At 42.5% G+C, this 105,541-nt stretch overlaps 2 protein-coding genes and 1 long non-coding RNA gene across 5 annotated transcripts; 2 read left to right on the top strand and 1 right to left on the bottom strand.

Moving 5' to 3' along the window:
• Window positions 1-37,186: 37,186 nt before the first annotated feature.
• On the top strand, window positions 37,187-66,485 carry RAB1A (RAB1A, member RAS oncogene family). The gene is made up of 6 exons (XM_006748407.3): window positions 37,187-37,426; window positions 52,889-52,961; window positions 58,042-58,137; window positions 62,553-62,648; window positions 64,312-64,443; window positions 64,651-66,485. Exons 1-6 carry the CDS (start codon window positions 37,404-37,406, stop codon window positions 64,846-64,848), a joined length of 618 nt encoding a protein of 205 aa, XP_006748470.1. The 5' UTR covers window positions 37,187-37,403; the 3' UTR covers window positions 64,849-66,485.
• Window positions 37,435-51,290, top strand: LOC145723915 (uncharacterized). The gene is made up of 2 exons (XR_014149328.1): window positions 37,435-40,069; window positions 40,118-51,290. It is a non-coding gene; the product is annotated as an uncharacterized LOC145723915 (long non-coding RNA).
• Window positions 66,321-92,415, bottom strand: CEP68 (centrosomal protein 68). 3 transcript variants are annotated; one of them, XM_031019439.2, is made up of 8 exons: window positions 92,260-92,415; window positions 81,304-81,697; window positions 78,157-79,680; window positions 76,658-76,780; window positions 74,242-74,338; window positions 70,885-71,057; window positions 69,638-69,707; window positions 66,321-68,549 (listed from the first exon to the last, which is right to left on the bottom strand). In XM_031019439.2, exons 2-7 carry the CDS (start codon window positions 81,652-81,654, stop codon window positions 69,684-69,686), a joined length of 2,292 nt encoding a protein of 763 aa, XP_030875299.2. In that variant the 5' UTR covers window positions 81,655-81,697; window positions 92,260-92,415; the 3' UTR covers window positions 66,321-68,549; window positions 69,638-69,683. The 3 variants fall into 3 exon arrangements, with proteins under 3 accessions (XP_030875299.2, XP_030875298.2, XP_081689732.1); XM_031019438.2 differs by having other exon boundaries at window positions 66,321-69,707; XM_081833606.1 differs by lacking the exon at window positions 92,260-92,415 and adding an exon at window positions 80,065-80,266 and having other exon boundaries at window positions 66,321-69,707; window positions 81,304-81,439.
• Between the last annotated feature and the right edge of the window lie 13,126 nt (window positions 92,416-105,541).

Here is a 105,541-nt window from a genome sequence, read left to right as displayed (position 1 = left end):
ACAGATGAATGAATAAAGAAGATGTGGTATATATATACAATGGAATATTACTCAGCCATCAAAAGAATGAAATCTTGCCATTTGCAATGACGTGGTTGGAACTAGAGGGTATTATACTAAGCAAAATAAGTCAATCAGAGAAAGACAATTATCATATGATTTCACTCATATGTGGAATTTAAGAAACAGAACAGATGAACATAGGGGAAGGGAAGGAAAAATAAAATAAGATGAAATCAGAGAGGGAGACAAACCATAGAGACTCTTAACTATAGGAAACAAATTGAGGGTTGCTGGAAGGGAGGAAGGTGGGGGGATGAGGTAACTGGGTGAGGGGCATTAAGGAGGGCATTTGTTGTGATGAGCACTGGGTATTATATGTAAGTGATGAATCACTTCTACACCGGAAACCAATACTACACTATGTGTTAACTAACTTGAATTTAAATAAAACTTGGAAGAAGAAAAAAAAAAACAACAAAAAGAACCAAAAAATCCAAAAGCTTTGGATCAGAACGCAAATATTTTTTAATAGTTTACATTGATGTTGGTTAAATGAGTTGTTTTAAGATCATATAGCAAGTAAGTGACAGGGCTAGGCAGAGGACACAGGTGTTTAAATTCCCTGTGTGCTGATCCACTTGCTTCATTTTTCATTCAAGAAGTACATATTGGAGGGCGCCTGGATGGCTCAGTCGGTTAAGCAGCTGACTCTTGATTTTGGCTCAGGTCATGATCTCAGGATCCTGGGATCAAGCCGGGGCTGGGCTTCACTCTCAGCAGGGAGTCTACTTGAGGATTTCTCTCCCTCTCCCTCTGCCCTTCCCCCTGCTTGCACTCTCTCTCTCTCTCAAATAAATGAATCTTAAAATAAAGAAGTATACATTGAGCATTTAGATGATGTGACATATAACATTATGCTGTTTTAATAATGGCATTTCAGGATTAACCAGCTTATTGGGCTTTGAGTTCAAGATCTCTAAAATTTCAAACTTTTAAGTAATTTTAAAAGAAAATGTAAAGATGGCTGATTACTTATAAAGAACTGACAGTGCAAAGCTTACTAATCGCGTGAAGTCAAAAGTCATTCAATGACACAGACTGTGAAGCCAAAGCAGGAAATGCGGGTTGGCATATGGGCTGGTAGGAAAGGAGCAAGGGAGGTGGAGAACAATCAATGTTAGATCACCACCAGTCCTTGCAGGCATGCTCACAAAATGAGCAGGGAGCTTCCTCAAGAAGCGGATGGTTTGACATCTACTCCAGCATCTAGATTAGATGTCAAAACAGAGGGAAATATATCTATGCAATAGCAACCAGGGAAGCTCAGTATGTGGCTGAACCAAGGGAAAAACTAACAACTTGTAGAAGAGCATGTATTTCAGAGTTAGTTCATTCGTGTATGCAGTCATTGAACCAGCACAGACTCCAGGCCTTGTGCCAGGGCTCCCGAACATGGCTCTGAATGAGGCATGGGACCCCTACTGCCAGCCACCTCCCAGCCAGGTCCTTCCCTACTTGAGTGCTGCCACTCAGGGAGAGAATGGGGCTGAGAAGCCTGGGCCCCCTCCAAACCTGCCCCGTCCCCCTCCACAGCCCCACTCACTGTACCCTCCCGCCCTGTCCTCTTCAGTTCTCAGTGTCTCCCCCTCCCCCCACCTTCCTCCCACAGAGCTTGGCTTTTCCCCTCCTCCCATCTCCCCTCCCCCAGCCATCAAGATAATCCTCAAGCTGTAATAAGCCCAAACAGTCCACTTGCCCGGTTGGATTTTTCAAGGAGTAGCTATCGGGGGGAGGCAGGTGTGGTATGCAGGCCTGGAAGAAGGCAGGAGAGGAGGTGTGCAGGGCAGGGTGGGAAGGAGGAGCAGGAACCCTCCAGTCCCTGTATTCTCCAACGGGCAGGGTAGGGAAGTGGTTCGAATCCGGTGTCTGAAGGTCCAGGTGGCCTGGGTTCAAGCGCAGTTTTTCCCCTTGCCGCCGGAACCTTAACTTCTCTCTTCCCGTTTCCCCCACCTGTAACTGTAGCTGGAAGAATAATGATTTGTAAGGTTTTATTTCATAAGGGTGTATTCATCATATGGATAGAGCACGCAGAGCAGCGCCTCAAACATGGTAGATGCTCTGTGTGTTAGCTAAGAGCGCGATATGGGGAACCCTGTGCCACCACGACACCAAGGCAGGCCTGCCCGGTTCTCTCAGTTCCCCTCTGCACCTCTAGTCCTGGTGGCCTGTGGGTACTCTCAGGCAAAACGCAACATACGCTATGTCCCAAGACTAACCGCACGACCTAGGGACAGCAGCCTACATTGATTTTCAGTGGAAAAAGAAGGTTTGTGTCAAAGGGACAGATCTGCAAAGGTTTCCACGGCCCTCTTGTAGATGACCTCCGAGGTTATTGTGCAGAACGATTTCATTCCTCTTCCCTCAACTGCCTGCTTCTAGACTTGGCCGGGGGGCCTCCTTCTGCCTAACAAAGCCCATTTCAGTGCCTTCCCAACAAGAAACATCCCTTGGCAACCCTCCTAGAATGCGCAAGCAGCTCATTCTAAAATAGAAATCTTTTTTTCTTTGGCCCTTCTACATTTAGTATACAGCGTACTAAGTGGAAAATAGTCATCATAGTCCTTCTTCCCATTTTCTGCCCTTCTCTCTGCTCCACTCTTCTCTTCTGGGTCTCTTTCCTTCCCCTTTTATTGTCTTGGTTCTCTGTGTCCTTGAATTTCTCTTTATGGCTCCGGACTGAGCTGCTGTTGGTATTGTTCTGAACCAGATAGCTGCCAAGTCTAGAAAATAGTTTCTCTTTTCTGAACTTGGTGCTTGGCTGAAAAGGGAGAGTGAAGAGTTTCTTGGGTGAAGACCTGAAAGTGGAGAAAGAAGCAAACGGGTCCAGGGCAGGGACATCCCTGAGCTGACTCATTCATTTCCGGAGCAGTGTCTCTCCAGCTTCCCTTTCTCTTAGACTCAGAATACAATGCATGATGTTGAACCCAAGCATTCCCTGCTCTCCATCCAGTGTCTTTTATCTCTGGGTTCCAGGCTGTAGATGACATCTACTATTTTTATTTATTATAAAGTGTCTTTTTAATCTTGAATCCGCATCTGATTTATTTTGTTGCTTGTTATTTCCTGAGTCATGAAGGGAGAGGTTCCAGTGTTCAGGAAGTGCAAGAATGGAGAAGATTTGCCTGATCGCTTAGCAACCTCTCTCTAGAAATGAAGGTTTTCAGAGTTCTGCCCAAGGACCAGGTATAGGGAGGGAGTTTGCTCTTAACCTACAGATACCCTATTTATCTCAGCTGTTGTTCAACTATGTACAATATTTCAAGGGAAAGAAAATATTTTAGTATTTGACCACAGTTTATTTTGTGTAGGTAGATGTGAATAGCACCTTAAAAAAAAAAAAGAGGTAGCTGTGTGATTAGAACAAAAAAATCGAGTTTTTATTCAACCTTTTTTTCTAGATTAGTCTCTGAATTTGATGGATTGGTTTGTTTTAGTTTTGAAAATGGATTTATTATTATTATTTACCAATTCAGACAGCAATGCTGAGACTTGGCTTCTCCATCACATAGAGAAGAAAAAAAATTTTTTCTTTTACTATTCTGAGTTCGTGGCTGAGACCTCTATAATAAAAGACAGATTAGTGTAATGAGAGAAAAACAAACAGAAGTTGATTAACATGTATACCTCATGTATATGTGGAAGACACCCAGGGATGTGGCTTAGAGGGGGCTTAGAATTCAGGATTACCTATCATCTTAATAAGGAAGGGGGAGGAAGAATGTCGGTCTCTTAGGAGAGAATAAATGATTTTTAGGAAAGCTGAGTGGGCCCTCAAGAACAGATGGGAGGTATGATAGCGTGTGACCACGTTTGTCTGGGGGTGCTGTGGACTTGTAGTTTCCTCACCTGTGATAAAAGTCAGTCTTCCCAGGTTAATGAAAATCCCAGAGAGAGGATTTTTGACAACTAAATTCCTTTTGGAGGATCTGTCTTTGAGCAGATGAGGGGAGTTCAGAGAAAGCCTCTCCCTGCATTATTATTTTTTTTTTAATCAGTTTTCAAGCACTTTCAGCTCAAAATAACCAAGATACTAAAGTGGCACCTTTTGGGGTGGCATATTCTGCTACCTTTCAATCCTTTGTGGAGTCTATGACCCAGGGTTTATTAGGTTGCTTATTTAAAAACAATCCAAAAGAGTTATTGGATCCCTTGCCCAATTACTCCCATCTTAAGGAGAACAAGGAAAAAATAAATTGTCAGTTCCACAAGTGTGAAGGAAAAACTCCAAAGTTATAAGGACAAATCCCATGAATGGCTCTTATATCTGCCTCTTTACATTTTGGTAAATGTAAGCAATCAGAAGAGAATGTCCACCACCAGCACTAGACTCCTCTCTTGGTTTCTATCTCCCTCAGTGGTTGCTCCTTCTAGGTTCTTCCTCTTCTCCCAGAACCCTTACCCTCGGTATGCCCCAGGGCTCCTTCCTTGGCTCCATCACTATCTGCATTCATTCCCTTGTTATCTCATTCAGTCTTCTGACTTTATAGTCCTGTCAGGAATGCAGGAGTGTTCAGGAGTGAAGCAACAAGATGCCTCCAACTCTCAAATGGCTTGTTTAAGCAAATAAAATAAGAGCTTATATAAATAGGGAAATAGAGAGTTAAAATGGCAAAATGTTGATAATTATTGAAGGGAGGTAGATGGCATATGTACTAAATATATGTACATTCCTATACATGTTAAAAAAATAGAAATAAGTAAATTATCATCTGTGTCCTAACTCCCAAATTATGTCTCCTGTCCAACCCTCTCTACTGAACTCCAGACTCGTATAGCCAATTGCCCTCTGGCTTCCCCATTTGGATGTCAAAGTAATATACCCAAACTGAACTCCTAATCTGCCCTCCTCCCCGAAAATCTGCTCCATCTGCAGCTTCCACACCTCAGTTGATGACAACTCCATTTTTTGTAGTTGTTCAAGCCAAGAACCTTGGAGATAGGTTGACTCTTGTCTTTCTCTCCCAGCCCCCACACTCTTGTCTTTCTCTCCCAGCCCCCATCCAGTCCTTCAGGAAATCTGTTGGCTCTGTCTTCAGAGCATGCCCAGAAAGCGATCACTTTCACCACTACCACTCTACGCCCCGCTCCAAACCACTGGCATTCCTTCCTTGGACCACTGCAGTAGTCTCCCAATTGATCTCTCCATTTCTGCCTTATCCTCCTCAGTCTGTTCTCAACTAAGAAGCCAGAGAGACTCTTTCAAAATGAATGCACATTGTATTTCTTTTCTCTTCCAGAGCAGAGTCTTACCCAGAGTAGACAAGGAAAGGGTGGAAGCTGAAATCCTTCAACAACACCGGGCCCTCTGTGGTTTCCTTCTACTTCGCTCCTGGCCCACCACGGTCTAGTCCCTCTGGCCTCCTTGCTGTTTCTAGCATAAGCCAAGATGCTCCTGCCTTCTTGGGACTCTGTACCAGCTGTAACCTCTTCCTGGAAGTCTCTTCCCCACAATTTTTGCACCTTTTCTAAGTCTTCGCTTATTGTTCCTTCTTTTTTTTCTTTAATAATTTTTTTTTAAATTTTATTTGACAGAGAGACACAGCGAGAGAGGGAACACAAGCAGGGGGAGTGGGAGAGGGAGAAGCCGGCTTCCCGCGGAGCAGGGAGCCCGATGTGGGGCTCGATCCCAGGATCCCGGGATCATGACCTGAGCCGAAGGCAGACACCTAACGACTGAGCCACCCAGGTGCCCGATTTATTGTTACTTCTTAACAAAGCCTAGTCTTATGAATGCAACCTCCTCCTCCACTCATGCTAGATCCATCCAGCCTTGCTCTTACTTCCCTGTAGCTTTCACCACTGTCTACTACATGACCTAATTTACTTACATAATATATTTCTCACCTGTCTCTCCCACTTGAACGTTGGCTCAGTGAGGATAGGGGTGTTTTGCTTGTTGCCAAATGCCCTGTGCCTGGAACACTGTCTGGTCCAATATGGGGCCTGGTATGCACTGAAAATTTGCAGAATGAATGAATTAAATGAATAGTCATACTTTGATTGTACTGCTTGAGCGAAGAACCTGTAATGTGAGCTTTATTGGGCCATAAATTAAACTTAAGTCAAAACTCTTTTAAATCCAGAATCCTGAGCTACGCTCTCACTCCAGCCTGGTCTTTATTTTTGTACTATGGTGGCACAAAGCCATCTGTGAATGGGCTCTTGTATGAATGATTTCATTGATCTTTTTATTCTGTATGTTGCAATTCTTGGAACGCCTGTCAATTCAGCTGTTTCATTGATTTCACTTAGTACTTCCTTAAAGTGAAAGGACAGTACTTAATATGTGAGAATCAGGGTGAATTAAAGTCAGAATAAGAATAATCCCCTGTTGAGGGCGCCTGGGTGGCTCAGTTGGTTAAGCAACTGCCTTCGGCTCAGGTCATGGTCCTGGAGTCCCTGGATCGAGTCCCGCATCAGGCTCCCTGCTCGGCAGGGAGCCTGCTTCTCCCTCTGACCCTCCCCCCTCTCATGTGCTCTCTCTCTCTCATTCTCTCTGTCTCAAATAAATAAATAAAATCTTAAAAAAAAAAAAGAATAATCCCCTGTTGAACTGGCAGAATTCCAACAAGTGTCCCATGGGATATGAAGATGCACCTTTGATATCCATTCTCCCTAAAACTCACCCCCCACACACTCTACCTTCAGTAGCAAGCTGTGTTCCTCCTAAACGTTATTAGTCCCTTGGGCCAGTATGAAAAATTTCTTTTTGGTAACATAATAGATTTCTCCCACCCTTTCTTGGCTGATTCCTTATATAGCAGAAGCAGAGGTATCATTATACTCCCAGGAAGAACTATTTATATAATGTAACACCCTTCTTTGCTACAGTAATTCTGCTACTATAAATAGTCTATTCTAAGTTGCCCCATTTTTTTCTAGCTTGACCATATTCATAGACATGTTAAATGCCTTTCTTGGTTTCTCAAACTAAATCTCATAGTTTTAAATAAAGGAAAACCCAATGATTAGGGAGTAGAATAAGTTCATCTTATCCTTTGTACTCCATCTCTTCCTTTTCTATTAGAACATGAAATTTGGCAAATTCAGAGGAAAACAGAGCTAAAATAAAGCACTAGGGGTGCCTGGGTTTCTCAGTCAGTTAAATGGCTGCCTTGGGGTCGGGTCACGATCTCAGGGTCCTGGGATTGAGTTCCACATCGGGCTTCTTGCTCAGTGGGAGGTTTGCTTCTCCCTCTTCCTCTGCCCCTCCCCACCACTTGTGCACTTGCTCTCTCTCTTTCAAATAAATAAATAAAATCTTTTTTTTTAAAAGATTTTATTTTTATTATTTATTTGACAGAGAGACACAGCGAGAGAGGGAACACAAGCAGGGGGAGTGGGAGAGGGAGAAGCAGGCTCCCCGCAGAGTGGGGAGCCCGATGCGGGACTCGATCCCAGGACCCCGGGATCATGACCTGAGCCGAAGGCAGTCGCTTAACCGACTGAGCCACCCAGGCGCCCAATAAATAAAATCTTTTTAAAAAATAAAATAAAGCACTAAATGGAAATGAACTGTATAGAAGTAAGTTGAACAGTGTTTTAGAAAAAGGTCTGGTCCCTGAAAGAGGATGGTAAAGCTAATGTGTCAACTGTGTTTTGGACACCTCTCTCGTTTTCTGCCGGGGCACTTGCTAATAATGTACTGCTAGGGACAATGCACACAGCAGGCAATTCATAACTACTCTTTTGGGTAGCCAGATATCATGTCTTCTGATGTGATACAAGGCAGTACCACTAACACCTATGACAGTCTAGCCAAAAATGTTTAATTGGAGCACGTTAAGGTTTGGATCCAATTTACAGTTCCTAGGAAATACAAGGGATAGAGGATCAAGCTAATATACACAAGCAAGCAATCAGACAAAACCAGAAAGCGGGACAACTGGCTGAGTCTCTTCACTAAGTTAGTGTCATGCCTCAACAGCCTGGGCTAAATTAAAAGAGATTTAAAACAGAATAACCAGGTGCAATGGAAATAGGCTGAATTTTCTTTTCTTTCTTTTAAGATTTTATTTGAGAGAGAAAGAGCATAAGCAGGGGGAGGGGCAGAGGAAAAAGTGTGAGCCAGACGTGGGGCTCAATCCCAGGACTCTGGGATCATGACCTGAGCTGGAGGCAGACACCCAAATAACTGAGCCACCCAGGTACCCGGGAAATGGGCTGAATTTTCTTTCTTTCTTTTTAAAGATTTTAAATTTATTTATTTGACAGAAAGAGACATAGCGAGAGAGGGAACACAAGCAGAGGGACTGGTAGAGGGAGAAGCAGGCTTCCTGCTGAGCAGTGAGCCCGATGCGGGGCTCGATCCCAAGACCCTGGGATCATGACCTGAGCCAAACGCAGACGCTTAATGAATGAGCCACTCAGGCACCCCTGGGCTGAATTTTCTTGAAGAAACCAAATGATAAAGACAGTCTGGGATCTGGGAGTTAACTGAGATAAAATTTACTAAAATGGACAGATAGAGAATGCTGACCAGAAAAAAATAAATAAATAAAAGCAGGTTACAAAACAGTATATATAACATAATCTAATTATAGTTAATAATTATAAAGATAAGGATTTAGAATATGCACTAATGTGGTGATCTCTGGTTTTTATTTTTGTTTATCTGCATTTCAGTTTTTTCACTGCATATATATTCTATATCTGTAACAATAAGAGGTCATTTAAAAAATGTTGGAAAGTACTTTTTTACTTCAATAGGCTAGACTTGGCTCTATTTCATCTTGCTATGATTTCTTACAGTTTATTCACTTTATGAAAAAAAATACTACCATTGAAAAAGACAGTGTTCAAGTGGTTTAATTGCGAGAGGAATTCAAGGTCAAATATTACATTCCTAAGCTACTTATTCATTGATACTAATGAATATTGCACAAAATGATGTTTAATAGTGTGCAGACCATTTATATGCCCCAGTTCTGTTTGTGCTTCATTCCATATTCCTATGGCTTTATGCATTGTTCTGTATTTTGTATTCAAGAAGCACTTGTTGATGAGTATATGTAGGAAAAGTTAAATTAGATGATTTGATCTTCTGTTTCCATAAGCACTGCAGTTTGGAGACAAACTTACGCGTTTCTGTCCTCATTTTCATTTTATTCTGGGTACAAGAGGATGACCTAGTTACTGTTTCCTGATATTAAAGTAATTATATGTGGGCATTGGTGCTCCTGCTTTCTACTTCTAATAGTTCTACAGAGCAGAAATGGCAGTGGCCTTGGAGCTAGCAAACTTGATTTCCAGTCCCAGGTCAGTAACTAACTAGGTTAGTTTTTCACATATTTGAGGTGAGAAAGCAAGGGTAGAAGAAATCTAGGGTTCCTCCTAGCTCCAAAATTCCATAATCCTAAAACATAGTTTTCTTATATTTTTTTCCAAAATGAGATTCTCCATGCCAAAACAAACAAACAAACAACAAAACCCCGTATGTATCGTGAGGCTTTAGCCAGTAGCCATTTGTATGAATGGCATCCCATAATTTACACATGATGATTTCATAAAGAGATTGAAACCAGAAATTGTTATTTTTTATATTTCCAGAACAAGTTAAAGGAATAGGTTGCCTCTAGTTCTACTGATGATCCAGTAGATTCCAATATATATTCCCAACATATCCAATGGATAATAGACACTCTATTATCCATCACAAGGAAATACAAGTTCATAATTCAGGTTAGATAATGTTTACAAATCTAAGATACCTTTTATTTTCATGGGCTGTGGGGTCAGGCTAACTTGGGTTTAAATGATAGTTTTGACACTTTCTGCTTATTTTCCAAACTTTTTTTTTTTTTTTTACGATTTATATATTTATTTGAGAGAGAGAGAGAGAGCATGCATGCATATGTGTGCGGGGGAGGGGGAGAGAGAATCCTCAAGCAGACTCTCCGCTGAGCCTAGAGTCTGATGAGGGACTCGATCCCAGGACCCTGAGATCACAACCTGAGCCAAAATCAAGAGTCAGAAGCTTAACCAACTGAGCCACCCAGGTGTGCCCCTCCAAACCTTCTATTGAGTTCCTCATTTTCACTTTTTTATTTTTAATTTCTAGGACCATTCTCTGAATGTTTTCTTTTTTTCCCCAGTAGCATCCTGTTCTTGTTTCACGGTTACCCATTGACTTGTCCCTGCATTATTCCTGTTTTCTACAAGTTTCTTTTCTTCTGTTTGTGTGTCCTGCTCCACATTTTGACATTAGAAGCTTCCTTCTGATCTCTGTTAATCCTCAGGTATCTGCTTTTCTTCCATTGGGTTGTCTTTGTTGTTGAGTGGTAATTGTATTTTAAAAAATTCTAGACACTGCACCCTTCCCAGATATATGATTTGCAAATATTTTCTCCCATTCTGTAGATTGCCTTTCCACTTTCTTGGGAGAGTTCTTCAATACACAAGAGTTTTAAATTTTGACAAAGCCCAATTTAGCTTTTTTTCTGTAGCTTATGTTTTTGGTGTTATAGCTAAGAAATCATTGCCTAATCCAAGATCATGCAGATTTTCCTGTTTTCTGTTTTCTCCTAAGAGTTTTATACTTTCAACAGTTATATTTAGGTCTTTGATCAATTTTGAGTTAATTTTTGTATATTGTGTGAGGTGAGGTCTAATTGATTTCTTTTACATGTACATATCCAGTTGTCTCAGCACCATTTTTTGAAGGGATTATCCTTTCTCCCATTGAATGGTCTGTGGCATCCTTGTTGCAAATCAATTGACCATCAATGTATGGATTTATTTCTGGACTTCAGTTCTCTTCCATTGATCTATATGTCTATCTGTATCCAAATACACACTTCCTTGATTACTATAGATTTGTAGAAAGTTTTAGAATCAGTATGTATGAGTCTTCCAATTTTTTTTTTTCAAGATTGTTTTGACTTATTTGGGGTCTCTTAGAACTCCATATGAATTTCTACAGAAAAGGTTATTGAGGTTTTAAAAAAGATTTTATTTATTTCTTTAGTTGAGAGAGAGAGAGCTCAAGTGGGGGAGACGGGCAGAAGGAGAGAACCTCAAGCAGACTGTGCTAAGTGTGGAGCTGGATGCAGGACTCAATCCCATGACCCTGAGATCCTGATGTGAGCTGAAATCAAGAGTCAGATGCTTAACCCACTGAGCCACCCAAGCATCCCAAGGCTATTGAGATTTTGGTGGAGATTGTGGTGAATCTGTAGATCACTTTGGGTAGTATTGCCATGTTAACAATATTAAGTTGTCCAGTCCATAAACATAGGATGTCTTTCTATTTACTTAGGTCTTCTTTAATTTTTTTCAGCAATGTGTTTCAGTTTCAGAGTACAAGTCTGCTCTTCCTTGGTTGCCTTCATTCCTAAGTATTTTATTCTTTCTATTATAAGTGGAGTTGTTTTCTTAATTTCATTTTTGGATTGTTCATTGCTGGTGTACGGAAAGACAATTAATTCTTGTGGGTTGATTTTGTGTCTTATAACTTTGCTGCATTTATTTATTAGCTTTAATAGTTTTTTTGTTGATTCCTTAGGATTTTCTATATATAGGGTCATGTCATCTGCAAAAAAGAGATCATTTTACTTCTTCCTTTCCAATTTGAGTGCCATATATACATATTACATATGTATATATATGTAATATATATATATTTTTTTTTACCTAATTACCCTGGCTAAAATTTCTAATACAATATTGAATAGAATTGGTGAAAGTGGATGCTCTTGTCTTGTTCCCAATCTTAACAATGCTCTTGTTTGAAAACAGAGCATGGGGGACTGAAAATCTCATTTGAAGCTTTGGCGCATGCTTGGACCTTACTGACTGAAATTCTCGGTGGTTGATCTGGCTGGGCCAGTTGGTTGGGAAACCTTTGATGTCATTACCTTTAGGTTTCTCTCTTCTGCTAAATTCTTGCCTCCCGCTTTCCAGTTTCCAAAATTGTGTTGCTGTTGTCTCTTCTCTTTCTTCCTGTCCTTTAAAAAAAAATCCGTTTAGGGGCGCCTGGGTGGCTCAGTCGGTTAAGCGACTGCCTTCGGCTCAGGTCATGATCCTGGAGTCCCGGGATCGAGTCCCGCATCGGGCTCCCTGCTCGGCACGGAGTCTGCTTCTCCCTCTGACCCTCTTCCCTCTCGTGCTCTCTGTCTCTCATTCTCTCTGTCTCAAATAAATAAATAAAATCTTTAAAAAAAAAAATTAAAAAAAAATCCATTTACATTATATTACTGTTGTTTTCCTGGGTGAAAAGTATTTACCATCTTTCCTCAAAACACAGGACTGAAATTAATGGGTGTTGTGCCAGTTTTTGTGTGTCCTTTGTCACTGAAGCACTTGGGCCTAATTCAGTCCCACGAATAAAACATGCTTTTGACTTCCCAGTAGATTTTTAGGATTTCAAATGGACTAAACTTTCTCCTTAGACTTTTTATGACTTTTATTTTTATTTATTTATTTAAGAGAGAGATAGAGGTTGAGAGAACGAGTAGGAGGAGGGGCAGAGGGAGCAGACTCCCTGCGGGGCTCGATCCCAGGACCCTGGGATCATGACCTGAGCCGAAGGCAGGCGCTTAACAGACTGAGCCACCCAGGCGCCCCTCTTTAGACCTTTTAATGACCCAGAGATACCACTGACATGACCTACTGGCCCTGACAAGTGTTGTGGTAGACTGTCCCTTTGGAGCACCGGAGTTATCCAGCAATGTGGAAGGAGTCACCAGCTAATGGGAGCCACCAGTGTGGTTTCCATCCTGACTCACTATTTTTGTGCCCTTTTTGCTTATTTGTGCCACCAAATAAACCCTAATTATGGGATGCCTGGGTGGCTCAGTCAGTTAAATGTCCAACTCTTGATTTCAGCCCAGGTCAGGATCTTAGGGTCATAAAATCAAGCTCCGTGTTGCTCTTTGCGCTCAGTGGAGAGTCTACTTCTCCCTCTCCCTCTGCCCCTCCCTGCGCTTCCACGTGCATGTTCTCTCTCCCTCCCTCTCTCTCAAATAAATAAATAAATAAATCTTAAAAAAAAACCAAACCCTCTAATTACAGAAACTGCCTGTGAATTGGCCTTGCATCACATCAGGAAAATGTCCTTCTAGTAATCTAGTTCGTCAGAAAGCTGTGACACCAAGAAGTCAGCAAGAGGCCTTCAATAGAGCCATACTTAGATACTTGTCCCCTGCCTGGGTCTGAGAGTCATTGGCTTCACTGGTTTTAGGGCACAGGCTGTGAACCCTGCGTACACATGAGAATTATTTACCAGACTTGAAGAAGGAGAAGGAGGAGGAGGAGGAGGAGGAAGGGAAAGAGGAAGAAGAAAAGCTTGTCTTCAGTGCTCACTCCAGACTAATTACTTCAGAGTATCTGGGGATAGAGTATAGACAGTGGTATTTGTTAAAGCTCCCCTGATGATTCTAAGTGCAGCAGGCTCAAGAGCCCTGACTTAAGGGGCCTACTGAAGGGCACTGCTTGGCTAAAGCTTCTGGGGCTTCTCCAGAGCTTGTGAGGGTAGTTCCTCCTCTAGGTAGGGCCAAGCCGAAGGAACCCAGGCCACCCCCCTTCAACGCTGAAAGTCTGGAAATGAAGCAACAAAATCTTCTGAGTTTTCCTTCTGAAGAAATTGTTTAAAATAAGGAGATTTTATAAGAACTTAACCCTTGAGTGTGGCGAGGAGTGCTTAGGAATCATACAGCAGTCCTGACTTCATGCTTATGCTCTTTTTTTTTTTTTTTCAGCAATAGGCTCCACACCCAGCATGGGGCCCAACGCAGGGCCCAAACTCATGACCCTGGGATCAAGACCCTGAGATCAAGACCCAAGCTGAGACCAAGAGCCCAATGCTCAACCAAGTGAGTTATGCAGGTGCCCCGGGAGCTTATGCTCTATAACAGGTTGTGTAACATCTCTTATCCTCAGTTTCCTTATGTATAAAAAAGAGGATAAAAATCTCATAGGGCTCAATAAATAACAGCTCTTCTATTGCTTGGAAAAGCAAAATAAAATAGGAGGCAAAATAAGAGCTTGAAAATGGTGCTACTGAGGTAAAAGATGCTACAGAAAGGCTATGCTGGGCATAACGTACATGGTTAGCACCGTGTCAGGCAGGGAGCTGTAAGAATGGTCTTACATAACAGTGCTTTGCAAACACTAACGTTCCTACAAATCCCTTGCGCATCAAGTTAGGATGCAGATGCTGATTCAGTAGATTTGGTGTAGGCCTGAGAATCTGCATTTCTAACAAGCACTAGTGGACGCTAATGCTGCCAATCCAGGGACTACAATTTATTATTTTATTATTTTTTAAAGTTTTATTTATTTGAGAGAGCATGGGGAGGGGCAGAGGGAGAGGGAGAGAAGCAGACTCCCCTGAACATGGAGCCTGATATGGGGCCCGATCCCATGACCCTGAGATCATGACCTGAGCTGAAATCAAGAGTCGAACACTCAACCAACTGAGCCACCCAGGCGCCCCCAGGGACCATACTTGAAAGAGCAAAGTAGAGGGCATATCAGCCAGGGTGTCTGCTGAAACTGACCTTCCTTCTCCATAGTCCTCCTGACTGCACCTGTGGTGGGTCTCTGACCCAAGGAGTCATCCACAGGCTGGGCTTCAAAATACAAGACGATGGAGTGTAAGGGGACCACTTAGGCTAGAAATTTTCACCAAAGCACAGGCCAGGCCCCAAAGGCAGTGCCTGTAGCTCCCAAGGGGCCAGATAGTCTGTACAGTTCCATTCTGTTTGTATCTAAAACACCCCATCCCTTTTCCTTCCCATAGTCTGGATGCATTCATTCGTCGTTCATTCAGTCAATATGTATCTAGCACCTACTTGACTCTAGGCATGATTCTGGGCTGCAGAGAGACAGCAGAGAGAAAATAAGCCCCTGTTCTCAGACAGTTAACATTCCAGGGGAAGACTCCTTCCAACCAAATAGGTGAGCTAAATGAAAGAGGGATCTTACCAAAGAGCCTCCAGGGTCACTCGGCTGTGTTCTGTTAAATACTTGGAATGTGTTTAACTAAGATAAAGGAACTTGTTATGGAAGAGACTGTAAGCCAAAAATGTAAACACATTTCAGAAAGATCAAACAAAATAACATATGATGCAGTCGTAAGTGTCGTCAGTGTATGAAGCATGCATTCAGGTCACAAAGAAAGTAGGAGGTATATGGAGGCACTCTTTAATTTTTCAGAATTGTACTTTAGAGGGCATTTGTCTTTGCTTTTTATTGGGTTTTTCTGAAGTATAGTTGACACACAACGTTACGTTAGTTTCAAGTGTACAACATAGTGATTCAACAGGTCTATGTGTCATGCTGTGCTCACCCCAAGTGTAGCTGCCATCTGTTGCCACACAGGGCTATGATAATACCAGTGACTATATTCCCTATGCCATACCTTTCATCCTCACGTAAAGGGCATTTGTCTTTAAACAACCTTATCTTAAAATGATTTAGGATAGGCTATTGGCTCCCACTTTTTTTTTTCAAGATTTTATTTCTTTATTTGACAGGGAGAGACATAGTGAGAGAGGGAACACAAGCAGGGGGAGTGGGAGAGGGAGAAGCAGGCTTCCTGCTGAGCAGGAAACCCAACGCGGGGCTCGATCCCAGGACCCCGGGATCATGACCTGAGCCGAAGGCAGACGCTTAACGACTGAGCCTCCCAGGTGTCCCTTGGCTCCCACTTTTATGTGCAGCATTTTTCAAGTATTACAGAAGGATACAAAAAACAATCTCTAAGAATCTGTGAACTCCTAAGAAACACTGTCCTTTTCAATAGCATTTATTAGCAAAATGACAAAACCATGCATGTATAAAAGCTGCAGTGGGGCACCTGGGTGGCTCAGTCGTTAAGCGTCTGCCTTCGGCTCAGGTCCTGATCTCAGGATTGTGAGAGTGAGCCCCGCAGTGGGCTCCATGCTCAGCGGGGAGTCTGATTGAGGATTCTTTCCCTCCCTCTCCCGCTGCCCCTCCCCGCCCTCTAAAATAAAGAAATCAATCTTTAAAAAAAAAGCCCGCAGCATTCTTAATAGTGTTTTATAAAGTAATAGTGCATACAATAGAGCAACTAGCAACATTCAGAATTCCGATGTTCCTAACCCGTCCTTGCTTTCTACAGTAGGAAGCAGTGAAGCATAGCGGTTAAGGACATAGGATTTAGAGTCAAACATACTTGGGTTCTGATCCCAGCTCTGCCTCTTGAGAGTCATGTGGCTTCAGGAAAGATACTTAACCTGACTCTTAGTTTCCTCATCTGTAAAATGGGAATAATAATAATGCCACCCTCACAGGATTTATTATAGGGGCTAAATAAAAACACTTTATATGTAATTCAGTATCTACTGACTTTTATGAATCACTGTACTCCTAAAAAGATACTCCCATCTCCTTTCCCCCACAGTGACCCGGCATCACTATTGGGAACAAATACAAGGGTGCTTCAATAGTGTCCGTCATGACATCTTCCCTCGTCTTCTTCCTCTTCTTGTCCACTGCTGCTATCTGTAGCCTCATGGTGGTACCCCGTTTCACACCATCAGGCTGTGGTCTCTGGATGCTCCCAAACTTACCAGTTCTTGGAACCCAAGAACAGTGCTGGGGCAACTAGAAATGGGAGGAAGGGGCATCTTCCTCTTCTTTCCCTGGTTTTGACAGGTCTCTCAAAGCCTCTTTTGAAGAGTTCCATCAACTTCTGCCTCTAACTCTCTCCCAGTAGTGAATTCAAAACCAGTCCAAGGAACTAGGTAGATGCTGGAAGCCCTTCTATCTCCTTCCATTCCCCAGTTCCTTCACTTCAGTGTCTGCCCCTCCCCACACTTCCTCTCCACATTCTCTGTTACGGAATAAAAGCTACTTCCATATGCGTGCATACATGCTAGTTCATACTGACCTGGATGTGGGATCAGTGGTGGAAGTAAGGTGTCTACACTGGCAGTAACCAGACAATAAATGCCCTTTTTTTATACATAAGTGTTTGGATATTGATTGCACTTCATCCCACATTTATAACTCTCTTTTGTAACTTTTAATTAAATCGAGTAATATAGAGTATAATTTTGTACATGATGTACCTACTAGAGATAGACACTCAATATTTTCTGTTACTGACAAAACAAATCAATTCCACAGACACAGTGTCAAGTATTTATTAATATGATTTTGTGCAATGAAAAGAAATGGGATGCTGCTTCTACCTTGCTTTTCCACTGGATGGGAGAAATAATGTTACTCTCAACTCTTAATTAACTGCATAGCTTTTGAGGCTAATGAACGGAGTCGAAGGTTGGGACTCTGAGAAAAAAAAAAGCAAAAAAAAAAAACAACAACAACAAAGTGAGTTCTTTCTTTTGAATTGTCCAACTAGTTCAGTGAGTTCTTATGGGATTGACTTGCCTCAGCAATTGGATTTTAGGGATGACTGAAATGGTTGGCTTGGCCACAAATGCAGCCCAGCTGGACATCTGAAACGCATCTGACCAGATTCCAAGGAACAGTGGGTGTGTCCATGGATATTACATTGATGTCACACCCCTTACCCCAGAGAAGAGGATTTTTTGTGATTGAGATATTATGGTTGCATATTTTTTATGTATATAGAGTATTTTCATATTGCTGAATATTCTGATTTGATTTTTTTATTATGGCAAAATACACATATAAATGTACAATTTATCATTTTTAAAAAGATTTTATGTATTTATTTGAGAGAGAGAGACAACAAATGGGGTGGAGGAGCAGAGGGAGAGGGAGAAGCAGACTCCCCACTGAGCAGGGAGCCCAATACAGGTCTCAATCCCAGGACCCTGGGATCATGACCTGAGCTGAAGGCAGATGCCTAATCTACTGAGCCACCCAGGCGCCCCACCATTTTTATCATTTTAAATGTACAGTTTAATGGTATTAAGTACATTGCTGTGCAAACCATCACCACTATCTGTCTCCAGAAACTTTTTACCATCCCAGACAGAAACTCTGTACCCATTAAAGAAAAACTCCCAATTCCCTACTCCCTCCAGCCCCCAGAAATCACCATCCTACTTTATGTCTCTATAAATTTGACTATTCCAGGTATCTCATATAAGTGGAGTTGTACAATATTTGTCTTTTGCGACTGGCTTATTTCACTCAGCATAGTGTCCTCAGGTTCATCCATGTTGTGGCATGTGTCAATATTTCTTTCCTTTTTAAGGTTGAATAATTTTCCATTGTAGATATATACCACATTTTGTTTATCCATGTTGTCCATCTGCTGATGGGCATTTAAGTTGATCCACCTTTGGCTATTATGGATATAGCACATAACACGCTGCCATGAACATGGGTGGAGGGCAAGCTAAAAGGTATGTTTCTTACAGAGCACTTTTCAGTTATCTCGAAGTCCTTTGAAAATAGCTTTTGCATGAGAAAATTAAAAAGAATTTAAGTAAATTCCTCAGATAACGTAGAGTTATTGTGCTTAAGAAAAAAATGAGAGGAAATAGGCTATAAATCTAAAACAAATATAAGAAATTATTGGAAGTGTTAGAAATATATCAAATGCCATTCTATGTTTCACGATGGGTAGAAGAATGAAACCTGCTGTCAGGTCTATGAACCATACAGTTCAAAGATAGGTGGCTGCTCTTGGTTGCCTAATTGAATAATTCCATTTGCATTCAAAATTCAGTCAGAGGATGGGCATGGGGGGAATATTTTTGATCAAATTACAGAGTTCCCATAGTGAAAGAATCTCGTATTTTCTTTTTAATAAAAATTCCAGTTCTTTGTTGCAACTTTTGACCTTCAGGTATAAAATGAATTGAGTTTGAGAATATATTTAGAACAAACACACTGAACCGGTGTTTTCCACTGGGAGGACTTGTCTGAGACATTTGGCAGTGTCTGAAGACAGTTTTGGTTGGCACAACTAGCATCTGGCATCCAACAGGTAGAGGCCAGGATGCTGCTAAACATCCTACAATGCACACAATAGCCCCCACCAGAACGTTCGGTGGCCCATAATATTAAGTGTCATTAGTGTCACTGTTGAGAAAACCAGCACTAAACAGGGTATCTTGAACAATTCCAATCAACTAGGACAAAATTGATATTTGAAAGCACTTGAAAATATTTGAAAAAATATTTTCTTCCTTCCTGCCATCCCTCCTTTCCTTCCTCCTTCCTTTTTTGTAGGGACATGAAAGAAGCTTATCTACCATCATCTCTACTCATTTTGGAGTTTCAACATTATCTTAAAGTGGTTAGAAGTATGAATACGGGGTTCAGGTTAGAAGTCCGACAGCTTAGAGGCAATCCTACTACCTCGAAATAGAAAATATTGACTTGTGACCCCAGGCATGGATTTCCTAACCACACATTTCCTCCTCTCAAATTGGCAGGGCCAATTTGCCTCGTGGGCTCTCTTCCAGCTGTACTGGGAGTTCTCTGCTGGTGTCACTTCTGATTGATTCATGCCTCATTTGGACTGGTTGGTGCCCAAGCCAAATATTTTGTTATCGCCACACAAAGTGGATATAATAACTACGCTGCCCACCCCAAAAGGCTTGGAAGGACCTTATACGGCAACTAAAAATACTTACAAAGAATAACAACCACATAAATGTAAAGTCTTAGGAAATAAAAGGATATAAAAATACCAAGGATGACAAACTAAAGATCAAAATGTTCATGGCCCCATCTGGGGGTTCAGGGTGAGGTTATTCTTAATTTGTTTTGCTTTTTAAGCTAAGTCTTTGTTTCTGCTACCATTTAATTTGGGGAAAACAAAGGCCATTATGGCCTTGAATTTTTATCTCAGAGTAGTTCAAATCCTTTTTTGGTCACAGGAGAGCAAATTATGACAGAAAAGAAAAATAATCTTCTAAATAATTGGGTCATCATGGCATGGATCCATGTGAGCTCTTCTGGGACAAGATTTAATCACTTCATAAACTGCGTATGTTGATTGTGTTATAAATAATAATCCTGTGTGCCTCATTAAGCCCCAAATGCATGTCCTTGCATGAAACTCATTCTTTTCTTGCCAGTCTGACTAGATGCATTGTCTTTGGAGTTGTCTTGGAAAACAGGTGCACCTGGCTCAGTTAGGCAGGTGCGAGATGTCTCAAGAGCAGTGAAATTTTATGCTCAATAATTTTGACAACGCATGCTCTAGATTAAGTAGCAGGGCTTCTCTCCTTTTTTTTTTTTTTTGTAAATTAACTGGCAGATCAATTAATATAAATTGCCAGATAGGAAAAGTAGCTTGACTCCTGAGACTCCAATCTGTCATGTTTTATATTTAAGCCTTGAGTTTTACAAAATGGGAGCCTGTCCTAATTTCTTCAATAAAAACCATTTAGAATATATTTACTTAGAATGAACCAACTTCCTGGAAAGATAAACCATAGAAGTTAAACAGATTTTACTTTAATGTTAAAGAATGTAACAAGAAATTCCCACCTTTCTATCGTGTTTCATTTATAAGACACCTATTTCTTGTGAAATTGGGCAAATTCTAGGGCTACTCAAGGTGGGATCCATTGGCCAGGACCATCGGCAAAGTGTTTGTTACCAGTCCGTCCATGAGAACACAGGCACAGAAATCAAGGGTAAGCACCTAGGAAGTTTTATAGCAATCCAAGCATAATTATTTTTCTAGTACTTTATTTTCATTTCATTTAGCAAAAATGTCAGTTTGTGTTGGATTGAAATGAAAAACTCTGGTCCTTCACGGCAGATAGGCTGAGAAGTGCCATCGTAGGGAATTCTTTCAGTGCCATACTCTCTTCTCCAAGGATGACTGTCCTCATAAATTTTTCTTAGGCAACAGAATAATACTATTCTATCCTTCTTAGTTGCTCTGCTTTGAGTGTGAAGACACATAAGAGCCAGGGTTTTCACCTGCAAATAACAGTACTTTGATGGAGACTCAATTTCCGTTCCTTCTGCCCTTCTGGTCTTCTGAATCCTTTCCCAACAGGACCCATGTCCTCCTAGATCTTGTGCAATATCAAAAGTGTGCCCTTGTAAGGTGTTTGTGGTACCCTGGTTGGGCTCCTATGTTTAAAGGGGTGCTAAGGAAAATCTCTCTCTGGTGCCTGCACATTCCTCACTCCCATTCCAGAAGGAGTTGGGTTATCATTCTTGCATCAGAGACAGGGTTAGGTTAGCTGAGATGTGAGGCATCTGGCCATTTAGTGTAGTGTTTTGAAGGATGTCACAAAGTGGGAGCCTGGATGGCTCAGTCGGTTAAGCGTCTGCCTTCGGCTCAGGTCATGATCCCAGGGTCCTGGGATCCAGCCGCGCAACTGGCTCCCTGCTCCATGGAGAGCCTGCTTCTCCCTCTGCCTGCAGCTGCCCCTGCTTGTGCTCTCTCTCTCTGTCAAATAAATAAATAAAATCTTAAAAAAGAAAAATAAAAGAGTCCAGTGATCCTCCTAGAGATGTTTACAAGCTGCTGGTAAAAGTGCTGGCTGGTTCTTTGGGAACAGAGTTCTTTGCTTTTTGTCTCAGAGGGATATGACCCAGATAGGAAAGGCTGGACTAGGATCCTCCCCAGGGGCTATCTAACCAGCTTTGGGGTTTTGTTTTACTAGTAGGACATGCTGAGTACTTATTGATGGGGATAATAGAGGGGATGGAGGGTAGGGTAGGGGACAGATTGTGGAAAAAGATTATGAACTGGTCAGTTGAGGTAGGAGTGGTTTGGGAGAAAGAACAAAGATGTCTAATGGGAACTTCTGGGTGTTTGGCTTAGTCTGCCCATGAAAATGTCAGTGAATGGCACATTGGGAGTAATTTTTTAGGTATATGTGTAAGGAGATAAATTCTTTGCCTGGTCTCAAGATGGGGCAAAGGGCCAGACTAAGATCTACCCAATAGGCACTTTCAGGTTGCACATGCATACATACAATAAGAATGTTTCCACTTCAGGGGCTTCTGGGTGGCTCAGTTGGTTGGACATCTGACTCTTGATTTTGGCTTAGGTTGTGATCTCAGGGTCGTGAGATCGGGCCCCGCATCAGACTCCATGCTGAGCATGGAGTCTGCTTATCACGCTCTCTTTCTCAATAAATAAATAAATAAATAAATAAATAAATAAATAAATAATAAATAAATAAAAGAAGGTTTGCACTTTGTATGGGAGGTTGCACTATTTGGCCTCCAAGCATCCTTAACTACCAATTACAATAAGATGGTACTGGTTCTCCCAGAAATGATTGCATTTTAAAAGAAGATCTGCAGAAAGTAAGCAATGCAAAACCCCAAGGAATGCCTCATTAATCTTGGAATTTCAATCATGGGCTAGGACAGGTAGATGATTAATGTTAAGAACATCCTGGTTCCTTTCAAATTGTACCACTATAGAAAACAGCCTAGAATCATAGAATTTGGGGAGCTAAACTTCTTCATTGCAAAGATTCAAAACAGAAACATAGAATCCCCTTCCTCAAGAATATGGGCTAGAATTAGTGAATGACTTCTCATAAATAGAGTATGGGGAAAAAGTAATAATTTTATAATGGAGAAATCTGGCAGACACCACCTTAACCAACTGATCAAATTAACATCACCAGTAATAAGTCATGTTGATATTATGTGCCCCCTGATATGATGAGAAGGACACATCATTTCTATACTCCTTTCCCCAAAAAATCCATAACTGCAGTCTAATCATGAGAAAATATCAGACACCCCAAAATGAAGGGAAATTCTACAAAATACTTCACTCTTCAAAAGTGTCAAGTTCATGAAAAACAGGAAGAGACTAAGAGCTGTCAAGACTGGAGGAAACATGTTGAGTAAATGCAATGTGGCATCCTGAATTAGATCCTAGAACAGAAAATGGATGTTAGTGGAAGAACTGTTAAAATCCAAATAAAATCTGTAATTTAATATTGTACCAATGTTAATTTCTGAGTTTTGATAAATGTGCCATGATTATGTACAATGTTAGTATTAAGGAAAGCTGAGGGAAAGATAAATGGAAACTCTTTATACTATCTTTGGATTTTCTACAAATTTAAAATTATTTCAAAGTAAAAGTTAAAAAATACAATTTCAGTGAAAAAGTACTGAAGCACAAAGGAGTTAATTGACATTCAAGATCACACAACAGATAAGTGGTTTACCTGAAATTAGAATGCAGGTATCTAGACCCAGACCCAGAATCATTTATCCTAAAAGCAGTCTCCGATAGGCCACTCTAAACCCTGGGGTCCATCATTCTCCTGCTCATCTTGGAGGATATATTTATGAATTCAACTTCTCCAGACTTTCTGGGTGGGAACTAAATAAGATTCTTCCAACTACAGTCTTTCCTGCAACACTGCAAACCCATCCTCCCATTGTCAGAAGCAACCATTTCAAATTTTTTCCACTCCTCATTCTTCCAACCAATCACCTTTTTCTTCACTCCCTCAGATGGCCAGATCTACTTCACAGCAAGCACAGAAGCCATCAGAGAACTTCCTCAAGTTCTGATGACCCAACTTACAAACCCACCTGTTTCCACACCCACCTGCCTTTCTCCATCCCCTACCATTTCACCAAAAGAGATGTTCACCATACTGTCTCCAACTGTACCCCTCACTTGTGCCCTGGATTTTCTTCCTGTTCCTGCCTCAGGGACCTCTACTATCAATGAACCTCGCTCCTATCTCTCTAACTTCTCCTCACTACTGGCATCTTGAGATATCTTTTCTTATCTTCAGTCTAAAAACCATATTTCCCTAATACTACAGGCATTTGGATATCTACCTTGCCCTTCACAGCCAAACATCCTGAGAAAGTCATCTAACTCATTTCTTTCTTCACCTCCCACTGCATTATTTTTTTCCCATTTGATTTCTCTGACCATTTAACACTATGAACCACGCCACATTTTCTTCCTTTTTTTTAGTTCACCATTTAAAGTGTACAATTCAATGGTGTATAGTATGTACACAGTTTTAAAACATTTTCATCATCTCACAAAGAAACCTTGTACCCCTTAGCTGTTACTCCCCTTTCACCCCATCTTCCCCTACCATCCCTGAGCAACCATTAATCTACCTTCTGTCTCTATGGATTTGCCTATTCTGGACTTTCATATGAATAAAATCACATAATATGTTGACTTTTGCGATTGGTTCCCTTCACTTAGCATAATGTTTTCAAGGTTCATCCAAGTTACATGTGTATTGGTACTTCATTCCTTTTTATGGATGAATAACATCCCATTATATGGATATACCACAGTTTGTTTATCCATTCATCAGTTGATGAGCATTTGGGTTGTGTCCACCTTTTTTACCATGATTTTTAAAAAAGATTTATTTATTTGAGAGAGAGAGAGAGAAAGTGAGAGCAAGCATGGGGAGAAGGGCAGAGAGAGAGAATCTCAAACAGACTCCCCACTGAGAATGGAACTCTCTCCTAGGACCCTGAGATCATGACCTGAGCCAAAATCAAGCAGTCACCCTCTTCACCTTATTTCCAAGTTTTAGACAATTTTTTTGAAAGATTTTATTTAGTTAGTTTGTTAGTTATTTAGAGAGAGTGAACCCATGCGTACAGCAGGGGGAGGGGCAGAAGGAGACGGAGAGAGAATCTCAAGCAGACTCCCCACTGAGCACAGAACTGGACGTGGGCCTGGATCTCACAACCCTGAAATCATGACCTGAGCCAAAATCAAGAGTCAGATGCTTAACTGGCTGAGCCACCCAGCTGCCCCTAGACAATTTTTCTTAATACTAATTGTCCTTTAACCTCTCTAACTCCTCCTTTTCAATCTTCTTTGTAGAATTCTTTTCCTTTACCTTCCCTTGAATAATGGTGTTCTCCAAGGTTTTATCTTTAGGGATTGTTCTAGGCTCTCTCCCTTTTCACTCCTCCGCATATTTCTCCTTTACTACCTGATTAACTACTATTCATCCTTCCAACCCACCTCTCAAATAAGCCTTCCCAGACTCCCTGAGTAGCATCAGCTTTCCTTCTTTCAGAGCACTTACCACCATTCTAATAAACAATTCATTGTGTAGTTGTTTAATGTTTACCTCTTCCGCTAGACCATAAGCTCCATGACAGCAGGGAACATGACTGTCTTTTTCATTTCTATAATTCTCAGGCCTAAATAATTATTTGTTGAATAAATGAGTGAGTGAGTGCATGAATGGAAAATAAACAGATGGTTACATGATTCATTATCTGTTTCCATGGTCTCAGTTTTCAGTGTATTGGTGAGTGAAAGTCATACATTACCAATTCTCTTTCTCTTTGGAAAATGATATTCAAGGAAAGTCTCTTGTTATATTCTAAACAAGTGCCAGAACATCAGAATTCCATGTAGATGTTTTGAAAATGCCAAATGTCAACAAATGGGACACACAATTCAGCTATTGCTTGATCTCAGATGTAGACTTTACTGTCCACGAAGTGTTGGGAGATAATTCTCCATGTGTCTTTTGTGTTTCTTCAGGTCTTGCGAGCAGATGCACCAACAGTCTTCTGTTCTGTACTATCTTTTCCAGGACAGTATAGTCTAGGAAGATGGAGATAGTGTCTTTCTCCAGAGCAGAAGGTAGGTTTGTTTGCTATGCAGTGCAATAAAGTTAATATCTCCCTCAGGAGCAAAGGTTGAACAATGAGTTTGCTTCCTGTCCATTACACAAAACTGAAGTTTCCTAATCTTGGGGTTCCTCTCCTGGAATGCAATTGGCTGGCACCACCTGGCCCTCATTCTGTCACCTGAAGAAACTAGAGTTGGGGAACTAAAGCAAGAAAATAAAGTTCTCTGGCTGCTGCTATTTCTGTGAGTAATAAACTGTTCTTTGTCACCAACCCAGATTTGTCTTTGGTTAGCATCAACAAAACTGTGGCAGACTAACTTGGTAGCTCGCAAGTGGGAAAAAATCTCAAATCCTTCATGGTTCTTGACATGAAGCAGCGATTTATAAACATTCATATTAATTGTTTGGTGATGAGGTAGCAAATGTTTTAAGCATTTTACAACCCACTATAGCTGATTATCACTTATATATAGGTGCTTTACAGTGTCTTAGTTAGGACTTAGAAAATGGATTGGGAGTCTGGGGTTGATGTGTAACTGGTTATACTTCTCTCCCTCTAAATTACACAAAATAGGCTCCCAGTTTGGGTTTTCACACAGAATTTCTACTTTTCAGAAGAGCTTTTTTGATATTGCATGGAAGATGCCTGTGCATTTGTCCATACTTATTGGTATGTGGTTTTGGAAGTGCCTTAACATATTCTCTTAAGTGTGAGTTTAGCATTGCCAAGTACTACCTCAAAGACAAGAGTCATGCTCGTTACTCTTTTGTATCCTTCTCCTCCTTGTAAGATTTGGTACAAGTTTTTGGTCCAAATATTCTCACTATTCCTGTAGGGTTGATTATACTTTCCAAACATTGCTGCGGTATTTCCCACCCCTCCCGCATTGCTCTTGTGCAAGGTCAACTTGTCACTCCCTCATCGAGAGATGGCATCTATTTCTGCATCCCCTTGAATCTGGGAAGGCCCTGTGACTGCTCTGACTAATAGAATATGGCGAAGTAACACAGGGGAAGTCCTAGGCTTAGTCCTCTACTGGCCCAGCAGCTTCTGCTCCCGCTTCTTGGAATACTTGTTCTTCAGCTGCTTCCTGTCATAACTCAGGCTTCATGTTGAGAGAGGCAGGGGCCACATGGAGAAACCACATGCAGGTGCTCTGGGTGACAGCCTCGGCTGTGCTCCCGACCAACATTTAGCATCAACTGCCAGCCAGGTAAGTGAGCCATCTTGGATGTCTCACCTAGTTGAGCCTTCAGATGATCACAGTCCCAGGTGACTTCCAACTGCAATTGCATGAGAGACATCAAACAAAATCTGCTGAGTTGAGCCCAGTCAACCCATGGCAGGTAATAATAAATTGTTATACACAGCCATAGAGAATCAGAGCAAAGAGGCCCCTGAATTAAGAATTTCATTTGATCACGTGGTTCTAAACCCATCCCCAACTGCTTAAAATCAAGTTTCTAAGCAAGTTTCACTCAAGATTTAGTGTGGCAGCTTGTACCCCGTAGACATTATTGAAGTATTCTTACGAATTAATGAATGATTGTATATAAAACAAAAATCTCTATGAAGCAGAGGTCTGAATCCCAGGGCTTTTTTTTTTTTTTAATGTTGATTTGCTCACTTATAAATTAAGCACTTAGAAAAAACTCTTCTTCCTTAATTTAAATTTATCTGGCCTCCTGGGCATGGCCAAATCTCCAGACCAGAATCAAGATAACCTGTTTGATCACAAGTCTGAGCACAAGTAGGAGGATATTCTAGAACTGGTTTTGCTGTTGTTGGGCAACAATTTGAATCTGATGTTGTTATGGTAGACTACCATGGAGGCTCATTCATCACTCTTTTTAAAACTTTGAGAATGTTAGATTTTGATTCTGGGGATATTGTCTTCAGATCTCAGAGCATTAAGTGTTTTTTGTCTCAAAAATAAAAAGTCACTCTGAAGCACAGCAGTGGATAGCAATCTCTTGCCCACTGCCAGCCAATTGGCCTATGCTATGTGCCTCTTTCCTCTCATTCCTGTGCTCCAGCTTTGCAAATCTTTCATACCGCATATTCCTTCCTGCCACGGGAACTTTGCACATGCTATCTTATCCTCCTACCCTCTCCACTCCATTTCTTCATTTTGCTGAATTCATCATTTTGCCTCAGTTCAAGTACGAGTTCCTCAAAGATGCTTTTTCTGACCTCTGCAGAGTAGGTGAGCTGCCCCAGTTATATGCTCCCATAGTACCCTATATTTATCAATCAGAGCACATTTTGCAATTATAATTACATATTCCTAGTTGTGTAATTACTTTATTTCTTTGAAGGGGCATATTTTTCACATGTTGATGGCACCATCTAAGTAACTTATCTCTACATCAACATGACTTCACCATTTCAGGCAACTCTTTATCAAGAAGATAAAAGTTATGAATGATTTTATTGTTGATTCCAGGACCTTCTTGAAAGACACATGTACTCTTCAAAATAAAGCATCAAATAACAATTTTTTTTAAAGATTTATTTATTTATTTATTTGACAGAGACAGCGAGAGAGGGAACACAAGCAAGGGGAGTGGGAAAGGGAGAAGCAGGCTTCCTGCCAAGCAGGGAGCCCGATGTAGGGCTCGATGCAGGGCTCGATGCAGGGCTCGATCCCAGGACTCTGGGATCATGACCCCAGCAGAAGGCAGACGCTTAACGACTGAGCCACCCAGGCGCCCCAAATGACAGTTTTTATTTCAAGACTCTCTGAGCCCCTTGCCCCAATTGCTGTGTCTATCAACTCTAAACTATTATATAGTGATCCTTATCCAATGCTAACTGAGCCTTCCCTCCCCCCCCACCAGTGAAAGACCCACCTTTAACCAGACTTTTGAAGTTCAAAAATAGCCCAGTTTTGTCCTTAACTTCCTTTGAGATGCTACAAAGCCTATCTAGATAATGCTTTCCCTTATCTAGGTAAGCAATAAACTGAGTTTTGTCATATCAACACATTGTTTTAGTGATATTTTTGGAGAGGAATTTGTGATGGTGACATTGAATCAATATGTGTTTTAAGTGTGGTAGCACTTTTTTTCCTCCTGAAAAGCTGTTATTAAATCCATGATGGAAATCAGTGATGTCTTAGATTGGAGGAAATGTAGTAGTTAACTGACACATCTCTTATGAGAATTTACATTCTTCATAAGGGCATAGACCCAGGCAGTTTTTCTCATTGGTTTATCTCCAGGTCAGAGTAGAATAGGTGCTTAAAACATAATTGTTGAATGAATGAGTGGATCACTGAGTAGATGACAGACCAAGATGGATGGATTGCCCAGCCTAGTTATGTAATATCATCATTAGGTGAAATAGAAGTTGTCCACAGGGTTGCCATTGTTTTAGAAGTGAATGAAAATGAGTTCCTAGCAGCACATAATAATGTAGGCATGGCTTGGCTAATTGAAGATGGAAGGGCAGCAGAATATGCCACCCCAAAATATGCCACTTTGGCATAAGGATTATTTATTATTTCTTGGACCCCTTAGTCACAGGTGTTACACTTCTCTGTAATGGTTCTGAGACCTCCTTAGGGAATTTTTTTATCTGATTTTATTTGACACATTTGTGGCCCCATCCTGCCATTTGCTGAACACTGTGGTGACCTTGGCAGCACCCTGACCTCAAAAAAATTCCAAACTGGGGGCAACTCCACGGGAGGTAGAAGTCAGGGAACCGGGTGTTCAGACAGAGGTTCTTTTCAGAGCACCGAAGGCCTGGAGTCTGATATCTATGGCAGGCACAGTGCACTTCAGCCGATCCTTTCCTTTGCCCTTTTGGGACAAAGCCTAATAGATGAGAAATTCCTGTCCATTTAGGCATGGACATGATGGACAGGAATTTCTCATCTATTAGGCTTTAACACATTCTTTCTGGGAAGATGGGCTGAGCCTTATTTTGGCTGAGAATAAAGGAAAAAGATTTGAATAATCCTAGAGCTTACTAATGAGGCAATTCTTTCCTGAGGATCCAATCAATGAATATGTTGGATATTTATTAGGTATAAAGCACTGTGCTAAGTGGGGGAGGGATAGAGAATTGATAAGGTGTGGTCCCTGCCCTCAAGGATCTCATAGTCTAGCTAGAAACCTAAAACACACACATAAAAAATTATAACTAATAGTATGTAGTGCTGTCTAATAGAACTTCCTGCAGTGATGGAAATGTTCTTTCATGTGCATTGTCTAATATGGTAGCCACTAGCCAATTATGGCTGTTGAGCACTAGAAATGTGGGTAGTGCAACTGAGGAACTAAACTGAATTTTTAACTGAATTTTAACTTATTTAAATAGCCATATGTGGATCAAGGCTTCTGAACTGGACAGCTTTGTATGAGGCATTACATAAGCACTAACAAAAGAGCTGAGGTAGGTAAGAGAGGACAAGGAGCACCCACTTCAGATTGATGTAGACAGGGAAGGCTTCCAGAAAGGGGTGTGATTAGAGTTAGTCCTTGGGAATATGTAGCATTCTGAGAGGATAATATGCAGAAGATAGCACTAGCTTCCGGGAACTTTCAGAGAGCACAACTGGGGGTACCAGAGAGTAACTATTGAACAGAGTAAAGTTTTATTTTGGTTTTCATTCATCTGTTGTGTTAAAAAGATGGTTGGATTTGATGAGGCAATTATCTCTCTTTAGTGCTCTGTGACACATCTTCTCCAGGGTCTGAGCAAATAATCTTAAGGGCAATAGGAAGAGCACTAGACCAGGAGTCAGGAGACATGGATTCTATTCCTGATGTGTCATTAACTCACACATGGGCTTAGTTTTTGTTGTTGTTGTTGTTGTCTAAAAAGGATCAAGGGTTCTTTAGTAAACATTCTCCAAGTTTCTGTCCTGTACCAGTGTTCTCCGATTCCCATCACATTTTAGTGGAACAGAATGGTGCAGTCCAATGTCACCCAACTTAAAGACTTGCTCAGGGTGGAGAATGGAGTTATTGCAGGTGGGGGTTGGGGGAGGTATAGGGACCCAAAACACCCTCCTGTTTTGGAGGAAGAAAGCAGAGGTGAAGGAGTGGAAACTTCACCTCTAAAGTATCTCTCACCTTCTATAGGTTGGGAAAGGTGGGGAAAGTTGGACTAGAAGAAGGGAACACCTTAAACTGAAGTGGGGATAAGTTTAATGTGTATTGGGAGTATATATATGGGGTAAGGTCAGGTATGAGGAGGGGGTGTCTGGAGGGAGCAGGTGGTGGTAACTTGCAAGTACAAGTCCTGGAAACATTTTTCAACTTGACAATTTCTGCTAAGATTTTTCACCATTCCTGCCTACTATTCCCGCAGATCAAATATGGTACTTTAGAGTCATTGACATAAAGGGATGCTTCTTACACAACCACTGGACATCTTAAATTCAGGGCTCTGTCTTGACGAAGACTCTCTTTGACTAAACTCTAGTCAGGCTCCTTTGAGCCCTCTTCTCAAGCAGGTCTCAACCTTGGCTTATAAAAACTACAGACTCTCAGCATAAATGATTTTGTCCATCCACATACACTAAGAGATTTGAACAAACACCAGGATAGTTTCTAACCACTCAAGGCCACATCCTTGGGACTATCCAGGCCCCCCTTAGTGCCTGCCTGAGAAAGCTCAATGCTGCCTGGAGAATTTGTTTGTTCTAGCCAAAACATGTTGGCAGGCAGAGAGGTCCCTAAACCCTCTCTTAGAGTAGTCACTTTAGAAAGTTTGCAATTTTAAATCCTTCCCTGCTTCCTGTCTCCTTGAAATGCAAACATTCTAGGAGGTAACTCTCATTCCCAGACCAGTGGCATTGGGCACCTTGCTCTAACTCACACTGCTGCTTCCTATCATAAAGATGCAAAAATTCTGTCTTCTAGATAAGTGCCAGTGAACAAACCCAGCTGGCCTAGACACATGGACCAACCCTGTTAACACCTCTCAATGCCTTTTCCTTAGCACATGCCAGTTTTAAAAAGTCTATCTTTCATTTCAGTGACGGTGAGTTCAATTCACACTGGGGCTTCTTCCCTATTGCCATGGTTGTTACTGAGTGAAGTCTATTCTTCTTACCCCTTTAACTAGTATCTAGTTTTATCTTTTTTTTTTTTTAAGTCTACATTACTCAGTGCTCATGATGATAAGTGTACTCTTTAAATCCCATCACCTATTTCACCCATCCCCCCACCTGCTTCCCCTCTGGTAACCATCTGTTTGTTCTCGAGAGTTAAGAGTCTGTTTCTTGGTTTCAATCTCTCTCTCTTCCCTTTGCTCACTTGTTTTGTTTCTTAAATTTCATATATGAGTGAAATCGTATGATATTTGTCTTTCTCTGACTGACTTATTTTGCTTAGCATAATACTCCCTAGCTCCATTCATATTGTTGCAAATGGCAAGATTTCATTCTTCTTTATGGCTGAATAATATTCCATTGTATATTTATTCCACCTCTTCTTTATCCATTCATCTATCAATGACCACATGGGTTGCTTCCATAGTTTGGCTATTGTAAATAACACTGCAATAAACATAGGGGTGCATGTATCCCTTTGAATTGGTGTTTTTGTACTTTTTGGGTAAATACCCAGTAGTGGAATTACTGGATCATATGGTAGTTCTATTTTTACTTGTTTGAGGATCCTCCATACTGTTTTCCACAGTGACTGCACCAGTTTGTTGTCCCACCAACAGTGCAAAAGTGTTCCTTTTTCTCCACATCCTTGCCGATACTTACCGTTTCTTGTGTTTTTGATTTTAGCCATTCTGACAGAATATGAGGTGATATCTCATTGTGGTTTTGATTTGCATTTCCCTGATGATGAGTGATGTTGAGCATCTTTTCATGTGTCTGTTGGCTATCTGGATGTCTTTCCAGAGAAATGTCTATTCATGTCTTCTGTCCATTTTTTAATTGGATTATTTCTTTTTGGGTGTTGAGTTGTATCAGTTCTTTATATATTTTGGATACTAACACTTTATTGGATATATCATTTGCAAATATCTTCTCCCATTCAGTAGGTTGTCTATTAGTTTTGTTGCTTGCTTCCCTTGCTGTGCAGAAGCTTTTTATTTTGATGTAGTCCCAAAAGTTTATTTTTGCTTTTGTTTCCCTTGCCTCAGGAGACATATCTAGAAAAATGTTGCTTACAGCCAATGTCAGAGAAATTACTGCCTATGCTCTCTTCTAGGATTTTTATAGTTTCAGTTCTCACATTTAGGTCCTTAATCCATTTTGAGTTTATTTTTGTGTATGGTGAAAGAAAGTAGTCCAGTTCCATTTTTTTTGCATGTGGCTGTCCAGTTTTCCCAACACCATTTTTGAAGAGACTGTCTTTTTCCCGTTGTATATTCATTCCTCCTTTGTTGAAGATTAATTGACCATATCATTGTGGGTTTATTTCTGGGTTTTCTATTCTGTTCCATTGATCTATGTGTTTCTTTTTATGCCAGAACCATGCTGTTTTAATTACTACCACTTTGTGGGGCACCTTACTGACTCAGTCAGAACAGTATGCAACTGTTAATCTCAGAGTTGTGTGTTTGAGCCCTATGTTGAATATAGAGATTACTTAAAAATAAAATCCTTAAAAAATTTACTACTGCTTTGTAATATAACTTGAAGTCTGAAATTGTGATACCTCCAGCTTTGCCTTTCTTTTTCAAGATTGCTTTGGCTATTCAGGGTCTTTTGTGGTTTCATATAAACTTAGAGCTCTTTTAGTTATGTGAAAAATGCTGTTGGTATTTTGATAGGGATTGCATTAAATCTGAAGATAACTTTGGATAGTATAGACATTTTAATGATATTTGTTCTTCCAACCCATGCGCATGGAATGTCTTTACATTTCTTTGTGTCGTCTTGAATTTCATTCATCAGTTTTATGGTTTTCAGAGTATAGATCTTTCACCTCTTTGGTTAGGTTTATTCCTAGATATTTTACTGTTTTTGCTGCAATGGTAAATGGGATTATTTTCTTAATTTCACTTTCTGCTGCTTCATTATCGGTGTGTAGGAATGCAACAGATTTCTGTAGATTGATTTTGGATCCTGTGACTTCACTGAATTCATTTCTCAGTTCTAGTAGTTATTTGGTGGAATCTTTAGGGTTTTCTGGATTTGTCTTTGACAGTCTTCTGTGTGTGTGTGTGTGTGTGTGCACGTGCACGTGCTGATTCAGAAAGGGGACCATTTCTGCTCGTTCTAGTACTTCCACACCAGGGCAACTTTAATTCTGCCCTCAAACTGCACGGTCTTCCACCTGTACCCCTCTTCAAGGCTTTTCTCTTCTGTTCTCTGACTTTAACTGGGGCCTTGGTTTCCATGCTGGCAGGTAAACTGGATGTCTCTGGGTCACTTTTAGTTCCCCCTCCCTCACCCCCCTCCCCACCTTCAGGTTCTACAACCTGCTCTCTGGAATCTTCCCTCCTTTCCATTCTGGATACAACTACCCTAGGTCAGGACATATCATCTCTTGCCTAAGTGAATCTAATTACCTTTTAACTAATCTCCCTACCTCCAGTCTCCACAGAACTCCATAGGGCTTCTTTTAAAACACTGACACACACACACACACACACACACACACACACATACATACATACATAAAACACTGAGCTGATCACCTCACTTTCCTTCTCAGAACTTTTCTTGGCTCTCTCCACAACCTACTGAATGAAGGTGAAACTCCTTAGAAGGCATTTGGGGCCCCCTTTACCTTACCTTAACCTAAACATCTCCTACCTTATCTACCATGGAACCTGTGATCTCTGTTCCTTAACTACATGTGTATCCACACTTCTAGGGTTATGCTCACATTATTTTGTCATTCTGGGATATAAGGCTCCCTTTTCCCCATTTCTGTCAATGACCAATATTTTATTTTTTTCAAGGCCTAATTCAGTATCACCTCCTTCATGAAAGCATTCCTAATAGTTTGAATTAGAATTGTTTTGTTCCTCTGTATCAGCTCATATCATTTTTGAAAGTCAGGTTCATAATTGAGGTATAATTTATATGCAGCAAAATTCACCCCTTTCAGGTGTATAGTTCTATGGGTTTTGACAAACAAAATATATAGTTGAGTAACTCACCATCACCACAATGAAGTTATAGAATATTTTAGTGAAACCAAAAAGTTCCCTTGTGTCTCTTTGTAGACAATTGCCTCCTCCCATTCCTAGTTCCTGGCAATCACTGATCTGATTTTTGTCCCTATACACTTCATATCATTTAAATGTATTTTTGCCTTTTCCCCTACAGGCCTGGCAGACTGAGAGCTGTAGTCACTCACCTTTGTATTGCTCATGGTTCCAAGCACAAGTTTCAAACACACTTATTACGTACCAGGTCATAAATATTTGATCAATGGAAAAAGGAAGAAAAGGAAGAAAGGCAGACCAGAAGAAAGGAAAGAAGGAAAGAAAAAAGAAAGGAAGAAAAGAATGAGCCAAAGAATAAATGGACAAATAGCCCTAGGAGAATTCTGATTCAGCAATGGGGCAGCCAACAGAGTGCATGCTAGTTTGATGAATTATTCTGAGTTATTAATCTGAACTACAAAAACAGTTACTTTTAAACACCTATATAGTGAAGTTTGAAGCAGCAAAACTGACACTCTAGTTTGGGAAGGAAATCTTAATGTAAATAACGTAAGTTGTACTAGCAGGTAGGAAAGGACCACCCACCACTCCCAGGCTAAGCTGCCTCTGATCTCCTCACATATTACACCACCATAACTAAGATATGAAATGTTCTGTTCTTGGTATATAGCACATTCACTTAAAATTTCCAGGGGAGTTAAGGGAAGGAGAGAGGTAATGTTAAGTGCCCCAAAGTCATGGTGTTATATGCTTTGTACTGTTTTACTTTAATTCTTACAACTACTCTCTCACTGAAGTTAAAAGTAATTAGGAGGTAACTCTTTTTTGGGAAAGGAAATAGATAATTAAAGGAAGTTTAGGGGTGTACCTCCTAAGGGTAGAGACAAGTTACAAACTTATTTTTTAGTTCAGGATTAAGTTCTTTGGAGATTTTGAGTTTTTCTTCTGTGAAATCACAGTAAGCAAGAAGGGACAAGAGTCCAGAGTAATCAACATTTTTTTTTTTTTTTTTTTGTCTATCATTGATCCACTCAGGGTATTTCTGGTGTGGTGACCATGTTCATTTCAGAAGCCAATATAATGTGAAGGAACTCCAGCGTGCTGTTTGATGAGGTTGTCAACAAAGGCAGAATTTCGGGGTTAAGGAGTATATTTAGTAAGTGGGTAATAATAACTGCCTTCTTTCTATAGTATGGTGTCATGGTAATTTAAAGTGATTTTGCAATCACTCTTGAGAGATAATTTTCTTGGTTCTTAGAACAAGTTGGAAGATAAACTTTGGACGATGTATTATACTATGCCCTTTGCAGTTAAATAACCCAAGATAATGTGTTAAAGTTTAGTGGAAATTTAAATTCCTGAGCTGATTAAAGAGTGTTAAGACTATTAGGTTTTAGAAATGTTAGTATTACTCCCAGAGTTTCTAGGCACTATGTAGTGATGAATTGCATGTTTCCCTCGCTTATTATTTTTCAATCTTGCAGAACAGGTCAGCATTAAATAACTAAAATTACAGTTCAACTTGAAGCCTGGGACCAGGGCAGGAAGACCTTGAATTTCTGGCTGACTTAGGGCTGCATCGCGTCCATTAAAAGTGGAGCCATTGAAAACTGTGGGATCATGATGGAAGTGCTTTTTCAGGAAGATAAATCTGGCTATGTGTGCAAATGGTCCGGGGCAGAGAAGAGAGAGGCAGCCTCCATTCAGAGGCTCCTGTAATATCCACACTGAGGTGATCAGAGCAGAGCTGGAAAAGAAATGGTAAAAAATGATAAAAGAAAATGGTAGTGTCTGCGACCAACACTGGACGATGACCAGATCCAGTGGGGTTGGGTGAGTAAGGAACAGAACTGAAAGAACGGCTTCGTGTTCTCCAGCGACCCGAAGTTCTCAACAGAGGCCCCTCGACTCCTCTTCTGTCCTCAGCGCCGACGTACTGAGATCAGCTGGAAAGCTCAAGCTTCAGGCTGGTCCGGCCAGCCAACGGTGCACAGGCGGAAGGACTGGCCAGGCGTATACTCCAGCTTGCCTTCCTTCCCCGCCTCCGCTCTCAGGCAGTCGCTTTGATTGCTAACCCTCTCTTCTCACCATTCGGAGTCCCCAGATCACCCCCCCCAACCCCCGCCCAACCTCAGTCCGCGGTCGACACCGCCCTCTGTTCCTCCCCTCCCCCTCCCCCTTGGGGCGCTGACTCGCCCGCCTGCCACGTCTCACTGATGACATCACCAGGGCCGCTCGGTCTTAGCCAATCCGCTAGGGGGAGTCCGAGCGAAGTCCTAGCCAGCGAGTCAGCGGGGCGGGGAGCAGGGAGGGGCAAGAGGGGGAGGTGAGAGAGTGGGGAATGGGGCGGGCGACAAGCTCTCAAATACGCATGCACCAGAGGCGCGAAGCTTTGCGGGAAGTTGAGTCCCGGCTGCCGCGTCGCCGTAGGTCTTCGGCGCCCACTGCGGTGTTCGAACTCTCTTTCCCGGCGTGCCGCGCGGTGCGGCCGCCCTCCGGGCTGTGTAAAGACCCCTCGGTCTAAGGCTTTCCTGTTTCCTGGTTCGCCGGCGGCCATTTTGGGTGGAAGCGATAGCTGAGTGGCGGCGGCTGCTGATTGTGTTCTAAGGGGACGGAGTGGGGAAAGACGTTTGCTCTCCCGGAACAGCCTATCTCATTCCTCTCTCTCGATTACCCGTGGCTTGAAGAGTCAGGGCGGCGGCTGCAGCAGCAAGGGCGGCGGTGGCGGCGGCGGCAGCTGCAGTGACATGTCCAGCATGAATCCCGAATAGTGAGTGCAGGAGAGCACCGGTCGGCTGGGTCCGTGGGCCAGCTTGGAAAAGCTTAAGGGGAGCGAGGAGGGCTGAGGCAGGGGTGGGGGCCTCGGCCTCGGTGAGGTGAGGGTGGTAGGGCAGGAGATGCTGGCGGCCGGGAGTCGGGCCCCATTGTCTGACCGAGGAGGGGCGGCCGGGGGGAGGGGTCGGGCCGGAGGGGTGAGCCGCCCGGGCCTGGACAGGTCAGGTTGGAGGCCTTGAGTGCCCGGCCGGTGCGGAGGAACAGTCTTTTGAGGGGGTTGGGGCGTTTGGGAGTCGGTGGTGGGGCGGTGGGAAGGGGTAGCTTCACGCGGAGGCAGTGACTTTTGAAGGAAGACTTGTTTTTAAGGGGAGAGGCTAGGGTGGGAGAGCTCTCCTAGAGGGCACTGTCAGACCCTGCGCCCGCACTCTGCAGAGCTGTCAGAATCGTCTGGGTGGAAACCAGCTTTACTTGTAAATCTTGAGCTTGTTGGCTCTATTCTTTCACCCTCCCGGCCAGGTTGCAGGTAATATGGATGCTTTTCAGGACTGCGTGGGATTGAGGGGAATGAGTAGATGGTGAGAAGAGATTTTAAATTTTTAGTGGTTTTTTTTTTTTTTTGTTATTTCCTGGAGTTCTTCAAGAACTCAAGGGGCCCATTTGCCTTCCTGAAAACCTGGGCATTTGTGAGAATTTTTTTTAGAGGACACTGAAGTCATTTTGTCTTCTGTAGGTCGAGAAAAAAAAAATAAACAGACCTCTAAGACGTAGGAACATTTTTCTGGTATTATCAAAGTAAAGGAAGACTGCTGTCAAGTTGAAAGAAACGAACGGGCTCTATGATCTGTAGGTTTTGGGTTACCTGCTTGAATGCTCGAAAGATAGGGAGTGAGGTTCCATGACGTGTCATGAAAAGTTAATGCATTTCTTTTTCTTGCTTACTCAAGAAGTCAACACAGCATATGTGACACACCTGACACCTTTCCTGGGAACTGGTGTTCACTTTCCTTGGGAAGACTTCGTTGGGCTCCTCCTTAATGGACCTTTAAAATCCTCCTTCAGTTTACGTATATAAATTAATGAATGATTGGAGGAGATTTAATTGGTATTCCTCTTCAGCGTCAGAAGGCTTTGGGGGAGAGAGGGATTTTTTTTTTTAAGCAAAAATCAGTGTTTTAAAAGCTGAGTGTATTTGCTGCTTTGGTCAATTACTGCTAAACATTTCCCCTAAAAGGTCCACCCATCAGTTTAGCTGACTGTCATGTGTGTGTCACATGGCTCTTGCAAAATGCATTCTGACTTCAAGTTTTGTAATATGGTGGTTTGATGCTGAAATGTCCCCTTTTGCACTAAACAGAAGCCACTGTATTCCATTAGAATTTTATATACTTTAAGAAGTTGAGGATAGTGTTCTCATAGTGCCATATTTGCTATGTTGGCAGTTTTTAATTTCTTTATCAAGGACTCCCCAGGACAGAGTTGGTTTTGCATAATTAGGGAGAGTTGAACTTGAGGTCCCTAATTTGGTGGTTTTCCTGGCAACAATAAAGTACATGGATTTGCCACTTATGGAGACTTGTAAACCTCCTCTTTTCAGGGAGTTTCTTATATTTGCTACATATTCTTAGTATTATAAATAGATCTTTAGGATTAGTTGAACAGAACCATGACAAATTAGCCTCTGAATTTGTTTCTCCTTTTGTAAAATAGGATAGTAGGAGTCATTATTCCTATCAGGGTAGTTGTGAAATTCAAGTGTATGTAAAAGAAAACGTAAGAGCACTCTAGGTGGTATATGTCATTATCATATATGACATTCTAATAGTGCTAGGATTTAGGAATATGATCCTTACCCTCAAGGAGTTTATAATGGGATATAGAAAATAGATTGTTCTATATGTCAAATACCAGTAGATCTAGTTTGTTCCACATGTGCAGGATGGATAGGAGCAAGAAGATTTCAAAGGAGGGTGGAGGGCTGTGGTTGGCTAGTCTGGTTCAGGAAAAATTTATAGAAAGGAGACTTCTAAGGGAATTATTAGCAGATTTAGAGAAGTAGCAGAGAATGAGGAGGATTTCTCAAGGGGGAAGAAGGAAGAATGGTTAATAAATGGCAGTGATAGCAATTCTTAAGTATATACAGTGCCAGACCATCGGTTAGATTAATGACCTTAACAGAATCAAACCCAGACATCATTTTTATACTTTTTCTGCCATCGACTATGCCAGTACCAGGTCTACTGTATTTATATTCTAGACCGTGTCTGTGAAATAGGAGTTTGGAAAAACCTTTGGAGGAGCATTACTGAAAATTATTTGGAGAGGAGGTGATGGATATTTTATTAGGGAAGGTCACAAGGGCAACCAGCAGGCAGATTTTTAACAATGTGACTTCAGCAGTTTTTTCGTTTTGTCTTTAATGAAGTTTGTTACCGTCCTAAAAGTAATTAGTGAAAAATTGGAAAATAGAGAAAATGAAAAAAATCTTAGAGTTTTATCACTGAATACAAGTCCGTTTACTTTAATACCTTGTTCTAAACTTTAAAATCTTAAATTTTTTCTTAAATTAAAACTTTTAATGGGTGAGTGCCTTTCATGATTCCATGATGTCTTAATAGCTAGCATTTATAGCTACATATATGTTAGCATTTATAGCTACATATATGTTAGGTATATTATACATTTATAGCTACATATATGTTAGGTATATTATACATGTTTGTTGTAGCACATGCATTATATGCTGATGTGATGTACACTAGATAATATTTAAAAGTGCAATCTAAATGTTCCTTGGTTTTGGTTTATCATCTGCTAATTTATTCCTTTTGGAAACATTTAGAACTCTTCATGGGTGCCCCTGAATTTGGTAATGAAATGGGTTCTTGACAAAAGAGGTTTGGTTCTGTCAGAAAGAACAGGATTTTAGATTATTGGTCGACAAATGATTACCTGTTGGTAGCTTTTTTATTGAATGCTTTTACTTTATGATCTTTAAATTGTAAGTTTGGTTTGGGAGTGAGGAGAAAAAGAAATATATCAGTCAAAGGTTAAATTTTAAGTTGTCCCTTTGACTACTTTCTATGTTATTTGGCTAAGCTTGGTTTGGGAGTGAGGAGAATAAGAACTATATCAGTCAATGGTTAAATTTTAAGCTGTCCCTTTGACTACTTTCTATGTTATTTGGCTAATATGAGAGAAATGACAACCCTGGATTATCTTTATGGTATAGAAATTAAGGGTAATGACTGACTTGTCTGAATTTCAAGTACAAACAAAAAGAAAAAGCAACTGGAAGTGGAATCCGAATAATGGAAAAAGTAGATGGAAAAGATCAGAGCTTTCTTTTTTCTGGAGATGTGAAGAAAGATTTTGATTTTTTTGAGCTAGGTGGTGAAGCAGGCAGTGATTATTTCAGCATACTGGTTAAGAAATGCTTAACATTATTCTCATACCAGAAACATTTGTTCTAATCCATTAGCTTTTAGTGGATTTTTTAGTGTCAAGGAAATCATTTCGGCTACTTCATCTATAAGGAATGTGTTAATAAAGTATGTGTACCTATCATGGATATACCAGTTAACTATAATAGGAAGGACTATAGTAGTCTACTTGGATCAACTGTAGTTCTTTAATGCAGAAAAATTTTATAGTAAATGCCTTGGTTTTGTTTTGTTTTGTTTTTTAATATGGCTCCGGAGTGATGTTTAAGATTATGGCTCAAGATTTAATCAGTCTTATAAACAGCTCTTCTGTCATAGTAGACTTAAGGAACATTTCACTTTTTTTTTTTTGCTAGCACTGTGCTTTGAATTAATCTGTCTTTTAATGTAAGGGTTTGAATGTAAAAGCAACTTAATCAGTCTTGTCAGTATAATTTCATTAAGTATGTCATAATTGGCTTTATAATTTTTATTTAGAACTTTTTTTATTAGAAAAGAAGCATAAATCAACTAAAAGTAAGTTGCCTTTTTGTTGGTTGTCTTGATGACTTTTTGGTGGTGTTGGTAGTGGTTTGAAAAATTCAGAAAATTTTAAAGAAGAATAATAACCAGTATTCTCACTATTGGGTATATGATTTCATAATGTCTGTAGAGAATCAGCAGATGTGATTCTTTGGGTAGTGTAAGTTTCTAGGAGCTGTACAGAATCTCCGCAGAATGAATCTTCAGAGTTTTGTGTGAATAGATGATCTTGTAAGATCATTTGAAGATAACTGAAATTTTGCATTTAAATATTTCTTTTTCATAATTACGTTAAAATGAGAGCTGTTGACAGTTTCTTACATACTCCAAATAAAATTTTTAAAGTTTAAAAAATAATGTTAAAGATGGAAGAGCTTCAGAATCAAATGTTCTCTTGACAACTTTAATTGACTTTTGAAGAGAATTTTGCTTTATAAGTGATTTTATTTCTTGGATAGTTCAGTTTTTTTTTATTCTGGAAGCAATCTTAGTAATTTGTGGTCTGACATTTTGTTATAGTCACATCCTATTAGCAATCCCTTGTGTACATATGTTTTCTTGGCCACTTTTGACTATACGATTATGATAGTTTTACTATTTAAAGTTGTAATAGTTCCGTTTTTAATAATTAAGAATAGATTCCTTTTGCTAATGTTATCTACTTTTGTCTCTAATATATGAAAATATTTAAGGTCAAATAAAATCCTTCTTAAAGTTTTTTAGATTTTTTTTTTAAGGTTTGCTAAAAAGTACTTTGAGTATTTGAAGATGAAAATAAGCCAAAAATGGGTATTGGATGCCAGTGCATGGGATATTTTAGATGTGTTGCTTATCAGTTTTTTACCACTCTGTCTGAACTCAGTTTTGGAGTTTTAGTAAGAGTTAGTTAGGCAAGGGGTGCCTGGGTGGCTCAGTCATTAAGCGTCTGCCTTTGGCTCAGGTCATGATCCCAGGGTCCTGAGTTCGAGCCCCGCATCAGGCTCCCTGCTCAATGGGAAGCCTTCTTCTCCCTCTCCCACTCCCCCTGCTTGTGCTCCCTCTCTCGCTGTCTTTCTCTCTGTCAAATAAATAAATAAAAATATTTTAAAAATAAAAGAGGCAAAAATGCCCCCTTTTTTTTTTTAATCTTACAGGGAGAAGGGAGTGGTCAGACTATTCCACTGTTTTCCTGTAGAAGGTGGAGCTGGTACTGCTTTGATGTCTAGAATAGAATTTAGGGAAGAACACCTAGGTCTTGGCTTTTCTTTGGAACTGCTCTGTGAGTGTTTCAGATTATAAAAGGGTAATGGTGGGGTGATATTTGAAAAAAAATAATAGTCTTGAGGAGCAAGAGAACAAGTGTTGGTTTGTTGACTGACTTTAATAATTAAAGAAATGGGGTACAAAGGAGAAGTATGAAATGAAGCTTTCCTTGGTAGTTTTGTGGCTGGTTGGCTCAGGTGGTCAGAACACTCAGCGTTATTAAATCCAAGGTTGTGATAGGTTCTGATTAAGTTTAGTCTGTTCCTTGTTTGTAGATTGCTAATTCTGACAGGTAGCGTTAAGTGTAAGTGCCTTTGCTCACAAGGGGGAACACCTTCGGAAACACCGTTTTTTAATAGTAGCTAGTACTTAACAAGTGCTTACTCTGCTTGGCATAAGGTCTTCACACGGGGCATTTTATGCAGGCTGCCCTTCAAACTAGTGAGCTTTACAAGTGAAGTTGAATACATTATGTAACTGAAGTTTTCCAGAAACAGTGATGGATTCAACTTGTCTGAATGTATTTCCTTTGAATAACACTAGTACTTAAATGGAATTATTCTTTGTCTTTTCCACTCTGCCTGTATTGTCCAACAACTTGATTGAGGGCAATTACTCTTTTTTTAAGTTTTTTAATTCTAGTTAACAGTGTCATATTAGTTTCAGGTGTACACTGTGGTAATTCAACACTTCTATACATCACCTGATGCTCATCACAACAAATTCACTCCTTAATCCCCATCACCTATCTCACCCATTCCCCACTCCCCTCCCCTCTGGTAACTGTTTTCTTTATTTAAGAACCCATTTCTTGATTTGTCTCATTTTTTCCCCTTTGCTTGTTAGTTTTGTTTCTTACATTCCACATCTGAGTGAAATCATATGGTATTTGTCTTTCTCTGATTGACTTATTTTGCTTAGCGTTATACTCTGGCTCCACCCATGTTGTTGCAAATGGCAAGTTTTCATTCCTTTTTTATGGCCGAATAATACTCCATTATATATAAATGTATATTTTTTACATCTTTTGTCCATTCATCAATCGATGGTCACTTGGGCTGCTTCTGTATCTTGGCTGTTGCAAATAATGCTGCTATAAACATAGGAGTGCATGTGTCCCTTTGAATTAGTGTTCTTGCAGTCTTTGGGTATATAGGGCAGTTATTCTTAACCCATTTATGGTCATGTACCCCTAGGAGCATTTCATGAACTCTGTGGACCTGCTCCCTTTGTGCATACATGCTCATAACATTTTGCATAAAAGTGCATGCTGCTTTTTTTTCCTGAGCCTATTCATGAACCTTAAGAATGCCTGATTTAAGGAGATTGAAAACAGAAAAGAGAATGTTTATTACCACTCTTTCAAAATGTGAAAACCTGAAAATGACAGTTTAATTTAAAATCTGGTATCCTGAACTAATTAGTTTTAAAATATGAGCTGTGTTTGGGCATGCTTTATTTTGATGACCTATTCTGTTCTTTCTTTTTTTAAAATGCTACCTTTCTGTTTCTCATTAAGTTTTTAATATATGAATTGTTTCCAAGATCATCGAAACAGAGGCATACTAAGTTCACAGAACATTAGCGTTCCCATTAAGAGCAATAGGTCATCTCTGTAGTATCTTTGCTACCTCAGAATCCATATGGATGTAGTTAGGGTAAATGCCTAGCCAAGTTTAATATAGTCTTAAGCGTTTGATGGAACTTATAAAAATAGTTGAATAGCTAGGTTTACAAAAGGACATTTGAAGCAACTTTGTGAAAGATACACTATGCATAATTATTTAATGCTTTATTTGTAGATTGGTAGCTAGCACCTGTCTTCATAAAGAGCAGTTGGGTTCATCACTTCCTAAAAGCTAATGAAGTCTGAACTCTAAAATTTATCATGCTTTTTGAGCTGAGCTAACTTACTCTCTACTTAATGCCAATGTTCTAAATTAATTTAAACAGTGAATCACACTTTTCTTTATTTTTGGTTAGGTCCTGTGTGCTAGTTCATAGATGGTTTGATTCATTCTGATAGGTTTTATATGTATGACTTAACTTACTGATATTTTTATCATCTGAATATATAAAATATATCATTGAAGGAATGTGGTGTGATAAAAAACGGCATTGTAGTTACAAACCCTAGATTTAAGTTCAGACTGCCACTTACCTCTGCAAGTTATTTATGAGTTTTGAGCCTGTTTCTTTATCCATAAAATGTGATTAGTACCACCTCAGTTCTGAGTCTCCAGAGTAAACTGTACAGTACTATGCAGATGTTATTTGACATGTATATTCTAATAAAGGATGTTAGAATATATGTAAGTGGCGAGTGGTTTCAATTTTAAAGCTTTTCTCACACGTGATTAATCATCACACAATTATGTCTGTTTTTGTCTACTTTAACAATTTTTTCAATACAGATTTAAAAAAAAATCTTCCAGTAAATGCATACCTATATGTGTGTGTATACGCATGCATGCACATGCACACACACTCAGAGTTAATTTAACCTTAGAAGAAAGCTTGGTAAAGAAAACAGCCATCCCTTTCTCTGTTTTTTGATGTGTTTTTTTGATTATGAAACATGGACTCTGCTCCCAGGTCATTACCAATTAGTTAAGAACATGACTAATGCCTAAACAAGTATAATCAGTATCATAGTATTAGCACAGATTAAATCTTGTGATACTTTGAAAGAATAGAATCGCAAAATAGCACAAAAGATTTAGAGAAAAGGCCTATGATTTCTATCATTAACAGAAAGTTTTACTTATGTTTGGTTTAGCTGGAGAGTAACAGAGCACTGAACAGCAGGACCTTCCAGAACCCTTGGTGCTAGTTGTGGGATGTGGTCAACAACTAACAATTTGAGTTGTTACCACCAGCCGGAAATTTTATGTATGTACATTCTTTTCTCTCAATCCTGTGAAGAAATAGTATCCTAGTTTTACAGATGGGGAAACAGAGGCAGAGAAGAGTTAAATGGCTTGCCTAAGGGCATTCAGAGTAATTAGCAGAATTGGAATTTTAACTCAAGGGCCTGTGATTTCACAGTCCTAGTATGCCGTTTCTAATTTACTGTGGTTAACTCTAGGAATTTAAAATTTGAGCCAGTTAATTAAGTGACTAACATTTCTGTGGTTAGTTTGTTTTAAAATTCATGATTAGAGAGGTCTTTTTAGAAACGTTAAGGGTTTGTGAAGTACATGTTACGAGGTACATATTGTCTTTGACTTTCTCCTTCACATCTTGTGTTGGGTTGATATTTAAAGCTTCTTTAGGCTTGAAGTTAATTATTGCATCCATTCTCAGTTTTTCTACCCTCCTGACTCTTCCTGAATATTTATACTTGGGACCTTAAAAGTCATGAATATCTTTCTGTGAGTAAAGCAAGTGAAGCAAAGAACTGACTTTCTTTTGCTGGAGAGGGCACGATTGCTGCAGACCCTGTTACTATTTTATGTGTTACTAGGCTTTGGGAGTTGTGACTGGTGTGATCATAGTACTTATAACTGTTAGTTGGGTAACTTTTAAACTTTTACTTTAGATTACAATAGTAAACTCCTGTGATATCTTGTCAGCTATCTGAACAGAAGCTTTGGATAAATAGCTTCAAAGTTTTTGTCAAAGCTCTTGAAGGTTTTCATCAAGTTACCTTGCAGTTTGGAGAGAGGAAGGAAGAATAATAATAAAAGCCACTTACTGTGCTCCTGTAATGTGCCAGATACTGTGCTACAGGTTTTAGAGGCATTATTTCTAATCCTGACAAGAAGCTTAATTGAGTGATAGAGGGTGCTAATGGAATATATTACAGATGAGGAAATTGAGGCTCAAGGTGGTCAGTGACAGCTAGTATGCGATGGAATCTGGATTCAAATACAGGTCTTTCCAGCTCTAAAACCCATGCAGGCTTTGAAAGGTAGAAGAGGTAGAGGATAACACACCTCCTCCCTGGAATAGTTTTCAGCAAGTACTTGTTATATAGGTTGTGAGACCATCTATCTACTCTCTTGTCCTCTTGTATGGCTTGCCACTTCTTTAGCACTACCAAACTTTCCTTCATTTTCAGAATTCCTGCTTTGAATTTTTGGAACACTGTTCTAAACAGAGCTAAAATGGAACCTGGAAAAGTAATTGTCTCTAAATATCAAAGAAAAATGTGTAGCCTTAGTAGATTATGGGGACAGTTTTTAAAAAATTGCTTGGCTATTTCCTTAAATTTGGAGGAATGACTCTTGCATTCTCAGTTTCTTGATAATTGATTATTTTGACTGTTTATCTTGAGTAACAGACTGCTTTTGTCCATGGCTGAAGGTTTATTTTGTTTTTTATTTAGTTTAACCCTTAAAGTAATACGTGCTTTAAAAAATTCAAACAATGTAGAAACATGTGAAGGAACTGGAAACCTCTTTTCTCCAGCCTGATGGTCAATTTTGAATTGTTTTCTGTGGAGCATACTTAAAATGAGTGAAGAAGAAAAATTGGTGTCAGACACAATTAACTGCAGCCCAGATTTTAATTAATCATTCCATACCCCAAAGTCTAATAGTGTATAGCTTAATAGTGAACTTGTTTGGCCACTATGTCATGATATCATGGTCATAATTTTGTTTTAAATTTTATATGTGAGCTTAGTTTTAGGCTATTTTCAAGTATGACATTTATAAAAAGGTAAAATAACAGGATTCCTTCATGCAAGTGAATTTGTTCCAGATGAAAAACAAATTTACTTTCCACTGAACTTTTTAAAAATAGTAGGCCTTTTCTAAGGTATATTTATATTATAGGTGACATTATGAAATTTGTATTTTGGGGGTACTGTGTGGATAAAAACAACTTTATGTTATAGTCCCTCCACTGTTTTATTTTTGTCTTTTCTTCCTTCCAAAGGGTGGGATGTTGAGAGTTTTGTTAATGTCAATCAACTTTCCCTTAAAAAGTATTCACTGATATGTGAACTGTATCTGATAATTTAAATTTTATTTCATAAAAGAAAAAAATGTTTATTTTCATTTAATCCAAAAAGTTGACTTCATATACTTGTGGCTATATTGGGAATGTGCCAATGCTATTTGCTTATAAATGCAATCCTACTCTACCTACTTAGAAATCATTTGTGGTGACAGTTATGCTGAACAAATTTGCAAAGGTGTTAAGTCTTTGAAAAATCCCTCTGATTAACACTTTTTCCTCATTTTTTTTTGTTATAAGAGTTAGAAGAGCTTACTGCAGACTTTGAAAAAAGTATAAAGAAGAAAATATCAATTGCAATCCTAAAATTTAGAAGTGCCCATTTTCCCCCATATTTTTTTGTATGTGAAAATTAAAAAAAAACATGTGAAATGGGTTATACTAAACAAAATGTAATCTTTTCACATAAGAGTGTTTCACATAGACAGTCTTTTTAGAAATTTTAGAATTCCCAGTAGCATTTTAGATTCAGACATAAGCAGATTCTTTCCTTACTACATATTTTATGTATGCAGTTTGGTAACTTCATGAGAAGGAAACCATTTTACCTAAGTAGAATTTTGAACCAAAGTTTATTTTAGTAACTTTTTAAAAGTATAATGCTTCATACTCACAATAGTGTCTTTTTTAAAGGTACAGAAAATTTTCTGTTAGTGCTTGCATACAAAAATGGTAGAGGTATCAAGATTATGTCCAGGGGCGCCTGGGTGGCTTAGTTGTTAAGCGTCTGCCTTCGGCTCAGGTCATGATCCCGGGGTCCTGGGATCGAGCCCCGCATCAGACTCCCTGCTCCGCAGGAAGCCTGCTTCTCCCTCTCCCACTCCCCCTGCCTGTGTTCCTGCTCTCGAGGTCTCTCTCCGTCACATAAATAAATAAAATATTAAAAAAAAAGAAGAAAACAGATTATGTCCAGATCTTAAATAATGGAAATAAAGAATCTCCAATATTGCTAAAGTAGACCATGAATTGACTTACAGGAGAAACTGATAGCAAAAAATTTTTCACTTGCTATTATCTTTGATGCCCCACCATCCAGTTGTTAAAAGCTGTTAATTTCCCCAAACCTACCCCTGTCTAGCCTTAATCTGTGTCAGTCTTACCTTAACTTTCTTAGCTTTCTCACTGAATTATCTCCTCTTTAAATTAAAATGCTTGTGTTGTTATAAGTTCAGCAGTTCAAAAGAGTTTTCCCTGATAATAAAAATACTTGTGCCTGAAAAGCAGCTATTAAGTTTTTATTTTATAGATTCCAGCATGATTTATGATTTGTTGATTTAACTTGAGAAAACACAAAATGTCTCTCTTATGTTTAAAAAATACCAGGAGCTAGCTTATCAAAGAGATTGTTGTTTTGTACCCATTTCACTAATGTCCTCACACTTTATTTTTTTAAACCTTTTTATTTTGAAATAATTTAGATTTATAGAAGAGTTGTAAAAATAGTACACGAATTCCTGTATACCCTTCGCCTAGCTTCCTCTTAATATTAACATCTTTCATACCAAGGTACATTTATCAAAATTAAGAAATTAATATTGGTACATTATTAACTAAACTATAGACTTTTATTACAGTTTCTTCAGTTTTTCTGTTAATGTCCGTCTTCTTTTGCAGAATGTAGTCCAGGATACTACGTTGTATTTAGTTGGTTCTACGTGTTAGCCTCCTTCAGTCTGTGAGTTTCTCAGTCTCCTCTTTTTCATGATCTTGACACTTCTGAAGAGTACTATTAGGTATTTTGTAGAGTGTCCTTCAATTTGGATTTGTCTGATGTTTTCTCATAATTGGACTGGGGTTATGGACTTTGGGGAAGATACTATAAAGGTGAAGCACTCTACTCGCCACATCATATCAGAGGGTACATGATATCAACATGACTTATTCCTGGTGATATTCACCTTAATCACTTGAAGTGTTGGCTGTCAGGTTTCTCCATTATAAAGTTACTGTATTTCCCTTTCCATACCCTTAGAAAGCAGTCATTAAGAGCCCACACTCAACAAAACGGAATTAAGTCCATCTCCTAGAGGGAGGAGTATTCAGAGAATTTGTGGACACATGTTAAAGCCACCACAGTAATAAATGTTTGGCAGGGACATACTTTGAGGCCATGTAAATATTCTGTTTTTCCTTAAAGTTTATTCACAAATCTTAGTATTCACCGGTGGATTTTGCCTGCAGCAGTTCTTACTGTGGTGATCTATTAATGAATTTCTACCTCTCTAATTCCTTCTACACATATTTTTAGACTCCTGTCAGGAAGATTGGTCTCTTCTCCCATTTATTTATTTAATAATTGATACCAGTATGAACTCATGGATGTTTATGTTATTCTTTGGCTTATAACCCAATACGTGGTTGTTTATTTTGTGGCTCGAGTTATTCTGCCTTGACCAGTGACAGAACTTTCAGGTTGGCTCCTGTGTCCTTTTGACATGCCATCTCCCCATCCATTTTCCCCCCTGGTTTTTGCCCAAAATGTTAATCAAGGATGGCTGTAGGTCTTCTTTAGCTGTATCTCACAATGAGAGAATCTGATTAAAAATGCAAAATTAAAATGTTCTCTGATCTGTTAGCACGTGCTTTGTAAAAGACACAATGCTAGATTTTGGATACACAGAAGAATGAGTTGATTTATCTTCACACTCACAGATATATCAGACATAAGAGTGGGGAAAAATAGATTCCAGGCTACTGAGGGGGAGAAGATATTCAGTGTCATAGTAAATTAGACATAGACATGAAAAAGACTAGAGGAAGTTCTGAGAACAGTGAATAGGATTTACTAGAAAATCTAAAGTAGAAGAGTGGTTATTACAGTTGTGAGTATAGATATCTGAACTAGAATAATACAGTTTTTTCACTTAAATTATATTGTAGACTGATCCAAGTTCTTGGGGAATAGAGGAAAAATACATTTAAAGTCTCACCATTTGCTAAATTATTCTTGACTTTATACCAGAATTCTCACCTTATGCTCTGTATTTTTAGATTTGCATATTTTTGTCAACATTTTTACTGTATTTTATAAATTATAGTTAGAGAAATATCTTTAAGCAGTCTCAAATCTCTGAATTCTCTTGAACATTCGGAATATTAATAACTTAGAAATAAGCTACTACAGTAGTAGGTAATTTTATTTTTTTATTTTTTAGTGGTAGGTAATTTTAAATGTCCCAATGCAAGTAACATGCTATTGATCACACTCTTCAGGTATGTTTATTCAACAAGAGGAAGAAGTTTGTGAGATTGATTTTGTTTGCCATTCTCCTCCATGTCTCTTGTCATGTTAGTAAAGCTGATGGTTTGGGAGAGAACAAAGTAGTCTTTAGCAATAATTATCTCATTGCAGAGAAGAGTGCTAACTGTTCATATTATTTATAATAGCTGTGAACCTTAAATTATCAAACTCATAAATGTTTTAAAATAACACTTTTTAAAAGTTAAAGTGAATGTGATAATTGAAAAAGTTGATTTTTAGAAAATTGACTATTAATTTCATTTAGACATAATGTAATTTGTAACACTTATTAGGAGGCATTCCTGTTTTTCTTTTTCCAGCCTTATGGTTACTCTGAAATAGAGAAGTTGATCTTTAAGGTAATGAATATTTGTGGCCTAGTGCTGTCCTTTATTGTTATGGGTTACAGTACAGCCATTTCAGGGGGTTTTATTGAGTGTTTACTGGATGCATGGCACGGTGCTCTGGGAGATTGGTAAATTCAGGGCATTTGTTGTGTCTACATTTCTGTTAAAAGCGAAGTAGTATTAACGGTGAGATTATTCTTGCTAACTGAAATGTAAATTGTTAACATGTACCATGTACTCATTGCTGATGTTCAGTGTTCATCATTCTTAAGAATTTATTTAGCTTTTCAAAGGAGGGTGTCAACAGTACTAAAGTCAGTTAGCAGCTTTACTGGCTAATAAAAGTTGTTTGGTATTAGGTATTATTTATTAAGGGTAAATTTTAAAATTATTACCCCTTCCCCTCTCCTTTTTTTCTTTAGGATCTCAAATTGGAAAGGGTGTTATTTAGTTCATCCTGTGCTTCAGTCCCCTTCCTAATGACTTGTTTAAAAGCTGCTTATTTCCTTCTGTGATTTTTATTTTGTTGCTGACAAGGGCACTTTGGTTTTTAATTTTTTTTTCCAGATATAATTAGGAACAATAAATGTATTATGATAACTTGGTAAACCTAGAAAAATTTTTTAAGTAATATGTATTACTATGTAAACCTAGGTAGCAGTTGATGAATATCCACAGAGATGATTACTTCTGAAAGTTTTATATCTTGCTTACATTTAAATAATGATAACTGTCATCTAAATTTAAATTGTGAGTGATATTTGGGTTTCATCTTAAGTTCAAATATCATTTTTTTTTAAAATCACAAAGGACAAAACTGAAAATCATGAATAGGTTTCCTTAAAAAATATGTAAATTCTCAATTTTGGGGTCCTTTTGAAATTACTTAAAAGAATACATAGCAGTGGTCCAAGTTGAAAAGGATCTGTGAGGGACTCCTTGGGAGGCTGTGGGCAGTATGTGGTCTTTAGGTCCAGGAAGGAATCCTGTTCTTGGAAGGAATCCCTGGGGCTGGTTTTTGAGTTAGGCCTGGGAGGTTAATGTATGTAAATAGAGCCTAGCTTTCAGTTTCTGAAGAAAGCTTTAATACAAACTTAGAAAGTTGGTAAAGTTGTATGCTTATGTAAACAGCATTTGATTTTACCACATCTCTAGTCTAAAAAATTTTTTAATACAGGTTTTTAGAATTTAAATGATCCCCCCCCCTTTTTTTTTTTTAAATGAGGAGAATTCCAGGTACATGCTAGGAAAGGATCGCAAAAGCCCCTTCTTTGGAGGATTGCTATGAAATAATGATCTGGTCTTGGAATTTGAAGGAGAGATTTATGTTTTATTGGCAAGAACAATGGAAAGTTAACTCCCTGTATTCTAATACTGCAGAGGAGTGGAATTTATCTAGCATAAGTTTCTTGGGCTCTCCAAGAGTACACATTACTTATATTTTCTTTCATTCTTTCCTTGGAAGTAGAAGTTCATTGATCTCAAGAGATCATGGGTGGCATTGCTTACCTTTTACATAATTCTGTCATGTTTAGTGATTCATGAAAAGGGCTTCTGCTGTTGGTTGCAGTTTGGGCTTCTGAAGCCATTCATGGGCCTTTTAGAAGTCCTCGAGTGAGCTATTGTTGGCTGTATTTTTGTTGTAGAACTTAGAATGAAGTATGCTTTTTATTAATGTGATCCTCTTTTTCTTTTTGCAGTGATTATTTATTCAAGTTACTTCTGATTGGCGACTCTGGGGTTGGAAAGTCTTGCCTCCTTCTTAGGTTTGCAGTAAGTTGAAATTGAAATGCCTTTAAAGAAATTAATGCTGTGTGTGTTTTCTAGGTAGACAAAGGATTAAACAATTTTATTCAGAATAAAGTAGTTCTTCCAGAATTTATATATTTAAAAGCCCCCAACTGTATATTCCCAGTGATATCTTGGACTCTTAAGTAGAGGAAATGCTGTTGCTTTTAAAAGAAATTCAGCTAAGCATGATTATAAAGTTAGAATGTCTAATACTCTTGGTAGAGTTCAAATATTGGCCTGTGTTTAAGTGACTTGATGAAAAAATGAATCTTCAAGGAAAATTTTGGTAGAATAAAGGAAAAAGCCGGGCCTGGTACAAACTTTTTTTTTTTTTGACAATGGCATACGTAGTGTTTTATATGCTGCACTTTATGAAGAGGTATATAACTTTAAACCTACTGAATAGAACCCACAGTCTCCTTCATAGTCTTTCTCAACTGCCTTCAAATTTAGCATGTTTTCCTTCTTGCTGTCTAGGTCATTGGTTCTCAGAGTATGGACCAAAGACCCTTGGGGATCATCAAGACTTTCTCAGAGGGTCCATGAGATTAAAACTTTTATCCTAATAATACTAAGCCATTAGTATTTACTAAGTAAGTACTTACTTAGTACTAAGACAAAAGACATTTGCCTTTTTCACTGTGTTGACATCTGCTCTCATGATGCAGATGCAGTGGTGGACAAAACTGCTGGTGCCTCAGCACCACATTAAGGCAGTGCTAAGTGCTGAACTGTACTCATAGTCATGGTATTTACCTGTATTTATTCATGGGGCGGGGGGTAGTTTTCACTTAAGAGTGTCTGATGAGAACAGTAAAAATGAATAATTTCTAAAAATCGTGATCCTTGAGTATTCCCTTTCAAATGTTCTGTGTGAGAAAAATGAGGAGTAATATAAAGCACGTGTACTGCAGACTGAATTATGTTGGTTGTCTTGAGGAAAATAAAAGCACTTGCATAGTTGAGTTGTGAGCTGAACTAGCAGCTTTTTTCATTTTTTAAATTTGTTTCTTTTTGTTTTACTTGAAAGAACAACTGACAAACTAGTTATGTATAATTTGATGGTATTGGGCAGACATTTTCTCAAATGAACTGAGACTATCATTTCAAGGAAAATATCTGATGGCATTTGCTGTCTGTAATAAAATTCAAGCTTTCTAGTCTTCAGGGGAAGATTAGAAGTTTGTTTATTTATTTATTTTTAAGATTTTATTTATTTGAGAGAGAGAGAACGAGAGAGAGCACATGAGAAGGGGGAGGGTCAGAGGGAGAAGCAGACTCCCCACCGAGCCGATGCGGGACTCGATCCAGGGACTCCAGGATCATGACCTGAGCCGAAGGCAGTCGCCTAACCAACTGAGCCACCCAGGCGCCCAGATTAGAAGTTTAGAAAACTTAAAATTCGCCACTGTGAGCTTGATAGCATGTCAGATACTTACTGTGACTTTTCTGATGAGTGACCATATTAATGAATATCATTTAAAAAATGTATAATTTTTTTTTTTTAAGATTTTATTTATTTATTTGACAGAGAGCGCAAGAGAGCACAAGCAGGGAGAGCAGCAGAGGGAGAGGGAGAAGCAGGCTCTCCGCTGAGCAGGGGGCCTGATGCAGCTTCAATCCCAGGACCCTGGGATCATGACCTGAGCCAAATGCAGACACTTAACTGACTGAGCCACCCAGGCACCCCTAATACAATTTTATTATATGTAACAGCTAGTGAAACCAAGGAACTACTAGAATAAAACATAGGTGGCTCTTTAATCTTGTGTGAAAATACTTTCTAACATGGAAACATATCAGGAAAGAAAGGATTGTTAAATTTGATTGCATTAAAATTCATGTCAAGCGCATGAAAATGTTAGAAAACATGATAATAGCAAAAAAATATGAAGGGATGATCTTCTCAATATATAAAGCACACTTACATACTAAATAAGAAAAGAATGTTTGTCCTAATGGAAATATGGGCGAATAACTGAATGGGCAGTTCACAAAAGAAGAAACACAGATTGACAGTAAATATGAAAAGTTCAATTTTATTTGTAATTAAAGGACTTTAAAACTAGGTAATACTTAATTTTTATTAAATTGGCAAATATTAAAATCAGGAATCATCCCTATATTAAATCAGCAGTGCTAGGTATGTGGGAAGAATCTGGCATCTCTTGATGAAAATGAGTACAGCCTGAGGTGTCTGTGTTTCAAAGAAAATCTTCTGTGGGATACTTGTTGATCTAAGTCATAGGTTTTCAAGATTTATTTATTTATTTGACAGACAGCAAGAGCAGGAATACAATTAGGGGGAGTGGGAGAGGGAGAAGCAGGCTTCCTGCTGAGCAGGGAGCCTGATGCGGGGTTCGATCCCAGGACCCTGGGATCATGACCCAGGCCGAAGGCAGATGCTCAACGACTGATCACCCAGGCGCCCCTAAGTCACAGGTTTTCAGTACTGCCTTCCCACACAGTAGAATTGCCTGGGAAGCATTTAAAAAATACTGATTCCCAGGCCTCTAGAATAGAGATGAGCTGCACAAGGTATAATAATGAAATGTATAAGCTATGGGAGCACAGAAGGAAGAATCTCTAATTATTGGCCAAGAGTTAAAGAACATTTGGACAGTCAGTATTGCCTGAGCTCAAAATCCAAGAATGAATAAAAATTGTGACCCAGGGGCTAGAGATTAGAAGGTATGCAGAAAGAAATACTGAAAATTTGGACAGAAGGAAGAGAATGTGTATTGGCTCAGAGGTATGCAAGTAAGGCACATTTAGGAACTTACAAAAATTCTAAGAAAGCATTTATAGTAAGTATTTCCAACAAAGTACCTGTCATGTGGGAGTGCTAAGTGAATGTTTATTGCACTCATTTTGTTCTCCGTCCTCTTTCTGTCATACCTGATACTTATTAGGCACTCATTTAGAAAGAAGTAAATAAGATTTATAAGAAATGAATGCCTAGTAATGGTGACCAGCATTTTGTCAAATTGCATTCAGTGCTTTAAAAATAATTCTTTTACTCAGTTATTCTGCATGTGCATAAATGTGACTATATGAGGAAGTCAGCATGGCTACCTCTAGACACTTGGAACTCTCTGACACACATTTGACAATTTTCTTCGATCTTTTTTGTTTTAATTCCATGTACACATTACATTCAACATTATGGAGACTTGCCCACACTGATTTCATTTCTTCCCGTTCTCTTTTTTGGAGTGTTGTAATGCGAATCCCAAATGTGTCACTTCACTCCTATATACTTTAATATGCATTTCTAAAAACTGGACATTTTGGGGGTGCCTGGCTGGCTCAGTTGGTGGAGCATGTGACTTTTGATTTCGGGGTTGTGAGTTCGAGCCCCACGCTGTGTGTGATTACTTAAAATCTTTAAAAAGTAAATAAATAAAAACTGGACATTTTCTTATAAAATAACAATGCCATTGTCAGCTTAGAAAATAAATTTTGCTGATTGTCTCAGAAGTGTGGTATCACAGTTGTTTTGAATCAGAATTCAGACATGGTCTATACATTCCATTTGGTTGTTTGCTTCTTAATTTCTTAATCCAGAGTTTTTCCAACCTCCTTTTTTATTTATGTATTTTTCATGTCTTTTACTTTTTGCAGAACTTGGGCAGTTGTCATATAGATTATCCAACATTTTAGATTTGTCACTTTGCTTCTTTGTGGTGACTTTAAACTTTTCCTTTATCCCTCCTGTTACTGTAATTGGAAGCCCAGAACTCTGCTGTTCTTATGGTAGCTACTAGCCCCATGTGGCTATTTAAATTTAAATTAATTAAATTTGAATAAAATTTAAAATTCAGTTCCTTATTCTCACTAGCTAGTGGTTATTGTTTTGACTAGCACAGTTTATAGAACCTTTCCATCATCAAAGAAAGTCCTCTTTGATAGATAGGGCTGCTCTTAATAGATTTAGGCCCATTTTTGTTGGCAGAGTACTTGCTAGGTGTTGCTTTGTGCTGGCTAAGATTATTCAGTGGGTTTAGGTGGTGATCGCTGATCTCTCCATTCACATATCTTTTCACAAACATTTTCACTTGAAGAAAAAGTTTTGTTTCCATTCTGAATATCATAACAGATACTTGAGGAAAACAGGTGTAATTTTAAAAGTTTATCATTGGGTTAAACATTGTTCACACAAAAACTTGTGCACAGATGTTCATAGCAGCATTATTCATAGTAGCCAAAAAGTGGAAACAACCCAAATGTCCGTCAGCTGATGGATAACAAAATGTGGTCTGTCCACACAATGAACTATTATTCGGCCATAAAAAGGAATGAAGTACTGGCACATGCTGTAACATGAATGAGCCTTGAAAACTATGCTGAGTAAAGGAAGCCAGACGCAAAAGGCCACATCCATTCACGTGAAATGTCCAGAATTTGCAAAGCCATAGGGACAGAAATTGCATTAGTAGTGGTTTCTGGGGTCGAAGGGGAGATGAAATGAAGAGTGACTGCTACTGGGTTTCCTTTCGGGGTGATAACAATGTTCTGCAATAAATAATGGTGACAGTTGTACAACCTTAGGAATATACTAAAAACTACTGAGTTGTGCACTTCAAAAAAGTAAATTTTATGGTATGTGTATTATATCTAAATTTTTAAAAGTCATAGCTAGGAAGTAAAAGTGACTCCTAAAAAAAAACTGGAAGAGAATGACAGGAGCATTCCTTTGTGGTGAATACATGGGATGGAGGGTCAGGGGAGCAAGAGTTTTGCTGATTAGCAATTAGAAAAATCATTTGTAATCATTGAAAATATGAAACCTTTTTTGATATGATGTATGTAAAGAATTTGCCTAGAGATGTTTGGTAAAATTAAAGAACAGCTATTGAGAAAATCCTAAGAAGAAACTGCTATTAAAAAGTGTATTGTACAGTAATCAGAACATGAACTGAGTACTGGAGTGGGATGAAGTAGCTGTTCTCAACATGTTATGGCTTATAAAGTTTATCAACTTTGTAGATAAAAGTTGACATATTTTCATATTTCCTCTACTGAACATTAATTTTATATGTTGACTTTTTTTTCCCTTCAGGATGATACATATACAGAAAGCTACATCAGCACAATTGGTGTGGATTTCAAAATAAGAACTATAGAGTTAGATGGGAAAACAATCAAGCTTCAAATAGTAAGTCATTTTTAGACTAGAATGTGTTTTGGAAATCATTTTGGTAAAGTTAAAATGTATGATTTACTTTTTAACATGCTAAAAGTGAAAGGATCTTAGGAATCATGTACTTGTGATAGAATGGTAGAATAAGAATTTAGATGAAAAAAGACTTCTCTAAGATTACCTTCCTCGTTGAATTTTCTGTTCATAAAGAAATATGTGTTGTAAGTCGTACTTGGTCCTAGTTCTTTCTCTTGTGCTTTTATCAGTTGGGGGGGTCCTCAGTTGAAGTTTACCTTAATAGTGAAAGTAGATTGAGCATTTCCTGACGTCTTTTACTGTGCTGAATACTGTGGCACATTAAAAGAAACCTTAGGGGAGAGGGTTTTCATGTATGTGGTTAGTTGAAAAGCTTTGTTTAGTTCTTTTGTATTTATTAGATTGTATGTACCAACTCTGTAGAAACAGAATTTTATTGGAAAGGAACTTCGCTTTTTTAACATGTTTTACAGCTCAGAAAACTAATGCCAAGAGATTTAATGACTTGCCCACAGTTACTGGCAGAACCAAGTGACTCACAGCTTGCTTCAGTATTCTGTGTCCCGGTGCCATCCTAGCCCCCTTATCCATTCCTTCCATCCCCAGCCCGGAATTAAAAACAGGCAATTGTAGTAGTTCAGTTGTATCACCTTTATATGGGTTTGGGCACTGCGAGTGTGGACATATCACTGGTCTTTGAAAACATTAATTTCTGGGTATCTTTCGGTATTGACTCTTCGTACAAGGTAACAGAAAACCAGTGACTACTAGAAGGAGTTCTGGATTTGAAGTTAGGCAACTTGGATATGTTATCTTCACTCTGCTATTTACGAGTCAGAGAGTCATGTGTTTAACTTACTTGAGCCTTTTTCCTGGGACTCCATTTCTTATCTCTAAAATGAGCATGATGGTACTTGATTTACTAACTTACAAGGTAGTTGTGAGAACCAAATCCAGTAGCTCTCTGTGTGTGGATACGATAATGTATGTGAAAGCCTGTTGTAAACTTTTGGACCTTATATAAATGTTACTGGTGATGTGACATACCCAAATAAATGGATGTTTGACAGTTTTTTGTATTTTTAGTTGCCCCATTTTCTCATCTGCCTTTGATAAGAAAAAAGAAGGTACATTACAAAAGAACTGTGGATCCATACAAGTGACCATACTTGATACTACAAATTAGGACTTGCAAGGATATAGTTATCAGAGATAGCTTACTTCTTTCAACTCGTGAACAGATTACCTTTCATATTGATTTTTCCCATTGTATGTAGAGTGCCAACTTTATACTTGGTACCACAAAAAATATTGCAAAAAAAGATGTACCCAACTGTCTAACCTAATTAGTAATGTGAAATGATTGTGTGTCATCATTGAGCTCATGAGATTTTAGTGTATATTTGTGAAACATCCATTTATTGTTACTTTCCTGTGGCTGGAAGGCATCTAACAGGTCAGTCACTCGGTCTTCCTTTCATCTTCAGTGGGAATTTCCTTTTGCTATCTGGTGCCTTTTTTTTGAACACTTCTGGGAAGTTCACCATTTTTCAAAGCAGCTAGTTCCATTTATAAATAACTTCTGATTGTTAATTCTTTATATTGAGCTGAAGCCAGTTTCCTTTAATTTCTCTTATTCCTCTGCCTTTCGGAGCCGCCTAAACGCAATTAATTCATTTTCTATTGGCAGCTTGCCCTTTAGATTGATCTTATCACAACCTTCTACCTCTGAAGTCAGTCATTTCTTTCTGGAAGCATGTTTCCAGAACCTTTTACAATTTTGGTCACTCTTGCACATTGTAGGAGTGCCTTTTATTAAAATGGGATACATATACGGTATGTATATGTAATCAAATATGATATAGAGTCCAGCCAGTGTGTACTACATGGGGTAAATTTTCTCTTGATTTGGACTTTGAATTTTTTTTCTCCCCTGCACTTCAGGATTCATGCCCTTTTCTCATAATTAATCCATTCAAAGATAGATGCAAGGTTATAGAGATGAAGGAAACAGAGTCCCCTAGAAAGAGATTCCATTTCAGTGGGAGAGACAAACATGGAAAAATCAGTTACCCTGTGATTATGAGGGGTAGTGAGAATTAGATACAAAGGGTGATCAGTTAGAGAGGAAAGTACTGTTAGGATGAAAAGTTACAGGAGTTTTCAGAGCGGCAAGGAGAACATCAGAGATTTTACTCTTCGGATGCCTTTGCTTAGTCAGCTACAATTATTTGTTAGCGTTTGTTCGGAAACAGTTTCTTCCTTTTCTTGTCTAATTTTGCTATCTTTGTGAAAGGGGTTGGTGGGTGGAGAAGGGAACTAATATTTTACGGAGCAGCTTCTGTAATCAGGCTAGACATTTTACAAACATTAGTTCATTTAAACCCCTTTAGCAATTCTATAAGGTGAGTGATACCTAGGCTCTGTAGTTGAGAAAACTGTTAGGTGACTCTCCCTAGTGTTAAATAACCAGGAACGTAGGTTTGATGTTTTGAAGTCAGGTTGCTTTGACTCCAAAGCTCATGCTTCTCCACGGATATCCTGAAAGACTTTGAGGCTCCTCACTTACACAGTAGATCTAAATAGTCTTCTGCGCTCTCAAGCTTAGTACTTTGGACAGAAAAGGTAATGAAGCTGTGGTGACTTGTTTGTTTACTTTTAGATTAACAGTTGTTAACATTTTACCTTATTTGCTTCATTCTTTTTTTTCCTGGAGAATGCTAAATTAGACATTATATTTTACTCCAAAAATACTTTAGTGTGCATCTCTATTTTACTGTGTAACCACCATTTCACATCTAACAAAGTTGACACTAATGCCATAATATTCTCTTAATATCCAGTCTGTATTCAGATTTTCCCCCAATTGCAATAGGGCTGGGTCTTTAAAAAAAAAAGGATGTGGTTTCACTGAGTGTTCCTGAACCTTTAGTTTTGCCATTTAAGACGTTAGTGGGGATCAGTATATTCCAAAACTTTACAGTTCCTCCCTTTAGAGGCTGTTGGGGTCCCTGGCTGGCTGGGTCAGTGGACTCTTTTTTTTTTTTTTCATTTGACAGAGACACAGCGAGAGAGGGAACACAAGCAGGGGGGAGTGGGAGAGGGAGAAGCAGGCCTCCCTCAGAGCAGGGAGCCTGATGCAGGGCCGGATCCCAGGGCCCCAGGACCATGACCCGAGCCAAAGGCAGACGCTCAACGACTGAGCCACCCAGGCGCCCTGGTTCAGTGGACTCTTGATCTCATGGTTATGAGTTGGAGCCTCACATTGGGTGTGGAGATCACTTAAAAATAAAATATTTAATTAAAAAAAAAAAGGCTGCTTTTTAATCTCCATTTGTCTTATGCATCGAGTCCATTTTTTTGTGTTTTTTTAATGGTAACCATTGTGCTATTTCCCCATCAGTCTTATCTTTTACCAATCTCTTTTAGTGGGGTGGGTAGCTATTCTAATTACACAAATATTTTAAGAAGTCATTGAGTAGGATGGGCGCCTGGGTGGCTTAGTCGTTAAGTGTCTGCCTGTGGCTCAGGTCATGATCCCAGGGTCCTGGGATCGAGTCCCACGTTGGGCTCCCGGCTTGGCGGGTAGCCTGCTTCTCCCTCTCCCACTCCCCCTGCTTGTGTTCCTGCTCTTGCTATCCTCTGTCAAATAAATAAAATCTTTAAAAAAAAAAAAAAAGTCATTGAGTAGGAGTAATTTAAACAAAATTCTCATTGCTTCTTTTTAAATCTAACAGTTGAGTTTGCCTCTTGATGTTTTTAACAATTTTTTAAACCCAGAATTTTAATGTAACAACATAAGCATTTGTTTTCATTGCTTGAGCCTATATGGTTAAAGTGTGGTAAATGGATCTTAAAATGATTTTATGAAAGTATATGGAATCATCTTTACATTGTTTTTCCTAGGATTGAGATAGTATCTTACTGAGATGGTTAAAGTACTGTCTTGACTAGTAGTTATGTGAATTAGGTCGTTTCAGTGCATGTGCTAGCAAGTGATTCTGTCTTATTTGTGAAAGTACACGTGTTAATGAGGCATTAGGCCAGCAGCTTTCCTAATCAAGTCAACCTGTCTCTGCATTCATACTGAATGCCTTGCACCGTGCTAAGGGCTGTAGGGAATATGAAAAGTAAAATAAAGTTTCTGACTCAAAGAGCTTATTGGGAGCATTACAGCAAGCTAAATTATAGGCACTACCTTCTTTTCTGAATCTTCAGGTATTTGGCAATTACCATGCAATTTAGGAGTGTGAGCATTGAGGGTTAGTGTTTCCATGTCAAATCGTGATAATTTCCAAAACTATGTAAATTTTAAACTGTTCTCCCTCTTCCTGCTCTTTCCCCCAACTCTTATTTAACAGAATTGTTTGGATTTCTTGATTGTTTTATAACAGTGGGACACAGCAGGCCAAGAAAGATTCCGAACAATCACCTCCAGTTATTACAGAGGAGCCCACGGCATCATAGTTGTGTATGATGTGACAGATCAGGTAAGTTCCAGGAGGGAATTGTGCTACTGGGGCAAAGTAGGAAGTTACTGTTTGATAAATATCAGATTCTTTGACTTTGCTTATATGACATCAGTATTATACATGGCAGAATACTTTGTCCACTCCCAAATGTAAATGTCACATTAAAAAACATTTAAAGCAGTACTCTTTTTAAGGGACGTTGATATTTTTCTTCCCTCCATTATTTGAATATCAAATAAATTGGCCAACTAAAATTTTATATTATTTTCCTTTAGTAAATAGGAAATTTAGTTTTTACATATGCTTTCAAGGGACTGCTTATATTTATCATCAGAGTAACTTTTTGTTCATTTTGGCATGAGTTCGTAGGGAGCTGTGGATTTGTTTAGTGTGTATACTGTGCTCTTGGTGCGAAGTATTAGCAGGAATTTGTTAATTAGACCTCTTAGTGAGATTAGAAGTCTCTGCCTATGGAGGATATGGTTCAGAAATAGGATGAGCTGGAGGAAGATTTTTAAGAGGACAGTGAGGGGGCACCTGGGTGGCTCAGTCTGTTGAGCTGCCGACTCTTGGTTTCAGCTCAGGCTCAGGTCATGATCTTGGGGTCCTGGGATCAAGCCCTAAATGGGGCTCCCTGCTCAGCAGGGAGTCTGTTTCCTCTCTCCCTCCTCCCGCTTGAGCGTGCTCTTTCTCTCTAAAATAAATAATCTTTTAAAAAAAAAAAAAAAGGACAATGAGTATCTAAAGATTAGCTCATGTTGAAAGAATGTAGGGGGTATAGAGATAGTGTGAAGATGGTAGTCCAGGGGCCATGAATGTTCTTTTGATCAGAAAGAAAATTTCAGGATCCTTTTTTTCTATCAAAGAATGAAAGATAAACTTTGAATATTAAAATTTATTTTTCTGTGGCAAATGTTAAATCTCACCTCACCTAGGAAATCATAGCTAATTAGGAGATAATTAGAATCATAGACTTCAGTCCGTGCCATTAGAAGTATTGGGTGAGTTATGTCAACAGGAGAAAAAAAAAATGCTAATTTTAAAAATCTCAGGTCATTACCATGGGATACTGAAGTATGAAAATTTTCCTTCCCTAAATATGTCTGTGGAAAAGAAAACAAGCATCTTTAATTTAGTAATTTAATATCTTTCGATATCTCTAGTATTAGAACACTTAGGCGCTCTTGTTCATGAACCAACATTCTATCAGATTTCAAAAACCAGGTTTTTATATAGGTGTGTTTAAATTGCATATTCCAGGGGTGCCTGGGTGGCTCAGTCAGTTAAGCATCTGCCATCAGCTCAGGTCATGGTCCCAGGGTCCTGGGATCGAGCCCCGAGTCGGGCTCCCTGCTCAGCGGGAAGTCTGCTTCTCCCTCTCCCTCTGCCTGCCGCTCCCCCTGCTTGTGCTTTCTCGTGCTTGCTCTTTTAAATCTTTAATTTGAGCTGTAGTTTAAAGATGAACTGTATTTCCCTCCCTTAAGCCTTCAGATTCTAATCTTTCATATAGGTACCGATAGTCTTATGTCACTTCACTTCCTTCCCAGCACTGTAGTTATTTTGTAGCTAGAGTTGCCTCACTAGTTCTTAGGCCAGGAAAGACCTTTGGTTTTTACATGCTTATTTAGAGCAGTTGTGTCCAGAACTGTATGATCATTCTTAAAAATGTCTGTCTGCTTAGGAGTCCTTCAATAATGTTAAGCAGTGGCTGCAGGAAATAGACCGTTACGCCAGTGAAAACGTCAACAAGTTGTTGGTAGGGAACAAATGCGATCTGACCACAAAGAAAGTAGTAGACTACACAACAGCAAAGGTACGTCTCAAGTTTGATTTCCAAACTGAATGTGAAGGTGTTCGGTTTGGATGAAGTTGGGTACGGTCAGCGTACAGCCTTTACAGCCCGGGCAGTGTCTGTTTGGATTCAGTAAACTCAGGCCGTCCTCCCTCCCCATTTCAGATGATGGAAATGCACTAAGTGGGAAAACATGTTAGTGTTAATTAATCCTTACTGTTTTCTTAGGAATTTGCTGATTCCCTTGGAATTCCATTTTTGGAAACCAGTGCTAAGAACGCAACGAATGTAGAACAGTCTTTCATGACGATGGCAGCTGAGATTAAAAAGCGAATGGGTCCTGGAGCAACAGCTGGTGGTGCAGAGAAGTCCAATGTGAAAATTCAGAGCACTCCGGTCAAGCAGTCAGGTGGAGGTTGCTGCTAAAATTTGCCTCCGTCCTTCTCTCACAGCAATGAATTTGCAATCTGAACCCAAGTGAAAAAACAAAATTGCCTGAATTGTACTGTATGTAGCTGCACTACAACAGATTCTTACCGTCTCCACAAAGGTCAGAGATTGTAAATGGTCAATACTGACTTTTTTTTTATTCCCTTGACTCAAGACAGCTAACTTCATTTTCAGAACTGTTTTAAACCTTTGTGTGCTGGTTTATAAAATAATGTGTGTAATCCTTGTTGCTTTTCCTGATACCAGACTGTTTCCCGTGGTTGGTTAGAATATATTTTGTTCTGATGTTTATATTGGCATGTTTAGATGTCAGGTTTAGTCTTCTGAAGATGAAGTTCAGCCATTTTGTATCAAACAGCACAACCAGTGTCTGTCACTTTCCATGCATAAAGTTTAGTGAGATGTTATATGTAAGATCTGATTTGCTAGTTCTTCCTTGTAGAGTTATAAATGGAAAGATTACACTATCTGATTAATAGTTTCTTCATACTCTGCATATAATTTGTGGCTGCAGAATATTGTAATTTGTTGCACACTATGTAACAAAACAACTGAAGATATGTTTAATAAATATTGTACTTATTGGAAGTAATATCAAACTGTATGGTGATAAGTATTGTTTTAATTCTTATGGTTAAAGGGAATTAGAGCCTTGCATTATACTCCGAACAGCCATGTGTGTGTGCAACCAGGGCACTGTAGACCTATCTTAAGAGCAGCATCCAATATGCTTTCCGATAATACACCCGGTAAATGACCTAGGGAGGCTTCTGTGCTGTGTTGGGATTTAACCAAGCTTAGTGGTTCAGGGAGACTTAAGTTGTATGGAAGACAAGTCTAGAATGTATGCTATCTAGTCTATTATCTCTGCTCCTTCTCTAAAACCATTTGAAATGGCTTCATCGATCAACACTTTGTTAATTCTTCTGTGGTAGAGGTGGAAAGCAGCACACCTTTCCTAATTGGCAAGTGATCAGGCTAATGTGTGTGCTGATACTGTTTTTTCCATGCTCTGAGTCACATGTCAACTATTTTATCCTCCACAATTGTATAATTTAGGTTGGAGGAGAATTAAAGCATTAAAGTAGAAGGCAGGAAATTTACTATTGATTGCCCTAATTTTAGGAATTATATCCCTAAAAATTAACTGAAAACACAAATGCTAGGTGGGAATGATAAATGAGAAAAATGTATTTATTTCAGTGGAATTTTGCACATGTGAAAATTTTGTTAAAAGGACCTTAAAGATCCTAAGGTTTGTTTTTATTGTGGGAAACAAAAAATCTTCTGCTAACGATGACATTTTGAGGTGACAGAAGTCAGAGATTGTTTCCTTGGGGTTGAAATAGCAGCCCAAAACATTCTCTACTTAGGCGCTTGGGATGTGGCTGTTGGCAGCACGTTTTATGGTGGGATCTTTAATCCAGTGATAAAATTTAAAAACAAGCCAAAAATGATAGGTTTCTTTATTTTCACTAAACAGGCAATTGAAATACATGGTACAAAAATAAGTGGTAAGATTATTGTAAAATGAAATGGACAGAATAAATATTCAATTTAATTTTCCATCTATGAGAATTTCACAATAAAATCATAGTTTACTTTGTATTATAGATGTGCTTGTTGGATCTATTCATCCTCGCATAAGGCAACTGAAAAATCCCTCCAAGTTACCAATAGTTACTTGGGTGAAGATTTTTTTTTTAATCCTTCAAAGGTTTGGTTTTTGCCTTAATGGTACAGTATAAAGGGGGAAAGAATTCATAAACTATTTTCTAAAGTAGATGAATGCTATAACCGTTAATGTGATGCTGTGCACTTCAGTTTTATACAGCAAGCTGTTCAAACTGGCAGCTTATTGGTGAGTTAACAAGAACGAACATTACATGAATTTATTTTAAGATGTAAGCGTATTTACATACTTACTTAGTTTTGAAAATCCAGTGTTCTTTCCCCCATGGCAGTCAAGACTGGGGCTTGTTACCTACCACAGGATGTTTCAGCATGCTTCCCTATTTGCTTTTTTGCATATGACAATAAATGCAGTTTTGAAAAAAATATACAAACACTTCAAGCTACTATGGGCTTTAATAATTTGTTCACTTAATAAGGGGAATTCCCACTTGTCATATTTTAATGCCCGTGGCTGCCGTGAATAAGCTTACGTAAGTGAAGTGTTCTGAGCCTGAGTGGTTGCAATCTCTGGGAAACCCTAATAGAATGATAGCCACTCTGGTCTGAGCAGGAACTTCCTGTTCTTTGACCTTTGACTGAAATTTCCTTTAGCATACATGTTGCCATTGCAGCATCTTGACATCATCCCTTCTTTATGTTCCCGATGAAGTTTCAAAACAGCCCTGTATTGATACTGTCTCCTATTTGCAGATGAGCCTAGCAACCCGAACCCAGGTCTTAGTGCTACCACTTCCCTGTGGACTTCGATTCTGTTTATTTACAGGGACTACTAGGAAATGTTACTACAGGTAAACGTGGGATCTCATAACTACTCTTATGTCCATGTAAGCCACTTCTGTCCTTAAGGCGAATGCGCACCAGCCCTGGTGCAGTGGCCGGCCAGGCTGTCTGCCCCTAACCCGGCTGTGGCTGCTCATGGACATGCTGCAGTGGCTTCCTAGGCTGAAACCATTTCAGCTGGAGTTTTAAGGGTGGTCTTAAACTCCTTAGAGCACTGCTAAAGATAGAACTCTTCAGTGGCATTCACAGCGAGGTCCAGAGTACCCTCAGTCACACCTTATTTCAAAGGAGATAGATAAAAATATCTTAGATCATCTCTGTAATGAAAGTAGTAACTTTCTTGGGAAACCGGGTACTCTGAAATAAAATGCTCTGAAAATTCCTGTCTGTTGAAGCTGGCAATTATTAGGTTGGATGGGAACAGAACGGCATATTCAGCGTTCACTTGCTGTGACATTGGCCAAGTCTGTTTCCCCGGGGCTGTCGTCTTCAGGTTTTTTGTGAATAGAAACAGGTCTATCAAATACTAGCAAATAAATGGGTTTAACACCTCAGGGCTGTTGTAACAGTAGAAAGGCATGTACCAATTTATAGCCACATCAAAGAGAAGGTGAAATAGATCAATATAAGAACACAGGTCATTAGACATTTTTAAAGCATCTGTAGGTTTTTAAGAATATTTTACGTATGTAATTATTTGCTCTGGAGGTGTTTTGTTTTGTCCTGTCTTTTTTAAATCTCACAATGGAACTAAGATTAATATGGAGATGGCAGGGTTGAATTCTAATCATGCCCTTGCTCATTGGTAAATCATACCATAGCAGCAGGCACTTGAAATAGTGCACTTTATATAGTTTACTTTTGTAGTTAATCTTTAAATACTAGATTTTAACAGCTTCTTTTCCCAGTGACGATAAAGTCAGAGATTTTAAAGCAGAAAAGTCACATTTAATAATAGGACTTTAAGTTCATATGGAGGTAGATGAGATAGTGTTACGATTATGTGGCCCCAAAACTAAAGTCCTAAACTTCTTTTAAAGAAGGTAATTTTGTATTAAATGTTTTGTTCTGAGGGGATGTCAGAAGTCTGCTCATGAGAATAATCGTTCCAGTGTCACCTTCTTTAGGTTCAAGATGACTTGTTCATTTTTCTTTATAAACATGAGATCTTCCTTTCTTAAGAACCCTCCTCCAATGAGCATCTGGAAGGAGTTTGAAAAAAGATCTTTAAGTGCTTATCTCACATATATTTAAGTGTGAAGAATCCTTTTCTGAAGTCTTTAGCCCACCATAATGCTAGAAATATATAGGGGGAGATGTGATTTCCCCTCCTTCCATGTTCATTCACACAAGAGAAATTTTTTAAAGGTGTTTTTTTCCTTTTTTGCAGAATCTGTGGTTACCAGCAACAGCTGAACGTTTTGCTTTAGAAAGCTACAGAACTGATGGTTGATCCATATAGGTTTTTTTTTTCCTGTCAAGGTACATGTCACTCCCAAGCAATGAAGAATTTCCCTTTTCTCCTTCACCACTGACAGCCTTAGCTTCTGTAACCAGGCTTCGTGACCCTATCCATGCCCTTCTCCTCCCTGATCTTGGAGACTAGGAATGGACTGATGCGTCCTCCTGGAGGTACCCTTTAGGTGTGGATAATCAGGCCACAGTCCTGCGGAAGCTCAGTGGCAGTTCCCTAAGTCTCTGACACATTTTCCTTTGCCGTATTAGTTAGGCAGGCAGATGGAGCCCTCCTAAACCCTGAAGATAATTTAAAAAGTGTCCTAATAACCAAAAATAATTTGTTCAGAACTTTCTATTAATTTGGGGATTTAAAGTCTCTTCTAAAATCTTCAAGAGGGATTTATAAACCTAAGCTTAATTTTATAAAAAGACCCAAGTTCCTGGCCAGTGATTCATTTTTTTTTTTTTTCCAGTCTCTTGGGTCTTCTGGTATGCCTGAAAATACCAAGTATTTGGTACCTTCTCTCTCATGTGAACCTTCTTTAAAGGATTTCAGCAGGTGGACTATTTTAGGAGCTCTGTTTTTTTTAACTGGATTGGGGGGGATGGGTATGAAAGACCTGTAAGCCTTATTAGTCTTATTTTATCAAAAACTGTAAAGCTACAGGCTTTTGTAGAGAAGCACCAAAAGGAAAACCTCAGTTTGGAAGGATTCATTTTAAATAAAGAACAGTAACTCAAAAGCCCTTACTTCAGGGAAGAGAAGGGCATTTTAAAGCTAGTACATTACAGTTAAGTTTCCCCCTTGATTTGAGTGTTAAATGGCTCTTACAAGGGCTTCCTGAAAGTTTCCCACCAGCCAGGTTTTAGTCCACAGATTACATATCTGCTTGAGAAGATGCCTGAAAGAGAGAGAGAAACTTTTTTTTACAGGCAGAGTGCTGCAGAGGAAGAAATGACAACAACAATCACTGTATTCATTTTAGAACTAAAATGACTATTGCTCAAATTTCTTTGAGGCAAGTACAGGGACTCCCTCCTCTTGATATACCTTGATTTTATCCTTTACGTTCTCTTGGCTACAGTGAATTGTCACCTAGAAAGTCTGAGAATTAAGCATCGCATTTTGGTTGTAGGAGAGGAAATTTCAGAAAAAATATGGTCCAGTTGTAGAATCCTACAGAATGTTGGGCAGTGGCGATCCCACATTGGGCACCCACCCCCTCTGCTCTCTTAGCTCTTCTTCCCTATCATTCCCTGTTCGACTTTCCCAAAGATCAAAAGAAAGTTGTATTGTTAAGTCTCTAAGGCATGTTACCCCCGCCAATCCCCCTAGCCCTTTTTGGAAGGCAGTCTGCAGAGATCATTGTTGGGAAGGAGAGGGGTGGGGACCTATCAGTGAGTGAGACTCTGTGCGCACTTGGTGCTTTCGAGTTGCTTGAAGATGGAGCACCAAAGGAGGTGGGCAGGGGCGCCTGGGTGGCTCAGTCGTTAAGCGTCTGCCTTCGGCTCAGGTCATGATCCCAGGGTCCTGGGATCGAGCCCCGCATCGGGCTCCCTGCTCCGCGGGAAGCCTGCTTCTCCCTCTCCCACTCCCCCTGCTAGTGTTCCCTCTCTCGCTGTGTCCCTGTCAAACAAATAAATAAAATCTTAAAAAAAAAAAAAGCTGGGCAAGAAGAGCCTACAGAACAGGGAGCCTGACAGCGGCCCTATATTGGAGAAGTTTACATGCAGACATTAAAAAAGTTTAGGGATAGAGGAGTTTTGCCACTGTTGTCTTGAAGGGGCAGAGAAGTGCGAGCGCGGGGCACCCTAGTCCTCGGACAGGCAGCAAGGGTGAAAGGAAGTCCCGGAAGGCACCGCAGTGAGCCAGCTCACCACAGGAAGACCCTCAACCTTCTTCCGGGCAATGGTAGCATCTCCCTTTTTCAGTGTCAGGGTCTTCTAGCATCTCATTTGTTTCAATAACTTGGTTCAACAAGCTTCTAAGAACTAGCCAACTGTTAGAGCAGGAGCTCTGTACCCTAACTGGCACTGGGGTCCAAGGACAGATTTTCTTCTCTGGGGTTGCCTACTTACCAGGCGCATCCCCTTCACATCCGTGCTCTTGTGTGCCATGGGCGTCTTGTCCGGGGTGAGGGTGCAGCCGGCCAGCATGTCCAGAGAAGCTAAGATAGCGTCATATAGGCGATCTGCATGGCTCTCCAGCTCACTGGGCTGCTTTGAGATCCTCCCGAGGACATCTTTTAACACTAACAAATGAGGTTCAAAGCAATTAGGCCAAAAAAAACCAACCCCAAAACAAAAACACAACATGTGATTGCATTTTCTAAAGAATCATAGAAGGGTGTAGCATTTTTACACAAAATAGGAACATGGCAATAATTTCAGGATGTCCACACTTTTTAACAAGTGACTCTCCAGGGACTGCTGTTGCACTGGGGGATCCATGTTAACTTCTGATTAGAGCTGAGAGAAGAATTCCGCTGGCTCCACTTTGGATTTACGTAATTCACAAAAAGGCACAGAAGCATGGTTCTCTGGTGACTGGTGTAATCTGGCTTTTAGAGTTAAGACACAAGGCACACCCAGATCCTCGGGGGCAGGCTTAAAACAATATGCCGAGATTAGGACATTGGGTCCTGCTGTCAGGTCCTAAGAGCCTCTGTTGGCTGGGGAACTGGTACTTAGCAGGTATACAGGTAGCCTGGTAATGTATTCGGGAATGCTTGTGAACCCTTTTTGGTGGGTCCTCGAGGAACAGACTTCAAAAGAAAAGGATCTGAAAGCAAAGCTAAGACAAGAGGTGAGTGAGGCCAAGATTTCCTCCAACAAGGAAGGGATGGACTAGGTTCAGAGTGCATCACAGCAGGCTTGTTTTTCTCTTAAAAACCTTATTTCCTTTGTTAAACACAAAGGCTGCTTTAGCTTCCTGAGCCTTTATCAGCTGTGTTAACACTCGGTCCAGTTTCCTGCTGCAGCTGCAACATCTGCCAGCAGCGGAAGGGAAAGGGGAAGCTGCCTATCGGTAGAGGATGTGGCCGGAGAAGGAAGCAGGTCTAGCTGTGGGGAGATCAGCCTCTAGGGAGGCCACAGCAGGGGGTGCAGCTCCTCTGCGCGGGCGGCCGCTGGGCTCTCCCCTCCACTTTTACCAGGCCTTGGCTCAGTCCTGTGTGTTCGTCAGTGGAATTCAGGGGACCTTTATTTTTGTTTCTGAACTTTTATTTTAGGATGTTAGAATATTTGGTGGGGGCCAAGTAAAAGGAAAGCTGGGCGTGAGAATGCAATCTTTCCCAGCCAGGCTTTGGTGTTTTAATGGAATACATTCAGGAGCCTGGGTCAGCTTCGGGCTGATAGGTCCCAGTCGTGTGATCCAGCTGCGTGCGGAGTTTGGGTATGAGAAAGGACTGGCAACGCGTGCACCGAAGCAGTGAAAAAGCCAGCTCTCCACGGCGAGGCCTCTGGCAGGAGGCGGAGACAGACACATTTTGGAGGGGCAATGAATGTGGTTCTTGTTCCTATGGTTCTGCTTGTGGCCGGGGGAGAAAGCGGGCTGCAAAGCTGGGTAAGGGGGTGTGCGCTCAGGCTCGACCCATGCTGTGGCACTGTGCCCTGGAGAGAGTTGAACACTAGTGCATCTAGCGGAAGAGACCCTGTGAAGGTCAAGGGGAACGTGTGGTCTTCACACAACACCCAAGTTCCTGGTAGTCCAAGCAGAGGATGGCAGGGGCAATGAGTCCATCTCAAAGGGCCTGGGTACATACCTGAAAATCACAGGAACCCCCAGATGACTCTCAGGTTGAGACAAGGGCAAAGGGGGATGTTCTTTTTCCAGATTAAGCACTGAGAAGTTATTACTGGATTGGTTTTTGAAGGAAGGTCAAAGAACCTGTAGCTTTTAAGAGGCCCGTTGTTACAAGTGGCCTCTGTCTGGGCAGAGTTTCCTAGTATGGCGCGCGCTCCCTGCCTGCTCGGGCCCCCGCACCTCCAGACCCAGCAGCAGGGCAGTCGGCAGCAGGGGGCTTGAGCAGGCTGCCACCGCTTGTGTGCTCCAAGGCAAGTTCGCAACGCTGAGGTGAGGGTAATAACAGCATCCATCTCACAAGGCTGTGATTGAACGGGACAAAAACCTGGTATGTTAAGTGCTTCAGCGCGCGGCGTCTGGCGCACGGTGTTCAGTACAAGACGGATGTAATTACAAGTAGCACAAGAGCCTGACCTACCGAATTTCTGCCCCAATAAAACCCAAAAAACGCTCGTGCAAGAACCAAAACAAAGGCTTCCTGAAGGCAGGGGATTGCCAAGGGCTCCCCCAGTTCACACTGGATAACCACTGCCCGGCCAGAAAGTCCTTCGGTGGCTCCCTGTCCCATTGAAATCCCTCTGCCCGTTCACAGTTCTCAACCCTGGTCATTTTTCTTCCCAGGGGTATTTGGCAACGTCTGGAGAGATTGTGGGTTGTCACTACTGGAGAGGAGGTGGAGGTGCTACTGGCATCTAATGGGTGAAGGCCAGGGATGTTGCTAACCCTCCTGCAGTGTGGAGGACAGCCCGCCTGCCACAGCATCACGTGGCCCCAAATGTGGGTAGCGCCCATTGAGAAACTGCTCTAGGCCGCCTCGCTCACACGCACCCAGCGCTTCTGGTCGGGCCAGCGCCACCTCACTGCCTCTCAAGCCCAGGGGTCCAGCCCAGCTTTGCTTCTGTGCTTGGTTTCCCGCAGAAGCCCCACCTCACTCCAAAACCGCGGCAGAATACAGATGCGATCTTTTAGCTCCTGCCTGTTTAGTCTTACAGGAAATCAGGGGCTGCTTTGGGCAATCCGTCAGTTCTCGGCTTTAACCCAGCATTCTCCGAGCTCATCCTCCCTTTCCCACCTGCCCACAGCAAGGGCAACACCGATCGTGAATCCTCGCACCCTGAATGCTTAGGCGTACTCTTAAAAGTCTGTGATTTTACATTTTCCTAAATTGGGAACCCATCCTGCAAAATGAACTCTCAGCAGCTCCCTCAGAATGGACTGCTCTCAAACACCGAAACGGATACTTCCTCCTAGCAGAATACCAAGCACATAACCAGAGAGGGGTCCAGCCTGGGAAAGGAGGGGCACCCCTGAGGGCCCCCTACTGTGAATAGCCTATCAGAGAACCGAGGACGACTGCATGAAAACCAGCATTCCGGCGCAGGTCAGTACCAGGGGACGGTAAAAGAGTGTCGTTGCAGGCTCGACTCCGCTTACCTTTCGGTGACCGGCTCACCGTGAGGCTGCAGGGGCCGTGACGAGGTGAGGGCCGGCGGGCAGCCAACAGAATCTAAGGCGGTGGGTGGGGGAGGCGGGGTTGGCACTACTGGATCCTTACCGGTGACCCTGCGGCCCCTGACCTGCTGCTGGGAGGGAAGGAGTGCTGGCTGGATTCAAAACTTCAAGCGTCTCACCTGGGGTGTTATCCAACAGGCACTGAAGAAGAATCTCCCCTTTCTGTAAGACGCTCTCCGTCAGGGACTGGTGTTCATCTATATCTTTCTTAAATTGCTTAAAGCACATCAGAAAAGAAAGAAAGAAGCTTTGTTACTACTGTTCAGTAAAACTTACTCAAAATGATCCCTTGTGGAGTAGCTCAATTCCCCTCTACCCTGGAAGACAAACCCATCCCATTTTCAGAATTCCCCAAGTAAGCAGCACGTTAGTTTAACTTCACCTACTTTGAGCCCAGAGTAAATACAGACTCGATCCTTTTTTCCATTTACAGTTGGACAAAAGACGAGTTTTCTTTTCCCTGGGAGAGCCTGGTTCATGAACAGCTTGGGAGTCAGGGTTTCTTTATAAACTCACAAGGCTATGGGATTCTCAGAACACACTGTCTTCTGTTCTAACAAACCTGGTAAGAGCCACAGAGAAGGGCCCCCACCCACTTCTTCGCTCAGTGCCCTGCTCTGTGCAGACTGTGGGCCTCGGGGAGGCATCGGGGAAGCTGTGAGTCTCCTAAGTAGCTGATTTGTTTTCCCCTCGTGGGCCAAGCCTTGTAGTTGTTTTTGATGTTTCTTTAGCTGCTAAGATGTGTAAAGTCAAATCCATGACAACCTTTGGTACAGGGGACAGAACTTGGTGGTTCACATTCTGGAGTTAGAATCTTACTCTTGGATTTAACTGTACTCCTGTCTTTAGTTTTCCTTTGCCCTAATACCTGTACTTATTATTTTATTCTTTAGTATTTTCTGTAGTTCATATGCTACCATAAACCCAATGTGTTAAGACAAAGCATATGAGACAGAGTCAAGGTTGACAATATGTGAACACACGGACACAGACTTGCTTATACGAGCTATCCTCTAAGCAGCGGTCAAGGTAGCTCACACATACACATGCGGCATGCACCAATCTGTGTGGGGAAGGGGCTGACAGTGATCCCACATCGTGACACAGCTGTGTGGGTGACACAAGAGGGCGAGTCTTCACTGACTTGTGAGGATAACTCCCAGCTCCGCTCTCAGTTCTCCCCACAAAGCAAGAAAGGTGCTCTGGCTAGTCTGCAAGTTGAGGCAGAGGACAGAGTGAGGGATAAAATGGAGGGACTGGACTTGTTCTCCTTGGCACTTGCTTTGATGCGGATGAGGCTGAGGCTGAGGCACTCTGGAGAGACCACCCAGATAGTGTGAGCACAACTTCCCGGCAATTTCCTTTCTCCCCACAGTGGTACTGCCCCTAAGCCTCCCAGGGGTGGGCCCTGCTCAGCTCTGCACACGCACTTGGAAGCTGCACACAGAGGACCCCATCGCACTCAGTCTTCTCTTTCCTCAAGCATACTCGGGGCAAGAACTCAGGGCAACCTCTCTCCACCAGGCAGAAGACAGCATTCCCACGAAGGTACCGCAGCTGGCCCGTCCAGGCAAGGCCCCACCCCTGAATCTTAGCTGGCGCCATGTTGGCTCTCTCTCCTGCCAGGGTGTGGGGCTGCTGGGGTGCTGCTGCTCTGGCCGAGGCATACGTACATCACATTCTCCGCTAAAGGCACTTGATTAGGTTCCAGAAATTCAAAGGACTATCTGAGAAAATCCTTTCTAGACGAGCCTCCCAGGCTCAGACCCCACTTACTACCTGTGCTCCTTCAAAAGAGGTTAGAAATGCTTGGCCAACCAGACATGCTAGAGGGCTGTGGGTAGTTCAGTCAAGGCTGATGTTATACTGCGGGTGACTGTACTTCTGAGAATGAAGGGGAACCTACTGGTAACTATTCCAGAACAGCAGGCACAAACTATCACTCCAAATACACCTGATCTAAAGTCAAATTAACCAGAACTCGTAATTAAAGAGATTTAAAAAATAACATGACCTTAATGAAAAAGAGGCAAAAAACAAAACAAAACAAAACAAACCCCAAAACCCTCAACCCAAAAACCAAACACATGGAGAAGCAAATTCCAGTCAGGGCTGTCCAACGGAACTTTCTGTGATGATAGAAATGCCGGGACACTTGAAATGTAGCTAGTACAACTGGAAAATACGAATCTTTAACTGTACTTAATTTAAAATAGCCATCTGTGACTAGTGACTCGTAATAGTGCAGTTCTACACTTAACCCCTGAGACATCTGCAAAAGTACACTGCAAATTCCCTTAAGTATATCTGAAGATAAATATATTTTCTCCAAACTCTGCTTGGCCTGGGAAGTAACTCCTACATTTTAGTTTTTCAGCACGAAGAATCTGAAAAGGGCCTCTGATTAGATTTCACGTAAACAGCCAATTGCGCCATAGCATACCGAGTATCAGTTATTTGAGCTTCTACTTTGTAATCAAGTGCTTAGCCACCACTCTGGTGAGAGAACGGCCATAAGCCAGGACCACATATTACCCGGTAAAGCTGCAGAGAAGACTTGAGACCTGTAAGATTGGACTTGGATGGAATCAAGTGGTCTGTAACGTCCGCTACGTTATGCAGCCAGCGGATCAGCTCTTCCAGCTGACAGCAGAATGTCTGTGTAGACAAATAAAATACACGGTGTTACTGAACGAACTGTTTTACATTTCAATCCAGGGGATTCTGGGAGCCAGACTGTGCACCTTTCCCGAGCATTCCCTCACTTGAGGGGTCAGTCTCTTCCCTCCTCCCCTGCCTGTCCCCACCCCATGACTCCAGACCTCTGCGAGGGCAATATGGTTTCTGTCTCCCCTCAGCCTTTGTGACACCAAAAATGACAGGCTGAGAGCAGCCTGCCCTGCACGTGGGGAGAGGAGCTGATGGGAGGACAGGGACTGGCCCAGAGGAGGCACGCCTACCGTGGAGACCGATTCCTGGGTGAGTACCACTGCTAACTAACTGTCCCTGAGGAAAACAAAATAAATGACTATAATCTTGACTAATTTGAACCTATGGCAGGAAACAAGTGAATTAAAACTGCATGTCCCTGTTTTGCATTTTCCTCGAAGTATTTCAATCTTTTATCACAAAAGAGGCACATGCTAACATGCGCCCTACCTGCTTCACAGGACAAATAAAATCATACATGGGACATTGCGGGGCTGACTGAAGCCCTCAGATGCTAGGAAACGTCTGTCGTGCTGGCTCATGGGTCTCCCGCCACCTGGCCAGCCGCTGCGCGTGTGCAGTGTCCGTGCGCTCACCCAGGACACGAGGCCGCGCGTGGACTGTGTGTGTGTGTGGAGAGCCATGTTCCCGAACATCCTTGTATCAGGGACTACGCAAAGCCCTTGGCATGAATTATTTCATGTAATCCACACAACATCCCGAAGAGGCAAGGCTCCACGTCTTACAAATGAGCAAACTCAGAAGACTGAGCTGCAATTCCAAATATGGCAGTGATTTGGATTCAAATTCAGATCTGCCTGATGCTGGCGACCCCGCTCCCCAGAGTGAATTCTACCTCCAGACAGTCACGCGTCTACGAGGTCTGGTGACCAAGATGGCTAGGACACAGTGCATCTAATGACTCCCAACTCTGCAGCTCCACCACTTTATCAAACTGAAGCTCTCAGAAGTCCTACAGTCAAGAAAACCATTTACCTTCGTTCAGTATTTCCTAAAGGCATGTGAACAGACGTTTCTTATGCAGAATACCTCTTAATCCTCAAGGTCAAGAGGCCTAGGAAGCAGCCTTGAGTGGTGGTTAAGCTCAGGCTCCAGCCTTGGGTAGGCAGCTTACCTAACCGCTCACTGCCTTTTCTCCAAACATGAATGACAACAGTAGTCCGCACTGGGCCGAGTGGTGAGAACCAAATAAGAAGGCACAGCGCGGTGCCTGGCACATATAAAGTGCCCAAGGTTACTACGTTCGATTCCATGCACTGGCAGAAGCCACACCTCTAGGCGAAGCCCCTTGAACGTAGGTTTACCTTCACACACTGCACGAGCGATTCTTCTCCCTGCTCTCCCTTCCTGGGAGGCTGCCCTGTGGCATCTGGGTCCAAGCACGCGCGCCGGTCCCACACAGCTGGCAGGGAAGAGCGTGTTCCCAGCAGACCGGAGACCCCCAGGGCCTGGCGGCTCCCCACACTGCTGTCCCCTGCACAGCCCCTTGCCTGGATGAAGGAGCACAGCAAAGGGCGGTTCTGGCCCTCGGGGCCCCTGGGCCCTCTGAAGGCAGCCCCAGAAGGAAGCTGGCTTTGGCTCGAGTCCGACGGGAGGGAAGCTGGCTCATCACTGTCTGACACATCCAGGGAGGTCTGCCCTTTGGCGGCCCCAGTGGGCAGGGTCACCAAGGTGGGAATGGAACCTAGATATGAAACCAAACTAGAAACCTGCGTCAGCCGAGTGGGCAGGGCAAGGTACTCGTCATCACTTTCTACCTCCTCTTCTGATTTCCACCCAGACTCTGTGCAGGCAGGGTGCCAGATGCCCTGGCTGGCCCCCTTCTCTCTCTCTGTCCTGGGCAAAGGCCACCCTCTGTCCCATGTCCTCAGCTGGGGAGAACCCACCTCAAGGTGCTTGCCCATGGGGAGCCAGTCCTTCACACCCCTCGGGGCTGGCTCTCTGCTCTCCCAAGTAGCGTCCCTACTGCCTGGGGCTCTGGGGGTAGATGTGAGCTGGTTACAAGATGCCAACCCCACGCTGCCCTGCTTCTGGGGTACTCCAGAGGACCACCGCATAAGGCTTGGCTCTCTGGGCCTAGAGAATGGCAGGGCAGAGGCCTCTGCTGATGGGCAATTCTGGAAGCCATTAGTGGGTGACTTCAGGGTACTTGCTGGGGACACAGAAAAGCTATCCAGGTCTACGCCGGAGTCCTGCAGGACAGGGTCAGCCGGTATATGACTGTCAAGGTGCTTTGGGAGTTGAGGCTTGGGCCTAAGTGGGTAAGTATAGTCCAGCAGATCTTCATACTCTTTATTCGGGTTCCAGAGCGGAGAGTGGCGGTCGGGGGAAGGAGGCAGGGAGTCTGGTAGCACACAGGCCCAGTACTCGGCCTGGAAGGAGAGGCGCCTCCTGCCCAGCCCAGAAGCATCAACCCCGGGGGACGGGGGCTGTGGTGACCACTGGAGCCCCGGCCCTGGCGCCACCACGGAGGGGGCCGACTGCGGGACGACCAGCTCCAGGGAGGAGGAGACCTTGGCAATTGAGCAACGTGGAGGCTCTGCCTTCTCTCGGTGACCCTGCAGACTGCTGCCCAGGGAGGAGGCAGAGACGCTGCAGCTGGAGAACTGAGGAGCAGCGGCAGCCTGGCTCCCCAGTGGCCTCCACCTTGGCGGGAAAGGGAAACCCGAGTTGTGGGGCTGCTGGCTGAGGTCTAGCGCCCGCGGCGACTCAACCGGGGACGGGTTATCTTCACTGTCAGCATCGTGTCCTGAGCAAAGGCCTGCGGCTCGGGGAACGCTAAGAGTCTGAGGTAGATCCTCTGAGGCAGAAAGCCTGGTCTCCTCCATCTGCAATGAGAAGAGGGAAGAAAAGGCACTAAGGTGAAAATAAGCAAACCACATTTCTTTCTTAGAGGACAACTGTGGAATTTTCCTTGGGGACCCAGATGATATTCTGGAGAGCTCTTGCAATCAGAGTCTGCCATCTGATGCAAGAACTAGACAGCGTGTGGCGAGGGGCCAGCACGACAGCTCCACGTGCTCCGGGAAGCCGACCGTCGTCCCCAAACCACTCCCACCCTCCCGTCTTCAGGCAAGCACACAGCGGCTCCGTCACGGCGGGGCTGGGGCACACCACCTAACCTCGGAGAAGCATGTCCTGGGCAGGAGAAACCCCTGCCCCAAGACTCATCCACAGCCCGTCCCCTCTGCAGGTGACCCACCAGGCTCCACCTGTTCAGCTCATGCCTGTTATAAATGAACAAAGGGAGTCCCTCATCTCAGCCTCTTCAACTCATCTGTTCGATGAAGAACTTGCCCCCGAGGAAGGTAGGACAGCACGGTGGTTAAGGGCGTGGGCTTTGGAACCAGACAGACTTGATGCCAACCCAACTGCCACCTTCCAGATGGAGACTCTGGGCCTCCCTTCCCTCATCTGTAAAATGGGGAGAGTAATAGTAGCACTTCCTCGGGACATGAGGATTAAAGGAACTCAGGTGTGAAAAGCACAGGGTCAGAGCTCAACGAACAGGCACCACAATAATAAGCCCATTTGTAGTGAGCTCATGAAACAGCCTATTTCTGTGTTTGCTCATTTACTTGCTGCCTCACTAAATCTCGGATTCACAGGTGCCCTGGGCACCACTCCTGGCTCCCAGGCAGACGGACCCAGCTGCTGTTTTCTCCCAGACAGTCATACTCAGAGCATCCTCACGGGGCAGAACCACGTGGGGGCAGCATGCAGCAGCCAAGGCCACAGTGATCCTGGCGCAATCAAAGCCTTTCCCATGGAGGGCCTTGGCAAGCAGAACATAATAGGATGTCAGAGTCGGGAAGGATGGATCATTCGGTCACCTTCCCAATTATACTGAGGGCCTGAAAGACTGAGGTCACAGAGCCAAGCACGACTGCTTGCTCCCTGTGACTTGACTAGGCAAGGCTTCCCTGCAGTCAGGGAGGCCCAAGAAATTCTACTTACCCAGGGACAGTGGCGCCCACCATGGGAGCTCCAAGGCTCTGTCAGGTTCCCTGGGTCCCAAGGGGATAGAGTCTCAGAGCTTGAAGGAGCCCACAGCCCTGCACCCTCCCTCCCCAAGTCTCGTCAGGGCCCCCCACCCCCAAGAGTTCAGATCACCAAGTCAGAAACAGGACACGGCTCCCCCATCACAGCTCCCATGGCCCAGCCCTCTGGGCACAAGGGTCTTGGCCACAGCATCCCCAGTCTTCAGAAGGTCACCAGTCACACTCCTGAGGAACAGGAGATGCTGTGGACAGAGTCCCCCACTGGCCCCAAAGCCCAACTCTCCAGGTGAGCCTGTAAAACAGAAATCATCACACCCAGACTCCCCACCCCCCCATTCCCCTCCTTGTACAGGGGCTGGGAAAGCAGATAAGATGGTAAGGAAATGCTAAAACATACTCCCAAAGGACCACAACAGTTACATCTACCGTCCCATTCGCCTTATTACCTACCTGGCTTCCCACAGAGTGCAAAAGGTCTCTAGTCCCAGTGCCAGCAGGAAGGGGCAGGCAACCAAGAGCAAGCTTAGATCTACCAGCTCCTGGCTCCCTGCTGGTGGTGTTGGCCTGGGGCTGGTCGGCTCCAGAGGGGCTGGCGGCAGGCACAGACAGTCCCTCTGTCCCCCACACGGGGGAGGCAGACCCTGCCACAGCCTGGGCTTCCAGGCACGGGGGCTCCTCCTGCTTCCCGCCTACGAGCCCCGGGGTGTCCACCTCCTGCGCTCCGCAGCTCCGCCGCCCGCAGGACGGGGTCTTTGTGTCCGCGGATGCCTCCACCTCGGCCTTTTCTTCCCCCAAGGCCATGGAGACGTCCCCAGGTCAGGGTTCCCCTGAAGCCTGCAGCTCTCTACAAAATGGGAAGAGAAAAGAAAAAGATACATTCTCTGCATCTGTACCTAGGAAACCTTGCTTTTTAATGATTAAGACAGACATCTGCAATGAAGGAAACCAGCAACAAAAAGAAAAGGTAACCTACTGAATGGGAGAAGATACCTGCAAATCATGTACCCAATAAGCATTTAATAACCAAATATATAAAGAACTCATGCAACTCAACGCCAAAAAAAAAATCTGATTTTTAAAAATGGGTAGAGGACCTGAATAGACATTTTTCCAAAGAACACACACAGATGGCCAACAGACACATAAAAAGATGCTGAACATCACTCATCATCAGGGAAATGCAAATTAAAACCACAGTGAGAGATCACCTGACATCTGTGAGAATGGCCCAAATCAAAAAGATAAGAAGTGCTGGCGACAAGGTGAAGAAAAGGGAGCCCCCTGTGCAGTGTTGGTGAATTACTGAAACCGGCGCAGCCTGTGTGGAACAGTGTGCGGGCTCCTCAGGCAACGAAAGCCCGAAAGCTCGCAGGACAGTACGCTCCAGCGCTTCCACTTGTGGACAGTTACGGGAGGAAAAGGAAAACACTAATTTGAACAGATCAATGCAGCATTATTTACCACAATCAAGCTATGGAAACAGCTTAAGACTGTGGAAACAAAGAATGAAATCTTGCTATTTCTGACAACGTGGATGGACCTAGAGGGTATTATGCTAAGTGAAATAAGTCAGAGAAAGACAAATACCACATGTTTTCATTTATATGTGGAATCTAAAAATCAAAAAAAAGAACAACAAAAAGAAACAGACGCAGAGAGAACAAACTAGTGGTTGCCGGAGGTGGGGGGGATGGGTGAAATAGGTGAAGGGGATTAAGAGGTATAAGCTTCCAGTTATAAAGTAAATAAGTCACAGGGATGTATAAAAAGTAAGCAAGCACAGTGTGGGGAATAAAGTCCATAATATTGTAATAACACTGTATGGTGACAGATGGTGACGATACTTACCCACTTACATTGGTTGGCATTGTGTGATGTGTACGACTGTGGAATCCCTAGGTTGTACATGTGAAACCAATATAAATATGTCAACTATACTTCAAAAAAAAGGACGTTTTCTTTTTTTTTTTTTTTTTGGTCAAAGAAAAGAAAGAACAAACGGTGTTTACTTCCTCAGAGGAGAACACAGGTCTGGTTTTTCCCTGGCCCCGGAGTTTTCTGAAGGGGAAGGAGGAGCAGACCATTTTGTCCTCTGCTTTTACACGGCCGGCAGCAGCGCCAGCACCAGGGGCCCAGGCAGGTGAATGCGGGTCCAAATCAGAGCCAAGGCGCAAAGCCGCACTTCCGTCCCGGCCCCCCTGGGGCCTCCCTGCACCAGCCCGGCCGCGGCCACAGTTCTGCTGCAGCAGCGCTCCCATCGGCAGGCGGCTCGGGCCTGGCCCTGACCGCTGTGCTCTAGGGAACAGCAAGGCAGGGCCTGCTCAGGCCCTGGCTGAGCCCAGGGTGTTCCCACAGTGACCGCTTCGCCTGCTGGAGGAGGCAGGATCCTCTCAAAACACAGAAACCCCACCTCGGGCTGTGGAGCTGGTGGCGACTTCTCATTCCAAGGGTGGCCAGCGACCGGAGAGAGGGCGAGCCGCAACTCTTCTCCCACTAGCCTGGGTTGTGATTAACTTGCAGCTGAGGGAAGCCATGGAAATCCGGGTGGATAACAATGGCAATGGCCACATAGCATGTGTGCACGGGACAGTGAGAGTGAGAGAGTGAGTGAGAGAGCACGCGTGAGCGTGCACCGGGCTGGGGGGCAGGCAGGCGAGGGAGAACCAGGGCGAGCACTCAGGGAGGGAAGAAGGAACAATGTGGGAGCTGGACCTGAAAATACAACCATTCCTTTAAGAGTTTCAGGGCTAACAGAGACCCCTGTGGTCAGCCTAAGAGTACAGAAACAAGTACAGGCTGGGAGCCCTGGGGGCTGGGGCAGGAGAGCTGGCAGGCGGGGCAAGAGCTTCGGGAGGATTTGGAAGGGGAACAAGGAAAGCATAGTGCCCGGGATTTCGGAGGCCACCTGGAATGCACTGGACCAACCTCAAAGCTAGAACCTGAACAAAAACAGCCTTGCTTCCGCAGAGACCAGGAGCTGAAGTGACAGCAAGAGGAGGTGCTGGGAGCAACAGGGAAGCCTGAGAAAGTGGGGCTGCCAGTGGAGAGGGGCTCATCCTGCTCAGCTCGCACACTGGGGAACTGGGTGGGCACAGCCACACCTTGAGAGCATCCCGTCCTGGAAAAGGGTCCTACTCTGTCTGCCTGGGCACATGAGGCTCCAGGCCCATTCAGAGGTGACCCCAGAAGAGCATACACACTTCACACGTACTCTCTTACTTCTCACAACCACTGCACGGGGTTTTTTGGACAGGTAACGTGGTTGAAATATAAAATGCGCTGCAGATAGAAGTCTCCCTCTGCCCTTGTCTCCATCCCTCACTAAAACCAGCTACCACAGGGATGCCTGGGTGGCTCAGTTGGTTACACAAATAAATAAAAGTATTAAAAATAAATAAAACAAACCAGCTACCGCACACAGGGCATGCCGGGCACGTGCCCGGCGCACGATGTATACTGCGTGTCAGCAGGTGCCCATCAGCGTTGTGGGGGGGGCACAGAAATCAGTGTAACAAGTCACCTTACAAGCCACAAAGGAATCCAACAGAGGGAAAAAAAGCAGCCAATGTTTCAGAGAACAAAGGCAAAATATTTACTATTAGAAATTCCCATAAAAGTAGGTAAAGGGTCTCAGTAATTTGTATGTCTCTTACCTTTTTTTTTTTTAAGATTTTTTATTTATTTATCTGAGAGAGAGAATGGGAGACAGAGAGCATGAGAGGGGGAAGATCAGAGGGAGAAGCAGACTCCCCGCTGAGCAGGAAGTCCGATGCGGGACTCGATCCCGGGACTCCAGGATCGTGACCTGAGCCGAAGGCAGTCGCTTAACCAACGGAGCCACCCAGGCGCCCTGTCTCTTACCTCTTGACGCATATGCAAGCAAACACAAAAATCTCTTTCATCCTCCCTCTTTACGTAAAAGCAGCACACTGTACAGGACACCCTGTTCAAAATGTTTTCTTTCCTTTTTTTTTTTAAAAAAGGATCTCATATACCTTTCCTCAGCAATACACAGAGAGAGCGAGCTTCCTTTCTTTCCTATTACTGCCCAGCACTGTATTCCGGTAGAGTGCCTTTTGGTTTATTTCACTGGTCCCTTACGGGTGGATACTGGGGTTATTTCCAGTCTTTCCTTATTGCAAGCAATGCAGCAAGGAACCACCACCAACCAGGCAGAAGCACGCAGTGCACACAGCCCTTGCGCACCTGCTAGCACGTGCACAGCATCAACATCCAGAAGTACAGCTGCGGAGGGGAAGGCATCTGCACATACTTTGCCTATGTTGCCAAATGGCCTCTAAGGGTGGCACCCATTTACACCACCCCCCCAGCAGTCTGCGAGAGTGGGTTTCCCACGGGAGGCAGGTCCCCTTATCTCCCTTCACAGAGAGGGAAACCAAGGCTAAGAGAGATTCAAATCCAGGACGGTGTGACTCCAGAACCCGAGCTCTTTATGAACCATCAAGAGAACAAGTTACAAAGCAGATCAGCACATGGAAGAGGGAAGAGAGTGACAGGATGGAGAGATGAGTGACCAAGTCCTACTGAGACAGGTTTTCATAGAGCCACAGCCTCACCGCGTGGCTGTTTAAAAAGCTACACATGAAGATGTTTAGAAGCTGAGCCCATGAGCTGGAAAAGTGTAATCTGCAGCCCCCAATTTCTACTTCTTGCTCCATTCCTAGAAACTCTCTCAATGGCTAGAGTCAGGCCATGATGGGTGGCTAATTCCCCTTTTACCCGCTCTCCTGTTCCCCTAAGGGGGGTGTGTGGTCTTACAACAGGGGCAGGAATAAGATGATGCTGGGACAAGAAAAGAGTGCAAACAAATGATCTCTTTGTTTTGGTGATGTAATTTTTAGGTCTTGTCGGGACTCATTACTCAAAAAAGAAGGTATCCATTTATCCTGCGGGGTGGGGAGTGGTGAGCTAGAATTATAAGCTATTTAGGAGACACCTCTAGGTAATTTTCAAGTGTGCATACAAACCTGAACTAGGTTAACAATGTCGCCAGAGGCCCTTCAGCAACCAGGTAAGATGGTCTGAAATAATGATTTTCATGGAAACAGTGCTTCAGAAAAGGCAGGTTTATTTTCTCAGTATGGATGAACAGTCTTCATAATCTTACTTCTTAATCTGCCTGACAAATCATGCCCCCCTCCAACTACACAAGTTAAGAGAAGACAGATACATGTGAAAGCAAAGAATTAAAAGAAGTCCATGAGGGCGCCTGGGTGGCTCAGTTGGTTAAGGGACTGCCTTCGGCTCAGGTCATGATCCCGGGATCCTGGGATCGAGTCCCACATCAGGCTCCCTGCTCCCTGGGGAGTCTGCTTCTCCCTCTCCCTCTGCCTGCCACTCTCCCTGCTTGTGCTCTCTGTGAAATAAATAAAATATTTAAAAATAAATAAATAAATAATAAAAGAAGTCCATGAGAGCTAATTCCATGTTGTATAGAAGATGCTACAGAATACAAAGGGAGAAATCAACTGGGATAGAAATAATCAGGGAAAACTCCTTGAAGTGATGACTGTTGAAGGCAAAGCATTTTTAAAACATCAATCTTGATGAAGTGGCCTAACAAATGCACAAGTTTTAGATTTCTGGGGTTCAATCCTGTCTGCACTTGCCAGGTGGGCATCTGCATGAAGGCCCAGCCCTCATTTCCACAGGTTTAGATTTTACACGTCATTCCTTCTAACCTTCTGGGGTGTGGGTGGAGGTGGGGATTCTGCTTGGACACTTCCAATGAGAAGCAGCTTATTCCTTTTCCAATGGACTGCTCCGGATGAAGAAAATGACTTGTGGTATTGAACCAACTCCCAGATCAACAGCTAACAGAACCTATCACTCTATGTGGGGCCTTCCTGCCCAGAGCTCACATATCTTACAGTGTTCCTACAGGCTAGTGGCTCTGGGATGGGCAGAGGCCTCAGCCGACCTCCTCCCTAACAGTGAAGTACCACAAGGTTGGAGTGAGGGCCTGCAAGTCTCAGAGCACAGACAATGAAGAGTTAATTCAACCCTCCACCTGGGAGAGGTCTATACACACTGGAACTGCCCTGTTCTTGGCCAAACCAAGAGACAAGCCATATAAGCTTCAGGATATCCTAGCGACCACCTGGACTTTGCTATTAAAATTCTCATTAGTCTCCCACAGAGGCCATATGACCTGCCAGATATATATAATTAGGAGTGATGTAGGCTTGCATCTGCTTGCCCTACAGTAAAAATATGCTCACACGTCACGTATGTGGCAAAGCTATCTCTGTAAGCCTGGACACCTGACCCGTCATGGTATCGGCTGCGCCCCGCGCGTGCGGCCCCCGTCACAGCTGCCGGTGCTCCCTCCCACTTGCTCCTATCCAGGAGGGGGAAAGGAGGGCTGAATTCGGGGAGAGAGAAAGAGAGAGGATACGCCTCTCCTAACTAAACCATTCGGAGAGGAATGATCAACCAGGGAGCAATCCTCCTCTGATCAAAAAAAGGACTATCTCCAGGATTTGTTAAATCACAACCTCCCTACGAAATAATCTGATTTATACCAGCTTTGCCAGGGATGCTGCGTTGGGGCAAGGCCCATCTCTGTCGCCAAGCACACAGCTGGCCACCTGTAGCAGCTACACGGGCCAGGTATTACTTCACAGAGCAAGCCCTACCAGTTCAGGGGCCAAATGCTTCAAACTCCCCGTGTTTTCACAGGAGCCCACAGGTACAGGTGGTGAACACTGCACACGTAGTGGCAGAATCTGACCAGAGAACCAGACAAAGAAGCTCTTAGTACTGCTCTTTCTCTAAAAACATGAAACTGCCCACTAGGAAAGGGGGAGGGAGCGGCGTAGGACCCAACACTACAGCGTTGCTGGACAGTTTCTGGGGGAACTAGATTTATGGGAAAGAAGCTTAAAGGCAGAAGCCAATCCAGGCGTGGGAGGCAGCAAGATCGGGGGTAAATACATATGCAGCGGAGGCCAACAAAAGGGACAGTCACAAGAGGCCAGGGCCTGCCTCAGAGTGGGATGGGTCCGGACTGCTGTGGCTGGAGGTGTGAGACTGGGAGGTCAACAGCCAAGAGCAACTGCCTTTCTACCTGCTCCCGCCCTGGCTATTGAAGCCCCCAAGCCCCTTAGTCTTCCACATCGGCCCTGTCTTTCCCTGTGGGGCAGGTCACCCTGAGCACCGTGTCCACCTTTTTATTCGAAGGTCAAAGCCAAGTAAAAGGAAGAAGCCAAGTAAAAAGGAAGGTCAAAGCCAAGTGAAAAGGAAGAAGCTACGGAGGGTAGACATGTTTCCCATGGCTTGGTAATAGGCTGATGCCATCCTCAGAATGCTCCAGCACCAGCAGCCCCTTTCCTTCTCTTCCTGGGGCTACTTCCCTATGTTTTGCTTAAAGTCAGAGGGGAATCCTCCAGCACCTGAGAAGGAGCCACTGGCTCCCTGTAAATCAATATAGGTGGGAAGGCTGCGGCCAGGCTGCTTCTCTTGCTTTCTCACTCACTCACTCACTCACAGGCTGGCGACTGACTGGGACCACCAGATAGCCACACAGCAAGGCCAGTCTTTTAACTCATCACGCAGGTCTTCAGAACGCCTTTAAAGAGATGTCACTGCCATATCTACAAGGAGCTTGGCTGAGCTTCCAGTCCCCTGTCCACTCAACTGCAAGCTCTCTGGCCTTCTTAGCAGATTGTCCCCATCCAACAAAACTCAAACTATGAGGCCACTGAGGACTTCACGTGTTAATAACCGTACCTTCTGTTTCCACCAAAGAGCAAGGCAGAAAAACAGCTTTCCTGTAACAAAAATCTCTCCTACTGTCTAAGCAAGCTGGCCCTGGAACCATGGTTGCAGTTCCACAAGCCACTGCTTGTTCTGTGCTGGATGATTTCTGCGAGGCAGTCAGGTTACATGTATGAAGACTGATAAGAATCTTACTGATAAGAATGCTGCTCACTGTACCAAAGGATCCTCTTTTGGAGAACACACTGGAGAATTCTCTGGTCTTGGTAACAAGTGTTTCACTGAACAGCCAGTTTGTTTTTACTTGAAAGGTATTGGCGAAACTGATAAAAATTTCCTCTTTGCTTTGACTACTAGGAAGCTCAGCAACAAATCTGCAACCCTACCCAACCAAAAAGCTTAGGACAGAAAGGCACTCACCTTTTGTACTAATCTTACCCTTGACTTCATCTTACTTTTCTTTAACCTATCTGCCTCAATTACTTCTATTAAAAATCTTGTTATATGGAAAGTATCTTGGAATGATTTCTCAAGTCATTTTTTGGAACAAAATATAAGAATTGTTAAAAATAGAGTAACATGATAAATAGAAAAAAAGATCATAAATCCAAGACTTCATTCCAAAACCATAAAAACAAAACCGTTTTTAGCAGTACTTCTAAAAATCAAATGCAGGGGCACCTGGGTGGCTCAGTCGGTTAAGTGTTCTGCCTTCGGCCTCAGGTCATGATCCCAGGGTCTGGGGTCAAGCTCCACGCCAGGCTCTCTGCTCAGCGGGGAGCCTGCTTGTCCCTCTCCCTCTGCCTGCTGCTCCCCCTGCTTGTGCTCTCTCTCTCTAATAAATAAATAAAATCTTAAAAAAAAAAAAACACCAAATGCAGACACTTGTGTTAGTACCTTCCTACTCAGTGTGAAGACCAGCAGCATCTGCATCACCTCAGAGCCTGCTGGGAATGTAGATTCTCAGGCCCCACCAGAGTCTTGGAATCACAATTTACATTTGAGCAAGATCTCCAAGTGACTGGCAATGTTTCAGAAGCACCAGGTTAGTCAGTAAGCCTGTTTCAGCACACTGGAAAGAACTACTACAATGGCTTTACAACCATTCACTGTGGTTTGTTCGTTTTTTTTTAAGATTTTATCTTAAGAAAGTAATCCCTACAGCCAACGTGGGGCTTAAATTTACAACCCCAAGATCAGGAGTTGCATGCTCTACAGACTGAGCCAATGAGGCACTCCACTGAGTGACTATCCTATGCCAGGCACACTTGAGAAGGAAATTTATGGTCCTTGTCCTTAAAGTCTTTCCAACAGGACACTAGAGAAAGATCACACCTTGCAGCAGGTTTTTAACAGCTAATTATAGTATGTCACATCTGGAAAGGAGTCCCCAGAAAGAACCGTATTCCCTAGAAAGGATTCAAGATTCGTTGTAGCTACATTAAAAACAGAAGCAGAGACCAGAATTCTCCTGTGTTAGTTATAAGTGAAAAGAAGGCATTTGTTTTGGAGACTCCAAATAATTTAAGAGAAACTGACATGTCAAGGTGACCTACAGCTGGAAGGAAATGTACAACTTAGCCTGCTTCCTGCCCCCAGAAAGTGGTGCAGGAAAACCTGGAAGTGAGGCAACATCCCCTAGGGGTTCTATCTGCCACCTCTAGGTCTGGCCAACAGGGCTAAAGCCAACAAGACTACTTCCACTTTTCACAATGTTTGTGGATAACTTCAAAGACAGGAGACAGTTTCTTCATGAGAAGAGAGTTAAGTTATAAGGAGAAAAGCCACTCCAAGTCCATCTCCACAAGCTCTGCCTCTCTGACTGAACCAATCATCCTGAAGATTTCTTGTTAGCAACAACAGGCCTCATCTGTTTCTCTGCTCTTACAGGACCATTCTGAGTGTCAGAGCACATCAAGAGTTTATCAACTACTACTGTAATACTTGGCCAAATTATTATCTGGCACTTAATCAATCTCTAGTGGGTGGTGAGACTCTGAATGAATCACAGATAATCTATGGAATACTTTCACTGTGGGGGGAAAATCATGAAAGGCTTAAGGACTTTTTAAAGTCAAGCAACAGATAAGGACTAAAAGGCACATAGACCCTGAAGGGTCAAGTACTACACAGATACTTAGTATTAGTAAATCTATTCAAGTATCTGTTTATTTTTATCCTAATAACTGCTAATAGCTCCTGAACATTTTCTTTGAGCCACGAACTATGCTAAGCACTTTATATCAATATCTTTTTTAATCCTCAGAACCCATGGAGTAGGTACTACTATAACTCCCATTTTACAGATAAAGAAACTGAGGCACAGAGCAATTAAATAACTTATCCAGAGTTAGTAACATGACAGATAAAGCCTGTTTTAACTTAAGAGAGCCAGAAGTCAACTGCTTCCCTAACCTGTAAAAATAATTGGTCCAACAAATTAAGGGAATGAAAATTTTTGTTTTGTCAACTTTTGGCTACACTACTTGGTTTTGTTTTGTCTTGTTTTGGCTTCAGTCACTGAGTGTCTTGCTATGTTCCGAGCACTGTGCTAGGAGCTGGGGAAACCACAATACAATGTGATGTGTAAAAGCAGAGGCAGAAGAAAGTAGCCTAAAGGAAGACATGATTAATTAGCTGTGGGGTAGGGAAGAGCTTTAAAAGTTTTTCAGAAGAGATGAAACTGAGTTCTTTTGCTCTTTTCAGTACTGAGTAGCTTAGAATTGATCCAGGTGACGCAGAGAATGAGAATGAGAAGTGGTGACCTCTACTTCTTTTTAACCAAACCCTAGGCAAACTGACCTAGTACATTTTGTCATTCATTTTTACAACATCCTTCTCACCCTAGATCTAGGAGCTACTAGGGTATTTATGAATACTACCTACCTTTGTGCAGGCCCCACTCCCCACCCCCCAACTGAATTCTCAGTGAGGTCCAATCTGCTCTGGCACTGGCAGGTTTCCGCTCATTTTTATTACAAACAATACACCGAACCCAACCAAATAATTATGAAGGACCTGAGCATATATGTGCCCCTAGGCTGCTGAGAACAGTTCTGGTGATGACAGTTGGAAAGGGTGGCCCTTCTAGGCAAAAAAAGCAAGACATCTGCTTTTTCCCCTCAGCAGCTGCTGCGTTCACGGCACCAAGAAAGCATCATTCGTCTCTATCTTTCCCGTGGGAATGACCCTGAGCTGGTGAGAGAGGGTCTCCGCGGCGGAGCTGCGCAAGCGCCTGACTCCCAGGGCCACTTGGCCCCCGGCGAGCGCGCAGGGTAAACAGCACACGCCCGGGGAGAGGCCGCGAGGGAAAGTGAGTCCGCCCGCGGCCGGGGCCGACCAGCCGCGCAGCTGCTCGGACGCGAGGATACGTGGACACGCGCGCCCCCCTCGGCCCGGCCTCCCCGCGCTCAGGCTCTTACAACCCCGGCCTCCCGCCTCCGCGCCCCGCACCCACCGTTCCGCCTGCAAAATGGAGGCGAAGGCACGAGGCGCCCCTACCCCCAGGAGCCCTTTGTGCCCTTCCCGACGGGGGACGCGGGGCCCGGCGACGCGCCCGGTCCGGCCTCGTAGACCTGGAGAGGCTGCTGGGCAGAGGGGGCCGGGCCGCGGGGGCGGGGGCTGCGGAGCCCCAACTCCGGCGCCCGCGTGCCGAAAGCTACCTACCTCGCCTCAGACGCTTCTGACGCCCCGACCGGGCCTGTGGCGACAGCAAGCCGACGCGGCGGCCCCGACGTGGGGGTCCCAGACGGAGACCGCGGCCCTCACGCCCGAGCCCGCTACGCCAGGGGCGGGGCCGCGAGCCTGCCACGCCCTTCGGGCCCGCCCACCCATCCGCGCGGAGGCGGCCCTTGGAGCGGAGCGGTCATTCCCAGCCCTAAGACTGGAGGCTCGACCAATACGCGACCGGTTCCCCCAAAGGAGCCCACCCCTCGTGCCGTTCTGGCCTATGGGAGGCCGGATCTTCTTCGGCCGTCATTCCCTCGCCGTCCGCGCTCGCGGTTAAGGTTTGTCTGTTTCGGGCGAGCGGGGTCCCGCGAGAGCGTGTTGTCCCGGAGCTGTGCGGAATGGCGCTCTCTTCTAGCGTGTAGATCGCACCCTGAGTCATGCATTCATTCATTCATTTTGCGCAGGGCACGCGATCGCGTTCGAGGAGCGCCGCCACGGGGGAGGCGGTCCCACGGGGGAGGCGGTCCCACGGTCTTTGTGCATGTTCGCATCCGCATTCTCATCTAAACACGCAGGCGTGTGACCGAGGCGCGAACTGGTGCCACCCGGCACAAGCGCAGGAGGGGAAGGTCTCCAGGCCGAGTGGTTGGAGAAACTTCAGGGGTGAGGTGGGACTTAAGCAGTCCGGTAAAGGGTGGGTGGGGTGTGGGTAAGTGAGCCGGGAGCCGCTTAGAGGCTCTATGAGCAGCCAGGTCTGATGGGAAATCCGTGATGGAGTCCAAGGGGAAGAGGGAGCCAGCCTGTGGAAGGCTGTGATGCTTGTCCCTTTCCACCATCACCCCCGCCAGCAGTGAGACTTAGGAGTCTAATGACGCAGCTCTTAAGCGTTTACTGCCCAGCGGAATCCTGGGGCATAGAGGAACTACCACCAGGCTGGGGTGGGGAAGGGGGTCACACTGTAACCTGTGTTAGACCCGTTCCTCCTTTCTGATCCTTTTGCTCAGCAGCACTTTCGGCAATCTGGGTTACATCGAATGCCTCACTAGTTTATAAAAACAGGTCTGTAAAGGTCTGAACCCCAGCTGTGGATAGCCTACAAATTCCTTCTCCTGGAGCTCCTGGGCCGCACCAGTTTAGGACATAAAGACTTGGGTTTTCCTGAACCTGTCCTGATGGCTACAGGTTTTGTCTAAACCAGGAATCACAAACTTTTGACAGCAAAAGCAGAAACTAGCTCACAGATGGCTTTGTTTGGGCAGCACATTGATTTTATTTGCTTTTGTCTTTTAAGAAAAATTAAGTCCCATGAACACCACTTGTGTATTAATTAACAGCCAGCCTCTTCACACATTTGTTACCTGCCTGATATCAGAAGGCATTTGCATATGTGACCCTTGGTCTTCTCTGAGTACCCCAAAGACCTCTGGGAGAGTCACCTAGCCCCAGCGGCTGAGACTTGGGTCTTTTCCAGGTAAGACACCCAGCTGGACAGAGAACCGGGCCAAGTCCAAATAGGCAACCAGGTCAAATGGAGAAACAGGACACCAAATCAAAATGAAGGGAACTTGAGAAAAAGAAAAAAAAAAACAAGGCCAAATAAATAAGGTCTCAAAAAGCCAAGGAAGTTATGGGTGGTGGAATTTGAGATAAACAGACTATGAACAGAAAAGTAATTCTGAGTTTAGCAAAAGACCAGTATAGTCCACCCAGTGCGTGTCAGGTCCCAGGTTAAATCCCCCCCCCCTGCAGCAAGCCCATCCTTATCTCAACCAGTCCTGCACTACCCCTCCTTGGAACTCTGCACTGCTTGGTGTGTACCTTTTCCATGGCCGTTAGCACTTTCTGCTCCATATGGTTTCCTCATCAATACGGGGATAGGATGGATGACTCCCAAGGTTCTTTTCAGCTGTGACATTCTGTAATTTTCTGTTGAGCATCTTTTGTTTCTGCCTGAAAGTAATCTTTCCTTTGAGGAACTGCCTGAAATCCCCTGAAAGTTAGGGGAAAAATGGACCATCACCTACAGACGTGGGCTTGGGGGCAGATAAAATAATTCATGAGACGGAGCTGTCCTCTTTTGAGGAGGGGATGAGTGCATTTTTTGTTGTTGTAGGAGAGATGGTTGCATTGGACAGACTAAAGCATACATTATCATGGAGATCCTGTTGGCTACGCAGCATCTGAATATCCTTCTAATTTGCAGGAGCCTCCCCTACTCTCAGTCTTGGAAGGAGTCTGGGCCTTTCCTCCCACACTAGAAGCCAATGGGTCTAGTAGAAGCTGCACTAGAAACCAGAACTCTCCTTGCCTACTGGTAGCTGGAACACGGGCACATGACCTGGAGTAGAACAAGTCAGTGGTGAATTGAATCCTGAGTGAATAATATCACAAGAATTGAAAAACAATTCATGGTGGCAAAGTTCGCACATGTACCCTAAACAGAGTGTTGGAGTAGAATGGCTAGGCTCTCTGCCCTCAGGTCCACATCTGTATGTGATGGTCCATTCTTCCCCCAATTTTCATCATCATCCCATCTCAGTGTTGTAGTATGTAGACTACAATTAGAAGTAACCATCACCGGGGGCGCCTGGGTGACTCAGTCAGTTAAGCGACCGCCTTTAGCTCAGGTCATGATCCCGGGGTTCTGGGATTGAGCCCCACATTGGGCTCCCTGCCCAGCGGGGAGCCTGCTTCTCCCTCTCCCTCTGCTTCTCCCCCTGCTTGTGCTCTCTCTCTCTCTCTCTGTCAAATAAATAAATAAAATATTTTTTTAAAAAAGTAACCATCACCCATATTCTTTAAATACAAAATGAAGGGAGATGAAAGGAAAGGACCATAGCTAAAGATCTACACTTATACATGACACAACAAGAAAAGAAACACCAGGAGAGACTACAATCCTCATTTTTGCAACTGGTCATGAAGCTTTATTGGCATTTATGATTTCCCTTCTCCACTACCCATTCCAGGTTCCCCTTACCTTCAAGCTGGCCAGAATTCTTTACCCACTGGGGTGAACCAAATCTTCATGCTTGAGGAGTCTGCTTTGGTGGGACTGCTTACATGTGATGTAGTACCTTTCCATTAACTTGTGTCTCTGGCATGGTAGTGATGAGGTGCCCTAGGAGACCTCCTGGGCTCCAGTCATACTCCTCCTGCCATTCCCTCCAGTCTATCCCGTTGCTGGTCAGGACCAGTCACCAGCCAACATGATAGCCTCCAGCGGCATGAGAGGACCATATGAATCTCAGTTTCCGGTCAAGTGGAACTGTTAGAGGCTCTGCTGTGAGTACTGCACATAAGTATCTAAACAAACTGATGTGAGGAAAGGGAAGCATACATTTTGGAGGAGAATCATTAGGTATACTTTGAGAGGTGCCACACCTACTTTCACCAGCTGGTTCCCTGACATCTGCCTCCTGTGGAGGAAACTGAAGCGGCCCTTGGCTCAGAGTGTGCACTTCACCCAGAAGGACAATATGCAAATTCTCAGAGCACTGTCTCCCAGCTGGCACTTCAACTATTGTTTTTAATTACGTTTTTTATGTTATTAAATACATACTCTTTTTTTTCAAATCATGTAGTACTATAAGACTCATAAGACAAAGGAGCCTACTGCCCTTAATCTCCTTTATTAGAGGCTTTCATTTTCAAATCTTTAACTTTCTCTTCTGTTATTTCCATATTTTTTAAGTAATGTACTTGTACATTATTTTTTAATTTATGAATATGAGACCTGATCTGCTGACTTTTTATTGTGTTGGATGAGAACTTAGCCCTATTTTGGCTCCTTTCTTATTTTCTCTCATCCACCTTATATTTGCTATATCACAATTTTCATAACTTAAGTCAGTAGACAGTTTTTATATCATTATGACCTGGTAAATATTGTTTACTGATGAGTTCTATACAATGGTATGTTTCCTTTCACTTACAGCTTTCTGTTTTTTCTGGGGTTAATGATTTTTTTTAAAGATTTTATTCATTTGTTTGAGAAGAGAGAGAGCACGAGCAAGCAAGCGAAGATAACCAGGGTGGGGGAGGGGTAGAGGGAGAAGGAGAGGGAGAAGCTGACTCCCGGCTGAGCAAGGAGCCCCGATGCGGGGCTCGATCCCAGGAGCCTGGGATCATGACCTGAGCTGAAGGCAGATGCTTAACCCACTGAGCCACCCAGGCAGCCCGGAGCTAATGATTGTTTTTTACCTGCAAAGATTTCATTGTATCTGCCCTTATTTTTTCCATTAAGCATGTCATATTTTGGGGCGCCTGGGTTCCTTCTCTCTCTGTGTCAAATAAATAAAATCTTTTAAAAAAAAAAAAGCATGTCATATTTCTACCAGTACTTTGTTTTAAATGCTCACATTCATCTCCCATTTCCATTTTCCCCCAGAGGTTTCCTTCCTAAGAAATCATCCTTCCTTGCTGCCTTCTGAGCTTCTGCTGTAACGACCTATTAATTAGGCCTGCTACACTGTCATCTCCCCTCAGTAGAAACCCCTGTTATTTCTGGTGCAGGAGGATCCAAAACTTTTTGGAATAAACAGAAAATGGCAACCGACATCCATATAAAAACTGCAGAACAAAATAATAAACCTTTTGAGCTAATGAAAATACAACCAAAAAGCAGTGGAAAACGGCATCACAGCTCTCTCAACATGGATTAAATATCATTTAGCAAGCAACAGCAGCTATAAAGAATATAAAAAGTCAGATATTTAAAAGCTCAAAGAAGAAAGCAACAAAATGAGGATTAACTGAATTCAGGAAAGGAAAAAATAGTCTGGAGATATGAAAACTAAATTATATGGTGTCTAAGGGAAAATAGGTTAGATGAAGAACTCAATAAAGGCCATTGAGAAAAAAAAAATTATTTTCTTTTTGGAAAAAAATTTAAAGATGGTCAAGAGAACCAAAAGTAAATTTGGAAAGGAAGTAAAAATATCAAGAAAAAGTGAGAGACCCAGAAGATAAAGAGCCAATGTATATATTACCAGAGTCCCCAAAGAAGAAAAACATACCAATAAAACAAAGCTATTATATAAGGAAATTTTTTTGAAATAAAATAAGACATGAATTTTTGGAAGGAACCAAAGGTACCAGGGAAAAAATGGACTCAATATCATTAGCCTGAGGGAAATACAAATCAAAACCACAATGAGGGGCGCCTGGGTGGCTTCAGTCTGTTAAGCGTCTGCCTTTGGCTCAGGTCATGATCCCAGGGTCCTGGGATCGAGCCCCGCATGGGGCTCCTTGCTCAGCAGGGAGCCTGCCTCTCCCCCTCCCTTTGCCAGCTGCTCCCCCTGCTTGTGCTCTCTCCCTGTCAAATAAATAAATAAAATCTTAAAAAAAAACCAATGAGATTATCATTTCACATCCACTAGGATGGCTATAATCAAAATGACAGGTAATAACAAATGTTGGTGAGGATATGGAGAAACCAGAGCCCTCATACATTGCTACTAGGAAGGTAACATGCTGCAGCCACTTTGGAAAAGTCTGGCAGCTCCTCAAAAGGTTAAACATAGGCTTACCATATGACCCGCAATTCTACTCCTAGGTATATCCTTAGAGAGATTAAAACACATGTTCACACACATACCCGTACATGAGTGTTCATGGCAGAATGGTTTATAATAGCCAAAAAGTGGAAACAGCTCCAATGCCCATCAACTAATGGAAAGATAAACCAAATGTGGTATATCCATAAAAAGGAATGTTATCTGGCATTAGAAAGGAATGAGGTACTAGTGTGAGCCAGCACAACATGGATGAACCTTGAAAACATAATGCTAAGTGAAAGAAGCCATTCATGAAAGACCACATACTATGTGACTGCATTTATATGACATGTCCAGAATGGGCAAATATATAAGAACAGAGCGCATGGATGAATAGTTGCCTAGGCCTGAGGGAGTTGGGGGAATGGAAAGGGACCACTAAATGGGTAATGGGTTTTTTGCAGGAGGTGATGAAATGTTCTAAAATGGATTTTGCTGGTGGTTGCACAACTCTGTGCATAAACTAAAAACCATGGAACAGTATGCTCCAAATGAGTGAACTGTGTAGAAAGTGAATTATATGCCAGTAAAGCTTTAAAAAAAAAAAAAAGGATACAAGGGTCAGCTTGAAAGAGTTTCTCACTGGCTGAATTTGGGACAATTTGCACATCAAAAGAATAATGCTAATTGATAATATAATAATTTTTAAAAGCGTGAATTCATCATAATTCTAAAGCAAAGAAACAGAACATAAAAAAAGAGGGAGAAAAAGAAAAGTTCGTCTTTGCAGAGTGACAAATGTAGAAGGAATGATAGGTTAGACAATTAGCATTTGCCACCCCAAATATAATCATTAAACAAGTCCAGGATTACTCCTGGATGCTAACCTGCTGGGAAGAAGGTTGTTGGGGAACAGGATATTCACACAGACTCCCAGTATCCCCCCAAAGAGAATGAATGACAAGAGGGAAGTTATACGTTTATTAAAGGAGAAATCGAGCAGTTCCCAAACATCATTAATAAAGGCTTTACCAGACATGTGGTTCCTAAGTATTCTTTCCAAAATGGTTTAACCTAGCTTCCTGCTTACAAGTGGATATGGGGAGAAGTTAAACACCTCCATCAGGAGATAATCATCTCCACAATATGGGGCCTTCTATAAAGCAATTGGCCTGGACTCTCCAAAAATGTCAACAGTATGAAAAACCAGAAAGAGATGGTATTGGGGAGAACTGTTTTAGATGAAAAGGGATCAAATAGATCAAACAATCAAAAACAATATTGAGACCTCGACTGGATACTGGGGCAGAAAAAAAAAAATAAAGAGCTATAAAAATACTTTGGGGAAAGTTGGGGAGAAGTGAGTGTGGGCTATAATAGATGATATTACAGCCCTATTGTTAAATAGTGCAACAACGCTGTGGTTATGTAGGAAAATGTCCTTATTCTCAGGAGATGCGTGCTGAAGTAATTAGATGTGAAATGTCTTCACACCTGTAACCTATTTTTGATTGTTCAATCAAACGTGTGTATGTGTATATGTGTGTATGCTTATACACACACATGCGTTCATCTCTTTATATGTGCAGACTTTTTTCAGTACAATACAGTACTGTAAATGTATCTTCTCTTCCTTTTAGTTTTCTTAAATAACATTTTCTTTTCTTTCGCTTACTTCATTATAAGAATACCATATATAACACATATGCAAAATATGTGTTAATCGACTGTTTATATTATCTTCAAGGCTTCCCGATCAACAGTCAGCTATTAGTTAAGTTTTGGGAGAGTCAAAGTTATACATGGAGGGGTACCTGGCCTGCTCAGTCAGTGGGACATGCAACTCTTGATCTCGGGGTTATAAGTTTGAACCCCGCGTTGGGTGAGATGACTTAAAATCTTAAGAAAAAAAAGTTATACATGGATTTTTGACTGGGGGGGGAGGGTTGGCGTCCTTCAGCCCTACCTCGTTCCAAGGTTAACTGTAGCTATGGCTACATCTAGGGGAGGAGGAGCAAATGTGGCAAAATGTTAACAATCAAGGAATGTGGTTTACAGCCTCTGAGACAGCAATTGGTGCATCCCACCTGCCCTCCTACAGTTCAGACCATTGCATAAGCCCTTTCCCTTGAGACAGATTTAGTGTTGGGCTTCTAGCAAATTGCGTGTGGCAGAGATGATGGGGTGTCACTTCTGTGGCTTCCCTCTTGGACATTCTGTCTCCCTCGCTGGCTCAGATGGAAGCTGACTGCTGGGACCTGCCCCATGGAGAAGAGCTCCACGTGACCCGGAGACCTCAGGCCAAAAGCTGAAGAGGAATGGACACCCTCAGTCTAACAGCCTGTGAGGCACTGAATCCTGCCAGCCACCGTGGGAGTGAGCTTAGCAGGAGATGTCCCCCAAGACCTGCCCCCCTGTGAGACGGCAGCCCCGTGAATCACCCCCCCACCCCATGCAGCCTGATGGGGGACCCAGCTGAGCAGCGCCTGGGGTCCCAAACCAGGGAAGCTGCGGCACAAGTATTTGTTCCTTTAACCCGCCATGTCCTGGAGTCCTTGGTTTCGCAGCAATAGATGCCTAGCTCACTAAAGAAGGGGTAGCTCCCCTGTACCCCTTCACTGTTCCCAGAGCTTTGCAGCTTTTCTACCACTGGGACGGTTTGGCTTGCACACTCTGTGGGCACCCAGGCCGCTGCATCCTCTGAAAGCTGCCGCGGCTGACATCAGACCCTGCTGCAATGGTCTCTCAACGAATTCTGAGCGTCGGATTCAGTGGCAGGATCTCCAGAGGCCCAAATCCCAGCTTCCAGGGTGTGGGGCAGAAAGTGCCTGGCTCTCTCAGCTTCCGCCGAGGATCCTGTGCCCTGCCTTCGGCCAGGGCTCAGGCAATGGGGGGTTCCCCTCAAACAGAGAGGTTATTCAGATGCTGGGTAGGCCAGAAAAAAGAAGGGAAGGGAAAGAGAATGAGAAAGGAAAAGAAAAAAAGATGGTAGGAAGAGAGGGAGGAGAGAGGGCAGAGCAGAGCAAACATCTAAACTTTCTTCTCTACTCCCCAGCTGTCTGGAAAGCTCACCTGCTGTAGGAGAGAATAATATCCACAGAGTTCCTGATGGCCTAATTTATTATTTTTTTTAAAAAATTTTTAAGGGGGATGCAGAGGGAGAGAGAGAGAGAATCTTAAGCAGGCTCCACACTCAGTGCAGAGCCTGATGTGGGGGGCTCGATCTCAAGACCCTAAGATCAGGACCTGAGCTGAAACCAAGAGTCGGATGCTTAACCAACTGAGCCACCCAGCCGCCCCTGATGCCCTAATTTAAATTCATGGGTCCTCATTTACGGTAACTCTGCCATCTATCTCCAGCTCCGCTTTTACTCTCCTGCCCGTATCAGCTCCCCCTGTCTGCGTCTCCAGAGCAGAGAAATGGCCGGATAGTTTGGCCACCATGTAATAGAGGGTGTTCTGGCTGGTCAGCGCTTTCACTCTAAGCAACTTAGAGGGTCTAGATTGGCCACTACCTCGGATGCCCTTGTGACTGGGCTCCTTCCAGTCCATTTGTTTGCCTTTGAGGTCGTAACAGGACAACTTTTGTCAAGAAGCGCCTAAATTGGGGCCCTTGGCAGGCATTTTGAGGCTTCTGCAAGGGGCCAGTGTAGAGAGGAATGCTGCTTGGCTTATACACAGTGCCATCGCATTGACAGAAATAAGACAGGTGCAGGGGAAGCTGACTCGGGAAGAACAGCAAGGTTGGTTTGGGACAAGAAGTGAAAGGTGTCCAGGCGGCGCTGTCGCTTAGTCATTTGGAGACGTGGAGCTGAATTTCAGAAGTCAGGGCTGGAGATGGAGATAGGGTAGTTGGTCATATGGCCGAGAGAATTAAGGCTACAGACAGGAGAGGGACTTCCACAGGCATAGAAAGCTGGAAAAACCAAGTGCCGCTGCTGTAAAACTATCTGTCCTTTCAACCGTCTTCACCAAAACTGCAGACATTTGCATCTAGAATAAATGAGTGGGGTGAATGGCTTGTAGAAACTGTGTGATGTCCAGACTCTCAGCCTCTCTGTGCAGCCCACAGACTTCATGTGTAATATTCATTTTGACATTGCCAGCTCGAGCTTCTCAAGGGAGGATAATTTGTTGAGACACTAATGTGGGATTCTCCCCCATGTTTCTCTCTTCCTCCTCCAGCAGGGAGCCCTGGCGTTGGGCTTACTTTCCTCCAGGGAGGTCTGTGGCACGCTGAAAGAAATTGTCTACAGAGGGACCCCTGGCTGGCTCAGTCGTTAAGCGTCTGCCTTCGGCTCAGGTCATGGTCCCAGGGTCCTGGGATCGAGCCCCGCATTGGGCTCCCCGCTCCGAGGGAAGCCTGCTTCTCCCTCTCCCTCTGCCTGCTGCTCCCCCTGCTTGTGCTCATGCTCTCTCTCTCTCTCTGACAAAATAAATAAAACCTTAAAAAAAAGAAGTTGTCTACAGCACACTTCCCTTCCTGCCTTTGTTTTCAAAAGCCGAAACCCCCTGAGGTGATTTAGTGGCCATCCTCGCAGGCAGAGGAGACCGGCAATGGCTCTGAGGGAAAGCTGAGCCAGCACTGGGGGCTCTTTCCCAGGCAAGAGGTCCGCAGGCTGGGGGAGGAGTCCAGGGTCCTGTGCCCAGCTCCCAGACAGCGCTCCAGGGAGGTGGCCAGACCTCAGAGAGGAACAGTGAGGAGCAGCCCCACCGCGTATCTGTATGTCCCTAAGGGTGGCATATAGGCTCGTGAGCTCCTCGGACTGAGAGAACCTGGCAAACAGAGAGCGGGGCCTCCACAGTGACCACGGAGGACCTACCTGCTCTGCAGGGTCTTCCAAGGACCTCCCCAGGATGGCCTGGGCCACACTCTCCTTTTGGTTTAGAGTTGAAACGAACTAATTTACATCATTTATCCCATCATGGAGTTTTCAAAGTGTGGTAGAGGATGACTATTCCACATCAAAAATACTGCCCCCACTGTCTTTGTGCATTTAGCTTTTTCTATATACGCAGGATTCTTTCTTGGAAGTAGAGTCACAGAAATAGAATTACTGATTGACAGGGTATAGACACTGTTAAGGCTCTTGATACATGGGGCCTAAATGTCCTCTGGATGGGTTGTGCCTTTTCAGAGTTAGATTTTAAAATGAGGACCTTTCTCCAGTGGGGTAGCGTGCAGGAGGGACGGAAACTGTTAGGAGGCCGTTGCAGTATTTCACACGAGGGACAGGGAAGGGCCAAAGGAAGATTGTGACAGTGGGAAAGAGGAAAGGACATGTTCCGTTGTCCTTTAGGAGGTGGGGTCAATAAACCATCTCCACATGTGGGTGAAGGAGAGAGAATAATCAAGAACACCTTACTGGTTTCCAGCTTCAAAACCGGGGTAGATGAAAATCCTATCAACCAAGAGGCAGCGAGGCTGGGTGGAAAGAGCCTGAGTTGTCCATCTGGTTGACCTAGTTCAAATCCTACTCCTCTACTCATTAGTTGTGTGGCCTTGGGTGAATTATTGAAACTTGGAGCCCATTTGCCTAGATTTCTTTATCTGTGAAATGGCCACAGTAACATTTGTCAGTCTCTCAAGTTATTGTAGGATTAAATATGAAAGCATTTTTAAAGCACCTGGCCTGTTGTGGCTGTGAAGAAACCAAAGAAAACGGATAATAGCGATTGAAGAGAATGTAGAAACTTGGAGAATAAAGAATATAGGTGGTTCTGATGAGGGATAAAAGCAGAAAAATGTTCGCCTTTAGCCCACAAGGCTGACTTAGAGCCCGCGAAGTTCCGACAAGGATCAAATACATACTGGTTGCTACATTCTTAAAGGGTTTCATGACTGCCTGTACATCTTACTGATAGTTAATATCAAGCTGGATGATAAGCACCAGAGAAATCTTGCGGAAGTAGTTTTATAAGTAGAAATTCGAAGAAAACATCTATGATCTAGTACTCCCTGCACATCCCATCCCCCTAGAGCACTAAGCATATAACCACCAGCTTTATACAGCAAAGGTGCAGCTCTTTGTGCCCACGGGTCCTGTCCCTGAGCTACGGAAATAAACTTACTCAGTTGCCTGGGACAACATCTCAAGAATTCTTTCTTGCCTGTTGTGCTCACGATCCCACAACAGTTTGAGGCAAATTTTGTTTAAGATGTCTGCATCAGATTCCTCACAGTAGCCTTTATTTTGGTCTACTTTTCTTTTTTAAGAGACCTTGAGGTATGAAAAGGACTAGGGCGGAGGGGACAGTGATCCAGTTGCCCGGAGGGCAGTGGTGCAGTTCTCAAGTATGACACAAGGTGGAGTCCGTTTTGTCCCAAAGAGTTTCGCAGACCGTGGACTGACTGGGTGCGACTGCAGTGTTCCGTAGGCAAAACAGCCGCAGAGCGTCTTCTCTCTGCTGGAGCTGCCTTCCCCAGAAGCTCCCTGACACGTACGGCGAGGGCTGCAGCTTGGCGGGAGGCAGTCAGTTTCTGTTTGCACCCTTGGCCTGATCAGGAAAGCTTTCCCTCCAGGATGGCCACTGCTGTGTCTGACCAGGTTCAGACTCAACTGCAAAACTTAGTTCCGTAAGAGCTAAGACTTTTGTTTCTGAAAATGCACTTAGGAAAAAGGGAACATTAAACAGAACTCAAGAGATTTCCTGGGGCTTTTTACTAAAGCTCATCCCCACTCTCCTTTTTTACCAAAAACACACACGCACACAAAAACCAAAACAAAAAACAAGGACAATGACACATTTGAACAGGGCAAATCTGACTGAAGGCAACATCTTTCCTGTACAGAGTGCTGGGGGACAACAAACCTCTGCTATCTGATAGAGAAAACAAGATGCCGTATTAATGGGAATTACACTGTTACCAGCATTATTCATCTAACTGCATGTCGAAAAAGCTGGAGGTATGACTTATAATCCTAACAGCAACTTTAGTTTTATTTATTTTATTATTTTTAAAATATTTTATTTATTTGAGAGAGAGAGGGAGCATGAACGGGGAGGGGAGGGGCAGAGGGAGAAGCTGATTCCCCACTGACCTTCAGGTGAGTTCTCTTGACCTAGAAATGCAGCAGTTTCTTTGCTCCTCCAGACAGTCCCTAAAAATCTACTTCGAACTTCTCCTTTGCTCCTCCATTGCTCCTCTAGATGGGCCTTTTGGTGGTTGTGTAAGACAACCCCCTGGCTCATCTCTCTCGTTCAGCTACCATCATGTCCATGAGACATACTCTCGTGTTCCATGCCCTGAGAAACTGGGTATGCAGGGCCATCCATCCTCCTTCCAAAGCAGCTCATCAGCCCACCTCTGGCCTGTAGATTGCCCGAGTCAGGGGGAGACACTCATCCACTTGCCTCCATAGCTGCAGGGGACACACATACAGCCCTCCAAGAACTAAGTGATGCCCCTCTCACTTAGCCTGGGTGAGGGCAGGCACCACCCCACCCCGCTAGTCAGGGTCCAGTCAGGAGACAGAAACCACATCAATTAATTTAACTGAGAAAAGTTAACATAAGAATTGTTAACTAGGCAGAACTAAAAGGCAAAAGAACAGTAAGGTTTCGTGGAGATGGCACCTATCTATCTTGAGGGCTGGGAGCACAAAGACAAGCAGTTGGAATTATTTAATGTAGAAGCTTGTCGAGGCGCCTGCAGAGCTAAAACTCAGACTTCTTTTTTTTTTTTTTTAAGATTTTATTTATTTATTTGACAGAGAGAGACACAGCGAGAGAGGGAACACAAGCAGGGGGAGTGGGAGAGGGAGAAGCAGGCTCCCCGC

Source organism: Leptonychotes weddellii, chromosome 10, assembly GCF_054177405.1.
Source record: "Leptonychotes weddellii isolate Sample4059 chromosome 10, ASM5417740v2, whole genome shotgun sequence".
NCBI classification, from domain to species: Eukaryota; Metazoa; Chordata; class Mammalia; order Carnivora; family Phocidae; genus Leptonychotes; species Leptonychotes weddellii.
The sequence above is the reverse complement of the archived record's forward strand: the minus strand, read 5'-3'. Positions and strand labels throughout refer to the sequence as shown.

Bases quoted from the DNA above. Each gene is read 5' to 3' on its own strand.
- RAB1A (XM_006748407.3), top strand. From the start codon at position 37,404: ATGTCCAGCATGAATCCCGAATA. The intron at 52,962-58,041 runs GTAAGTTGAAAT...TTTTCCCTTCAG, and splicing joins GCCTCCTTCTTAGGTTTGCA to GATGATACATATACAGAAAG. The intron at 62,649-64,311 runs GTAAGTTCCAGG...CTGTCTGCTTAG, and splicing joins TGTATGATGTGACAGATCAG to GAGTCCTTCAATAATGTTAA.
- CEP68 (XM_031019438.2), bottom strand. From the start codon at position 81,654: ATGGCCTTGGGGGAAGAAAAGGCCGAGGTGGAGGCATCCGCGGACACA. The intron at 79,681-81,303 runs GTAGGTAATAAG...TTCTCATTGCAG, and splicing joins TGCACTCTGTGGGAAGCCAG to ATGGAGGAGACCAGGCTTTC. The intron at 69,708-70,884 runs GTAAGTAGGCAA...TCTCTCTTTCAG, and splicing joins ATGTGAAGGGGATGCGCCTG to GCATCTTCTCAAGCAGATAT.